At 42.7% G+C, this 114,424-nt stretch overlaps 1 protein-coding gene across 1 annotated transcript; it reads right to left on the reverse strand.

Annotated features, from left to right (window-relative positions):
• Nucleotides 1-8,681: 8,681 nt before the first annotated feature.
• LOC122559441 lies at nucleotides 8,682-107,740 on the reverse strand. Its single transcript, XM_043708891.1, has 19 exons — nucleotides 107,587-107,740; nucleotides 95,289-95,386; nucleotides 88,800-88,897; nucleotides 83,634-83,708; nucleotides 77,419-77,485; nucleotides 71,683-71,840; nucleotides 66,047-66,184; nucleotides 46,966-47,084; nucleotides 38,446-38,552; nucleotides 35,639-35,704; nucleotides 34,506-34,588; nucleotides 23,963-24,076; nucleotides 22,928-23,038; nucleotides 19,714-19,890; nucleotides 18,665-18,818; nucleotides 17,493-17,617; nucleotides 15,962-16,095; nucleotides 12,255-12,530; nucleotides 8,682-11,814 (listed from the first exon to the last, which is right to left on the reverse strand). Exons 1-19 carry the CDS (start codon nucleotides 107,738-107,740, stop codon nucleotides 11,804-11,806), a joined length of 2,265 nt encoding a protein of 754 aa, XP_043564826.1. The 3' UTR covers nucleotides 8,682-11,803.
• Nucleotides 107,741-114,424: the final 6,684 nt, after the last annotated feature.

A 114,424-nucleotide genomic window follows, 5' to 3' on the forward strand; every position in this document is an offset into this window, starting at 1 on the left:
CTGACATTTCATAAAATAAAAAACACCGGCCCCCGTGAGGGGGCGGCGCCTCGTCCAGCCGCGGCACATGCCCAGCCCCACTTCACACCCCAGCCCGACCGATCCAGCCCTTAGAGCCAATCCTTATCCCGAAGTTACGGATCTGACTTGCCGACTTCCCTTACCTACATTGTTCTAACATGCCAGAGGCTGTTCACCTTGGAGACCTGCTGCGGATATGGGTACGGCCCGGCGCGAGATTTACACCATCTCCCCCGGATTTTCAAGGGCCAGCGAGAGCTCACTGGACGCCGCCGGAACCGTGACGCTTTCCAAGGCCTCCTGGAAAGCGTCCAGGAGGGCCACCACCACTATTCAAGCTCTGTTGTTCTACTACAGGCTGACAAGGTATCTCGGTTACTCAGTGTCCACACTCCCCACTTTGGTAATGTGTGCTCCACTGAGGTTTGGCTCTTGATCAGAGTGATCAGCTCCTCTTCTTCACCACATTGGAAATTACAAGTACAGACAGCATCCAACTTTTAACTTAACTCTAACTGGACTCTGCATTGTTCGCCCCTACAGAGTCCAATGTTACCTGACTTTGCCACTTGTGCGTCACAGCACCTCGTGCTCTTGACATCATCAATTCCCACTTCAAATCCCAACCTTTGCGTGGGGGTGGCGGCTACTCCTCTTAACAACCAGTTAAGGTAGGGTCTTTGAGACAGGCATTACCTTGACCTCTGGCTGTTTTAGCACAAGCAGCAGATTCTTATGGCAGTTAATACAGTTAACCACTTATTCTCCCCAGACATGCACTTAAAGATTTTTAACTCAGTACTGTAGCAAATTAGACACTACAATCGGCATACCTTTTAAACTGTGTCTTTGGCCCAGTCTGAGTCTCTTCGTTTGCAAATTGGTTCTTACCCTGGCTCCCCAATCGTGGCCTTCAACCAGGGCACCACTCATAAGAATCCTGCTCTCAGCGCTAATTGTTACGGGGAAAATCACCAGTCCCCGAGTCAGAGCCAGGGTTCAATGACAGAGTTTTATTGTTCAAGGACTACCAGAGCTAGAGAGAGAGAGATCAACAGCACAGTGGTCAGCTGCGAGTCTTCTCTCAACCCGGAGCACATGTCAAGAAACCTTTATACATTTTGTGATACATTAGGTCAGTGATGAGGTTATTGTCTTTGTCTTTGTAACATGGTTTCTTTATGGTAATCATTGTAGAAGCTTTGATTAGTTTCAATACAGTCTTTCAGTTCCAGCGCAGCCTTTGTTATTTTCAGTGCAGTTATTGTCTATTTCAGTGCAGACATTATTTCCATGTCTGCGCGGAAGTGCATTGCTGTAGTATGGGCGCTAATCGCTCTTCCCGAGAAGGATGATTACTGCAGCCCTGGCTATTAGCGTTTTGTATTGAGTCTATATCAAGCTGGTAGCATTTCTATAAGAGGTGTTGGCAAAATGTGTTAATTACTCATGTGTATTCTTTCTCCCACCTGCCTTAAACTAATCAGCTAGGTTGAGTGCATTGTGCTGGCATTCTGGTGGCCCCAGGCAGTGTCTGTATCTGCTCTGCTGTTTCTCTCCATATTGTGATCTGGCAGCCATCTGTGTCAAGTTGGCCAACTGATGACTTAGTGGCCATCTTGTGTGTCTGTGTGCCTAGTGTCATCCTGTCCACTGCCATCTCCTCCTTCAACTCCAACTTTCTTACAATAAAGTCCAAAATCTGAAATGAAGGTTTACCATCCTTATTACTTTCTGTGCCTGCTTGCTAACTTTTAATGATTCACATATAACATCACCCAGCCTCTGTACTCTCTATTTAAGTAATTTTCCACCTCAAGAGCAATGGAGAAGTCGCCTATAGTGTCTGTTGCTGTCAATGCTGTCTCCTCTACACTGGGAAGACAGAATGCCAACTTGTGGAATGGTTCAGAGATCATCTCCAGGACATATGGGCCCAACAACTCCAGTGTCCTGTGAACAACTACTTCAACTCCCCCTTCCATTCCACAAAGGCCATGTAAGTCCTGGTCTGCCTGCATCGCCAAATCCAAGCAACCTGACACCTGGAGAAAGAACATCTCCCCTTCCATCTTGGGACCCTCGAACCCCATAGTAGCAATGTCAATTTCACCAGTTTCCTCATCTCTTCTCCCAACTTATCCCATATCCAACTTAACCCTCCAACTCCACCACCCTCTTGAACTATCCTACCTGTTCATCTTCCTTCCCACCCATCTGCTTCAGCTTCCGCTACAACCTATCACCACCTTTCATCTACCTATCATCTTCCAAGCCACCACCTCTTCTTCTCCCCCTTGCCCCCGACCCGACCCGACCCCCCCCCCACCCCCCAACCACATTCCTGAAAGAAGAACTTATGCTCAAATCATCGACTTTCCTGCTCCTTAGATGCTGTCTGACCTGTGTTTTTCCAGTGCAACACTTTTTGACTCTGATCTCCAGCATCTGCAGTCTTTGTTTCCTCTTTCAGAATGTGGTGGTGAGTTGACTTCTTGAATCTTTGCAGTCCTTGGAGTATAGCTACATTGTTATAATCCCAACTAATATTATCAGTGAACAAGTTAAATTGCAGGTTGAAATCTAGATTGATCATATTTCTTTTTGATTTTTGGTTTTAATGAGATGGCCCCTCACTGAAACATAAACAAAAATCTACAACATTGCATTCTTAACAATGAGATGTTTACTATACAAAACAAATGAAGATAAAGCAGAATTTTACTCTTAACACCAGTTTAAATATTTCAAATCAAATGTTAAAAATACAATGCTAATAATTCCTGTAGCATTCTGTTACGAGACTTGAAGCTACAGCAAAGGCAAACCCTAGAGTAGGGCAGTATCTGGTTTTCATGTCTTAAGCATGAGCATCTGGTAATGAATCAAGGAATACATTATATAACAGAGTTTAAACTTTCGCAGCTTCAAATAACCTCTTCACGCTTTTAAGCAAATACTTCTTGTCTGAAACTTTTACCAACCTCATTATAATTGTTCAAAATAGTTTCTTAGTATAAACTATCCTTTTATTTTCTCAAGAACATTGTTTTATACATATAGCTTTAGCCGAGAGCCCTGCAGAACTGCCCAAAGGGACTTTTTAAAAAAAAAAAATCCCTATTTTTCAAAGCTGTAGGGGCTTTTCCTAAACCCACCCCCCATTTAAAATCAGAATCTTCTATCTGGAAACTTAATGTGCTACATTGTTTATTCCATGGTCTCCCAATGTGAACAAATTCCAACTACCCTTCAAAAGTATATCTCTCAAACATTTTAAAGCATCGTTAAAAATAACAACAGCAGAAAACTTTCTTTTCCTGTCCATTCACTTCCGTTCAACACCTTAAATTACAATTATAGCAGAGTGTTAGGCAATTAATATCTATCGCTTTCATACGATGGAGAACACGCCAATGACATTGTGCAGTGGAATAAAGCAGTCAATAGAAAATTGTCACCTGGTCTCCATTCCTTTGATTTGAATTGAACAGCATAAGAGTTTGAGCCACCTATTTTATTTCCCTCCCCATCTGACTCTGAGATTTGTGGATTAAAGTTCCACTCTAACCTATAGTATAATTTCAACTCAGTCATTTAAGTTTAAGGTGTCAAATCAAGGTCTCATCTATCTGTTCAGGTGGTGAAAAAAAAACTGAGTGGAAGTTTGAGCAGTATGTCTCCAGATCCTAATCCTCATCACCACCGCTACAAATAAATCTCCACTTCAATAATTCCCCCTCAAACAAACCCAAAGACCTACAGATACTGGAAATTTAGAAACAAAAACAGAAATTGCTTGCAAAAACACAGCAAGTCTGCCAGTATTTATGGAGAGAAAGCAGAGTTGAAATTTCAGGTGCAGTGACTTCTTCAGAACTCTTCAGCCACCTTTGTGTGCATATCCATAGATGCTTGAAGGCAGCAGGACAGGTGGATAAGATGGTTAAGAAGGCACATGGGATGGTTGCCTTAAGGCATTGAATACAAGATCAGGGAGGTTCTGATGGATCTGTATATAACATTAATTAGGCCACATACTGGAATACTGCATGCAGTTCTGGTTGTGGCACTATAGGCAGGATGTAATTGCACTAAGCAGGATGCAGAGGAGAATCACCAGGATGTTGCCCAAACCGGAGCATTTTAGGTCTGAAGAGAGACTTGATAGGCTGTGGTTATTTTCTTTATAGCACAAAAGGCTCAGGGGGATCTGACTGAAGTATCTATATTTAGCATAAGGCAAAATAGACAGGGAGAAATATTTCCACTTCAGGTCAATAACTAGGGAGCACTGCTTAAGATAAGAAACAAGAGGCTTAGAGGGAGTTTGAGGAAAATTCCTTTCATGTTGGCATCTGGAATTCACTGCCAAAAGGGTCTTCGAGGCAGGAGCCCTTAAGACATTTAATGTTTAATATTTAGATAAACATTTAAAACACCGTAGCATGTAAGGTTTCAGGCCGAAAGCTGAAAATGGAATTAGAATTATAGATGAACCCTTGATGACTACAGATGCAATGGACCTTTCTGCTGTAAAAATGAGGACTCCTTAACTCTATTTGTTCAAAGCAGTGAAAGGTGCTATACAAATGAACATTCTTTCTTTGCTAACGAGTTTTCAGGGTTTTAATGTGGCTGCAATGAAGGAATTTATTATTATAGTTCAGGTAGATACCGAGAGACTTGATAAGGTGTGATTGAAATGCAAGCTCTATTTATCCTTCCCTGACCTGTACGTATTGACAAAAAACAGTGCTATTGGATAAAGAAATTTAATATTTGGGTAACTTTATATTCCAGCAGAGAGTTACCAGTTATTGATAATTTTGGTAAAGATTAGAGGATAACATTGCTGCTTGGAGTTTATAAATCCTAGCTGTGAAAAGGACAATTTGTTTTCTGACTACGATAGCTGTATTCACAGGATACAGCGTCCTTGAGCTCCATCTTCTGGTTAAACTGGTGAAGACTGGGTAGCATTTGCTCCCACTCACTGGCCATGGTGTACAAATCCTTCAGTGAGGTAACTTGGTGACTTTGCCATCAAATATTACCTTTTGGAGCCACAGCTAGTCAATCTTCCAGATGCTGTCCAATTCCAGACTCTAACATCATTATGTTTAAAGAAAAGTTGATTTCTGAAACACCTTTCACAACCCCAAGTCATCCCAAAGTGCTTTGGAGCCAATTGTCAGAATGGATAGGATGTTAATTTAATATATGAAAAACTACCTTAAACTGTTCAGGATTCTACTGCACTGTGTGGGTTAGCCGGAAGTTGCATATATTTCATCACCTCAGGCTATTCCAAAGCAAGTTAGACCCAGTTAGATGTGTTTTGAGTTTCTTGTTGAAAGGAGATACATACTGTTGAAGCTCTTCATCTCCCACTCATCAGTGCAAATACAGGATTGTCAAATTTCAAGTGATCTGCAAAGCAATTAATATCTAAATGCAACTTCTACTGCAGCAGAAAAGGATTGCTTGGCAAATTGACTCTGGTCATGGTGTTGCCATGGAGAAAGGAGCAGTGAAGTATAAGCTTTCCAGTCTCCTAGATAATTCAAAAAGACACAAGGTTTTTAATATTCCTTTTGTTTGCAGACTGTATGTCCCTGGACGTGAATATATGTTGCTCTAGGAAGTATAAATGAACCACGTTGGAAGCTCAGTTGATAAGTCCCCTGGGCCGGATGGGATTTATCCTAGTATCCTCTGGGAAGCCAGGGAGGAGATTGCCAAGCCTTTGGCATTGATCTTTAAATCGTCATTGTCTACAGGAATAATGCCAGAAGACTGGAGGATAGCAAATGTGGTTCCCCTGTTCAAGAAGGGGAGTAGAGACAACCCAGGTAACTATAGACCAGTGAGTCTTACTTCAGTTGTTGGTAAAGTGTTGGAAAAGGTTATAAGATATAGGATTTATAATCATCTAGAAAAGAATAATTTAATTAGGGATAGCCAGCACGGTTTTGTGAAGGATAGATCGTGCCTCACAAACCTTTTATTGAGTTCTTTGAGAAGGTGACCAAACAGGCAGATGAGAGTAAACTGGTTAATGTGGTGTATATGGGTTTCAGCAAGGCGTTTGATAAGGTTCCCCACAATAGGCTATTGTACAAAATATGGAAGAATGGGATTGTGGGAGATATAGCAGTTTGGATCAGTAATTGGCTTGCTGAAAGAAGACAGAGGGTGGTGGTTGATGGGAAATGTTCATCCTGGAGTCCATTTACTAGTGGTGTACTGCAAGGGTCGGTGTTGGGTCCATTGCTGTTCGTCATTTTTATAAACGACCTGGATGAGGGCGTAGAAGGGTGGGTTAGTAAATTTGCAGACGACACTAGGGTCGGTGGAGTTTGGATAGTGACGAAGGATGTTGTAGGTTACAGAGAGACATAAGCTGCAGAGCTGGGCTGAGAGGTGGCAAATGGAGTTTAATGCGGACAAGTGTGAGGTGATTCACTTTGATCGGAGTAACCAGAATGCAAAGTACTGGGTTAATGGGAAGATTCTTGGTAGTGTAGATGTGCAGAGAGATCTTGGTGTCCATGTACACAGATCCTTGAAAGTTGCCACCCAGGTTGACCGGGTTGTTAAGAAGGCAAACAGTGTTTTAGCTTTTATTAATAGGGGGATCGAGTTCCGGAACCATGAGGTTATGCTACAGCTGTACAAAACTCTGGTGCGGTCGCACTTGGAGTATTATGTACAGTTCTGGTTACTGCATTATAAGAAGGATGTGAAAGCTTTGGAAAAGGTGCAGAGGAGATTTACTAGGATGTTGCCTGGTATGGAAGGAAGGTCTTACGAGGAAATGCTGAGGGACTTGAGGCTGTTTTCATTGGAGAGAAGAAGGTTGAGAGGTGACTTAATAGAGACATACAAGATAATCAGAGGGTTAGATAGGGTGGACAGGAAGAGCCTTTTTCCAAGTACGGTGACGGGGAGCACGAGGGGGCATAACTTTAAACTGAGGGGTGATAGATATAGGGCAGATGTCAGAGGTAGTTTCTTTACTCCGAGTAGTAAGGGTATGGAATGCTTTGCCTGCAACGGTAGTAGATTCGCCAACTTTAAGTACATTTAAGTTGTCAATAGACAAGCATATGGACGTACATGGAATAGTGTAGGTTAGATGGGCTTCAAATTGGTATGACAGGTCGGCACAACATCGAGGGCTGAAGGGCCTGTACCACACTGTAATGTTCTATGATTATCCTGAATTGGTTTTTAGTGTAGGTACTAGTGCATTCAGGATTATTCATTAAGTACTACACAAACAATGGAATCATGTCTAGCAGTAATGATTTTGTTTTGGTTTTTATATAAACACAGGCTGGTTGAGAGTACAGTCTGTGCTCTGCCTTGTATGAACAGAAGCAAAAACAGAAATTGCTGGAAAAGCTCACCAGGTCTGGCAGCATCTGCAGAGAGAAATCAGAGTTAACGTTTTGGATCTAGTGACCCTTCCTCAGAACTGGTTCCTGTTCTGAGGAAGGGTCACGCGACCTGAAATGTTAACTCTGATTTCTCCCCACAGATGCTGCCAGATCTGCTGAGCTTTTCTAGCAATTTGTTTTTGTTTCTGATTTACAGTCTCTGCAGTTCTTCTGGTTCTTATGAATAGGATCATGCTGTTTGATTTGATCAGCTAATTTTGAGTGAAGTTAAAAATAGATGCCAGAATTAAAAATATTCTCAGATGTGCGCACACAAATCTGTGAGATTTCAAATGAGCTACAGAGCTGATAATGCCGGTGGAAAACTTCCTATCATGTCGTCAGCAACTCTTCCCTTCTCTTCTATTTACCAGAAGGTCATGTTGTGATGACCAATCGTTAAAATAAAAATTACAACATAGAAACAGTCCATTCAGCCCAACTGCATTGTACTGGCATTTCTGAACATGTGCCTTGCCCTGGGCCTATCCTGCCTGAAACTATTTCCAATTTAAAAACTTTATGCTCTTTAAGTACAGCAACCTTTAATCTGAAAGTTCACAATTTACTTTATCTAGTATTGTTAGAAGTTGTTAAATTCTATTGTTGCTTTGTATTAGAAAGTAACTCACAAATATAAAGGTGATATATTTTCAAATAAGATTGGCTTTATTAAATGTGGTTTTGATAGGTACATTTATTGCACTATCACGGTTCTCAGGTACTAACGAAAATGCAGTTCTCACAATCCCATCCAACAGCTGGAGTAGACATCGCTGCCCAGTTCACCTTTACAAGTCAACTCTTCAGATGGGATAATCACTAGCATTCATGAACAGAAGCAAAAACAGAAATTCCTAGAAACGTGGCATTCCAACCGGAACTCAGTCAACAAACACATTTGAGTTCGACTCCATCTACCACCCCCTGAGAAAAGGAACCGGAAGTGACTTCACCACAGTAAATGACATCATCAACCCAAAGGAACCCCAAACATATAAATAAAAAGCAGGAATTTTCAGCATTGCCTCGCATGAGGTCCACTGAAGATATTACCTAGTAAGGTATCAAAACATCTGGAAATGAACCTTTCTGCTTAGCGAGCAAACCTACACCCACTAGCATTTGTTGTCCATCTAAACTACCCTTGGGTGACCTATTGCAGTCCATCTAAGTTTTTGATCAGCACCAGTGAAGGAATGGTGATATATTTCCAGGTCAGGATGGTGTGTGACTTCCAGAGGAACCTGCTGGGGGTGTCCCCAAGCATCTGCCAACCCTTCTCAGGGGAGAAAGAATAGGTGTAGGGATTGGCTGTTGAAGAAGCCTAACAAGACGCTTCAGCCTAAACATTAATGTCATCGACTGCAATTATGTAATATCCTCTCTGAACCTATTTCACGCATGGAACCTATTTCACGCATCGACATTCTGGTCGATACTGACACTCGACTGAGCTCCAAGTTTTTTTTTAGATATTTTAATATTTTATCCCTGATTTTAACCCAATTTTCCCAGTGGCAAGGTGTTTGGGCTTGAGTTGGACATCCAACAAATGGATTCAGACTCCACTGACCTGATTTGGATTAAATGGTGTTTGCCACTCATGAAGTTCAAATTGAGACCATTTTTTGCAAACTATTTGAAATCAAACCTTTGTGGAGCTGTATGGAAGTAACTTGAATAAGTAAGGGGAGTCTAATTTATTCACCTTCACCTGAATAGGATTAAAACACAGCACTCAATGCTGTCTAAGTTTTACAAATAAATAGTCATGGAGAAAATTTGTTTAATGTACAAAGTAAATGTAATCAATTTTTGCAGAAATTTACACAGAGGCTATTCACCCCATTGTGCCTACATCAATACTAGTCCTTCAGTGGAATGTATGTACTGTAACATTCCCATTTGCCTGTAACTTCATATTCTTGCTTTCCAAATATTTATTTAATTATTTCTTTCATAATGTTGGAGTCTCTTTAATAGCTCAGCAAAGCATTCTATGTCTTGTAATAACTAATACATGGGTGCTGAATCCTTAACTTTGGGTTCTAGAATACACTAGCACCACAGAGTATACATGGCACAAATAATATTTAAATTCAAATCTTTATTTATGTGCATCTATGAAGCAAATACTACATCAGCCATGAAACCCAAACCCACTGAGTCAGCAGGACTGAACCTGGGCTTTTCAGTAGCAAATTGTCAATGGTTTGAGTGAGGGACTGGGTAGAAGAAAATGGGGAGCAGACAGGAGGGTGAGAAAGCATCTGTGAGAAGTAGGGGATAGGAAAGAGAAGAGGCAGGGGAGAAGAGGTGTTGAGAGAGGGTGGAAGGGGAGAGATGAGTGGAGGGAGAAAGGGGTTGGTACCTGGTGTGATGTTGCCTGATACCCTGCACAAGTCTAAAGCAAAAAGTCACGAAAATCCCCCTGAAACCTCCGGAGATAATATTGAAGAGAATCACATACATTCTAGAGTTAAATATTTTCCCAGATCTGCGCGCATGGAATAGTGCTGTTTCTGGTGACCTACAGATCTGCTTAGGCAGATGGAAATCTGCCTGTCCGAGTGTCAGCAACTTTATTTTTCTGTTGTGTCAATTGGTTCCATTTACACGAAGGTCAGTTTTAAAATAAAAAATACCTTCAGTGCTTGTGGGTATCCTGCGAAGGCCAACAACTGTCGCCCATTCGTTGTTGCTCTGAGAAGATGGTAGTGAGCTGCCTCCTTCAATCACTGCAATCTAATGTGGCAGAGAGAGGGACCAACATGCATCCAGGAGGGAGTTGCATGTTTTTGACCCAGAGACCGTGAAGGAATAGTGATTGTGTTACAAGGCAGGATGGAATGGCTTGGAGGGGAACTTGCAAATGGTGATTTTTTTTGCCTCTGTCCTTCAAGGTGGTTGAAATCATGTGCTTTGGAAGGCCAGTTAGCTAAATTGAGGCTCTCGGAATAGTGCTTGCATTTTAAAAACAAACTTGGCTTCAGGACAGAGAGGTTGTGGTAAATGCTTATTTTTCAGACTGGAGAATGGTGCAATGCTGGCCTTATACTTCTAGATGATAGATGTTGCAGGTTTGGAATGCACTGTTAAATGAACATTAACTTGTTACCGCTCTGAATCTTATAAATGGTATTTCTACAATGCTGCCACTGTGTCCTGGTAGTGGATGGATGTAATATTGAAGTTGGTAGTTGGGATGCTAATGAAGTGGATTGCTTTCATCTGGATGGTGTCAAGTTTCTTGAGTGTTGTTGGAGCTGCACTCATCCAGGCAAGAGGGGAGTTATCCATCAAACTTTTCACTTCAGCATTGTAGTTAGTGAACAGAATTTGGGGAATCAGGGCATGAGTTACTCTGTGCAGGACTCATAGCCTCCGAATAAAGACCAAAAGAACTGCGGTAGAAGAAAGCAAACAAAAACAGCAATTACAGGTCCAGCAACATCTGCAGACAGAACTCCGTTATCATTTCAGGTCCAGAGACCCTTCCTCAGAACTGATGACAGCTAGGAAACTTCCCTGCTGAGCATTTCTGGCAATTTCTGTCATTTCACCCAAAATAACTTTATTCTGTGCAACTGGAGAGATGGTGGTTTAGTGCTAACATCACTGGATGTAATGTGGAATCAAGGTAAGAAAGTGGAGATGAGGATTATCTGATCAGTCATAGTCTTATGGAATGGTGATGCAGAGTTGGTGGGCTGACTGGCCTACTTCTGCTCCTGTCTTATGATATGGGGAGTGAGATAAAGGTATCAAGGGTATGGGGATATTGGAGTAAGATTAGGTAGGCTTATGGGGGTGTGACGAGGGAGGAGTGAGGTCAGGAGTGAATGGGTTATGGGAGTATTGGGGTAAGAAGGAAGTACAAGAGGGTGGAGTATGGAAAATGAACAGTAAGGGGGTATTGAAGTAAGCAAAGTGTCAAATGTGGGATATGAGGCTATGGGGAAAGGGATGGGGAGTGGCACATGAGGTAGGGAGTGTGGGGGAATAGGGTATAAAAGTGCATATGTGGGACTGTTTAGACACCCTAGTTTTGAAAAACATGAAAAATAAGCTAACAGCTACTGCATTTAAAAATGAATGCTTTGATTTTACAAGAACATGCACTTGACACATTGACTTTGAACATTTAACACAGTGTCTATAAGCCGCGAGTCATGTTTCCACTGTTTCCTGGTCTGCTGTATTGTTGAGTGAATGGATTATGTTGCCACGATGGTTCCCATACTGGCTCTGAGTGATTCATTTCCTAATCTTGTTTCCCGATCTCTCCATTGCACTAACACTGTGCTCTGACATAATATTGGCATGACTTACCATTAGACCACTGCTGTAATCATAATTGGAAAAAAAATTAACACTGCATACTTTGGGATCTAGATTTTACTTTTCATTATTTTAGTTAAAGTATCAGCCATGACTCGGTGGATATGATGATTCTAAGATGGATTCACAGAAGTAATATTAACTAAGATTTGAAGCACAGGGAGAAGATATTAAAACTGATCTTGGTGATAGGTTTAAGGAGAATCTTCAAGAAACAATGAAAAGTTAAGAATCTTAGTAACGGCTTTCCAGAGGGAACCGCAAACCTGAACACTAAGAATGGAGCCATTAAAATTAGGGTTGTGCAGAAGTGGAGCAACTTCGTGACTGCAGAGGGGGTTGGCGCTGGAGCTGACTTCTGAGATGGCCAGGGGTGAGATCATAAGGTCTTTGAAATGCACACTAAAATGGAAAGCTGAAAAATTGGTATTTCTAACTATTTACCTTTCTCCTTTTTGGTGTAGGATTTCATAAATGGAATGTAATGGAACTCTGCATTCTTATCCAAATCGTAAGCTGCCAGCAATTTATCAACCTCTGCAGGCAGCAGGCTCCACTTCAGAGTCATACACAGTGCCTGAATGTCTCTGAAAGGCACTCTCCCAGTACCATGTGGATCTCGTGCCTTAAGGACTGACTTTAGGTCATTCCAATGTTTAACAACGTCACGTCGTAATTTCTTCTGGATGTGGGCGACCGGGTTTTTCTGCCCGTCCTTTTCTATGTGGGATAGATCAGAATACAGGATCAGAGACAGAAATAGAAAACACACGTCCAACTTTGATGGCTTGATAAACTTATCTTAAAAACCTGAAACCAGAGTTTATTCTTGGGAAAGAGGGGGAAAGAATAACAGCTCACAGCAACCCTGCAGATAGAGGCCATTTGGCCTATCGAGTCTGCACTGACCCCCTCCAAAGAGGATTTAATTCCGCCATTCCCAGAAACTGTTAAATATGATTAAAGGTATAGACAGTTAATGCTGGAAATGGAAATACAGAGACAGTGTGAGGGGAGCAGTGGGTAAGTTCTGGGGTGGGAAGATGTGGGGCAATGCTAGGAGTGGGGGTGAGGAACTGTGATGGGGGGAGGTGTTGTGGGTTTATACTAGGAGGAGCGGTGGGTAGGTGTGGCTGGGGCAGGAGTGTGGGCTGGATCTGAGTGATGAGAGTGGAGGTTAGGAAGGTGTGAGCTGCTGCTGATTAGGAGTGGGGTTTGATGATCCGTAATTGAGATGAAGCCAGTTGGGTGTTGAAACCTCTGGGGTTCAACTGCCTTTCTTACCACATTCCTGGTCCAAACCTCCCTTATCCTTAGCTATTTCAATGTCATCAATTATACCAGTCTGATGAAAGGTTAATTTGCTTTCTCTCTTGGCACTTGCTTCCATGATTTGCTGAGTATTTTCAGCATTTTCTGTTTCTATTTAATTCCTTCTCAAGTCCCATTCTTTCGTTACTAAGCTCATTTTACTATTTCATCACCATTCAGTGGTTTAATCATGTCTATCTCCCACTTCATCACTCCCCTCCCCTTGATGTTCTCTGCACTTACTCCAAATCTGGTCCTATCTATCTTTGTCCAGTTCTGACGCAAGATCATCAACTGAAATGTTCATCCTGTTTCTCTCTCCGCTGATACTGCTAGACCTACTGACTATTTCTCACACTTCCTACTTCTGTGTCAGCTCTGGCTAAGAGTGACTCGGTGGTTTACAAAAATGATGAGGTTTTTCCTGGCGGAAGGCAGCTCCTGGCACCCTTTATCCATACTCTGTAATCCAAGGGGCTAGTTTCCAACCCACGTTAGGTTATTGTTTCTGCTGTGAATACAATCTTAAACTGCCTCAGCAAGAAGCTCACACAAGTTGCATTTCATAACAGCGGCTAATCTTTCTTGGGATGCAAAGCTTGCCCTGACAGGACATACTGATTTGAATAGGCCTGTGTTCCATGGTGTTTGGAAGAATGGGATTGGATGCTATGGAAATCAGTCAAATTCTTTTGAGAACTGAGCACAGTTAATGTGGAGAGGATGTCTCCTCTGGTTGAATAAGGTACAATCAGTGGTCATAGGATAAAGGTTCAGCAATTAAGGGCTGGGAGGAGGAGGGATTTCTTCACTCTGCAGATTGTGAAGTGTTGGTATTCTTTACTTGTTTTGGCAGGGTTGGTAGATGCTCAACCATTGAGTATAGCTGAGACAGAGGTCAATAGATGTTTGGATACCTGGAGAATCACAAACCTTTTCAAATGTTGTAATTATACCTCCGCACACCGCTCATTCCATAATTCAAATCACCCTCTGCTTGAAAACGTTGCCCCACAGGCCTTTTTAAAATATTTCCCCTTTCTCCTTAAAACTATGTTCTCTAGTTTTGGTCCCGCCCGCCCGCCCCGGGGAAGAGACCTTGGTTATTCACCCTATCCATGCTTCTCATGATTTTATAAACCCCTTTACGGTCACCCTTCAGCCTCTGACACGCCAGGGGAAAAAAGCCCCAGCCTATAAAGCCTCTCTCTAAAGTTCAAACTCTCCAACCCCAGCAACATTCTTGTGAATCTTCTTTGCATCTTCTCAAGTTTCACAACATCTTTCCCATAGCAGGAAGACCAGAATTGAACGCAGTATTCCAAAAGTAGCCTCACTAATGTCCAATAGAACAGCAACATGAAGCCCAACTCCTATGATCAGTGTTCTGATCAATGAAGGCAAGTGTGCCAAATGCCGCCTTCACCACTCTGTCTACCTGCAACTCCACTTTCAAGGAACACCTGTACCCTTATGTCTCTTTGCTCGGCAACACTGTATACGTCCTGCCCTGATTTTCCCAAACAAAATGCAATACCTCACATTTATCTAAATTAAACTCCATGCGCCATTCCTCAGCCCATTGGCTCATCTGATCAAGGTCCTGTTGTTCTCTGAGATAATCTTCTTCACTGTCCACTACACCACTTATTTTGGTGTCATCTGCAAACTGACTAACCACGCTTCCTATATTCACATTCAAATCGTTGATATAAATGATGAAAAGCAGTGGACCCAGCACTGATCCTTGAGGCATGCTGCTGGTGACAAGCCTCCAGTCTGAGAAGGAACTCTCTACCATTGCACTCTGTCTCCTACCTTCAAACCAATTTTGCATCCAATTGGCTAGCTGCCCTGGATCCCATGTGATCTAGAGTCTAGATTAGAGTGGTGCTGGAAAAGCACAGCAGGTCAGGCAGCATCCGAGGAGCAGGAAAATTGACGTTTCGGGCAAAAGCCCTTCATCAGGAATAGAGGCAGGGTACCTGCAGAGTATCTCTCCACTCTGCAGGCACCCTGCCTCTATTCCTGATGAAGGGCTTTTGCCCAAAATGTCGATTTTCCTGTTCCTCGGATGCTGCCTGACCTGCTGTGCTTTTCCAGCACCGCTCTAATCTAGACTCTGGTTTCCAGCATCTGCAGTCCTTGTTTTTATCTTTCCCATATGATCTAACCTTAATAAACAGTCTATTATCAGAACCTTGTCAAATCTTTTCTGAAGTCTGTATAGACAACATCTACGGCTCTACCTTCATCAATCTTCTTTGTCACCTCTTCAAAAAACTCAATCAAGTTAATGAGACACGAATACCCATGCACAATGCCATATTGACTATCCCTAATAAGTCCTTGCCTTTCCAAATGCGTGTAATTCCCTGTCCCTCAGAATCCCCTCCAACAACCTACCCACCACTGACGTAAGGCTCACCAGTCTATAGTTCTCTGGCTTTTCCTAACAGCCTTTCTTAAACAATGGCACCACATTAGCCAAGCTCCAGTCTTCCGACACCTCACCTGTGGCTATCAATGATACAAATATCTCAGCAAGGGCAATCTCTTCCCTAGCACCTGGATGGGTATATAAATAGGAAGGGTTTAGAGGGATATGGGACTAAGTCAGATTGGAATGTCTGGTCAATACAGATAAGTTGGACCAAAGGATCTGTTCCCATGCTGTGTGACCCTATGTAACAGGGACACGATGGGAAGGTGCAGCTGAAGTAGATATATTTAGGCATAATATCAATGGTGGAGCAGGCACAAGGGGCTGAATGGCCTACTCCTGTTCCTAATTCTTATCTTCAATTTAAATTATCAGAAAAGTACAAAGTTTCACCAACCTGAGTCCTTCACCTTTTTCATTCTGCTGAAATGCCGAAGGAATTTTCTCAATGAAATAGCTTCTGCTGGGTAACTGATTGGCAAGCTGTACCATAGCTTTTCCAGTTCCATGGGGAGAAGGATTACTTTCATTCTAAAGAGAAGGTTCCAATCAACAGTAGCAACAGAAAGATGTATAATGGACACAGCGTGCGACAACACAATATTGAATTCCCTTTTTAAACCTTGCTGCCACTCCCTCTTCCTTTGAGATGCTCCTTCAAACCTCCCTTTCTCCTGCCCTCAGTGTAATGAGCTTGGAAGATCCATCAGCTTTGAACCTCTGGTCCCCAAAGCTCTCCACCATGGGGTGTGGGGGATTTCCAAACCTCATTTCTGGATCTGCTTTCACTCAATGATAGAGATTGGCCACTACACTACGATTGATCAATAGCTTCATTGTTGTTTTATCAGTGTAGGAGAAGATGAAGGAGATGCACCTTGGGCTTTCTTGCCTGGCAGGTTGCCCAGTCTGCACCCTCTGTGTGACTCCAGCTGCATGATAATGTGGTTGCCACCTAACTACCTTTTAAACCCATTCAGTTTTATCAAACACACACAAGATGAGAGCCTGCCACTTCTTTCACAAGGCAACAAATATACAGCCTTGCCAACAATACTTATATCCCAACAGTGAATAATTGTAAAAGAATGATTCCAATGTGTTTAGAAAAGAGGGATGGACAGAGGCTAGGGGAAATAGTTGAAATGAGAAACCAAGAATTATGGGATCTTTCGGTGAGGGTGAAATTGGGGTGAGACACAAAGTGAATTTGATAGCTTCTGTCTTGCCTCTGTTTAACTAGAGGCTCATCTGTGAGACAACAGAGTGGCTGGCAGAGTTTGATTTGAGAGAAGAGGTAATGTTTGAGTCTCTGATATCGATTGTGATGCTGGTCCCATGTCACATTCTCATTAGAAAGCAGTTAATGTATTTTTTGACTCAGTTTTAGCAAACAGCAAATTATACCTCTCCCTATAATGACATTTCCCAATTGGAATATGTTGTATGTTTTACATCTGAGAGCTAAGCAGAGATGACTCTTTCTTTGTGTGTATCTCTTTTTTTACAATGCTTTAAATATCTAATCCACACTTCAGCTCTTGGCTTCTAACTGTTTGTGCAGTTTGTTGACTTTTCTTTGAGTTCACACCCAGAGTTAACCCATCAGTCACAGTGAGCATCAATTTTTAAAAAGACTCACATCAAGAAACCTGACTGACTGAACACTAGAGTGTAGACTGAATTAGATATGGCTATCAGCAGATCTGGCAGCATTTGTGGCAAGAGAGCTCTGTTTCTGTCTCCACTCAAGCTGCAAGATTTCTGCAGCACTCTCTATTTTTTTATTTCGGATTTTCAACATTTGCGGTATTTTGCAGTTATTAGACAGCTCCTCACCAAATACCACCTTGTAAACAAATTCCAAACGTTCTCAAAGGTAACTACTGGGAATAGCGAAGAGCTGATGTTGTGTTTGGTAATCTTACCTCAGCAATATGTCATCCAGCTTCTCCTTATCTGCTCCACACTCATCATTGATGCACACGCTTATGAAAGTCTGACAAAAGTAGCGAAAGTTTCTTTCCAGGAGGCCCCAGATTAATGCTCGCAACTGCAAGATTTGGAATAGGGACACACTATCAGGAGAGGACAAACACTTCCTCAGGCTTTATCCAGCTAGTATATTTGATTGATTTGTCTTGATTTATTGTTGTCACATGTACCTAAGTGCAGTGAAAAGTTTTGTATTGTGAGCAGTACAGGCAGATTATAGCATATAAGATCACAGATCATAGCATGTTTAGATAGAATGGGGCATACAAGGTGCACAGGAGGTGCACAAAAGCAAAATCAGTATTAGGTTTAAACTTAGAGAGGTGTAGAGTCATAGAGCAGATCCTTCAGTCCAACTAGTCCATGCCAACCATATTCCCAAACTAAACTATATCCCTCCAAACCGTTCTGATTCATGTACATACCCAAATGTCTTTTAAATGTTTGTGATATCACAATCACATTTACAGACTTGGATCAACAGGATGCATTTATGTAGCGACTTTAACATTGTCCCAATGCAAAACTTGACAAGCTCATGAGGGGGAAGGGAAGAGAGAATTCTGATATTAGATTTAGATTCCCCAAAGATGGGAGGAAGCTCAAGTGGAGCATGAATGCTAGCACAGACTGGTTGGGCCAAATGGCCTCCCCTGTGCTGTATTTCATTTGTAATCCTTTGTGAAAAAAACTGAATTAAGAAAGAGAGAAAAAAACGAGAAAGAAAGAGTCAACAAACAAATAAAGAATAAAAAGATTCTGAGGACAACTTACTACAGGAACAAGCCTCCAAACTTTGGACAGTTGCCTTTCTCGGCTGGGTAAGGTTGACTAGTGTTGCAAGAATAGAAATTGTTCCATTAAAAGGGTTTTTATGCTGTTAAATACCAACCTTAACAATTCTGTGGTGAGTTTAACAGGCAATTATATGTGAAGGTTAACAGTGGAGCAGTAGAAATCTGTCAGTAACCTGTGATAATTCACAATTTACAAGGGATCTCTTCCCTCATCGCTGGTTGATATATGCAGCATATACCTTTAACCTCAATGTCACTTTCCCAACAAATTCTAAGATTAACTTAAAATTTGCGGTGATCCAGTTTACCTCTTGAAGAGAGCGTGGCTTCTGTGCATTGCTGTATCTCGCCCAGTCACTCCCGAACCTGTCCAAGTAACGGATTCTATCTATTCGGAAATTCTTATCATTCAAGAGAAGGGAATACTGGCTTACTTCCTGCTTCAGCTCCCCTGTGCTGGGTCTACATTACAAACAAGGAAAATAACAAGAAGAAGGAATCAATCTAGGGCTGGCTGTATGAATCGGAGCTCCTTGTACAATCACAGAATTGTTCCAGCTCAGAAGGAGGCCATTCAGTCCATCTAATTCATTAAGTGGAAAATTAAACTGTGACTCCAATGTGTTAATTTTCAATGAAAGCTGCACCACACAACATAAGAACTGCCAAAGTAATTTCAAAACAATTAACCAGAAAATATATTGAATATTCTTTTATTTGTAAGCAAGAAATCCAAATTTGTCTACCACAGATCTGTATTTATAACACCATAAGTTGTAAAAGCAGCAGTTACCTATTTGACCCTTTGAATCTGCTCCACAATTCAATGAGATGATAGCAGATCTGATGATTTGCCTTTTCCTCATTACCCTTGATGCTCTTACTGATTAGTCTGGTCACAACAAGATGGACATCACTCCCAACAATCACTGATACTTTTCAAAATATCAGACTTCCTGGTACTGCTAACAACATAGTGGTTAGCACTGCTGCCTCACAGCGCCAGGGACCCGGGTCCAATTCCAGCCTCGGGTAACTGTCTGTGTGGAGTTTGTACATTCTCCCCGTGACTGTGTGGATTTCCTCCGGGTGCTCCGGTTTCCTCCCACAGTCCAAAGATGTGCAGGTTAGGTGAGTTGGCCATGCTAAATTGCCCGTAATGTTAGGTGCATTAATCAGGGGTAAATGTAAGGGAATGGGTCTGGGTGGGTTGCACTTCGGAGTGTTGGTGTGGACTTGTTGGGCCAAAGAGCCTGTTTCCACACTGTAGGGAATCTAATCTAAAAAATATAGAATGAGCAAAGGTGTTGCATTTACTTCACTCAGAAACTGTACATGTCTCAGATATTAAACTCACCGGTTTTGAAAGAGGCCCAGGAACTTTGAGTAGGATACCAACATGTTTCCTGGGTCACCGATTTTCCCCACAATGTTATCAAGTTGATTTGCTGAGACCTGGATCTGAAAATTCTTCTCAATGATTTCCTTAAATGCTTGAATGTTAACTGCCTCTTGCGTGCAACCCTTGACTTTTCTATTGGGTCAAAAAATTAGACAAAACAATATATATGAAAGATTATTAGGATGGATGCACACCCATGTAGATGGTGTTACCGTGGGAACCCCGCGCTTGTGAATATTTTCATTGGTTGTCATGAGAAGTGTGTCTTTGATGGAATGATCACTAACCTCTGAACACTTATATGTCCGAGAAGTAGATGACACATTTGCAACATTAGCATCTGTAGCTGCATCGAAGAATTTTTTTACCTAGCGTAATGAATTCCATCAAAACTACCAGTGAAATGAAGCAATCAAATAGGCTCATTCTTCAATGTGAAACAAAATCAGAAATTGCTGGAAAAGCTCAGCAGTTCAGGCAGCATCTGTGGAGACAAATCAGAGTTAGCGTTTCAGGTCCAGAGACCCTCCTTCATTGGACCTGAAGTGTTAACTCCGATTTCTGCCAGACCTGCTGAGCTTTTCCGGCAGTTTATGATGTTGTTTAAGATTTCCAGCATCTGCAGTTATTTTGGTTTTTTTGTCATTCCTCAATGTATTAGTTGGAAAATCTCTGCAACTATTTACTGAAAGCCTATTTTCCTGGTCACTTTCCATGTTGGGACTCTGACAGCACAGCTGCTACAGGTTTAGTTGCACTAGCAACTCGTGAATAGGGCCCTAAGCCTCTGCTTTTGCTGAAACAGGGCATATCAATCCCATCATTCAGGAGCCTGTTTTATGTAGGTAAAAGAAATTTGCACTCACAATGAACCTTTCTCATGGCAGAAAAAGCATCATGGAGACTGCCAATCGTTGCTGCATCCCCATGGCAACAACCTGACAAATCAGAATCTACTTGCTTGGTCTGAAAATGAAGAGTGACAGTTAACTGTTCTCAATGTACCTCCATGTCAATGAGCACCCTCTTTCCATGTTGTGTAGATTGGCATCCTTTTTCAAATCTGTTTCCTGTATCCTAGCAAGACAAAAAGCCTTGACAACGTGTCTCCTATCAGCAACATTTAAAGGTATATGAGCAAGGAGAAGGCATTTCTAGTCTCGTTCTCCACTCTATTATATTTTGTATGTTGGCATGTTCATATTAGATCATAGCAAATCTATATTCTATCTTGGTTGCATCGCACTTAACATCCTTACCTAACCAGAATCCATCAATCTCAATTTTTAAAGTTCATATTGATCTTCAGTTTCAACTGCACTTTTTTTTAGGGAGATTCATGGTTTCAGATTTCTGCTACTCTTTGTGTGATGAAGTGCTTCCTCACGTCATCCTGAACTAATTTTAAGATTATTCCTCCATCATTTTGGATTCCCTCCACCACAGGAACAGATTCCTCTTTATCAATGCTGTCAAATCCTCCATTGCCATAGCGAATCAGACTGCAAATTGGAGGAACAATACCTCATCTTCTGCCTGGGCAGCCTACAGCTCAGAGGAATCTACAATGATTTCTCCAATTTCAAATAACCTCCCTTCCCATCCCCCGACTCCATTTCCAGCCCTTCCCCCTCCCTTCCAATCCTCTGACTGACCCTTCAATCCAGCTACCAAATGGATTCATTCCTTTCATCAACCAACTAGGTCATACCCTCTACCTGTGCTCACCTATCCCTACCTCACTACTCCACTCTCCGCACCCAAACTGCTCCACCACCACCCCTCCCCTGACACCATCCCATGTCCTGAAGAAGGGTTACACTCCAAAAGGTTGACTTCTCCAACTCCTGATGCTGCCCGGTTTGCTGTGTTCTTCCAGCCTCCTGCTTGTCTACATCAAATCCTTTAATCATTTAAAATATCTGAATTGGATCCCTGTTTAATTACATGCTTTTATATGGAATACGGGCCTAGTCCAGAACTGCTGAAGCTTTTCATGTTGGATTCATTCACCACAACCCAAACCAACCCAACTGTGGTATAAACTGTTGTGACCATCTGAAATTTGGCAATTTTAAAAAAGAATTCTTGCGTGAGGGTCATTGTTACCCATCCCTAATCAACCTTGAAATGACTGGCTCTCTAGACCATGTTTGGATTAGATTCCCTACAGTGTGGAAACAGGCCCTTTGGCCCAACAAGTCCACACTGACCCTCCAAAGAGTAACCCACCCAGACCCATTTTCCTCTAACTAATGTACCTAACACTATGGGCAATTTAGCATGGCCAATTCACCTGACCTGCACATCTTTGGAGGGAAACCAGAGCACCTGGAAGAAACCCATGTAGACACAGGGAGAATGTACAAACTCCACACAGACAGTCGCCCCAGGCTGGAATTGAACTTGGGTCCCTGGCGCTGTGAGGCTGCAGTGCTAACCACTCAGCCACTACGCCACCCCAAAATGTTAGAAGGCAATTAAGAGTCAACCATTTTGCTACAGGTACGGAGTCAAAGACCAGACCAGCTAAGGATGGCAGATTTCATTCCCTGAACTCATATTGGTGAATCAGATGGATTTTTAAAATGACTTTTGTTACATGGTGACCATCAAACTAGCTTTGTTTCTAAGTTTTCATTACAATGAAATTTCATCATCTACCATTGTGGGATGTGAACCCATGATCTCAGAGCATTAGCCTAGAACTCTGGCGTACCAGGTCACTAACATTTCTGCTACACCACTACCAGCCTCTTGACTTAACTATGGCATCATCTTTCAGAAAAGGGTCAGATTTGACTTGCTTTGCAGTTGCCCCACAAACACTACATTATTCGCACATTATAAATTCAATCTGAATAAAGGGTTGAATTTGTCTGATAAGTGCAAACCAAAAGGTGTTAGCAACGTAACTTTTTTATTTTAACAATATTCAAGTATAGTTTATACACCACGGGTGAGGATGATAAAATATTCCTTTAATCTCAACTATGTTCTTCATACTAGAACTTTGAGAGGTACTGAACTGGAAGGAAATTCTGTCACAATCCATTGCAAAATCAAACACTCTTCAATCACCCAGTTACAACTTGATCTGATCTTTCCTTCATTCATTAGCAAGGGTGCATGTTTGAGATAAATATATAAAGTATAAGCATGTAGGTACCTGAATGCTGCCAAGAGGTGAAGGTAGAGCCTGTGACACTGGTTCAACAAACAAACCATTGCTTCAGAGGCAGTCAGACTGCCCTTAGCGGCCCTCAAAGCTCCTCCATCACTGAGAAACCAATAAGAGATTGAACAGCAGGTATTAGAGGTGAATTAGTCATTTGCGAAATATAAATGCTTCAAGCTGAAAGCTGTGATAGGGCACAGGGTTAGAGAAGGGAAATAGGATCAGCGTGGAAAGCTCCAAGCCCCCACTGTAAGGTGACACGGCCATTGATTTGAGGCTTGGTTGGACAAACCACATTATTTTTATTCATTTGGGATGCTTGCATCGCTGGCTAAGTCAGCATTTATTGCCCATTCAGAATTAAGGGACAATTACATTGCTGTGGATATGGAGTCACATGTATACCAAACGTTGTAAGGATGGCAGATAGAACGTAGAATGCAGTACAGGCCCTTCGGCCCTCAATGTTGCGCTGAACTGTGAAACCAATCTGAAGCCTATCTAACCTACACCATTCCATGATCATCCACATGTTTATCTAATGACCATTTAAATGCCCTTCAAGTAGGCGAGTCTACTACTGTTGCAGGCAGGGCATTCCATACCCTTCTCTTTCCAAAAGGGTATTAGTGAAGGGAAGAACTTTTTTTATAGACAATCAACAGAGATTACATGGTGGTCATTCTATTAGATTTTAATTTCAGATTTGCCATGAGGGATTGAAACCCACTTGTCCAGGACATCAGCCTGACCCTCTGGACTATGAGTCCAGTGACATTACCATTATGCCACCGCCTAAATAAAAAATATGGCTAAAAGAGCATTTCCACCATCTACATACATCCAGGAGTGTGATGTCTGGATAGGAGCTTCTCTGAAAACATTCAGGATGCTCAACCCCATCCAGAACCAAGCAGCTCCCTCAATCAACATCCCATTCACCTCCTTAAACATTCATATACTGTGCATTGACACAAAGAGTGTCCACCATCTACAAGATCCATGCATTCCCACTGGTTGAGTTACCTGGGACTTAACCTTGGCATCATCTTCTGGAACAGGCTCAGATTTGATCTGCTTTGCAGTTTTCCCACAAATGCTACATAATCCACATACCCATCCTTTCGTCTTAAATTCAATCTGAATAAAGGGTAGAATTACATTTAACAATCAATTATTTCTTACACAATGATTCAATCAGAGAAAAAAGAAATTGTGCATTTGGTATAACATTATTCCACCAGAATAAGTTTAGGATTCTGTAATGTTACATGGCAGAAATAGACTGTTTGGACCCTCATTTTTTTTTTTTTTTTTTAGATTACTTACAGTGTGGAAACAGGCCCTTCGGCCCATAACATTATTCCACCAGAATAAGTTTAGGATTCTGTAATGTTACATGGCAGAAATAGACTGTTTGGACCCTCACATTTGAATCAGGACTCATTAGAACTAGCTGTTCCTGAATAGAGGGTTTTTTTTTGCCACGACACAGTCTCATAGAACCTTTCCTGAATCGAGAGAATTTTGGAAAATTAACACTACTAGCTTATTAGCAACCTCTTTTAAGATCCTAGGATGAAGTCCATCTGTAACTCCTGCTTCCCTTGTGATTGTTTTTCATTCAGTTCCTCTTTTACTCCCATCTCTAGATTTGAAGCTGTGAGTGGAATTATTTTTGTATGGTCTGTAATGAAGCAGCAAAATATTTGTTCATTTCATCCATAATTTTCTTATTATCTACTATTATCTTACCATTCTCACTCTCTAGAGGACCCATGCTCACATTACTTAGTTTTCCTTTTTAAGTTGCTGGAGAAACTCTTGCTATCTGCTTCTTTCACATTCCTAGCTAGCTCCCTTCCATAATCTAATTTCTTCCTCCTTATTAACCTTTTAGTCATTCTCTGCATTCTAATCAATCATTTGACTTGCCACTCACGGAACAGTTATGTGATCTTTACCCAATTTTGACGTTTTCCTGAATATCTTTGTTCAATCAGCCTCCCCTTAGAATTATACTTTGCGGTAGGAAGGAATCTATTTATTCAGAGTATTGTTAAATATCCCCTGTAATGTGTCTCATAAATTATAGAATCCCTACAATGCAGAAAGAGACCATTCAGTCCAACAACCCCCTGAAGAGCATCCCACCACCCTCTCCCTGTAACGCTGCATTTCCCAACACTAAACCACCTAGCCTACACATTCCTGGACACTATGGGGCAACTTACCATGGCCAATCGACCTACCCTACCTTTCAACTGTAGGAGGCTAGCCACACAGACAAGGGGAGAATATACAGACTCCACAAGGCTAGAAACAATGTGAGGCAGCAGCACTAACCACTGAGCCATCATGTGTCGCCTATGATCTGTATCCTTGTTTAGTCTGTCAGTTCACCTCAGCTCCCTGAGCTTTCATGCTCACACATGCTTACACTTATTAAAGTTTAAAATGCTGGTCTTAGAACTAATGAAACATTTTGATAACGAGGATTTTAAAATCAAAGTATGACATAACCAGAATCCAATGCTACTGAGGGATTGGAAAAGTTAAATTCAGAATATCACTCCAATTGAATTGCAAGAAATGGCCAGGGCATTGTAGACTTAAAGGAAGCGTTTCTTATACAAAAAGTAAGATTGACGAAGTCGGTTCTTAAATAAAGTAGTGCAGTTGAAAACCTAGGCTGATTCCAACTTGTAGAGTGTGAAGGAAGGTACCACAGGCTTAATGCAGTTTCCTATTTCGGTTTGGTATAATAGATGGATTCACACACATGCAGCATAAATCTTCTTCAGACACATCTTCCTTTGGGAAACAGCCTGAATGATTATAGGAGAGAAATCAGTCAAACCTCTGGGGATACAGAATGAGAGCTATTTGTTTGATGAACTATGAACTTTATTTGATTGGCCAACTCAACTGTGTGAGCTGTGAGTTTTTTCTGCTGCATGACTCTGCTTTCTGGGTCATTGCAAACATTGAGGAGAAGAATTTCATTTCTATCTTGATGGCACTGACTCCTGGTGAAATTTCCACCGCCACCAGCTTCCCAGTGTCCCAGATGAGGGCCTTTGCCACCGTTATGACCTATCAGAATCTCAGCAGAGAAGGCACTCAAAATCAACAGTGGCTCACTCTCTCTGTCAGCCTGATGGTTATGAGCTCAAGTGCTTTTATCAGATCTGAAATACCAGGCGGAATCTAACAGGGCACAAAGGAATCTAACCCACTGTTTTGACAACTGGTCAAAACCACCCCAGTTTCGTGGGGTAGGCTTAAGAGAACCAAATGGCCATCAGACACTTAACTGGCCACCGTTGGGCCTTCTGCAGAATTGAGGACCTGAGGGGTAGAAATCCCACTTACTGAGAACTTTTAGCCAACCAGAGGTCACAGACTCTTCATTACTGTTAGCACCAATGGGACACCAGTGGCAACTGCTGATAATGCACCCAAAATGGCCACAGGATCAATGATGAACCCCAGGCTAAACATGAGTGAGGGTGCGATGCTGGTTGCAAGGTGTTGCATGGAGGAGGGGCAGGCCAAGGGGTTGAAGACAAGGGCTAGAGTGTATCTTTCAACAGCTTCCCCTTCCTAGTCCCTCAATCAGTGTCTGATTCCAAGTCTCCTTCTCTCTCACACAAACACACAGGCTCACAACTCCAGTAGCATGGGCAGTCTTCAGGAAGCATTGGAAAATCATGTGACTCCCATTGAATCGCTGAGTCACAATGGAATTCCAGTGGACTCAGGGATAACTAGTGCCAAATGCCCTGTCAATGAACCTAATTGAGATCCGGTCGCTGTTTCCACCTTCATGTTAATTGAAGTCTGTTTTCCCAACACACGGGAATTCAACATGGATTTTTCCACCCATTGCCCTGGTACCTGCCATTGTGTCTGTTCCCGTGGCTCAATTAAGTTTCAATCATTAGCTCAGCTATCCTGTTCACAAATACCTGCCTGACCTGCACAGTGTTTGCTGGATGTTTGAGCTTTGGGTTGAATAAGTAATCCAAGTTGACAGGCCACATGCAATACTGAGGGAATGCTGCACTGTTAGACATGTTAGTTTTCATGTGAGGAATTAAATTAAGGACCAGTCTGTCCCCTCAATATGCCATGAGTCCTCTTTCAAAGAGCAGCTGAGATTTCTTTCCAGTGTTCGAGTTAATGTCAATGAATTTTTCAGCCTAGGCTTAGCAGTTAGCATTGCTGCCTCGCAGCGCTAGGGACCTGGGTTCAATTCCAGCCTCGGGCAACTGTCTCCCCCGTTTCTGCAAGGGTTTCCTCCCACAGTCCAAAGATGGACAGAGGAGGTGGACTGGCCATGCTATATTGCCCATAGTGTCCAGGTTAGGTGGGTTAGGCATGGGAAAATCCAGGGTTATAGGGAGAGGTTGGGAGGTGGGTCTGGGTGGGATGCTCTTCAGAGGGGTTGGTCTTAACTCGATGGGCTGAATGGCCTCCTTCCACACTGTAGGGATTTTATAATTCCATGAAAGAAGGGGAATGAGAAATCTGGAACATTACCCCCCAAATAGCTAGCGAGGTGAATAGCTGTGACTTGGGAGCAGGAGTAGGGCATTCAGACGTGTTAACCTGCTCCACTATTCAATAACATCATGGTTGCTCTAATTATTCCATATTCCTGGATGTCCTCAACAACCTTTCACCTCCCTTCCCCACACCACCTAGCTTATCAAGAATCTATCCATCTTGTCCTTAAAAATATTCACATTCTCTGCAACCACTATCTTTTGGGAAAGAGAGTTCTAAAGACTCACTACTCCTAATAAGAAAAAAATGTTTCTCATCTCAGTCACGTGACACAACTCCTTTGTTTTAATCAGTGGCCCCTTGTTCTCGATTGTTCCGCAAGATGAAATATTCTCTCCATATTCACCCTGTCAAGGATCTTAGAGGTTGCCATCAAATTACCTTACACCTTTATATGACACAAGCTCAGTCTGTTAAGACAGAGATAAGCCTTAATCTAATTGAATGACAGAATATATGACTCTATAACAGACTTGATGGGCTGAATGATCTCCTCCTGTTTCAATGTTCTTATTATTCCCTCATTCTATAACATTCCTGGTGAATAGCTTATGTTCAAAATGTCGACTCTCCTGCCTGACCAGCTGTGCTTTTCTAGCGCCAGACTCTTCGACTCATTCTACAACACTCAAACACATTACCCAGTCACCTGTGTCACTGTACATTGTGTATCATGGTGATTAGAACAGTGACTAGGGGAATCATGTGTTACGGGGGAAAGGGTAGGGAAGTGGATGTAAGGAATGTTGGATCAGTCATGATCCTACCGAATGGCGGAACAGACTGAAGTTGCTCTTGAGAAGGTGGTGGTGAACTGCCTTTTGAACCATTACGATCCATTTCCTGTAGATACACCCATCATGCTGTGAGCAAGAAAGTTACAGGATTTTGACAGGGCGACAATGAAGGAACGGCGATATATTTCCAAGTCTGGATGGTGACTGGCTTGAGGTGGAAATTGCAGGTTGTGGTGTTCCCATGCATCTGCTCCCTAAGTCCTTCTGAATGCCAGGGGCTTGGAAGATGCTGTGAGGAAAGAACCAGATGCCAGATACTTACACATACTGGGAGGTGAGTTGAGGCTGTGGAGGGAATTGAGTGTGAGAATAAGAGTTGTAAATATGAGGCACTGCCAGACCAGTGAGCCCAGTGGGCAGTGGATGAATGTTACTTGGTGAAAGTTAGATCTGTTCTCATTGATGACTCTGTTTCCTAGCCACTGATTTCATCCTTCTCTTCAGCAAACAGCTAGGGAGACTTTGATGTTGTACTTGACTCTGGGATGTATTTGCAACCACATATTCACACAATATTAAGACCATCCATTTCCACATCCATAACATCATCCACCTCAGCTCCATCACTGCTCAACTACCATTGTAACCCAAATCCATGTCTTCTTTATGCCGAGATTTGACTATTCCAATGTACTGCGGACCAACCTCCTACGTTCTAACCTCCATGACCTTGAGGTCCCCCAGAACTGCTGCCATACCTAAACTCACAAAGTCCCATTCACCCAGCAACCCCTCTGCTTGCTGACTCATACCGGCTCCTGTTTAAATAACACCAAGTTTAAAATTTGCTTCCTTGTTTTTAAATCCTCCCCTGCCTTTGCCCCTCTCTATCTCTGTAATTTCCTCCAGCCCCACAACTCTGAGATTTTCATGCTCAACTAATTCTGACTGCTTTCCAGCCCCAGGCTTATTCAACCACTACCCAGGATCTTGCTTGCAGCTACCTGGCCCATAAAGCCTGGAATTCAGTCCCTGAACCTTTCCATCTCACTGCAGCTTTGTCCTGTTTGAGGATAGCTTGAAGAAGTTAGTACTGTTCTCCTGGGAGAGAAGAAGGCTATAAGGAGAATTTTTTAAAAAAGATGTTTGGGCTTGATAGAGTAAACAGGAAGAAACTGTTTCTGCTCCTAAAAAGGATCAAGAGCCAGAAAGCACAGATTTGAAATAATTTGCAAAAGAAACAAAAGCCAGGTGAGAAGAGCTTTTTCACCCAGTAAGTAGTTAGGGATAGAATGCATAGAGGCATGGTCAATTGAGGCATTCAAGAAGGCCGTGGATAGAAATAATGTGCAAGGTTACAGGGATGAAACAGGAGGTTGACAGTAGATGGCTGTTGCCCGAAACATTGATTCTCCTGCTCCTCTGACCTGCTGTGCTTTTCCAGCACCACACTCTCGACTCTAATCTCCAGTATCTGCAGTCCTCACTTTCGTTTAGCAGATAATGATGCTCATTTGAAGAGGTGAAACATATGAAAGAACTGAAACAAACAAGGTCATTCTTGAAAGATGAAAGACTTAACAAACAATGCAGCTTTTTTCAATTATATCATTTCAGTTGCATCACACGATAATCTTTTGCTATAAATTCTGTGTCATATGATCTTACTCTCCACAACCACCTGTTGAAGGAGCAGTGCTCCGAAAGCTAGTGCTTCCAAATAAACCTGTTGGACTATGATCTAGTGTTGTGTGATTTTTAACTTTGAAGAGGTGGTACAGACATAATGGGCCTAATGGCCTCCTTCTGCACTGTAACAGCCTGTGATTCTGTTTTAAGATGCTCTTTACTCTTTGATCATGCTTTTTGGTTGCCTGCCATAACAATTTCCTCCGTGGCTCAGATTTTGCTTAATGCCACTTAAGTGAATTTTATTAAGTTAAAGGCGTTACGTAATTGCAAATTGGCAGGGATGTTCTGGAGCAGTGGTAGTATCTCTACCTCTGAGCCAGGAGATCTGGGTTCAAGTCCCACCTGCTCCACAGGTGCGGTGACATCTCTAACAAAGTTGCTTAGAAAATATCTATAAATTGCAAATTGGCAGGGATGCAGTGGTAGACTCTCTACCTGTCAGCCGGGAGTCCAGGGTTCAAGTCCCATCTGCTTCAGAGGTGAGTAGTAACATCTCTAAACAGATTGTTTAGAAAATTTCTACAAATGCAAATTGTTGCCATTGAATACGGGCAGTGCAGTTATACCTCTCGGACCATGTGAATTACAAAACGCGAGTTTTCAATCTCAATTTTCTGACCAAAGGGATGTAAAACAGCAATGAGACCAAACAGTAAACAGGTCACGTTGCTCTCAACAGCTGATGCTGCTCACAAACCTGAATAGCTACGTCTGCATAAAATTGATTCTTTCTGGAGCTCGCACCAGCTGCTGCAAAAATTCCAGGTGCATAAATTCTCCGCAGAAAAGCAACACAGCATATTTATCATAAAGTGGAAGGACAATCCACCATTGGCAACATGAGCAGTTTGACATCTCTCATTATTGTCACACAAAACAGAGAACAAAAAGGGAGGATCACTTAGTTTTGGGATTTAACAGAGATATAAAAGAATCGCTGGCCATTAAAACCAGTTGCAAAAAAGAACCATTTTATGCTGCATCATCCTGGATCATTAAGATTGCAGCCTTGTCAATGATTTTAATCCTCAAATATGAAGCAGTCTTGGAGGAAGAGCAGCACACACTTTGTTTTATTCTTGTAACACATGTGGACGTCACAGCTAAGACCAGATGCTACCAGACCTGCTGAGCTTTTCCAGCAACTTCAGTTTTTGTTGCTGATTTACAGAATCGGCAGTTCTTTCGGTTTTTGAAGGCCAGCATTTGTTGGTCATCCTTGATTGTCCTTGAACTGAGTGATGTGCAAGGCCATTTCCGAGGTGGTTGAAGAGGCAATCACATTGCTGTGAATATGGAGTCACACATTGGCCAGACCAGGTAAGTACACAAAATTTTCCTTCCTAAAGTGGTCCATGTGTCTTTTACATGATTGATGATGGGTTTCATGTTCAGCATTATTAAAATGAGCTTTCAGTTCCGGGTTTATCAAATAATTGAATTTAAATTCCATCAGTCGACAGGCTGGGATTCTGAATTCATGCCCCCAAAGCATTAGCCTGGGCCTCTGGGTTACTATCTTTGAGAAGAAAATGAGGTCTGCAGATGTTGGAGATTAGAGGTGAAAATGTGTTGCTGGAGAAGCGCAGCAGGTCAGGCAGCATCCAGGGAACAGAAGAATCGACGTTTCGGGCATAAGCCCTTCTTCAGGAATGAGGAAAGTTTGTCCAGCAGGCTAAGATAAAAGGTAGGGAGGAGGGACTTGGGGGAGGGGCGTCGGAAATGTGATAGGTGTACCTGTTTCCTGGATGCTGCCTGACCTGCTGCGCTTCTCCAGCAACACATTTTCAGCTCTGGGTTACTAGCCCAGAGATAGTCCTACCAATTTCTACTCACTCCCTTGAGGTTGTAGGTCAATTTAAAATTTCTAAACTGAGGTTGATGCATTATTTTGGTGAATGAGGATGTTAAACTGTGAGGAAACCTAAGGGTGAGGGAGTGAGGAATGGAGTTAAAATACAGATCATTTACAATAGGGGCTGAATAGCCTCCTCCTGTTCCTATTGGTGTAAGTGATCAGGAAATATATAAACTAACCTAAAAATGACTTCAGGTTGCTAGAAGCATGGAAATGGATTCAATTTTAAGATCATAAGACGTAGTCGCAGAATTAGGCCATTCAGTCCATTGAGTCTGTTCCTGCATTTAATGAAATCATGACTCAACTGATAATCCTCAATTCCACTTTCCTGCCTTATCTCCATGACACTTGAGTCCCTTAATGATTAGAAATGTGTCTGTCTCAGCCTTCAGATCTCTGTTGTAAAGAGTTCCATGGGTTCATCACCCTCTGCTAGAAAAAAGTCCTCCTCATCTCTGCCTTAAATGGACAAATCCTTACTCTGAAATTATGCCCTTGGTCCCAGTCTCTCCCACAAGGGGAAACAACCTCTCCTCATCTGCCCTGTCAAATCTCCTAAGAATTGTGTATGTTTCAGTAAGGTGTCAATTTTTCCAAACTCTAATGAGTATAAGCCCAACCAACTCAACTTCTCCTCATAAGAAAATCTAGGGTATGGAGGGATCAATCCAGCACACCTTGAATACTGTGTGCAGTTTTGGTCTCCTAGTCTGAGGAAGGAAATTCCTACTGAGGAATATCAGCGAAGGTTCACCAGACTGATTTCCGGATTGACAGGACTGAAATATGAGGAAAGACTGGATTGACTGGGCTTGAACTCACTGGAATTTAGAAGAATAAGGGGGGAATATCATAGAAACATTTAACATCCTGATGGGACTGGACAGGCTAGATGCGGGAAGCATGTTCCCGATGTTGGGGAAATCCAGAACTAGAAGTCACAGTAAGGGTAAGCCATTCAGGACTGAGATGAGGAAGAATGCCTTCACTCAGGGAGTTGTGAATCTGTGGAATTCTCTCCTACAGGAAGATGTTGGGGCCAGTCCAATAGATATATTCAAGAAGGAGCTGGACGTGGCCCTTATGACTAAAGGGATCAATGGGGTATGTAGAAAAAGAAGGAATAGATTGTACGATCAGCCATGATCATGTTGAATGGTGGTACAGACTCAAAGGGACAAAGGGCCTACTCCTGGAACCATTTTCTAAGTTTCGACATTTCTATGAATCAACTCAAATGCCTCATATCTTTCTTTAGAAAAGGGGACAAAAAGTGTTCATAGTATTCCAGCTGTAGTCCTACTAGTTCCTTATATAGTTTTTTTAACAAGCTCTCCTGATATTTATACTCCATTTCCTTTGAGAAAAGACCAGGATTCCATCTGCCTTCCCTATTACCCAATGAACTTGGCCGCTAACTTTTTATGGTTCACGCACTAGGATCCCCAAGTCCATCTGTGCTAGAGCTTTCTGCAGTCTTTCTCTATTTAAATAATATTCAACTCTTTTATTCTCCCTGCCAAAATAATTGCATTTTGAAACATCTTTCATAATATCTTAAGCCTCTTTACAGCAAACCCAGCATTGATGAAGTTTAGTCATTGTGTAGTGCAGACACGGGACAAGAATTTTACAAGCAGCTAAAATTGAATTCATCTTCTTCTGAATGATTTATTGTCAGGTATATCTAGGGAGATACGGTGCAAATTGCTCTGCTGCCACAAACTGGCGCCATTTTGAGGTACAAAAGAATAAAAAGCAAGTACTTAAAGAGAGTTCATCTTCCTTGGCCAGGGTCCCAAACACAGCTCCAGGACTTCTGCAAGGTCCCTGCTCCAGGCCTACCACAGCCAGGAACCCCCGCTTCAGGCACTGGGACCGCTGCAGTCGATGACCTGCCACCACCGAAAGAGTCCACCCTCTGGGCCTACTGCAACCAGGAGTCCCTACTTCACCATCACTGCAGCCGATGCCCCTCCGCACTCACTAAAGGGAGCCCTCTTGACCTATCCTACCTGCCCATCTTCCTTCCCACCTATCCGCTCCACCTTCCTCTCAAACGTCGACTCTCCTGCTCCTCGGATGCTGCCTGACCAGCTGTGCTTTTCCAGCACCACACTTTTTGACTCGCATTCACTAAAACGCTGAGCAGCAGTTACACAATACAAAGGGAGGAAGACTTTCTCTGAGCTTTAATCAGGAAACTTCAGCTGATATAACTTGTGGAAACTTCCTGCTCGTGAAAGTTTTCTTTCATATGAACGGGGCTTTTTGAATTTGGTAATGGCTACAGCAGATTCATCCTGTTCTTAGAATGCTTTTAACCAAACTCTGAAAATCCAGTTCACAAAATGAGAAGCGGCATAGGTTGGTGACATAAAGAACAAATAAATTGATGAAAGTGTTGATTGAGGGATAAATACTGATGAGAATCATCTGTTCATCTTCAAAGTAACAGCAAAGTGGGATCTTTTACATCTGACTAAGAGGACACAAGATCCTCAGTTTAATACCTCATCTGCTTGACTACTTTAGAAAAGCACTGGAACTTCAATTTAGATGAAACACTCAAGTTTCTGGACTGGGACTTGAACGTACAACCTTCAAACTCAAGTGAGAGAGCTACCCACTGAGCCAGAGCAGGAATATCACATGTAATCTCTTCCATCCAAGTTATAAAGTACCAGCAGTTAAATTCCATCAGTACCTTGCTAACAGATGCTCCAAATCCATGACAAACATTGAAATTTTCAGATCTGCCAGCGCATGTCGAAATGCAGTCTTGCTGATCTGAAATGTAAAATGAAACACCGCATAACTCAAAATATCTAAACCCCTACTGAAAGAAAATATTCAATAAGAAGAGGATTTAAGTCCATGGGCAGGACAGTAGGAATCATTTGTATTTCATACAAGGTTACAGGAACAGAGCAGGACAGTGAGATTAGTTTGTAATTAAAAACAAAAAAAAATTTAATTGCAAACTAATTGCTGCAGATACTGGAATTGGTACTGAAAACAATTTTTTTTATTGTTTCAGCACAGATTTCTGCATCTGCAGTAATATGCTCCTAGTTTGTAATTGATATCAGGCTACAGGAAGAGAGCAAAGCAGTGGGATTATTTTGTAATAGATATAAAGCTATGGGAAGAGAATGGCGCTGTGGAATTAGTTTGGGATTAATTCAGGAACATGGGGAAGAAAAAGGGGCAGTGGGACTAGTTTGGGATTGACACAAGGATATCAGGGAGAACAGAACAGTGGGATTATTTTAATAATTATTGCATACACCAGTGAGACACCAGTGGGTTTAGTTTGGGATTAGGAAGAAAGTGGGAAAGCTATATAGTTAGCATTCTCTGAATAATTCTCTTGTATTTCAATTAAAAATTGCCAAATTTAGAGATAAGGAGGAGCCCATTTGTCCTATCATGCCTATGCCAACTCTGTGAATGAACAGTTTAATTAGTCCAAATCCCCTGCTCTTTGCCCAAAGCTTTGGGAAAGGATCCTCTTCAAATATTCCAATTTCCAATCTACTTACACTAGGGAATCTGCTTACACCGTCCTTTCACGCACTGTCTAAAATAAATGCCCACCTGGTTCATTTGCCACTTAACTGCTCATTCTTTGTCTTCCATATAAATCTCTAATTTCCCAACGATCCCATCAAAACTCCATCAGAGAATTTATTGAAGCACCTGGCAGTAAGCTGCATCGAGGTGGAACCTGAAAGGTAATTGCAGTCTCTCCAGTTCCCTACACAGAGCCTGTTGGAGTTCACATTTGCAAGGAGAGATAAAATGGACAACATCTTCTGTGATGAATCAGCTACTTACCAAACCACTGGCTTCTTTGTCATACTTGGCAAACTCATGGAGGACAGATGCACAGGCTTCCTCCATCTAGAACAAATGAATAATAATCTTGCATCAGTACAGTAGTCCATCTGAACTCAGTCCATCTGCTGGCTGATACCATCATCTATGTCATTGTTATGTTTAGACTTCACTGTTCCATTGCATCCCTGGCTGCAGGCCGTTTTGTAACTAGGTTAATGTTGCTCAGATTTTATATAATAATTTATAATGTTGCCCTCTACCACTGAATTCCTGATATCCAATCTCACTGAGTTGAATGTGCATTATGTGCCTACAAATGCAAATCGACAGTCAAAGACCCAACTGGACTATGAAGTGAAGCGGAATGGCAGAAAATCTTCCTCCACTTGTGTCAAGCTCCAACTCCCAGCACAATGCAAACTAAACACTATTTCTGAGAATGGCTCCAGGGATAAGGCAATGAGTTCTGTGGAGAAATTGGAAATGATAGAGAAAATAAAGCTGAGAGGAGATTTGTTAGAGGTATTCGAATTCCTGAAGACGGGCTTATGCCCGAAACGTCAATTCTCCTGTTCCCTGGATGCTGCCTGACCTGCTGCGCTTTTCCAGCTCTGATCTCCAGCATCTGCAGTCCTCACTTTCTCCTCAAAGTATTCAAAATCAGGAAGAGTCTAGTCAGAGTGGATAAAGAGACTGTGGCCAGATGTGTTGAGAATCAGAGGGCACAGATTTATAGTCATTGGAACAGACATCAATGGAAACAAGAGGAGAAACCTCTTCACAAAATGTGTGATTAGGGTCGACCTGAGTATATGGGAATGTCCTGAGTGTCCACACAAGTCGATAGGTGTGCAGACCCAGTGACTTCTGATCTACGGATTGGCAGAAAACGAAATATGGACAGTAGTGTGTGTGGTGGAAACAGGTTCAGCCAGAGTTCTCAAGAGGGATTTGAAAAAGCTCCTGAAGAGAAAACAATTGCAGGGCCATGAGAATCAGATTAGGTGAGTTATTCTCACAAAGTGTTAGCAAGGACTTGATGGAATAACTGGCCTCCTTCCCTCTGTGTTCTAAACATTCCAAGAACTACTGTCATCATGAAGAAGTGTGAGATGTTGCTCAGCGGGTAGTACCCTTGGCTCGGAGTCAGAAGGTTTGATTTGATTTGATTTGATTTATTATTATTGTCACATGTACCTAGGTACAGTGAAAAGTTTTGTTTTGTGTGCAGTACAGGCAGATCATACCATACAAGTTCATAGGATTACATATAGACTTCCCTGTGCCATTGCATCCCTGGCTGCAGAACGTTTCATGATTAGGTCAATGTTTTACAGATTTTTAATGAAACAATTGATGACATTGCCCTCAGCCTGAGCAGAGTGTGCATTTGTAAAAGCTGCCTATTAAAAGTTGTCTCGAACCAGGCGAGGAACAAAATGTTATGGCTGCAGAGAAGGTGCAGAGAAGGCAAAATCAATATTAGATTAGTAATTTTAGAGGTGCATTCAGAGGTCTAATAACAGTGGGGAAGAAGCTGCTCTGAAATCTGTTGGTCCGTGTGTTACGGGTCCAAGACCCATCCCAGAGCTTTGCACCTATATTGAGGCTGATAGAGTGTTGCATTGTCAAAATGCTTGCCTTTCAGACAGGATGCTAAAATCTTCTTTGAGGTGGATGAAAAGAATCCATGGCAGGAGTTTCTAGAAGAGGAGGTGATTTCTCCCTGGTGACCTGGACCAATATTTATCCCTCAACCGACAGCACTAAAAACATTACTCATTCTCTTAATGCTTTCAACACTGCTGACTGTGGGAGTTTGCTCTGAGCAAAATGGTTGCTGCGATGCAAGGGAATGGGATTGATGACAAATTAAGTTGACGGTGGAGTGAATGGGGCACCAATGCACCCAATACCAATTTCAGACCCGCAGTCTTGTCTTGCTCCACAACAGCATCTGTTCTATGGGATAAATCTGGGCAGAATTCACTGGTGCTGAACCAAAACCACAAACATAAAGCAGTTTTAAATAATGTCTTGCGTCACAGCAGAGGATATAGCAGTTTTGCAGCTGCAAGTGATTATACACCAGATGAAAATGCTGAGATGTGCAAACAGGTCACGTGTAATTCACCTTGTCCCCCTATAATCGGCACAGCCACTGGCTGGGTATAACCAAGAGACCGAAAAATTAAATTCAGAAAAATGCTGCCCCTCATAAAATAGATAAAGTAAGACAGGTTTGCACAGGAGATTGTCAGAAATTCACTTCACCTGAATAAGCTTCAAAATACTGACAAGGTCATCAGTTAGAAGGAGATGAGAGTTCAGTTTGTTGTTCTCTGAAGTTCCACTCTTCCACATTCATTACCAGATATCACCAGCACGGCTGATATTTATTGCTCCTTGCTAGTTGTCCTGCGAGTAGGTGGGTGTGAGCGTCCTTCCTGACACTGCGGTCCATGTGGTAAAGTGCTTCCCCAGTGCTGCTGGGACAGCGTCCGAGGATATTGACCCAAACTGTAACCTACAGGACTACACACCAGGAGCTGGATGGTGGTTTCGATTGAGTAACACTGTATCAGACCAAATGACCAACTCTGGTCTGCAGTGGCACTGGCCACTGCCGGAAATGTTTATTACAGCTGACCCAGGTGTAACCTCACAGATCTCAGCCGCACTGATGCAAACCAGGCTCCAGTTTTGAAGGAACTCATTCCAATTTAAAGCAGTTGACAGAGAAGTGCCAGAGTTACAGGTTGGTGTTAGTTTTACATTGGGTTTCCGCATTCTGTGTCACCTACCTTATCTTTAAGTATCTTAATAAAGTCTTCACTGGGATCAGCAACACCGATTGATGGGTTGTGTTTATTTTTAGCTGTTGGTGACCTTGCTGAGTATTCGTTTGGATCTGAAAGAGATTTATGATCATTCTGATGGAGACTGTGCTTTGAAATTGCAAGTGGCTTTACAATTCAAACACTGCTGGCTGTTCTCTGTAGATGAAATGCAAGTTCTCGTTTCACTGTGGAAAGGTTTTACACCCCACTGATGTAAACCGGGCACCAAATCCTGCGCCAATGCCCAGATTTATTCCTGTCCCATTTTAATATTCCCCAGCGCCACTCTCCCATTGCTAACCTCCAGGGATCTGTTCCGTTCCTGTCACCTGGGAATCTTGACTAACCCCGTTTGCAGATTGTTAACCTCCTGCCACATTACAGCCCATTGTTAGCAAATTTGTAGAGATTCTTTAAATATATTCCTTAGACTCTGAGTGTTGCGTGAATGCTGTTTCCTGTCTGAATGTCTTTCATTCCTTTTGCAGTCCAACTCTCCCTAAACCCTCATGGCCACCTCCAGATATTGCAGTAGAAGACCAGTCACGATAGAGAGGCAGTGCAGGAGTGGTAACGTCATTGGGTTGGAAATCCAGAGGCCTAACTTAAAATTCTAGGGACATACCATCATGGCAGAAGGTGAAATTTTAATTCGATTGAAAATAAAACTGGAATAAACATCCTCATGGCAACCATGTGACCCCTACCAATGTCTGAATCACTAGTGTCCTTTAGAGAAGGCAATCTTCCATCCTTACCTCCCCTGGCCTATATGTGACTCCAGACCCCAGTGATGTGGTTAACTCTTAACTGTCTTCTGGATATTTAGGGATGAGCGATAAATGCTGGTCTAGCCAGCAGCACCCACATCCATGAGTGAGTAAAAAATGATTTCACCGCATGTTGGAGTGGGTTGAAGGGATTAAATGACCAGCTCCTGTTGCCTGTTCTGATCCCATCCATTGCTCATTCTTTTAGGAAACACTGAGGATGGCAAGGCTACAAAATATACTCTGGGTGGGGGATTTCAATGTGCATCACCAAGAGTGGCTCGGCGGCAGCATTACTGATAGAGCTGGTCGGCTCCTAAAGCACGTAGCTGCTCGACTGTGTCTGTGGCAGGTTGTGAGGGAAACAACAAGAGGGATAAACATACTTGACCCCATTCTGATCAATCAGATGACAGTGTTGGTAAGAATGACCACCACACAGTTCTTGGGGAGACGAACACCTGCCTTCGCATACCCTCCAGCTTATTGTGTGGTACTATCGCCGTACTAAATGGGACAGACTTCAAACAGATGGAGCAACTTTAGATTGAGCATTGATGATGCACTATGGGGCATCAACAGCAGCAGAACTGTACTCCAGCACAATCTGTAACATCATGGCACAGCATATCCCTCACTCAACAATTACCATCAAGCCACGGGATCAAATCCGGATCAATGGAGAGCGCAGGAGAGCATGCTAGGAGCAGCACCAGACATACCTGAGAATGAGGTTTGAACCTGGTGAAGTTACCAATCAGGACTAGTTGTTGCTTGTGCTATTTGACATGCAAGTGACAGACTAAGTGAGCCCACAATCAACAGATCAGATCTAAGCTCGCAGTCCTGCCACATCCAGTCATGAATGGTGGTGGACAATTAAACAACTGTCTGGAGGAGGAAGCTCCACAAATATCTCCACCGCCAAGAATGGAAGGGCCCGACACATCAGTGAAAATGATAAGGCTGAAGCATCACAGCTATCTTCAGCTAGAAATGATGAGTGGATGATCCATTTTGGCTTCCTCCAGTCATCCCCAGCATTACAGATACCAGTCCCCAGCTAATTCGATTCACTCCACATGATGTCAAAAAATGTTGGAGGCACTGGATACTGCAAAGGCTATGGGCCCTGACAACATGTTAGCAATAGAACTGAAGACTTCTGCTCCAGAACGTGCCACTCCACTTCCACTACAGTTAACAACACTGGCACCTACCCGACATGTGGAAAATTGCCCCAGGTATGTACACAAGAAGCAGGACAATTCCAACCTGGCTAATTACTACCCCGTCAGTCTACTCTCGATCGTCAGTAAAGCGGTGGAAGGCGACGTCAACAGTGCTATCGTGCACTACCTGCTCAGCAATAACCTGCTCAGTGACGCCCAGTTTGGGTTCCTCCAGGGCCATTCAGCTCCGCACCTCATTGCAGCCTTGGTTCAACATGGACAAAAGAGCTGGATTCCAGAGGGGAAATGAGAGTGACAGCCTTGACATCAAGGCCGCATTTGACCATATGTGGCATCAAAGAGCCCTAGCAAAACTGGAATCAATGGGTATCAGGGGCAAACTCTCTGCTGGTTGGAGTCAGAACTGGCATACAGGAAGATGGTTATGGTTGTTGGAGGTGAGTCATCTCAGCTCCAGGACATCTTCGTGGGAACTCCTCAGGGTAGTGTCCTAGACCCAACCATCTTCAGCTGATTTATCGATGACCTTCTCTCCACCATGAGGTCAGACAAGGGGATGTTCACCAATGAATGCTCTAAGTTCAGCATCATTCATGCAGATACTGAAGCAGTCCATGTTCCCTCAATGTCAGAAAAACGAAGGAGCTGGTTATTGACTTTAGGAAGTGGAGTGGAGGACTGCCCCTGTCAGTAATAATGATGATGAGGTTGACGTAGTCAACAGCTTTAAGTTCCTAGGAGTAAATATCACCAACAATCTACCATCCACATCATCAGTCAAGAAAGCACCCCAATGCCTTTACTTCGTAAAAAGGCTATGGACATTCGGCATTTTCACAATGACTCCTACAAATAGTTATTGTTGCACCATAGAAAGCATTCTATCAGGATGCATCACAGCGTCATACGGCAACTGTTCTGCTCAAGACCACAAGAAATGACAGATTTGTGAACACAGCCCAGTCCAACAAGCAAACAGCCTTCCTTCTACTGATTCCATCTAGACTTCTGACTGCCTTGGGAAAGCTATCAGCATAATCAAAGACTCCACCCTCTTCCATTGGGTAAAAGATGCAAAAGCTTGAAAATTCATACCACAAGATTTAAAAACAGCTTCTTCCCTGCTGTTATCAGACTTAAGAACAGACTTCTCATATACTAGAGTTGATCATTCTCTGCAGCTGTAACACTATATTCTGCACTGTGTTCGATTACCCTAATGTACCTATGCAAAGTATGATTGGTCTGGATAGCAGGCAAAACAATGCTTTTCACTATATCTTGGTACATGACAGTAGTAAATCCAATCAAATCCAAAGCCACGGCCACTTCCATCTGGAAGGGCAATGGCAGGAGATACATGGGAACACCACCACCTGCAAGTACCCCTCCAAGCCAATCACCATCCTGACCTGGAAATATATGATGTGGAGGTGCCAGCATTGGTCTGGGGTGGACAAGGTCAGAAGTCACACAACACCAGGTTTATTTGAAATCAGTAGCTTGTGGAGCATAGCCCCTTCACTAGATGGAGTGAAGAGAAGCACACAGGCACAGAATTTATAGGCAGAAAGATCAAAAGATTGCACAATTGGTGTGAGTGGAATGTTGACAGATTGAACAATAAGTTTCTGCAGGTGACCAAAAGTGTCAGACGGCATGAGTAAAGTGTCAACAGCTGAACAGCAAGTGAAGGGATGACCTATTATCCGATTAATTGAGCTTGTGATTTCAAATAAACCTTTTGGGCTATCACCTGGTGTCATGTGACTTCTGACCTTGGCAGTATATTACTATTCCTTCACTATCACCTTGTCAATATCCTGGAATTCCCTCCTTCAGGGCATTGTGGGTCAAGCTGCAGGACATGGACTGCAGCAGTTCAAGAAGGCGGCTCAGCACCACCTTCTCAAGGGCAACTAGGGACAGGTGATAAATACTGGTCCAGCCAGCAATACCCACGTCCCACAAGTGTATATAAAAAAGTTTGTTTTATGCAATTATCCTTTCCCCACCATAGATTGTTGCTAATTCTAGTCCCAACCTAAAATTATGTCAGTTCACCACATCGTAACTCTGATCCCATCCTGACCTCACTTGCTAATTTTTGCTTCCATGAAATTTTGTCCATGACAGTTTGGTACAGGAAGCAGATTTGCACATTTAATTTATCACCTTTTAACAAAATTGTTCATCACTTGTGGGCGTCAGTGGCTGTAGTTGTCCATCCTTAACCTACCTTGAGGTGATGGTCATGAGCCACCTTCCTAAACCACGTTAAAAATCAGACAACACCAGGTTATTGTCCAACAGGTTTAATTGGAAGCACACTAGCTTTCGGAGCGCTGCTCCTTCATCAGGTGGTTGATAAAGGAGTGTCGCTCCGAAAGCTAGTGCTTCCAATTAAACCTGCTGCACTATAACCTGGTGTGTGTGATTTTTAACTTTGTACACCCCAGTCCAACACCGGCATCTCCAAATCATTCCTAAACTACTGCAGCCCTATCGGGGAACCTTCTGTGCGGTTAGGAAGGGAGTTCTGAGATTCTGACCCAGTGACTGGGCCAATGTTTGGTAACTATTTCTAAAGTCTGAAAAAAGAGTAGTAAGGACAAGCCAGGGAACTATAGACCAGTGATGTTGGTGGTGAGCAAGTTGTTGGAGGGAATCCTGAGGGACAGGGTGAACATGTATTTGTAAAGGCAAGGCCTGATTAGGGATAGTCAACATGGCTTTGTGCGTGGGAAATCATGTCTCACAAACTTGATTGAGTTTTTTGAAAAAGTAACAAAGAGGATTGATGAGGGCAGAGTGGTAGATGTGCTCCATATGGACTTCAGTAAAGAGGTCGACAAGGTTTCCCATGGGAGACTGGTTAGCAAGGTGAGATCTCATGGAATACAAGGAGAACTAGCCATTTGGATACAGAACTGGTTCAAAGGTAGAAGACAAGAGGGTGGTGGTGGAGGGTTGTTTTTCAGACAGGAGGCCTCTGACCAGTGGAGTGCCACAAGGATCGGTGCTGGGTCCATGATCTTTCATCATTTATATAAATGATTTGGATGCGAGCATAAGAGGTACAGTTAGTAAGTTTGCAGATGACACCAAAATTGGAGGTGTAGTGGACAGCAAAGAGGGTCTCTTCAGATTACAACAGGATCTTGACCAGATGGGCCGATGGGCTGAGAAGTGGCAGATGGAGTTTAATTCAGATAAATGCGAGGTGCTGCATTTTGGGAAAGCAAATTTTAGCAGGACTTATACACTTAATGGTAAGGTCCTAGGGAGTGTTGCTGAACAAAGAGACCTTGGACAGTGCAGGTTCATAGCTCCTTGAAAGTGGAGTCGCAGGTAGATTGGGTAGTGAGGAAGGCGTTTGGTATGCTTTCTTTTATTGGTCACAGTATTGAGTACAGGAGTTGGGAGGTCATGTTTGGCTGTACATGACATTGGTTAGGCCACTTTTGGAATATTGTGTGCAATTCTGGTCTCCTTCCTATTGGAAAGATGTTGTGAAAGAAATGGTTCAGAAAAGATTTACAAGGATATTGCCAGGGTTGGAGGATTTGAGCTATAGGGAGAGGTTGAATAGGCCAGGGCTGTTTTCCCTGGAGCATGGATAGGATAAATAGACAAAGTCTTTTCCCTGGGTTGGGGGAGTCCAGAACTAGAGGGTGAGAGAGGAAAGATACAAAAGAGACCTAAGGGGCAACTTTTTCATGCAGAGAATGGTACGTTTATGGAATGAGCTGCCAGAGGAAGTGGTGGAGGCTGGTACAATTGCAACATTTAAAAGGCATTTGGATGGGTATATGAATAGGAAGGATTTGGAGGGATATGGGCCGGGTGCTGGCAGGTGAGACTAGATTGGGTTGGATATCTAGTCGGCATGGATGAATTGAACCAAAGGGTCTGTTTCTTTGCTGTACGTCTCTATGAGTCTATGTGCAAAGCCAGCAACAACAAGAGGTGACATTGTAACATCATTCAAATGAATATTATTCTTCACCCAAAGCTTGGTCAAAATTTTCAAGGTTGTGATTGATGGGGATTGATAACAAAAAGCATATGGATCAAAGAGGGAAGTTGGTAAAAGAAATTGAGGTACATTGAGAACTATAATCTCAATGAATAACACACCAGGCTGAAGGTGCTGAATGGCCTCCCCCTGTTTGTGTACACAGACGATCAAATTATTTTTATCTCCTTGCTAAGATTGTCTACTCATTGTGTCCAAGACTTTATCCATCGCCATGAATCTCACTCAGTTTCAATTTCACAAATAAAAAACCCTTCCACGCAACTGACCTATCTCAGTCTCAATTGTTCCAAAGATATTGTTGTTGGTTTCTTATGTCACATTCGTATATGAACAGGATAAGACTATTCAGCCCCTCAAACAAGTTCTGCCATTCAATTAAATCAAGGATTATCTAAGACTTAACAACATATATTTGCTCAAGTTCCATAATCCTTAATACCGCAACTTGATCTCAAATCCCTGTTCTCTATAAAAACTGAAAGAACTGTGGATGCTGTACAGAACAACCTCGATTATCTGAACATCAATTATCCGTATTTTGGATTATCCAAACAAGATCTCAAGGCCCCGTAAAAACGTTATCCATTATCTGAACAATCCATTATCCAAACTCTCAGTGATCTGAACAAAATACTCCACGCTCGTCTTGTTCGGGTAATCGATGTCGTTATGTAAATCAGAAACAAAAACAGAAATTGCTGGAAATGATCAGCTGGTCTGGCAGCATCTGTGAAGAGAAATTAGTGTTTACATTTCAGAACTGGTGACCCTTCCTCAGAACTGGGAACTCAGAACTCTGATTTCTCTTCACAGATGCTGTTAGACCTGCTGAGCATTTCCAGCAATTTCTGTTTCTGACCTTGCTCTCCACCACGATTATGCCTGTAGCCCCCTCAAGTTCACTAGTTGGAATTCTCTTCTGATATTCCCACCATTTTCCATTCATGGGATGTGGGCATTGCTGGCAAGACCAGCCTTTCCGAAATAGCTCTTGAGCTAAGTGACTCACTAAACCATTTCAGGGGGTAGTTAAGAGTCAACCACATTGCTGTGGATCTGGAATCACATATAGGCCAGACCAGATAAGGATGGCAGATTTCTTTCTCTAAAGGGCATTAGTAAATGATAATTGATGAAAACCTCATCACACAATCACAGAGATAAGCTTTCAATTTAATTTAGTTTAAATTCCACCAGCTTCCATGGTGGTATTTGCATCCATGACCCCAGAGCATTAGACTGGGCCCCTTGATTATTAATCCAATAACATTACCACCAATATTCCCTCTAAGCCACAGGGCTGCACATGTGCAGAGATACTCTGAGGGTCTGTGCCTGGTGATTGGCATGCCAACATCATAGACAACCCTGGCTTTCGATGCTACAGGTTGCTACCACACATGGACCTCAGAGGTCTGCCTAAAAAACAGATTGATTTCTGCCCCACCACCATTGCTCCCAACCTAATACATCTCAATCCCACCTTCAAATACCCCCTCAAAACATTGCCTCTTGTGTCACAATTCTGTGCATTTGCCCCTCCTAACATTACTCCTTTTACAGATGGAGCCTTAACTGTGAAGTAGTTGGGATGTTTTGACATCTCTGTGCCTATTATTGCCAATTACAGTGTGAACAATAACATTAGTAGAACTTGGTACACCCCAAGATATGGTGGAGAGTGATGATAGGACTGGGTTAGTAGAAGAGGCACTAAGGTAGTGTCCTGGGGGAATGGGTTTATATCTTACCATGAATTACATTAATAAAATCTGGGATTGAAAGTTGATCTCTGTAACTTTAACCATAAAAGTACAATTTTTGTAAAAACTCACCTTGTTCACTTATGTCCTTGAGGGAAGGAAATCTGCCAGTACCATCACGTCTGGCCTACATGTGACTTTGGAGAAACTGAGGACTGCACATGCTGGAGATCAGAGTTGAGAGTGTGGCGTTGGAAAGGCACAGCAGGTCAGGCAGCATCCGAGGAGCAGGAGAATTGATGTTTCAGGCTTTTCCAGCATCACACTCTTGACTACATGTGACTTTGAGAGCCACAACGATGTGGCTGAGTCTTCACTGTTCTCTGAAATGGTCTAGTAAGCCCCTCAGTTCTGGGGCAAACAGAGGTGGGAACCAATGCTGGCGTTGCCAGCAACAACTGAATTCCCATGAAAGAATAAATCAGAAAGGCTATTTCAGGGCTGTGTTAAAACATTTACCAATTAATGGTAAGATTGGTGGGGAGTTGAGGATTACCTTTTTTGACTCAGAGGGTGGTGGAGCCTATCCAGAAGGCCAGAAACCCTCAGCACACTTAGGAATCATTTGCTATGTACTTGCAGTGCTTTAACCCTGATGGAGATGAACAAAGAGTGAAAATGCATGGTTAAACTGGATAGCTCTTTCCCAGCCAGCATGGACATGATGGCTTGAATAGTCTCCTTTTGTGCAGTAACTTTTTATGATGTGAAATTACCTGCTCTACAGATTGTGCCGAGATTCGTTGTTTCATGACGAATTGTTTGCTGGGAATTTATTCCAAGTTCACGTAAAAGCTGTTCAGTTGGGATTTCCAATTTTCGTTCCTTACTAATCCTGCACAACAGAAAACAAAAGCATAGTTACAAAGTGGAATAAATAATCTTTTCACAACAAAAAATATTTGAATGTTTGATCTGTTTCTTTTAACAGTCTTTTTTGTCAGATGACGCACCAATAGTATCAAGAGGACATTTAATCCAAATTCACCATCTTAGGACATTCACAGAAAACAGCCAGTGAAATGATTCGGAAACGCCTTTACTTTTGTAATGTACAATACATTGCTGCAGTGAGTTTGCTCAGCAAGCAGTCACAGTATGATCTTTTTTATATCTTTACCAAGGAAATCACTGATGTGACCAGTATTTGTTGCCCATTTCCAATTGCCTTTTGAACAAATGGCTTGCCAGGGCCATTTCAGAGGGTAGTTCAGAGTCAACCACATCGCTGAGGATCTGGAGTCACATGTAGGCCAGATTGAGTCAGGATGGCAGTTCCCTTCCAGTTAGGTTTATATGACAATGGGTGAATAAATATTTATTCACAGGACGTGAGTGTCACTGGCAAGGCCAGCATGTATTGCTGATCCGTAATTGCCCAGAGGGCAGTTAAGAGACAACCACACTGTTTTCTTCTCTAAAGAATATTAGTGAATCACATGGCTTTTCCCAACAATTGACAATGGATTCATGGTCATCATTAGACTCTTAATTCCGGATAATTTGTTGATAACAAATTCCACCATCTGCTATAGTGGGATTTGAATCCTGGTCCCTAGAAGTTAACCTGGATCTCTGGAGTAACAGTCCAATGACAATATCCCATTAAGTGGTGGAGGAGAGAATTGGGTTTGTGCTCCCAGTGGTGGTGGTTTTGGAGGGAGAGGACAATGTGAGCCCAGTCTTGGAGGAGGGCAGTGAGAGTATGTTCCTCGTGGTGGTAATGGAGGGAGACGACAATGTGCTCCCGGTCTTGGAGGAGGGCGGTGAGTTCCTGGTGGTGGGGGAGGGGGGTGAGAGTGTGTTCTTGATGTTGGGGAAGGGTGGGTGAGAGTGTGTTCTTGATGGTGGGGGAGGGAGTGTGTTCCTGGTGGTGGAGGAGGGGGATGAGAGTGTGTTCCTGGTGGTGGAGGAGGGGGATGAGAGTGTGTTCCTGGTGGTGGAGGAGGGGGATGAGAGTGTGTTCCTGGTGGTGGAGGAGGGGGATGAGAGTGTGTTCCTGGTGGTGGAGGAGGGGGATGAGAGTGTGTTCCTGGTGGTGGAGGAGGGGGATGAGAGTGTGTTCCTGGTGGTGGAGGAGGGGGATGAGAGTGTGTTCCTGGTGGTGGAGGAGGGGGATGAGAGTGTGTTCCTGGTGGTGGAGGAGGGGGATGAGAGTGTGTTCCTGGTGGTGGAGGAGGGGGATGAGAGTGTGTTCCTGGTGGTGGAGGAGGGGGATGAGAGTGTGTTCCTGGTGGTGGAGGAGGGGGATGAGAGTGTGTTCCTGGTGGTGGAGGAGGGGGATGAGAGTGTGTTCCTGGTGGTGGAGGAGGGGGATGAGAGTGTGTTCCTGGTGGTGGAGGAGGGGGATGAGAGTGTGTTCCTGGTGGTGGAGGAGGGGGATGAGAGTGTGTTCCTGGTGGTGGAGGAGGGGGATGAGAGTGTGTTCCTGGTGGTGGAGGAGGGGGATGAGAGTGTGTTCCTGGTGGTGGAGGAGGGGGATGAGAGTGTGTTCCTGGTGGTGGAGGAGGGGGATGAGAGTGTGTTCCTGGTGGTGGAGGAGGGGGATGAGAGTGTGTTCCTGGTGGTGGAGGAGGGGGATGAGAGTGTGTTCCTGGTGGTGGAGGAGGGGGATGAGAGTGTGTTCCTGGTGGTGGAGGAGGGGGATGAGAGTGTGTTCCTGGTGGTGGAGGAGGGGGATGAGAGTGTGTTCCTGGTGGTGGAGGAGGGGGATGAGAGTGTGTTCCTGGTGGTGGAGGAGGGGGATGAGAGTGTGTTCCTGGTGGTGGAGGAGGGGGATGAGAGTGTGTTCCTGGTGGTGGAGGAGGGGGATGAGAGTGTGTTCCTGGTGGTGGAGGAGGGGGATGAGAGTGTGTTCCTGGTGGTGGAGGAGGGGGATGAGAGTGTGTTCCTGGTGGTGGAGGAGGGGGATGAGAGTGTGTTCCTGGTGGTGGAGGAGGGGGATGAGAGTGTGTTCCTGGTGGTGGAGGAGGGGGATGAGAGTGTGTTCCTGGTGGTGGAGGAGGGGGATGAGAGTGTGTTCCTGGTGGTGGAGGAGGGGGATGAGAGTGTGTTCCTGGTGGTGGAGGAGGGGGATGAGAGTGTGTTCCTGGTGGTGGAGGAGGGGGATGAGAGTGTGTTCCTGGTGGTGGAGGAGGGGGATGAGAGTGTGTTCCTGGTGGTGGAGGAGGGGGATGAGAGTGTGTTCCTGGTGGTGGAGGAGGGGGATGAGAGTGTGTTCCTGGTGGTGGAGGAGGGGGATGAGAGTGTGTTCCTGGTGGTGGAGGAGGGGGATGAGAGTGTGTTCCTGGTGGTGGAGGAGGGGGATGAGAGTGTGTTCCTGGTGGTGGAGGAGGGGGATGAGAGTGTGTTCCTGGTGGTGGAGGAGGGGGGGTGAGAGTGTGTTCCTGATGGTGGAGGAGGGGGGTGAGAGTGTGTTCCTGGTGGTGGAGGATCGAGGAGAGCTTGAGCCCAGTGCCCAGTGTGGGACCTGGCAGCTTTAGTAGCGGCTGCATTGCGGAGATCAGTCTAGCCCAGACCTATGCCAGCAGCAGCGGTAGTGCCGAGATTGCAGCCGACAGTGTGGTGAAGAGTCTCAAGGCTGGCCAAGCACATCGTGCTGGTGTTGGTCTCTGTATTGGGTTGGATGGACCTGAATCCAGCTCTATGGCTAAGCACGGGAAAAGGTCTGTAATGTTGAACTTTCCAGTTTCCTTCTCTTTTTCTCTACTTTATACCTACGATTTTTTTTTATTTGGGCACCTTTGAATCTAAGCTGCCACTGGGAATAGTGACTTTGTACACTTTCCACTTTATTCTCATACTTGAGTACACGGCATAGTAAAATCTAATTTGTTAAATTTACAATGCAAGACTTTAATAGAACAGAGCAGGCCAAAGAAACAATATCAAGCAGGCAGAAAGAAGAAAATTTTTACAAGCGATGAAAGCAAAACCAGATAATAAATGAATGTTTCACAGTGAACACAATAGCAAATCAATACCCTCTTCAAAATATATTGGCTTCACCAATAGCATAAAACCTTGTGCTGTAATTATCAAAATCTGTACTGTCAGCTTGCTTTCGCTCAAATACATATCCATAATTCAGGAGTGACTACACCAGCTGGTTTCTTATTGACTGTCACTGCAACCACACAGAAAATGTAAACTGCCACCACAAACAAGCATTTAACAGCTGAGATGTTATTTTAAATTCACAATATATGATTGCCGTTGTTCTTTTTGTTTACCACATACCTGGCTTCAAGTTTTCCTGCAGACAATTGGTCACATAATTCAGAAGAGCACTCAAGATGCAGATGAAATGCTGAACTGAAGTCTCATATTCCTTCTTTTTTGAATGTTAAAGATCCCAGGGACATGATTTGAAGAACAGGAGAATGCTGCACATCATGTATCCCTGAGGTCTTTCTCTGTCTTTGTGATTTCCTTTTCCAACAACCTCACACTGTTTCACAGCATTCCTGACCCCCACACTCTTTCCCTACCAAGGTGATGGTGACATGGTGGTCTCTGTTACTAGACTAATAATCCAGAACTAGGAATTCTGATTCACAATTGCACCACAGCACGTGGTAGAATTTACACTCAATCGATATAATTGGAATTAAAGGGTTCTTGTGGTGTGGTGGTATTGTCCCTACCTCTGAGCCAGGAGAATTCAAGTCTCACCTGTTCCATAAGTGTGTAATAACACCTCTAACCAGTTTGATTAAAAAATACCATATCAGTGAACTGCAACATCACCTAAATGCATATGTGGAATTGAAATCTCGTCAGTGTTGATGGGCATACAATTATCATTGATTGTTGTAAAAAGCCCTTTTGGGAAGGAAATTTACTGTCCTTACCTGGTCTGGCTGATGTGTGACTCCAGACCAACAGCAATGTGGTTGACCCTGACCTGCCCTCTGAAGTGGCTGTGCAAGCCACTTAGCTCAGTTACTGGCATTGCCATAGACACTCACATCCCATGAAAGAATAATGATACTCCCCACAGAACCTTATATCAGTCATTCCCTCACCATGTGTAAGTACTGTATTCCCTCATTCACAACAGAATCTCCCCACAGACACTCTCCCTCATTCACCACAGAACCTCTCCACAGACACTCTCCCTCATTCACCACAGAATCTCTCCACAGACACTCTCCCTCATTCACCACAGAATCTCTCCACAGACACTCTCCCTCATTCCCAACAGTCTCCCTCCACAGACACTCTCCCTCATTCACCACAGAACCTCTCCACAGACACTCTCCCTCATTCACCACAGAATCTCTCCACAGACACTCTCCCTCATTCACCACAGAATCTCTCCACAGACACTCTCCCTCATTCACCACAGAATCTCTCCACAGACACTCTCCCTCATTCACCACAGAATCTCTCGTCTCCCCACAGACACTGTGCCTCATTCCCCAGTCTCCCCACAGACACTCTCCCTCATTCCCCACATAGTCTCCCCACAGACACTCTCCCTCATTCACCACAGTCTCCCCACAGACGCTCTCCCTCATTCCCCAGAGTCTCCCCACAGACACTGTGCCTCATTCCCCAGTCTCCCCACAGACACTCTCCCTCATTCCCCACAGAGTCTCCCCACAGACACTCTCCCTCATTCCCCACAGAATCTCCCCACAGACACTCTCCCTCATTCACCACAGAGTCTCCCCACAGACACTCTGCCTCATTCCCCAGTCTCCCCACAGACACTCTCCCTCATTCCCCACAGATTCTCCCCTATTGCGCCCTCCCTCATTCACTATAGAATCTCTCCATGGGTGCTCTTCCTCATTCACCACAGAGTTTCTCCACAGGTACTCTCTCTCATTTGCCACAGATTCTCCCCAGACACACACTCCCCTCCCCAACAGACACTTCCCATGTCGAATGGATTAGGTCAGAGGCAAACATCTCACTACTGTAAGGGTGACAAGATTTCAATCACTTCACTGGTGGTTGTTTATTGGCTCTATTGGCTAGGTAGCTAGTGTGTGGATCTGATTAATGTCCCAAAACCATTGGGTTCTATTCCTGTTCAATCCCCATACAATCATAGACCCTTACAGCATGGAAAGACAACCTTCAGCCCACACCATGTAGTAAGTGTATATTTATTTTAATTCAATTTTCCAGCACTTGGCCCTGTAGCCTTGGAAGCTATGGCATTTCAAGTGCTCATCTAAATATTTCTTAAATGTCTTGAGGGTTCTTACCTCTATCACAGTTTCAGATAATGAGCTCCTACAACCCTCTGGGTGAAATTATCTTTCCGCAAACCCCTTTGAAACGTCCTGCTCCTTAACTTACACCCACAGTCTCAGGGTTTCCCTTTTTAGCCTATCTGTGATTAAAAAAAAAGTTCCTCAGTGAATTTGCTGTGGTTCAGCAAACAATCACCAAGGATTTGTATTGGGCAGAGAATTCACTGAGGAACATGATAAAGTTTGTCATTGTTAAAGTTTCCCCGCATATACTGACAGCTATATTTCAAGATGAAATGCAACTCTATTACACATCAGATCAGAGACTGAGTTGGGTGATCACCAATGATCAGAACTATGTCCATTCCATAGATTGTATTTGCAGTGCAGCTAAGATCAAATCTAAATGGAGGCATTAGGGACATTAATGATTATAATCCAATAATGCACTTTTCTGTTAAAGTTTGTAACATCAATTGATGGGCAAGTTCCCAGAATTGCTTTTAGCTGGGTTAATCAAACTGCCTGCCAGGTGAGGGCAAAACTCCTTGTTGAGCTGTTTTACAGGTAGGCCTGTTAGTATCACTTGCCTGAATTAAGGGGTGATTGGTAACTGGAGTTGGCTCATTACCCAGGGAAGAGTTTGGAAGTAGCTTGAAGGGTTGCTGGGTGCTGAGTTGGATTGAGACATCGATCTTTCCCCTCTACATTAACATTTGTTTCCTCTGCGTGCTCTGCATCCCTCCCACAATCCAAAGATGTACAGGTTAGGTGAATTGGACATGCTAAATTGCCTGTAGTGTTCAGGGATGTGGAGGTTAGGTGCATTAGTCAAGGGTAAATGTGGAGTAATAGGGTAGGGAAATGGGTCTGGGTGGGTTACTCTTTGGAGGGTCGGTGTGGACTTGTTGGGCTGAAGGGCCTGTATACACACTGTAGGGATTCTATACTATTCTTCTATGGCTCATCTATGCCAACCTTTGTCACTTCATGCACCACAACCAACTGCTCCATCAGTCTCTCGTACTCTCCATTTCAGGTTATGCCCCTTTACCTATTCCCATGGCTCCCCCATTTATTCCATGCCAATCCATGTTGCTTTATCCAATCCCACTACCCTTTATAGCCCCTTTGTCAACTTAAATGAAAATTGATGCTGATTGAATACATTCAAATTCCTTCAAGGGATGAAAACAAACAGTTCATTCACTTAACCCTTTTTGAAAACACACATTTATATGTATAGTGTTACATGAAAGACTTGGAGTGTCAATTAAATACAGATAGTGAATTCGCAAGCCTCCCACTGTGTTAATAAGAGGTTGTTGAATCAGCCATGCATCATAATCCTACATTGATAACCCTTAGTCCTATGTCTAAAGACAGCAAATGAAATGGTAAGCACAACTTTTTTTCAAAGACAGAATGTGTTTTTTTCCATCTGATAAAAAGCCTGCATTTATATAGCACATTGTGACTTCCCAAAGCAATCTGCAGCCAATGAAATAAAATTTTTAAAAATAGATTTGAAATAACATTTTGTCAAATACAGCAACCAATGTGTACACAAGAAGGTCCCACAAACAGTTACATTGATCAAATAATTGTTTTGGAGAACTGCCTTGCTCTTCTTTGGAAGAGTGTTGTGGGTTCTTAAATTTCACACAAAAGGGCAATCTGAAAGGCCACATATTAGACAGTGCAACAAGGAGAGTGTCAACCTGAATATATTGCTCAAATCTACAGAATGGGGCACACATCCACAAAGCACTGGCTGAAATGCATGAGTGCTACTTATAGGGACAGTATGACCAGACAAACAAACATACAATCAGGAGCAGAATAGGCCACTCTGCCCGTCAAGCATGTTCTGCCATTCAAGAACTACATGGATGATCTGATTGTGACCTCATTCCCACCTACCACTAATAAGTTTTCAGACCCCTGCTGAAAAATAATCTACCGCTGCCTTAAAAATATTCAAGGACTCTGCTTTCACCTCCTTTCCAAGAGGAGACTTCCAAAGATTCACTACTCTCAGAGATTTTTTTTTGTTGAAATTCCATCTTAAATGGGTGACTCCTGAATATTAAACAATGACACCCTGGTTCTATATTCTCCAACAAGAGGAACAACCTCTCCAAATCCACCTTGTTAAGACCCTTCAGGAATTTATATCTTTCTATCAAGTTACCTCTTACTTTTCTAACCTCCAGTGGATACAAGCCTGGCTTGTCCAACCTTTCCTCACAAGACATTCATCCCATTCCAGGTTTTAGTCTAGTAAACCAATACAGTTACACCCTTCCATAAGTAAAGTGATCAACATTGTACACAGTTCTTCAGATAAGTCTCACCAATACCTTGTATAACTGAAGCATAACTTTTCTACTTTTGCATTCAATTCCCCTTACAACAAGCAATATCAATCTATTAGCTTTCCTAATTACTTTTTGTACCTGTATACTGTATTCACCTTTCCCCATTCATGCACTAGGATACACAAATCTCTTTGCATCTTAGAGTTCTGCAATCTCTGACCATTTAGATAATATGCTTCCTTTTTATTCTCTCTGCCAGAATGGACAACTACACATTTTCCCACATTCTACTCAATTTGTCACATCTTTGCCCATTTGTTTAATCTGTTAATGTCTTATACCTCCTTGTGACCTCTTCACCACTTACCTTCCAACATTTCTTTGAGTGGTCAGCAAATTTGGTAACCATACTTTCCATCCTTTCATGTGAACCATCTATATAGATTGTAAACAGTTGAGATTCCAGCACATTTTTAAGCACACCACTCATTACAGCTCATCAACCTGATAAGAAGACCATTACATCTCCTTTCTGCTTTCTGTTAGCCAGCCACTATTCTAGCTGTATCAGTATACTACTCCCTCTCACCCCCTCTCCACTTCTCCCTCCCCTGACTCCCCACCCGACCCCTACAATAATAAGCTTTTCTTTTCCAATATAACCTTTGATATGGCATCTTCTCAAATGTCTTCTGGAAATCTAAGCAAAGTATGTCTACCAGATCCCCTTTATCCATTTCAAATTACCTCCTATAAGAACTCCAGTAGATAGGTCAAACATAATTTTCATTTCACAAAACCGTGTCAACTCTGGCTTATCTAACAGCATTTTTATAATTCCTTTAGCAATCACTTTTAATGTTTTCTCCGTGTCAGATGTTAAGATAAACAGCCTGTAGTTCCTGATTTCTGTTTCTGTCCCTTTCTGAACAAAGCAGTTACATTCACTATCTTCCAACCTAACGAGATCATTTCTAAACCTAGGAAGTTTTGGAAAATTAAAATCAATGCATCAACTATCTCATTAGTCACTTTTTTTAAGTCCCTTACATGAAGTCCATTAAGACCCAAGCATTTGTCAGTCTCCACTCCAACAATTTACTCCGTATCACTTCTCCAGTGATAGCGACTTTCTTGAGTTCCTCCTGCCCTTGTGTATTCTGATTAATTGCTTCTTCTGGAATGCTACTTGTATCCTTTATAGTGAAGACAGATGCAAAATATCTGTTCGATTTTTCTGCCATTAATTTTCCATTGTTAGTTCTCCAGTCTCACTTCTTACAGGTCAAGTACTCACTTTATTAACTCTTCCCTTTTTATAGAACCTCTTAATATCTGTTTTTATCTTGCTGGCTAGCTTTTTCTCATACTCTAATTTAATTAATATTTTGGTCATTCATTGCTATTTTTCACATTTTGTCCAATCTTCTGACCAGGTGTTGCCCTCACACAATTAAATATAGTGTTTGCAGCATTTTGTACCATATTATGGGCGGTTTAGTGTATAGTTGTGGATGGCGTTGGCTAGACTAACATTTATTACTCATTCCCAATTGTCCAGGGGGCAGGTCAGAGTCAGCCACAGTGCTGTTGAGTCTGGTGTCACATGTAGGCCAGACCAAGTAAGGATGGCAGATTTCCTTCCCTAAGATTAGATTATTTACAGTGTGGAAACAGGCCCTTCGGCCCAACAAGTTCACACCGACCCTCCGAAGAGCAATCTACCCAGACCCAGTCCCCTACATTTATCCCTATACCGAACACTACGGGCAATTTAGCATGGCCAATTCACCTGACCTGCACATTTTTGGACTGTGGGAGGAAACCGGAGCACCCGGAGGAAACCCACGCAGACACGGGGAGAATGTGCAAACTCCACACAGACAGATGCCTGAGGCGGGAACTGAACCCGGGTCTCTGGCTCTGTGAGGCAGCAGTGCTAACCACTATGCCACCGTGCCGCCCTAAAGGATGCTGGAGAAGCAGATCAGCATATATGAACCTAGATTACAGTCAAAAGTAATCATCCCAACATCTTTATCCCAATTGTCCAGGGGGCAGGTAAGAGTCAACCACAGTGCTGTTGAGTCTGGTGTCACATGTAGGCCAGACCAAGTAAGGATGGCAGATTTTCTTCCCTAAAGGATGCTGGGGAACCAGATCAGCATATCTGAACCTAGATTTCAGTCAAATCATCTCAACATCTTTATTCTGATCCTTAGTTTTGTCAGCACATGATTACCTCTGACTATAGACAATTTGTAAACCTGAAGTCAATAAAGTTTGGGATGGCATCAGAAAAATGAAACGATGAAGCTGTTGGATTGTCAGATAAACTTAATGGGTTTATTTCCTTTGAAAAAGGCACACAGCATGTTTAGATGTAGAATTAGATTTATTGTCACATATACTCAAATGAGTACAGTGAAAAGTTTACAAGTTGCCACCTGTGGCTCTATCTTTGGTACCAAGGTACCTAGGTACAGATTCTTAAGCCCAAATTTACTCAGTCCAGGTCTGACTGCAAGCCTCCACCAACATGTTTGACTTTCAGAGCCTGTAGGAAAACTAAGGATGCACAATAAATGCTGGCCTAGTTAGTGACACCCAGATTCAGAGAGCAAACTTATTTTTAAAAACAAGTGATAGCTAAGAGGGGGAACTTCCTGAGGATAAGAGAGAACAAAATCTACTTCCTGAAATTAGTAAAACAACTAAAGCTGTTTTCTGAAATGAGGGGCACTCAATCATAAATGAAACAATGGCTCCCAAAACTGTCAGCTCTTGGTCTGGCCAATTCTGTTAACTGAGAAGGTACAGTACGGAAAGTGGGATGATTGCCTTTAGACGACAACAATTTAGATCCAGCAAAGCAGTAAAACAGCAAATCAATAACTGGATCAATTTTTATGCTCATTAACTACACAGAGTGCAGAGTGAATGGCTTTTTTGGTATCTGTCTCATGGATGAAAATGAATCATTGCCTACTGCTATATGTTTAAGGATAACAACAGGATAGACCTTTCATAGTCTTTTATAGAATGTGCAAGAAATAGATTTCAAGTCGCACTGTAATGAAAATACTGTGTTATTTTCTGACAACATGTCCGGAAATGTGTATCACATCCTGACCCTGATTCCTACTCACCATTCTAAATAAAATGTTAAATTCTGGCAGCCTGCACAGGTGGTATCTAGGATCTCATTACCGGTGATTCTATTCATTGGCAAAACCTACTACCAGCTGACAGAGTATGGCAGGCTGTTAAAGAAACCCCCAACACCAACAGGGAGGCTCTACACCCTGGCTTCAACTTTTCTGCTCAATTCTATTGGCATTAACATAAAACTTAAGAGTACAAAGTTGACACGGGTGCTCATAAAAAAAATCACAGAGTAGACCACTCAGCTCCTTAAGCCTGCTCTGCCATTCAGTAAGAATATGGCTGATCTGATTATCCCACATTCCCACCTAATCCCAATTATCTTTCATCTCCTTGCTTATCAAGACTGTGGGAGGAAACCTATCAATAGATGGACTCCATCACCATTTCAGGAGGAGAGTCCCAAAGACTCACAATCCTTTGAGAGTGAAAAGAATAACTCTTTGTCTCTGGCTTGAGTGGGCAATTTCTTATTTTTAAACATTTTGCTTTCATTTTATTTATAAATGCACATTTATCATTTGATGGGATTAGTTTTTCCTGAGAGCTAGATGTACAATCATGCCAGATTACAGGAAAACATTGATGGCTACTAGAGTGTTAAGAATATTGTGGAAGAAATGATCATTGTCTGATTGCTGCTCCACTTGAACTTTCCTCAAGATTGCTCCGCATTTTTTACCGTGTCTTCTGTCGCAGACTTTAACAGAAATGTGAACTACAGTGTCCATCACCAAGCTCTGTCACAATGCAGTAGTGTAAGGGGTGATGTAGTTTCTTGGATTAAACACCATGGCCAGTATGGTTGGTCTGATTGCTTCCCTCTAGGTTAGCACATGTCACACGTACTACAAAAACTGGATTCTGATTGAGAAAGATGTCTTGATGTTTACTATTGCTAACTATTTATCCTGTTAGGACATCTCAAACTTACACATAGTCTCGATTTTATGTTAACTGACTGTTACAGTTTCATTACATATATATTTCTGACTACCTAAACACACCTCTAATTCCTTTGGCATCGAGAGGGAGTGACTGAAAGTGAAGATCTATATACAAGAGCACCACATCTCGTGACATCATGCAACTGTCAACAAGATACAATGCCTTCCTGGGCTGGAATCTACGTCATAAAACAACATTCTCTTTTTCTTTTAAATAATGGGAACTCGTTTCCAATATTAGATACACATGACCCCTGCACATTAAAATTACACCTATAAGGCAGATGTACAGCATGACCAGATCTAGTTCTTGTACAGGTATTGTGAGGTGTTTCAGTAGTTTTACTCTGTGGTGTGCTGTCTGTCATCACAGATCGATATGCATCATTTATCATTAGATGAATGGCTGTTGTCTGGTATGGTATCTTCATTATTTTTATTCTATGAGACGGGTGTTTTTTCACAGGAAAAGACCGTTGTTCTTTATAACCATATGACCTATGCGGGACACAATAATGGAGAATCATTCTGTGAACCTATGTCTATATATGAAAAGCTCGAACTCTGATGCCTTGTCCTGGTTCACGTTGGGATGACTGTCACTGATCATACTCTTGTATCATTTCTTCCTTTCTTTCTGACAATCCATTCACATGACAGTGTGGGACAGGAGAACCATGTGGATCTATCTTCCAAGTACGTGAGGTGACTGTGAAGGTGAACACTGACCTTGAGGAATAGAATTTAGATTTAACATAGTTATACGAAAATCTTAGCAAGTTGCTTTATACTTGACTATCGTTGATTTTACAGTATGAACAGTGTGTTCTGTTCTACTGAGGGAAATAAGGAGAAGATTTAGCAAATTCAACACTAGTTTCCTGCACATGTCTTAGAGGGGTGTCCTCAATTTGTCTCAAAGGAATTTAGTAAAATAATCAGTCATCAGAATGTTAATGGAGTCCTTGAGCATGGAGATATTAATGACAATCCTGAACTATACGTCAGAAAGAATTTTGCTTGTGATGAGAGTTTCTCTTGATTGTTAGGCTGATGGAGTTGAAATGTTTCACAGAATTCATCAGTTGATCAATGCCCTATTGATGCCAGCCCAATAAATGGATTCAACTCTTGGCTTTTTTCTGTATCCACATATGAGCTATTTTTATGTTGTTTAGCATGTCTTGATATAGAGGTAGTGGAATTAATAACTTGCTTTCCTTTGAAAAGTGCATTCCTGGAGGATTCTAGTTCATTTCTGAATGAGCAGAACAAACATGCTTGTTTGGGGACCTGTTCTTTATGCTCGGACCATTTCTCCATACTGATCTTTGAGCTGCTGTAGCTGGTCATCATCTGAAATAGTTTGCTGAATCTGCTGTGCCTGGCTGTGCCCATACAAAATTAATGTTGTCTAGAATCTTGCGCCTTGAAACAGCAAACAATTTCAGATGTTTATCACCTTGCGAATTGTGCTAATACGTGGATTATGGAAATACTGGTAGACCAATAATAGAAGGTCCTGCTGTATCAATGATGTAAGAGGTTTCAGGGTGTCTGTCCTGAGGAACAATATTGACATTGAAGATGGATCACACTAATGCAGTGGATGTCAGACCAACTGTAAGCATTAGCTTACCATGTATGGACTGCAGCATATTGTGCTATCTTCCTGACATATGTAAGATGTGTAGAGGGATGATATTCACTTTTTACCACTATCAATCATAGAGTATAGTGCATGCTGTTCATTGGTTTTGCAGCATTTCATTTGGATGGAAGTAAAGGATTCAGGTTTTCTGATGGTATCCATAGAACATAGAATATTAGAGCGTGGTACAGGCCCTTCAGTCTTCGATGTTGTACCACCCTGTGAAACCAATCTGAAGCCCATCTAACCTACACTATTTCATTCTCGTCTATATGCCTATCCAATGACCTATCAAATGCCTGTAACGTTGGCGAATCCACAACTGTTGCAGGCAGTGCGTTCCACACTGCTCCTACTCTCTGACTAAACAAACTACCTCTGACATCTGACTGTGGCATACCAAACTGATCACATTGTACAGTCTGACTGGGGTGTGAAATCTGTGACACTGCACATATCTCTTAGGCTTCATTGACATGCCAAAGATGAAATTTAAGGAACATCTTGACACTGTTCCTTCCAGGTTGTGCCTCTTCTTCCCACACCACTGTGCACCATTGCATTGTGTTGCAGTTTCCTGTTCAACTGGATTTCTTGCACATTTTAGCCCAATGCTCTCTTGTAGACAATTTATCTGAAAATGCAGTACAATATAATGGTGCTTGAGACAAGACTCACCCTGTACACGATTTGGGTGTTTTATCGACCACTTTGATGACAGCAATAATTGTTCCAGGGTCAAGCGACTGAAAATGTGCTGGCCAGCAACAATGGCCTCCTCCAAGCAGTAAGCTGATGACATATTCTTTGAGTTTGTCATGAATCATTTTTCTGAAGGATTTATAAATGTAGAAGCAATGACCAATTCCATAAGCCTTTCAGAAGCTAATTTAGCTTCAGTGAGGTCACCTCTGTACCATTACATTGACAACTGCCTACAGATTAGTCGATGGTTTCACCTGGCTATAGTCAAAATAACATGATTAGATTAGATTACTTACAGTGTGGAAACAGGCCCTTCAGCCCAACAAGTCCACACCGACCCTCCAAACAGCAACCCACCCAGACCCATTCCCTTACATTTACCCCTTCACCTAAAACTACAGACAATTTAGCATGGCCAATTCACCTAACTTGCACATTTTTGGAGTGTGGGAGGAAACTGACAGGGAGAATGTGCAAACTCCATACAGACAGTTGCCTGAGGCAGGAATTGAACCTGGGTCTCTGGCACTGCGAGGCAGCAGTGCTAACCACTGTGCCACGCATGAACTCAGAGCCTGTGTACCCTGAAGTTGTTCTTCTAAAATATGGGAAATGTTAAGGATATCTCAGCATTGGAAATAATGGAGGATTTGACTCTTCAATTTCCAAAGCAGCGAGGAGTTTGACTACCTGCCTTTCTTTATCAGCTTCAGGAACTAAAGATTGATTTGTCTTTTAAGGAACTGAAATTTGTACTACTTTGCAACTCATCAAAGCTATCCCATAGGATAATGGCTACCCTGATCTGATCATTTCTCACTGTACATTGTGCAAACTAAGGCAGTCATTCAGTCCCTCAAAGAAAGACACCATGGAAATGCAAAATAAGTGCTCTCTTTTCCTTTTCATAGCGCTGAACTAAATTACAGACAATCTACATGACTCACCAGTTTAACTCACACTACAGCATAGCCACATACTTTAACCATAGTGCATCATTTCAGCTCTTAATCAAAGATGATAAGATCAACTTGATGGATCACTTGTCTCATTGTTTCAGAGCAGTATTGACCTGTGTGTAAAACAGATACTGGCAATTCTCCACTTTCCAGCTGTACCTCAGTGGATAGAGCTCTCGGATCTGAATCATAGCAAAGCCTGTGGCGTTCAAGTCTCCCCATGTGTCAGTACTGCAGGAGCCCTGAACTGCCAGAGCTTCTGTCAGCCAGCTGTGTCATTAACTTAAAGGCCTGTCTACTTTCAATGGCAGCTAGTGGAATTTAAATTCAAGTAACAAATTTGGAATTGAAAGTTAACTTTAATGATGGTGACCTTGAATTGTTGTAAAAATCCATCTGTGCAAAAGAGTCCATGGCAGTATTCAAAGAAGATAATTGGGGAGGCAGAGGTGTAATGGTAATGTCACCAGGTCATTTCAATGAAACGCCTAAGGTTTGAATCTCATGGTGGTTGGTGAAACCTGAATTCAATGAAAATTTAAAATTTAAAAGTTGGCCTAATGGTGGCTGTGTATTCACTGACAATTGTCGATAAAACACATCAGGTTCACTACTGGCCTTCAGGGAAGGAAATCTGCCATCCTTACCTGGTCTGGCCTACATGTGACTCCAGATCCACAGCAAGGTGGCCTACTCTAGTTGCTCTCTGGGTAATTAGGGACAGAAAGTAAATGTGCTAGTCAATGATGCCCACATCCCACAAAGGAATCATTTTCTTGGCAAATATTTATTTCTCAATCAACACCTAAAGCTGTCTTTAGTCATTTGTCATATTGCAGTTTGTGCACTCATTGACTGCTGCATTTCCAACAGTGATGAAACTTCAAAAGTATTGAATTGGCTGACAGGTTTTTTTGGAACATCTTTAGGACATTGGAGGTGCTACATAAATGCAAGGCTTTCTTTTAACAGGGAACACAACAGGAAAGAACAATTCAACAGTAGATAGGATAAATAAACAAAGTCTTTTTCCTGGGTTCGGGGAGTCCAGAACTAAAGGGCATAGGTTTAGGGTGAGAGGGGAAAGATATAAAAGAGACCTAAAGGGCAAATTCTTCACGCAGAGGGTGGTACGTGTATGGAATGAGCTGCCAGAAGAAGTGGCGGAGGCTGGTACAATTGCAATATTTGAAAGGCATCTGGATGAGTATATGAGTAGGAAGGGTTTGGAGGGATATGCGCCGGGTGATGGCAGGTGGGTCTAGATTTTGGGTTGGGATATCTGGTCGGTATGGATGAGTTGGACCGAGGGGTCTGTTTCCATCTCTATAACTCTATGGTGTAATGTTTTGGGACATTCCAATTTTAAAAATTCTTTTGCAGGATGTGTGACTGGCAAGATCAGCAATTGTGGCCCATCCCCCATTGCTTGTTTATGGATTAGTTGCTCAGGCATTTCAGAGGGCCGTTTCTTGACAACCACGCCTTGCTGTGAGTCTGGATTCACATGTAGGCAATATCAGGCAAGGGCAGCAGATACCCTTCCCTAAAGGACATCAGTGAAGGAGGTAGATCTTTACCACAACAGTTGACGTTCGCCGTCATGGAGACCTGTTTTCAATTCCAGATTCATTTACTGAATTTAATTTCCACCAGTTGCCATGGTGAAATTTGAAAGCCTTCCCCCACCCATCCAAAAAAGAAGTGGTATTCTGGGTTGCTGGATTACTAGTCCAGTGGCATTACAGCTACATCATCATCTCCCTAAGCACCCAAAGGAGGTATTCACTTCCTGCCCAATACAGAATACGTTTCTCTCATCAAATTCCTACTTTGCCAAGTTAGGTCATTCAAATTCTTATTGTATAAACTGTTCTTGATTGTCAGGCAGTATACATGTAGTGTTTTGTTAACCATTTCTGCCTGAAGCTATTGCAATGATTTTAAACTGGGGGTGGGATCGGAGTCGGGGGGTGGCAGGGGGAGTAATTCAGATTGTGGGTGCCAATGGTGGCTGGGATTCCCTCAGCTCAGAACATTCCAATCAGTGGGAATGGCTTCAAGACCAGCGACTAGTGATGTTTTGGGCTATGTGAAAGACCACAAGAAATGGTACCTGGAGCAATAAGGGAGGAGCTGTGGGAATGGTGAGTGGGTTAAATGTGGGACATACCGGAACCATCATCGTGGAGGATAGGAGGAAGTGAAACCCCACTGTCTCCTTGTGAAGTCAGGAAGAGTCTTGATAAATCACAATAAAGATACTGACCTGAGTCGCTTGTGAGACTCGGAGATCACCTGCCAACAGCCTTCACGAACGAGTCGTGGACTACACAGATCTTAGTCAACCTGGAGTTAGAATCCTGCACATGTTGTACTGGGACAATTGGACCTCTGTCTGTCTCTGATTCAGTTTAAGGTCATCTGGGATGGAAAACTTGCCCCCACCCCCGCCATTAAATTATCAGTTAACAATGGCAGGCATTATGAATGGTTCAGATCCATTTTGGTATTGCCCCAGTTCTTATTTTAATCTCCCCGACCATTTTCCGGGTGAGTTAAAATCAGGCGTAATAGCAGATACACAGTTTAGGGAGACTTAGGAATCTCCGGGTGAGTCTAAACGATTCAAGCATGACTGCAATTGAGTGGGACGGCCAGCAGATAATGTCGTGGCTCGTCGATAATGATTGTATGTTTTAATAATCCTTTAGTAGTACAGAACTTCAGCATTGCTGAGAAGAAGACCAATTTTGTCAAAGGTTTTCAACTTGCATTCATCAGGACAATTCACAAGAATACCAAAAGAAAATGGAATAACCTTTCTAACACCATTTGAGGAGAGACTGCTATTTGGTTGTCATGTGGACTCTACTTGCTGGAGAGATTGCTATGCAGAATGCCCCAGTTACATGAGAACTGACATTTAGCTATCAAGCATTGTTTAAATGTCAACCAGGAAGGTGCACTCTGACTTGTTGGGATTGTAGTTTAATGCATTTGCACATCATGGAAACTATAAAGATTAAGACACAGGGCCTTATTGTTTGCAGGCCGAAAGAGCGTGTACACACACTGTGCTTATTAATGAAACAGATGACAGCCTCCTCGTGGCTGATTATTATGGTCTCAAGAACCACACCTCCTTCTCCCCATACCTCTAACTTTGAAACCACTTCCTCCTTTCCATTCTTTCAACCCTGACTCCTGCACTCATGACCCCAGTATCAAGGTCAGCAACCTTACCCTTCCTCTTCCCAACTCCATGTCACAGTGGAAATACTAGCATTTTATTTACTAAGAGTTGATCACCCTGCTACAGTCATCCAGTGTGTGTGTTACAATTTTGTGTAATGATGCATACAAGAGATAAAGATTTTGCGATCTCAATGTAAAAACAGAATCTGTGTGAGGACCATCAGTTAATGTTTGGATGGGGAAGCAGGGAAACCTGAAACATTGACTATTGGTCTCTCTCCACAGGTATTGACTGCCCCACTGTGTAACTCCAGTATTCTCTGTTAGTGGCGCAGTACGTGATTTATTCGTCATTGAATCATAGTGTCATACAGCATGGACACAGACCCTCTGGTCCAACCGGTCCATGCCAAACATAATTCCAAACTAAACTAGTCCCACCAGCCTGCTCTTGGCCAAATCCCTCCAACCTTTCCTGTTCATGTCCTTAGCTAAGCATCTTTTAAACATTGTAACTATGCCCACATCCACCACCACCTCAGGAAGTTCATTCCACGTGGGAACCGTCATGCCTGCTTTCAGTTGCTGGGTCCATAAGGACACTGAGGAATATCTGATACTCCCTGTCCCTGAGCTGCTCACCTCAGCCAGAGATGGTTGAACTCCTCATTGCTTATTACGAGCCCCATGCTGTTCAGAGCTTGTTTTAATTGTTCAGCTGCAATGACTCCCCCGGGCCGCAGACATGATGGTTCAAAGTGGGACTCCACTGAAAATCCACTGGGAATCAATAAAAATAAATAAGTTAGACAGAGAATTATAGAACAGTCACAGCACAGAAGGAGGCTATTCAGCCTATTGTAACTGTACTGCCTCTACACAAGAACATCTCAGCTAGGCCCTTTTGTTCTTTCCTCTCTGACCTGTAAAAGATCTCCCTGCACATGCTTATTCAATTCCATTTGAATGGCCTGGTTGAACCTGCCTCTTCCACTTCCCAAACAATGGCTCCCAGATCCAAACTATTCTCTGTCTCAAAGGATTTTTCCTTTGTGTCACTATTGGATCTTTCATTTGGTTCTGAGTATATCTGTCAATTGGATGTTTCTTTTGATTTCCAGTGTCTTAGCCTTTATGGTTTTAAACATTTCAACTAAATCCCTTCTTAAACTTCTCCAATCTAAGGATGCATTATAAAAAGCCAATGCTGAGAATTGCCTTACGCACCACTCAAATGATGATATCATATGAACTTGATGGGGGAATATCTTAGGATCTCAAAGGATTGTGCTTTATCATCCAAGTCTCCCTTGTAGCTTCTGTAACAATATCTATCACATCAGTGCAATTTGTAATTCACTGTTAATATGCAACAATTGACATCTTGTTTAAGATAAGAGCCTCTTCTTGTTTAATTTCCAAGTGGTTTTGCTCTACCACACCAGATCCATGGACCTTGTAGATGTCTATCCCAGGACAGGGAAATGTTACAGATAGCCTTGTACAACAAAGTAACCGGTGGTGAGGGAATGCTCAGACAACAGCTTCAACTCTCCAACCTCTGCATGTTTAGTCAGTATTTCTAATGATCCCTGTTTCTCAGTTTTTAGTCCACCCACTTCCTCTTTCACCCTGACCTACAAAACATCTTCTTGCTTGATTACCACTTCTGCAATGCCTTCTGTCTCAATGGACAAAACTTCATTTTAGCCCACAATCTGCTCCATCCCTCCTCATAATACCTGTTTAACTACTTCTCTGCCCATTGAAGTCTTTATTTGGTCAGTTGAGTCATGAGGATGGCCCAGTAATTTTCAATTAAATTTCTTTTCCATATTCATTCTCAGAATTGGGGAATTACCAGCAAGACTGACAAATTATCGGCCAACTTGGTTATCTGGTTGTACTCAGGATCCTTAACTCCCCTGGGAATGGACAATTGGTCTCAGATGCTATAGCTGTCAGCTTGGCAGAAGTTGTCCTTGTTTGTGTGTTTTATGCATATGCAATGTCCTGGCTGATGTAATATTCAAAACAACTAGCTATTAAGTACTATGCTGTCTTGGCAAACTATTTTGTTTACCAAGGCTGAGTCGACTTTCTGTTGTAGATTTCTCCTGGACATGTTTCCCCAGTTGCTGTCTGTAACTTAGAATAATCCAAAAGGACGGATGACCGTAAGACCATAAGACATAGGAGCAGAAATTAGGCCATTCAGCCCATCGAGTCTGTTCCACTATTCGATCATGGCTGATATGATTCTCAACATTCTCCTGCTTCTTCCCCGTAATCCTTGATCCCCTTGACAATCAAGAACATTTCTATCTCCCCCTTAAAATTAATCAATGACCTGCCCTGCAAGCCTTCTGTGGCGGTGAATTCCATAGATTCACCACTCCCTGGCTGAAGAAGTTTCTCCTCATCTCTGTTCTTAATGGTCTTCCCTTTACTCTTAGGCTATGTCTTGGCTCCTAGTCTCTCCTACCAATGTATGGGTAGCAGTGAATCTACCCTAGGTTTCTCTGATGGTTCCAGAGGACATGACCATAACAAATAGCACAATCCACTGCCTGAGCCTTGTTATTCATGAGTCAGTGTCACTGTTCCATATGTGAACATCAGGAATCAATGAAAATAGCTTATAAACTCTGTGACTGCTGAGAGTGCAATTCGACAGGGGGTAGGAATGATTGAAGGACAGCAAAGCTGGCAGACAATAAGAGACAGTGAAAGAGAGACTGAGAATCAAAGACTCAAAGGAAGTAAGAAAGACGCACAGAGGAGGTAGCAAAAGACAGCAAAACTGGCAGAGAAGAGAGTGTGTGTGAGAGAGAAAGAGAGAGCTAAAGAGGGAGAGTCCGAGAGACAGAAAGAGAGAGAAAAAAGATTGGAGGAGAGTGCATTCTTGTCAGCCTGTTTTGATCTGTTCCTCAATGTTCCTCACTCCCCTTTCAGGCACCAACTGTTTTCTACAAGACACTGTGTGGTTGATTATTATGCCAGCCAGGATATTGTACATGCATGAACCACACTAACAAAGACAACATCTGCTAAGTTCGGCTTTCAATGTTGGGATTTGGGAGAACGTGAATTAAGTTAAGTTTAATTCTGTTTTTATTGTTTCTATAAACTTCCATGAAAAAGGTAATAATTATATTTAATCCTTATTTGTAAGTTACTTCTGTGATTAACGTGAATTGTGGTTGTCAGTTATTGAATGGGGTTGACTTGTGTTTCTCATTACAGCCAATGAGCATCAGAGAAGTGGCTCTAACCTAAATATTACTTACCTTTAAACAATCTTATAAGTTTGTGCTCTTGATGTATTAATCTTGTCATTTGATTTTTAGTTTTATGGTAAGATTAACATTTTGTTGAGTCTTACGAAATGTTCAAATGATCAAATAATGTGCGAGTAGATATCACTTGAGCATTATCACATGATTAAATGTCACATGCTCCAATCTCCAATAATATCTCAAACAGTGATGTTACTGTTATTGTACCACTGAGATTGGATATAATCAAATGATATAACAAGTTATTTCTGACAATAGCTGAAATACAATAATTTTGTGAGATTGGAATCAAATAGAGAACCTAGAGGACAGATGGCAGTTTCCTTCCCTGAAGAACATTAATGAACCAATAGTCTTTTTTCATGACAATCTGACAGCCTTATAGTCATTTTATTAACAGCAGTTTCCAATTTCTAGACTTGTAAATTCCTGGTAATGCAGGGGCATGGATAGGATAAATAGATAAAGTCTTTTCCCTGGGGGTCAGGGAGTCCAGAACTAGAGGGCATAGGTTTAGGGTGAGAGGGGAAAGATATAAAAGAGACCTAAGGGGCAACTTTTTCACACAGAGGGTGGTACGTGTATGGAATGAGCTGCCCGAGGAAGTGGTGGAGGCTGGTACAATTGCAACATTTAAGAGGCATTTGTTTGGGTATATGAATAGGAAGGGTTTGGAGGGATATGGGCCTGGTGCTGGCAGGTGGGACTTAATTGGGTTGGGATATCTGGTCGGCATGGTCGGGTTGGACCGAAGGGTCTGTTTCCTTGCTGTACATCTCTATGAATCTATGTTAGTGATGATGATATATACAATGAAATAATGCTGACAGCTAACCTAACTTTGAAAAGAGTGTTACAGTCCTAATTCATGGCAATGCTGGACAATCCCATAATGCAAATTGATACACAGACTGTAAGTTTGGTTTGTGCTATTTGTTTATGGTGTGGTCCATCACTAAACATATTCTCAAGAGACTGCGAATGTACTTTTAACGAAAAGAAATTAAGGTTTATTGCACTCAAAAGGAAAATAAAACAATTTCACATTATATTACAACTGTTGGGAACACTCATTAAAAATATTTGGAATAATGGTTCAATCCTTTTACTTTCAACAACAATTTTACAGATACTCAAACCTCAATGACAGATCACCCTGTTGGCAACTCTCTTTCTTCTTCAGGTGGCACAACTGCACCTGCTTTCCTTTCAGCATATGTCTGCATTTACTCAAACGCTATTTCCTTTAGTTAACATATCTTCATGAGATCCTGAAACAAACTGCTAACACAGTTCATTTATTTCTTAACAAAGATTCCTTAAATTCCTCCTCCACAGACACCTGGCCCTGGAGTTTTCCCTCACAGACATTAAACAACCAAGACTTGTTTTCTCCTGCCCTGACTATTCTGGTGGCTGTTAAACTGCACTGCTAAACTTATGGGCTGTTTATCTCTGAATGGCCACCTTCTACCTGAAATAAATATGTGTATTCCTTGGCTTCCCTGGGATGGTTCTATCTTTCTAAAGTAACTGATTTCTGTGCCTGTTTCCCATCTAATAGGGCATCTAGTTGATAGGCAAAAGCCCAATTTCCACCTCTCTTTTAAGTTTTGCTTTCTATAGCACTGAACTGTTCACCTTAGAGCTGAACTGTCTGATTTAAATGCATTTAAACAAATTTCCAGACACCTTCATACCAATCAAAGAACTCAAAAGTGAAACTAAATTCTTTGTTCCTTAACCCACACAATATAGAAACAACAAAATGAAATTTAAAGCTGTACATGGAGCTGTCCATTTTAGAGCCCAAGGATTCAAATGATGATAACAATAATATATCTTGACCTTGAAGAGGAATACATGAACTGTACTGAACAGTTGTAAACAGTAGTGTACATTGTAGACCACTGATCTCTGCAATTGCATTTTAATACTTATGAAACTATTTTCAAAAAACAGGTTTAAGGTGAGAGGGGAAAGATTTAAAAAGGATCTAAGGTTTAACTTTTTAATGCAGAGGATGGTGAGTGTATGGAACGAGCTGCCAGAGGAATTGGTGTAGGTCAGTATAATGACAACATTTAAAAGGCATTTGGATGGGTATATGAACAGTAAGGGTTTAGAGGGATATGAACCAAATACTGACATATGGGACAAGGTCAGATTGGGATGTCTGATTGGGATGGACAAGTTGGACCAAAGGGTCAGTTTCCATGCTGTTTGACTCTATGACAACATGGTTAGAAAAAATTACTACAATACATACTGAAATCTGTCAGATGTTGACTGTCAATGTTACTTTAAGATATTTTAACACAAAACTGTTTTACTTCAAATGGATTGTGATTAAGAAATTACTTTTAAAGGGGCACAGTGTAGGTATTTGAATAGGGTATTAGAAGGATATGAGGAAAGGGTAGGGAAAGGCAGTTAGCTCCATTTGAAAATAGAACACAGATGCAATTGGGCAATTAGCCTTCCTTCTGAAGCTTGGTCAGTGTTGTTCTATTGGCAGTCAATTTGTACTCAGTGAACTTTCACAAATGGCTATGCCATCATGAATCGATCATCCTTTCAGTGTTATTGATTGAAGGATAAATGTTAGCAAGGACTTCAGGGAAATCATATCTCGTCTGTTTCATGCCATGGGGTCTTTTATACTGACCTGGTCATTTGTGAGATGTGGAATCATTCTGTGCTGAAATTGGTTGCTACGTTTCTTACGTTACAAAGGTGACTATGCTTGATAAGGACTGCATCGGCTGTGAAATATTTTAGGACTTCCTGAAGTTACGATAGGTTCTATAAAAATGCAAATCTTTCTTCATTGTCTAAAATAATTGACACAGATAATGAGCAGTTGCCTCAAATATCACTTGCCCGACACCATCGTCTGAACCCCGGAAGTAAGCCTCTCACTATATTGTCTAATTTCCAAACAAATCAAATTTGACTGAATCCCACTGCTTCGCCCACCTTTCATGTACTTTCTGTTTAAGTACAGCAAGATGATTATCAGTGGTTTCTTCAACTTTGCTTGATTTTTGCGGCAGAAAGCAATTGTTGGCGTTCTTGGTCCCAGTCTCTTGCAATTGCTTTGGTTGAATATTCCTTATCCACTCGGTTTTCCCGATCTATGGAAGAAAACTTCAAACTAATAAACAGTACTCTATAAGTACTAGCTGAGGTGAGATCCTTGCAACTAAGTGATTGATTTGGGGCTTGAAAAGGTGACCAAATGATGATGTGGTGCAGCATTAAATAGCCGTCCTGAAATCTTGTACTTTTACCATTAGCTTGAAATTTGTGATCATATGAACGTAAGAGTAAGAGGAGGACAGCTCTTGAGCCTACTCTGCCATTTAACAAAATCGTGAAAGATCTGATTTCCCTATATTCCTGCCTAGTCCCAATAAACTTTCACCTCATGGGTTATAAAAAATCTATCCACCTCTACTTTAAAAAAAAATCAAAAACTCTTCTTTCACCATTTTTTTGAGAAACAGAGTTCTTAAGAGTCACAACGCTCTGTGTGGAAAGATTTCTCCTAATCTTTGTCTCAAATGAGCAACCCCTGATTTTTAAGCAGTGACCTTGAGTTAATGATGCTCCCACAAGAGGAAGCATCTTTTCCATATCCAGTTTGCTATAATTCAAGGCCTAGTCTGTCCAACTGTTCCTCATCAAACCATCCATGTATTTGAAACAACAAACAGAAATTGCTGGGAAAACTCAGCAGGTCTGTCAGCATCCGTGGAGAGAAGGCAGAGTTAACGTTTCAGGTCCAGTGACGCTTCTTCAGAACTGGGTGTACTTTGGGAAAGGTTAGTATCAATGCTGAAGGTGGGGAGGAGGAGGAGTAAATGGTAGGTGGAGATGGAGCCCAAAGACAGGACATATTTGGGCAGACAAAGGAGTGGGTAAAGGCCAATGTAGGAGAGTGAATAGCTGCTAATGGGGACCATCAGTCACTGACAATGGGTGTTTGTGGTGATAGCCCACGTGATGACAAGTCTGTTTTTTGGGGGGGGTTGAGGTAAGGACACAGGAGAAGGTACTCAGGCCCGAAAATTAATGAACTCCATACTGTGTCATGAAGTCTGCAGGGTCCGTAAACGGAAGATGAGGTGTTGTTCTTCTAGCTTGCACTGAGCTTCTCTGGAGCATGGCAAAGAGCTTGAGACAGACATGTTGGCTAGAGAACATGAGATGTGTTGAAGCGGCAGGCAACAGGAAGCTCAGGGTCATTTCTGAGGATGGAACATAGATGTTCTGCAACAGTCACCCAATTTGAGTTTCATTTCCGCAATGTAGAATAGATCACATTGTGAGCAGTGAATACAGTAGTCTAGATTGAATAAAATGCAGGTAAATTGCTACTTTACCTGGAAGGCTTGGATAGTTTGGAGTGAGGAAGTAAACAGGCAGGTATTACACCTTCTGCCGTTGCAAGAGAAGGTACTGGGGGCTGTGGGGAGGTGTTGTGAGTGGAGGAGTGGACGAAGGTGTCCCTGAGGGAATGAAGGCTGACGAGGGAGGGGAGGGGAACCATGTATCTGGAGGCGGCGTCGCCCTGTACAACTGAAGCATAGCCTCCCTACCTTTGTATTCAATTCTACCTTGTAGTGCATGAGACCTTTCTATTAACTTTCCTAATTACTCGCAGTTGTTGGATACCAGTCAGCATTGGGCACATTCAACAAGCAGAAATATTTCACCCATGGTGTGGCTCAGTGGCTAGCAATGCTACCTCACAGCGCTAGGGAACCAGGTTCGAATTCACCCTCAGGTAACTACCTGTGTGGAGTTTGCACATTCCTCTGGGTGCTCCTGTTTCCTCCTACAGTCCAAAGATGTGCAGGTTGCTCAGTGGCTAGCAATGCTACCTCACAGCGCTAGGGAACCAGGTTCGAATTCACCCTCAAGTAACTACCTGTGTGGAGTTTGCACATTCTCCCTGTATTTGCGTGGGTTTCCTCTGGGTGCTCCTGTTTCCTCCTACAGTCCAAAGATGTGCAGGTTAGGTGGATTGGCCACGCTAAATTGTCCACAGTGTCCATGGATGTGTAGGTTAGGGTGGATTGGCTATTGGAAATGTAGGGTTACAGGGATGGGGTGGGTCTGGGTGGGATACCCTTTAGAGGGTTGGTTTGGACTCGATGGGCTGAATGGCCTGCTTCCACACTATAGGGATTCTATGATTTGAGATTGTCAAGAGCGATATACAAACATAAGCAGAGAGCTGTTCTATGTAAATAAAAGAATTTATTCAAGTCTTGCACCTTTTATGAATTACCTAGGTGCTTGGAGAGCCTATAGTTCTCCATAGCTTTCTCATGACAAGTTCTCATTGCCAATAAAATTAAATTTGTCAGCCAATCAACAGCTGTTCTCTTGCATGATAAATGGTTGTGGACCTGCACACACACACCATGGGTGCTGGGGATAAAATAAGCACTACCGCACTTAGGTGGTAGTGTGGGGTTAAAAAAGAAAAGGAAAAAAAAAGATAAAAAAAAATGGTTGTGGTACTGGGCGGTGGGGATCCCCCAGTGGAGGGCTCTCTATGCAGGAGTCCTTCCCCTTTCACTCAGCGATCTGGGGAGGAGGGTGCTGCACGCAGCAGTCCCCTGCAACCACAGGTTGCGGTGGTTCACGGACTCCCAGCCCAACTGCTTGTTCTGTGGCGCTGTGGAGTCCGTGGACCACATGTATATTGGGTGTGGGCATTTGCACTCCCTTTCTGATTTTCTTAAAAACCTCCTCCTCTGCTTTTGGTTGCACTTCCGTCCCGCGCTCCTGATCTTCGGGCACCCGGCTCTTCCGCGTTAGAGCCCGGGATGGCCTTGGAGAAGGAGCACGCGGTCTCCACCAACACCCTGGAGTTGTTCAGGGATAGGTGGGCGCCGCAGGGAGTGGACTGCATTATTTCCCCCTCCAACTCTATTTTGATTTAATCCCTGCCCTCCCTTCACTGTTTGATCACACAGCATTGCCTTATGTGAAGGGCACTGCTTGTCACTGGCCACTCAGGTGTTTCCTTTCTTCCTGGTGGTGGAAATTGAATAAAGATTCGTGCACCTTGTGTCTCTCACTGTGTGTCACACCTGCACACACACAACATGGGTGCTGGGGAAAAAATAAGCACTACCGCAGTTAGGCGGTAGTGTGGGGGTTAATATAGAAAAGAAAAAAAATAGGAGTGTCAGAGATTCTGAGAGCTGGCTCTGAGGGAGCTGGATCAGTGTCAAAGACTCTCCATATGTTTTTAAAAAATGGTTGTGGTACCGGGCGGTGGGGATCCCCAGTGGAGGGCTCTCTACGTGGGAGCCCTTCCCCTTTCACTCAGCGATCTGGGGGGGGAGGGTGCTGCACGCAGCGGTCCACTGCAACTGCAGATTGTGGTGGTTCACGGACTCCCAGTCCAACTGCTTGTTCTGTGGCGCTGTGGAGTCCGTGGACCATGTATATATTGGTGTGGGCGTCTGCACTCCCTTTTTGATTTTCTCAAAAACCTCCTCCTCTGCTTTTGGCTGCACTTCAGTCCCACGCTCCTGATCTGCGGGCACCCGGTACGTAGGAAGGAGGGCAGGTCTGAAGACCTCCTCATGGGTCTGCTCCTGGGCCTGGCCAAACTGGCCATAGACAGGTCAGGCAGCGGGCCGTGGAGGGGGTTATTAGGGCCGACTGCCTGCCCCTCTTCTGCGGTTACATTAGGGCCCGGGTGTCCTTGGAGAAGGAGCACGTGGTGTCCACCAACGCCCTGGAGTTGTTCAGGGAGAGGTGGCCGCCGCAGGGAGTGGACTGCATTATTTCCCCCTCCAACTCTATTTTGATTTGATCCCTGCCCTCCCCTTCACTGTTTGATCACACAGCATTGCCCTTTGATGTGAAGGGGACTGTTTGTCACTGGCCACTCGGGTGTTTCCTTTCTTCCTGGTGGTGGAAATTGAATAAAGATTCGTGTACTTTGTGTCTCTCACTGTGTCTTACACCTGCACACACACAGCATGGGTGCTGGGGAAAAAATAAGCACTACCGCAGTTAGGCGGTAGTGTGGGGTAAAAAAAACTGGTTGTGGTACCGGACGGTGGGGATCTTTCACTGTGTCTCACACCTGCACACACTGGGAAAAAGCATTGCCTCAGTTAGGCGGTAGAGTGGGGGGAAAGAGAAAAAACCTAAATGGTTGTGGTCATTTGGAATTTGGCATTCTTGCATTTGTCTTGATGAGCGCAAAATGAAAAGCTGCTGCAGCATCAAAATGGAGAAAGATTGCTGGCAGCTCAGAATGGAACATGGCATATACAGAAAGGTTTAATTCTAGTACACTTCCTGTAATTTTCGATTGGAAATGATTTGTCCTTGGACTGTATGCCTAACATGGAATGTGTGATGTAAATGTAAGAGCATTGAAGTCCATAAGAGTTGAACATGGTGCATGGAGACAGGGGATGTCATTTTCCCCTCTATGGAGTTGGCAAGAAAGCTAGTGAGAAGGGTCAGTAACATGTTAGCCCCAAAACGATTCTAGCCATGCCCCCACCCAGTTCCCATCAGTTCAGCAACGGGGTTCTGTCCATAAGCTACCTTCTCAAGCCACCACCAATTACCACCTCTAAGTGTTCAATTAACAACACAGAAGGGCTTCACCAGCCACCAGCCCGATTACCTACCTTCCTCGCTCACGAGAGAAGTGACTGATTAGATTCGCTACAGTGGGAAAGCAGGCTCTTTGGCTGAACAAGTCCACACTGACCCTCTGAAGAGTAATCCACCCAGACCCATTTCCCTCTGACTAATGCACCTAACATTAGCGTGGCCATTTCACCTAACCTGCACATCTGGGATTGTGGGAAGAAACCGGAGCACCTGGAGGAAACCCACGCAGACACGGGGAGAATATGCAAACTTCACACAGTCACAAGAGCCTGGAATCGAACCAGGTCCCTGGGCACTGTGAGGCAGCAGTGCTAACCACTAAGCCACCGTGCCACTCAATTTGCATTCCCTGTTTGGTAACCAGGATAACCTGCTGGCCGAGTTGTGGAGGGGTATCTGTATTTGCCTCCGTCTGGGGTAGCAACTGGGTGTTACCACTGAAAAACAAACACATGCCCTCCGCTTTAACTCATTGAGCATCCTGTCCCGACCATCCCATTCTGATCTCCAACATAATTGCCTCCTGTACCTTCCCCCTACACTTGCCCCTGAAGGCTAAACAGCTTGAGCCTCCAGGTTTTGCTTGTACATTCCTTAAGGCCTGTCCCCTCTGATTGGGGAAGAATCCTCAGGCACATTCGGACTCAATCCAGCAGATTTTCTCATTGGCCGGAGCTGGTTTAGGGTTGCGATTCGGAGTTTGTTGTCCTTGAGGACACCCAGAGAGGGCCCTCTTTTGATGCAGTGGCAATGTCCTGACCCCTGGGACATAGAGACCTAAGTTCAGGTCCCACCTGCTTCAGAGGTAAATGGGTTGATTCAGAAAAGCAGGTTAATTAAAAAAAGTAAAGGCACCCAGAGCACTAAACCCTGGCCAGGCTCAATTTAACTCTGTAATCTTCAAGCTAAAATGTTTGTGCTTTCACAATTTTATGAATAAGATGTACTTGTGCAAACAAAGCCTCTAGCAACATGTTTGAAATATATAAGCTACTCCATTTTTTAACAAAGGCATCACAGGAATGATTTCTGTTAACGACCTCTTCTTACCTCAGTGTCCTGGAAACGGCTGACAAAGTCAGCAAAGGAGAATCGTGATAGTCCAGCCATTCCTAAACTGCAAAGAGATGAAAGTAGAAGCTGTTTAATAATTATCTTCATTCTGACAATAAACATCGACATAAAAAATCTACCCTGTCAGCAGAACACACACTGAACAAAGACACAATCACCACAGATTAGGAGGAAAGCACAGACAGACCGAATAATCCCCAAAGGCAAAATTGGAGTTTAATATGGTCCGCAATCAGAGCTGCAAGTTCTGATTAGTGGCTTGTAATATCCTCCCCCTCCCCCCTCCCCCAGGTACAAAACTATTCCAAATGCCCACACATATGTAACATACAGCAGTGTTTCTCTAGTGTGTGGGGATAAGGCAGGGAAGTAGAATTGAAGATTATCAGGTGTGAACTGGAATATCCATGTGGCTACAAGACTAGGCCAGAGGCTAGGAATCCTGCACATAGTAACTCACGTCTTGTCTCCCCAAAGTCTATCCACCATCTACAAGGCACAAGTCAGGAGTGTGAAGGAACACTCCCCACCTGCCTGGATGAGTGCACTGAAGAAGCTTGACACCATCCAGGACAAAGCAGCCCACCTGATTGGCACCACATCCCCTACATTGACTCCCTTCCCCACCAATGCTGTGAGGCAGCAGTATGTACTATCTACAAGATGCACAGCAGAAATTCATCTGTGCTCCTCTGAAAGCTGTTTCTGGACCCACAACCACTTCCATTTAGAAAGACAAGGGGAGTAGATACCTGGGAACACCAGCGCCTTAAAGATAACAAGCCACACATAACCCTCACTTGGGTATATATTGTTGTACCTTCAGAGAAGGAAGGTTTGGCGGTCATATTTGGAGTCAGGATGTTCCACCAATAACTTTATGGTTGTAAATTTGTGATAATAATGGACCACAAAGCCCTGCTGGATCTCCTTAAAGAGGACAAGGAAGTGCCGTCCACAGTTTCAGGCCAAACTCAGTGGTGGGCTGTATACTAAGTGTGTACAATTACAGGTTGGAACACTGTCCCGGGAAGGCAAAGTGGTAAATACTCATGCATTGAGCTGCCTCCCACTGGCAGATACACCAACAGTGGTGCCTGGAAGTGGTTTTAAATTTTCTGGATACGCTTCCAGTCACAGCTGACAATAGCAGACTTTGGACACAGGTAGACCCAGTTCTGCCAAAACTCAAACACCTGGTGGTGGTGGGGGAAGCCAAAGGGCCATCACAGCCAGAACTGAAACCTTTTTGGACTGGAGAGACCAGGTCACATAGAGGACGGAATATTATTATGGGAAGCAAGAGTGATTGTCCCAAGCAAAGGTCCCTGCCAGATACTGGCTGAACTCCATCAGGGTCAACCAGAGGTTTCCAAAATGTGTACGTTAGCGAGATATTATGTCTGCTGACCAGGATTTGATGATGACATAAACATGTTGATTGGGCAGTGCCCAGAATGCCAACAAGGACAAACATTACTGCCAGCAGGTCCCTCACATTCATGGGAATGGCCGGGTAAACCCTGGACTCAGTTACACGTCGACTATACAGACCCTATCATGGGCTTGATGTTCTTAGTCATTGGCTGGATGTGCATAGCGTTCACTTGTCAAATACAGGGACAACGATAGAAAAACTGTCTGCTTCTTTTGCAAGACACAGACTCCCTGAAGTGTTGGCCACAGATAATTTACCAACAGGGAATTTGAGTATTTCCCGAAGTCGAATGGTATTCAACATATTAGGAAAGCTCCATACCATCCAACATCAAATTGTGGGGCGGAAAGAGAAATCCAATTGATTACAGGCTTAAAGAGAGCGTATAGTTTGACTAGATTCCAAACTGTCCAGATTCTTATCTGATTATACTACATGCAACTACAGGGATAGGTCTAGCTTAGTTGCTGGAGGACACTCCCCTTCAGGTTAAATTGGATCTTCCCAGACCTGAGGGGGGAAAGGGTGTGGGGTGTGAGAGGGTGAAATGGCATCAGGAATGCTAATGGTGGACACAAGACTATGTTAAGCAACAGAAACAGTTTACTTCGGGGATGACGTTTGGTGTAAGAATCACAGGAATGGCCCCGTGTGGCTAAGAGGCATGGTCAACGCGAGGTCAGGTCCCGTGATGTATAAAGTTCAGGGAGGTGTGACGGTCCTGAACGAGCATGTGGACCATACGAAAGCTGCAAACTCACAAACGGTGAGGAAGCACTTGGTGCCCTGCTCCTCGACAACCTTTCCAACTGTTCTGGAACCCATGGATTCTCCCTCTCCGTCAAACTTTGAAGATACCTCAGAATCTGAGATGGACATGGCAGGTGTCACTGCCTCGACACCTTTGCTGCCTAAAGGGGGGAATAAATTTCTTCCGAAACGCTCTGGGCGCAAGAGGCAAGCTGCAGTGTGTTACTCTTTGCCTGTATCAAAGGGAAACTTGGAGGCACTTGGCCCAGTGCTAAAACGCCTCAGGAGGAGCTACAAAAAAAAGATCCGGCCTGTGTCCTCAGACTCAGAGGGGGAGGGATGTAGAGAATGTAACATGGTCAGCCAGGTAGACGTCACAGTATATGAGTTCCCTGATTGGGGCTATTAACCTGATCCAAACAGGGAACTCTGGCTGACAGATATAAACAGGAGTGTCAGAGTGTCTATTCACTCTGAGAGCTAGCTCTGAGGGAGCTGGGTCAGTGTCAAGGACTCTCCACATGTAAATAAAGTGTGACTTGGCACTGGGGTACTGGCCTCTGGAGTTATTTCAGCATCCATAAAGGATTTCTAAATAAATTCACTCATGGGATGCAGGCTGGACCAGCATTTCTTACCCATCCCTAGTTGCCGTGGATACAACTGAGTGGCTGATGGTCCATATCAAAGAGCATTTAAAAGTCAACTACCTTGCTGTGGGTCTGGAGTCTCATGGTAGAACAGGTAAGAATGACAGTTTCCTAAAGGATATTTTGGGAATCAGACAGGGTTTTTTCTGACAATGGTTTGATAGTCATCATTAGACATTTAATTCCGGTTTCTTAAAATAAAATGAATTCAAATTCCACCATTGCTGTAATGAGACTCAAACCCAGGTGCCCAGAACATTACCTCGGTCTCTGGATTACTAGTCTAGCAACAATAATTCTGACCCTTAGCCTCCCCTAGGCTTCTATAGCTCCATTTAGAAAGGATTGATGAGATGGTTCTAGGAGTTAATCCACTGGGCCTAAGTTAAGGAACAGAAGGGAAGCAGTTATCTTATGTGGAGATTTTCTGGCTACAGTTTGAACACTGACGAGGAGATAGATGAGCAAAGTTTTCAAAGTTGTGTAGATAAATTAGAATAGTGATATTAGGATAGGTTAGTCACCCTTGGGAAAAACAGTGCTCAAGGTAAAGAAGGAGAGAAATTTTCAATGTCTGTGATGGAGAACTTTCTCAACTAGTGGACTGGATTTTGCCATGGAGTTAAGTGTTCAGGTTAGAAGGAGCACAGAAAACAGAACTACAAGGAATGATGAGGAGACACCTCAGCCTTTTCGTTCTGGGCGGCACGGTGGCACAGTGGTTAGCACTGCTACCTCACAGCGCCAGAGACCCGGGTTCAATTCCCGCCTCAGGTGACTGACTGTGTGGAGTTTGCACGTTCTCCCCGTGTCTGCGTGGGTTTCCTCCGGGTGCTCCGATTTCCTCCCACAGTCCAATGATGTGCAGGTGAATTGGCCATAGTGTTAGGTAAGGGGTAAATGTAGGGGTATGGGTGGATTACGCTTCGGCAAGTCGGTGTGGACTTGTTGGGCCGAAGGGCCTGTTTCCACACTGTAATGTAATGTAATCTAATCTAATCTAAAAAATAGGGAGAGGTCAACTTAGAAAACCAAACTCTCAGAGATGGTCAATCGAGACACATGTTCCAGCTAATAGACAGTAATGATAAGAAAGACAGATAATCTAAAGTTTGACTGTTCAAATGGCTCAGTAGGCAGCTCTAATACTTTTGCACCAAAAGGTGCTGGGTTCAAGTCCCACTTCAGGACCACGTGTCCCTAAATGGACTCAGGAGAGGCAGACCAGCTTGTAGTATGGGTGCCAGTCCACGGTCCACATAAACATGGACCACTAATGGCATCCAACTGTAAAACAACCAGTCCCACAAAGAGTAAACCTCAACCTGGATTATTAGCCTCGAGCACATTGTCCTGTCTACAGCCAAACAGCTCATGACCAGTTCCTCACTACGACCTTTGTATTCTGGAGCCTGGTGGAGATTCAGGCAAGGGCTTGAATGGGTTTTCAGTTTCTTCATTCTTGGTACAGTGCATCGAGGGGTCAAACGTGGCTCACTGAGTAGTGGTTTTGCCTCTGAGTCACATGTTTATGGGCTCAAATCCCAACTGGGAGATTGCATGCAAATTCTAGGCTGAGGGAATGGTACACTGTTGTTGATGTACTCTTTCAGATGACATGCTAAACTGCAGCCTGGTCTAGCTGTGTACAAAATCTAAGGACACAATTGGAGGAAGAGGGGTAGCATTCTGCAACAAACATGACGAGAAACACATTATCTGTTCATTATCCTGTTATTGTTTGGGGTAATATACTGTGTGCAAACTGGCTGCTCCTTCTCCTACATTACAATTGTGACTATACACATGAAATATACTTAATGAGTTGTGAAGTCCTTTGAGATTGTAGAAGCCCTACATAAATGTAAATTATTGTTTTTTTAAACTGTTTATATATGTTTGGATAAGCCACTTTAGAGAGTTCTGTAGAAGAAATCATGTGAAGCCATATAATTCCATTTATCCTAATCTGTAGCACCATAGTGCAACAGGAGATTAAAACACATGGTCAGCCTGAAGATCATGAAGCAGTGTTTCTTTATTCCACTAGCATCAATTCTTTAAAAACCTGAAAGGAAATTAAGGTCAAACTAACAAACCATAGTACTTGCATAGAATTAAGCATATAGTTCATATCTGGTTGAAGAATTCCTTTAGTGTGTATCGCCCTCTCTCTATAAGGCCCTTTCTGACAAAGTAATGCATTGTGTGAGCTGAGATGTCACCTTTTTTATACTGATAAAACCTTAAGTTATCTCAGGACTGTGATTTCAGAGAAGTTCTGGGATTTACATATTAATCAATCGAAACCGGTATTCCCATTCTAAGTGACTAGAGACTTAACAGCAATCTAGGTTTGTTCAATACATCGCATCAGTTGTATGACACTTTGATCTTTTACTATAAATTCTGTGTCCTATGATCCTGCCCCACTATCTAGCTGATGAAGAAGCAGCACTCCAAAAGCTTGTACTTTCAAATAAACCTATTGAACTATAACCTGGTGTCCTGTGATTTTTAACTTTGTCCTGCTACCAAAGACTGCTTGAGTTCCCCTACCCATCCTATTCCTCACCATCGCCACCTGTACTGGAGGCCTTGCCACAACAGGTTACTGTCTGAGTAAGATGCTGAGGAAGGTGTTAGTTGAAATAATGGAAGTGTCGTCAGGCTGGTGTGAAATATTAGAGTTTGCTAATGTATATAGCCTGATAAGACTGCAGCACAGAGATGAGTGATCAGATTAACACAGACAGAACCTTCTTCTAAAGATGGGTTATTGGTTCCTGCTGTTGTGCACAGTGAGATCCCAAAGGGATTTTTTAAAAATCCATTGCAGTGATATTAGTTGAGGAGGAGATTTTGACCTTGGCACTGGGATAGAACTCTCTAGTTCTTCTTCAAAATAATGACCAAGTGATCTTTTAACATTTGACCTGAAAGATGTTTTTTTTTAAACAGTATCAGATCTCTCCAAGCACTGCAAAAACAAGAATGTGATCATCCAGCCTCCAAAAGGTAGGTTCTGGTTCCACCTCAGCTGGCAGGGCCTGCTCATGGGATCCAGTGACAAATTAAACCTGAGGCAAAGCTGACTTCCTCCCTTGAATTTCATACACTCTGTTCCTTCGAGGCTAATTATGATTTGGTATCTTCACCTCAACCATCCCACTGTCCTCTCCACTGATACACTGAAAGTCTGAGCGAGTAGGGAAGGAACAAAATGAAGAATAATTTGGTTTCTTCAGTATTTCACTGAGATTCCCACCTATATTGTCAGGACCAATACATTCATTAACCTCCAATAGTTAACAAAAAAAATCCACTGGAATACATTTAAATGTTATAATTACCTGCCAAGGAGATCGTTGACTTGTTGAGTATTTAAATATCCACATAAATTCCAAAGAATCCTTGTCAGCGCCTCTCTGTGCCAAATAAAACAGTTAATGGTCGATGAGTGGTTAATATGCCATCAACGACTTACTTTTATCTGGCTCTTTAAAGCACTAAAGTCTCCCAGATGCTTCACAAGAGAATTATTAACAGCATGCTGGAATTCCCTCCCTCATGGCATTGTGGGTCAACCCACAGCAGGTGGACTGCAGCGGTTCAAGAAGGCAGCTCACCACCACCTCCTCACAGGGCAACTAGGGACGGGCAATAAATGCTGTCCATCTAGCAACACCCACTAATGAAAAAAAAATTTAAAAAACACATTCAGCCAAACTATGCAACCTTTGGACAGATGACTAAAACCTTAGCCAAAGGGAGAATTTCAAGGAGTGCCCTCAATGAAGAAAGTGATGTTTGGATTTGCCGAGGTTCCAGGATGGAATTCCAGAGTTTAAAACCTCGAGAGCTGAAGGCACAATACAGTGATTGAAGGGATGCTCACAAGGCTAGAATGTGAACAGTATAACGATTGTACTGGGTTGTGATATTGGAGGAGATTACAGAGAAAGTGGGAAAGGGGGCTAGGGAGAGGTTTACGAACCAGATGGGGACTGTAAAATGGAGGTGACTCCAGATTAGAAGATTGGTCAGTGAACACTGGCTGATGGGTAAAGGGGATTTGAAGCGAGTCAATATATGGGCAGGAGAGCTTTGAATAAACTCACCTTTACAGAGTCTGAAAGATGGGAAACTTGCCCAAAGAGCTCTAGAATAGTTCGCTATGTTATTAGCCTATTTAAAAATATCACAAATTCATCTTTTGGTTACCTTGTGCCAGGATTAATCCAAAGGGTTAAGCAATTGTAATTAAAATCATAATATTACAAGAACAATAATAAGTACTTTCACTATGCCAGATTTTAAATGCTAATTAAAACAAAATCGCCCCAGTTCCTGAGAAAGTTGTTTTCATTTGGAAGAGCCTTAATTCTGGTTGGCACCCAGTGTGGCTAAAAGCCAACCAGGTAAGTGATTCGTGCCAGTTTCACACTGAGCATACATTATCACTACCCAATTACCTGGAAAGGCTCACACTAATAGAGCTGCAAGATACTCCCACAGATTTTCCACTCACTTCTCTTGGCTCTGTGCCTCCCTGCTTTTTACAGCTTCGAGGGAGAAGGAACATTTATATAACACTTTATCATGTCCTCGAGATGTCTTATAATGCCTCACAGCCAATGAATTACTTAAATCTTAAAATGTAATTTAAAACATGCTCCATTCTTTCCATTGGGGTTTTCATTTTCTCAGCATTCCATATCCCAGTGGAAAAGAAAACCCTCAGGCAGAAATAAAATAACTCAGATGATGGCAGTGGCATTGTGGTAATGAACCGTTGGTTAACACTCTGGGGTAATAGATCCCACCATGGGACATGGTGGTGTTTCAATTCAAGTCTAGAATGAAATGCTAGTCTAATGTAGCCACTGTTGTGAAAACCCATCTGGTTCACTTTGGGGAAGAAAATCTGCCATCCTTACCTGGCCTGGCCAACATGTGACTCAATCCATAGCAAAGTAGTTGACTGTTAACTGCCCTCTGATGGTGATCCTAGCAATGCACTCATACCAAGGGGCAATTGGGGATGAGCAATAAATGCTGGCCTGGCCATTGACTGCCACATCCATGAATAATTAACAAAACATTTGGGAGCTGGCTCATGGGATCAGATGCCCAACGAATGTAGATGTGGTCAGGAATTGTGACATGTGATTAATCTGCATCTGTTCAATGTAATCGGTGCTGTCTGATAATCCAAGTGACATAGGTGGACAACGGTAAATGTGCTGGTGGGTGTTTGCCTGTCTCAGCAGGAAGCCCAGCATCACATACACTGTAGTACTTAGTGTCAGCCTTCACCCACTAGAGGGAAGTTTACTATGGCTGCAGCTGGGGAGTGATTGTGGAAGAGTGTCTGAGTGACAGGGGATGTAGGCTGTGCAACACAGCAGCGTGTGGAGGTTAGATTCTCAGATACAGTGTTCCAGGCCGTGGCATATGAGGGAAAGAGGAGGGGAAATGTCCTTTATCCACAGAGGACCCTGAGGAAATCCTGCAGACAAGCATTGAGGTGGGAATGGAAGCATGCTGTCACAGATACAACCAGATGGACTTACCAAATGTGAATGAAGTGATATCTGCAATGCACCTCGTTTATTTATTCACCATGGGATGTGGACATTTATTGCGTATCCTTAGTTGCCCTTGAGAAGGCAGTTATGGACTGCCTTCTTGAACCGCTTGCTGTAGGTTGACCCACAATGTTCTTAGGAAGGGAATTCCAGAATTTTAACACAGTGACAGTGAATTAATAGTGATACATCACAGTCACGCCTTCTTAGCCACTGACAGTATTATCCATACCTCACTCTGAGGCTGCAGGTCTGTTAGCAAGAGGTACTAAATTCTTTACGTCGATGAAACCTGGCTTACATTCAGAGAGCAGAAATACACTTGGAACCTCCTGCTGAAACTCCTTCACTGCCTCTGTCCGTATCCCTCTTTGAGCATCACCTCCCTCTCACTCTGCATCAGTTGAGGTGCTGGAAGACCAAAGGTTAGCTAACGTGGTGCCACTGTTTAAGAAGGATGGTAAGGACAAGCCAAGGAACTATAGACCAATGAACCTGACGTCGGTGGTGGGCAAATTGTTGGAGGGAATCCTGAGGGACAGGACGTACATGTATTTGTACTGATTAGGGATAGTCAACATGGCTTTGTGCATGGGAAATCATGTCTCACAAACTTGATTGAGTTTTTTGGGGAAGTAACAAAGAACACTGATGAGGGCAGAGCGGTAGATGTGATCTATGTGGACTTCATTAAGGTGTTTGACAAGGTTCCCCATGGGAGACTAATTAGGTTAGTTCTCACAGAATACAGGGAGAACTAGCCATTTGGATACCGAACTGGCTCAAAGAAGACAGAGGGTGGTGGTGGAGGGTTGTTTTTCAGACTGGAGGCTTGTGACCAGTGGAGTGCCACAAGGATCCTCTACTTTTTGTCATTTAATAAATGATTTGGATGTGAGCATAACAGGTACAGTTAGTAAGTTTGCAGATGACACCAAAATTGGAGGTGTAGTGGACAGCGAAGAGGGTTACCTCAGATTACAACAGGATCTGGACCAGATGGGCCAATGGGCTGAGAAGTGGCAGATAGAGTTTAATTCAGATAAATGCAAGGTGCTGCATTTTTGGAAAGCAAATCTTAGCAAGACTTATACACTTAATGGTAAGGTCCTAGGGAGTGTTGCTGAACAAAGAGACCTTGGAGTGCAGGTTCATGGTTCCTTGAAAGTGGAGTTGCAGGTAGATAGGATAGTGAAGAAGGCATTTGGTATGCTTTCCTTTATTGGTCAGAGTATTGAGTACAGGAGTTGGGAGGTCATATTATGGCTGTACAGGACATTGGTTAAGCCACTGTTGGAATATTGTGTGCAATTCTGGTCTCCTTCCTATCGGAAAGATGTTGTGAAAATTGAAAGGGTTCAGAAAAGATTTACAAGGATGTTGCCAGGATTGGGGGATTTGAGCTACAGGGAAAGGCTGAACAGGCTGGAGCTGTTTTCCCTGCAGCGTCGGAGGCTGAGGAGTGACCTTACAGAGGTTTACAAAATTATGAGGGGCATGGATAGGGTAAATAGGCAAAGTCTTTTCCCTGGGGTTGGGGAGTCCAGAACTAGAGGGCATAGGTTTAGGGTGAGAAGGGAAAGATATAAAAGAGACACATGTGACAACTTTTTCACACAGAGAGTAGTCATGTATAGAATGAGCTGCCAGAGGAAGTGATGGAGGCTGGTACAATTTAAGAGGCATTTGGATGGGTATATGAATGGGAAGGGTTTGAAGGGATATGGGCCGGTTGCTGGCAGGTGGGACTAGATTGGGTTGGGATATCTGGTCGGCATGGACGAGTTGGACCGAAGGGTCTGTTTCCATGCTGTACATCTCTATGACTCTATGAGTAAGTGCCAAATTTACCAATGTTCTTATGTTATGTCAGACACTTATCACTGGGAGTGAATCTTGTACTCAGAGTTGTAGTCATCATCACCAAGACCAACCTCACATGCCGTCACCAAATGATAATTTCATCCCAAACCAGTTAGTGAAGTGCAAAGCTAAGCACTCATATTTTTCCTGACAACAGATTTATTCACAGAATGGAGTATCACATATGTATGGTTCCTACCTCCCAAAATACCTGTGTACTAGCAGTCTCTCTTTCTATGTGCTTTAAGTACTTACTTAAACAATCCCCTTCACTTTTGTCTCTTAATAGATAATTTACCCACAATGAACAACAAATTGTAACTACCTTGTCAAAGCACCCAAGACTTCCCCAAACACATGCGCAGCAAGTCGAAAGAAACCAGCAATTACCACAAGCTGCCAGGGATCCCTTTAAACTGGTGCTGTAAGGGTGCATGGGGAGAGAAAGAGGGCTTCCTCCATGCTACTGAATACTTGTTCAGCTTCATACAGTTAAGATAGGGTGTTAGGTAGAATAACAAGGTCTCACATGTCAGCATTGAAATCAAATCACCTACTATATAATGACTGACATACAAGCTGCCTGTTCTATTCAGGCATGTACTCCTAATGTCTGCATTAAGTCCATCACTCACATGACATTTGGCAAGGCTTGTGCTGGGCATATGCACACAAGGTGCAAATGGCATTTCGATAACAGAATTACACTGGTAGTGCTAAATGTATGGATGCTCAGAACCTAAACTGCAGTCCTAGACTATCCTCAAGGAAATTGGGATATGATGGGCCTAATGGCCTCCTTCTGTACTGTCACGGAATACACTGTTGGACAACAAGAATAAGCATTAATTAGTAATAATCTCATGCCATTCCAGTATTAACTTTGCATTAACAGGGACATACTGGAGAATCCAACTCCTTTTGGTCACTTTAAAGCAACAGTCAACCAACAAACTCCACACCCCAAATAAACTGCGATGTATTAAAAACAACAGGACGATGTATTATCCATCAAGGTTTTTGGCTTTCTCCCAAAGGAAGTGCTGTGTAGAATTTATGACTTACTTTGAAACTGTGCCTGCTCCCTTAGGATCATTCGTCTGAAACATCCGCTGAACTGTTTGAAAACTGGAGTTCAATTTCTCTCTGATCAAAGCCCTGACCTGGAGTTAAAGGAGTCACAGCACACTGTGATAATCATGATAGGAAAATGACAGATTAAATCAAATCAATGCTAGACATTCCCAGTGTGGGGTTTACACACAAGCCCTCACGTCCATGCACATTGATAAAACAGGCAAGAATAAAAATACACATGTTTGCATCTGTGGAGAGAGTAGCTAAGTTAATATTTCAAGTTGATGAACTCTTGTCAGAACTGCGTAAAGCTAGATTTTAAAGGAAAAGAGGATGGGGAAAGAACAAAAGGAAAGATTGGTAATAAAGTGAAACATAGGAGAAGAACAGGCCATTCAGCCCACTGATCCTGCTCCATCATTCAATACAATCAGGGCTAATCATCCTCGTTTTTTTTCTCATTGTAACCCCATATCCCCTTACATTGTTATTATTTAGAAAACAGTCAATCTTCACCTTACTCAATGACTGAGTTTTTATAGCTCCCTGAGGTAGAGAATTCCAAAGTTACACCACCCTCTGAGTGAAAAAACATCTCTCCTCATGAAGATGGGGGGATGAAATAATAAGATGGATGATGGTGCGATGCAGAAGGTGGTGATAATGGTACAATGAAAGAAATAAAAGATTAATCCAGATGGGGGACATAAGGCAAACAGTTGCTGCCTGAAACAATGTGAGCAGTGGCTATAATTGCAGTCTATGTTCAGAAATCAGTAAAGTGTCTTAAAGGAATAAGAACTGCTACTCCTCAAGCTTTTGATTCATTTCATCAGGACACTGCATGAAACCAAAGACAGGTTTCTGTTTTTTATTGCAGGTTATGACTTACTAGAGCTGAAAATGTGTTGACTTACTAGGGTCATCACAAAGATTAAAGTTTTTATAAAGTACATCAAGTCCCCAATTTACCTGACTTTCAGACCCAGGTTGATAGAAAGTGTGGACCAGGTTTATGTACTGAACGAGAATCATTATTTATTACAAGAAATTAGGATCTAGCTACATTTAACCAGTTATAAACCATTAGCATATAATAGTTAACTAAAACTTTAACCCCGTTATAAACTTCCTCTCACACCCACAGAGAGACAGAGTAAATTGGGTGGCAGGGTGAAATGTGAGCAGGATGTTATGAGAATACAGGGTGACCTGGACAGGCTAGGTGAGTGGATGGATGCATGGCAGATGCAGTTTAATGTGGATAAATGTGTGGTTATCCACTTTGGGGGCAAGAACAGGAAGGCAGGTTACTACCTAAATGGAGTCAAGTTAGGTAAAGGGGAAGTACAATGACATCTAGGTGTCCTTGTACATCAGTCAATGAAAGCAAGCATGCAGTACAGCCGGTAGTGAGAAAGCTAATGGCATGCTGGCCTTCATAACAAGAAGAATTAAGCATAGGAGCAAAGAGGCCCTTCTGCAGCTGTACAGGGCCCTGGTGAGACCGCACCTGGAGTATTGTATGCAGTTTTGGTCTCCAAAGTTGAGGAAGCACATTCTGGCTATTGAGGGGGTGAAGCGTAGCTTCACAAGGTCAATTCCCGGAATGGTGGGATTATCATATATTGAAAGATTGGAGCGACTGGGCTTGTATACACTTGAGTTTAGAAGGATGAGAGGGGATCTGATTGAGATGTATAAGATTATTAAAGGATTGGACACTCTGGAGGGGGGAAGCATGTTTCCGCTGATGGGTGAGTCCAGAACCAGAGGACACAGTTTAAAAATAAGGGATAGGCCATTTAAAACAGAGTTGAGGAGAAACTTCTTGACCCAGAGAGTGGTGCATACATGGAATGCTCTGCCCCAGAAGGAAATAGAGGCCAAGTCTCTGGATACTTTCAAGAAAGAGATGGATAGAGCTCTTGAAGATAATGGAATCAAGAGGATAAGGGAGGAACAGGATACTGATTGTGGATGATCAGCCATGATCATAATGAATAGTGGTGCTGGCTCAAAGGGCCGAATGGCCTACTCCTGCACCTATTGTTTATTGTCTATAATTAGGTTATAGACAAGAGGAAAATCTGAAAGTCTTTGTTCCCAGGATCTGTTGTTGAGATTATTCTTTTGACTCTTTTACTGGCCAGCACTTTACTTCAGTTGTCTTTCTCTGGTTGCTTCTACTGGTTGGCAAGAAACACAAGGTGGCTGGTTCACTCATAAGAAGTCTGACTTATCAGTGAAAAGTCACAGCTTACAGCGACTGTTACAGGAAAAAGAAACTGATTTTCTTCATGTTTGCAGTGAGTTTTGACAATAGAGAACACAGAGACCACTCCTGAGCTGGGGAAGCATTGAACACACACTCTCTCTCTCTCTCACTCCCTTTCTGTCTGTCACTTCTCCCAGCTTACCTGAGAACCAATCACACCACTTGTTGCTAGGCATAAAGATCTTTGTCATTCATAACTAGTCACTGGTCCATAGACCAATCAATTTCTTGTTGCAAAAAAAGCAGCATCTGTATTCCTTGCCTTTGCTCCAAATAGTCTGCAACATTGCAATCACTGCTTGTTCAAACAGGCATTTACACAATATCTGCAATGAATGTCAAGTTAATTGCTTTCTGAAACTGCCACCACTCTTTCAAAATCAGCTTGTTTTAAAACAGTTCTTTCTTAATTCTATCTACAGCTTCAAAAAAACTCAAAGTAAAAAAGACATAGTCATTACATGGTGTGGAGGAGTATTCCAAAAGCTAGTGCTTTCAAATAAACCTGTCAGACTATAAACTGGTGTTGTGTGATTTTTAACAGAGTCATTTGTGGCCAATACAATATTTTAGTGTAACCAATGTCAGATATGTAGGCTTGTGGCCCAATGACTGGTAGATCACATTAAACCAGCACGGCCATTCAATTGTTTGCAATAGGCAGGACACTGACTGCACACATCCAGCTCAGCTGTAAAACTCAGAACATAGTGCCAAAAATTTAATGTGAATCTGTAATGGTACAGTTGTAGACAAATAGGAAAACCTGAAAAGACAATTCAGTAAGTCTTTGATCCCAGGTTCTGTTGTTGAGTTGATTCTTTTGACTCTTATTGTGCTATGAATTGTGCTAATAGCCAATTTAAGATTATCAATCAGGCTTGAATACAGCTTGCTTACTCTTACTAAAGGCTATAAAAGAGGACCCAATTCTCTGAAAACTCAAAAAACATGTTCATGATATTGTGCCTTTATCAACTCATCCAAGATTTAAGTGATAACTGATCCCTGCTGCATTCTCAAGACAACACCTCAACTAACCAATCAGTACCCTTTTCCTCACACATCATTTCCCCTTCCCTTTGAAATCTGGTATTTTTAAAGCTGATTCTCATTGCCCTTCTTCCTCCCAAAGAGGGTCACCATGAATAATGCAATTGATTTTGAACTGATTGTCACTTCTTCTCTTTGAATGACTCACTAATTGAAGAAATCAATTCAATCTTGTCCTTTCTTTTCCTCCATGTTTTTAAATTTGTTCATGGGATATGGGCATCGCTGACTAGGCCAGCATTTATTGTCCATCCCTAATTATCCTTAACCACCATAGTCCAAGCAGTGGAAGTACATTCACAGTGTAGTAAGGAAGGAAATTCTACCATTTAACCCAGTGATAGTAAAAGAACAGTCATATAGTTTCAAGTCAGGATGATGCATGGCTCAGATGGGAGCTTGCAGATGGTATCTGGTCCTGCTCCCATTCTAGCTGTTAGAGACTGTAGGTTCTATGCTCACCAGTGGATCCTGGTCCCGCTTTCGCTTAGGTCCCCATGATGAATCTCTAATGCTCTTACTCTCATCTTAGAAATCAGACTCATCCATCCCAGGAATCAGACTTATAAGTCTGTGCTATGCTATATATTAAGACAGGGCTTCCCAAAGTGGGGTTGTGATGTTCAGTGAAGTCATGAGCTGTAATTCCAGAGTCAGGAACTCCAAGGGCAGCAATGGTTACTGAGGTACTCTGCCTCTCTTCTCCTTGTCTTATAGGTCTTCTCTCCCACATTGACATTTCCTGTCCTGACAGCAAATGTTCCCTCCAACTATAGCATTGTTCAGTGTCTGGATTAGGTCTCAACAAGTTGGTCAGCAACGAAAGCGACCAGAAAGCTGGTTAATACCAGCAGCAGTGGAAAGAGATTCTGAATTGGAGTATCAGGCTGAATCAACATGTTCTATAGAAGGGAAATCACGCTTAACCAATTTATTGAAGCTCTTTGAAGAGGTTGTGTGCATGGTGAAGAAAGGAGAACTGGTGAATGTAGTGTACTTCAATTTCTAAAGGCATTTGGTAAGGTGTGACATCAGGAAAATAAAGGCCTGTGATGTTGGGAGTAATGTATTTGAATGGATAGAAGATTCGCTAGCTAACAGGAAGCAAAGAAAGAGCATACCCGGGTCTTCTTCAATTGCTGCTGACACAAATATAGGCAGGAAAGAAAATTTTGATATGAAGATAACAAGGCTACAAAGAGATATTGAAAGGTAAGTGAGTGGTCGAAGATTTGGTAAATGGAGTATAATGTGGAAAAATGTGACACTGGACAATTTGAAGAATAAAAAGCAATTTATCTAAATGGTGGGAGATGCTCTGAAATGCAGACTGGTCTGGGTGTCTTACTGCAAGAATCATAAAAGGTTAGTATGCCGGTACAGCAAGTCATTAGGAAATCTAATTGAATGTTAAGGCACATTGTGAGGGAAATCAATTACAAAAGGAGGACACTGATTCAACCACATCTTGAGCAATGTGCACAGTAATGGCCTCCTTATTTAAGGAAGGATGTAAATAAGTCAGAAGCAATTCAGAGAAGATTCACAGACTAATAGCTGGAATGGCTGGTTTGTCTTAAGAGAAAAGGTGGAACATGATAGGCTTGTATCTGCTGGACTTCAGAAAAGTAAGAAGCAATTTGCTTGAAAGGTATAAGATCCTGAAGGGTCATGACAGGGTGAATATGGAGAGGCAGTTTACTTTTGTGGGAGAACTATAGCTCATTGCTGAAAAAATAATAGATGCCCAATTAAAACAGAGATGAGAAGAAACATTTCTTTTGCTCTCATGTTCATGAGTGTTTGGAACTCTTTTGCTAACAGATTGCAAAAGCAGGATATTTTGATATTTTAAAGGCTGCAGTGGATAGATTCCTGACAAACAATGGGGTGATTGGGTTATCAGGATAGGGAGGGAATATGGCGTAATCAGTTAGTCATGATCATATTGACTGAGGTACTGAATAGTCTACTCCTGCTCCTAATTTTGTTATTTTTTCTTTCTTTCATATCCAGTGGTCTTACACACAACTGACTCTTTTTCCCCATCACCAAATGACCTGTGTATTTTTTTTCATCTATTAATCTCCACCAGTTATTCACTTGTGTTTTCCAAATGATTAATTTACATGTAAAGCCTGTTAAGGGCAATGCAAGTCATCAAAGGTGAGGGAGAGGTAGGGAGCAAAGTCTAAGTGGTGTTGGAAGGGGAGATAAAGTATTGCACCCCCTGTTGGTCCTGATTTGTATGTTTTCACACATTAATTGACCACTTAAGGGCCTCAATCAACAGGAATGGAAGGTGGTAAGAAGACTTTTCATGGGCATTCTCGACAAAGACCTAATTGGGTGGAGGTGAGAATGAGGGGTGCCCCCACCTGCCATCATTTACCATCAGTTAAATGCCTCCTCAACATCATACCCACCATTGGTAACATAGTGGTGGCAATGAATAGTAGGAGTTTATTTTCCCTCTTTTGATAGTTGATGATTCAATCTCAAGACACTGACAGCTCTCTTCTTGCTAAGACTTGGGAGACGGGCATCACTGGCATATAATTGCCATCCATAACTGAATTGCAATTTTAGATTAGATTCAATTCCCTACAGTGTGTAAACAGGCCCTTCGGCCCAACCAGTCCACACCGACCCTCCGAAGAGTAACCCACCCAGACCCACTTCCCTCTGACTAATGCACCAACACTATGGGCAATTTAGCATAGCCAATTCACCTGACCTGCACATCTTTGGACTGTGGGAAGAAACCGGAGCATCTGGAGGAAACCCACTCAGACACAAGGAGAATGTGCAAACTCCACACTGACAATCACCTGAGGCTGGAATCGAACCAGGGACCCTGGCACTGTGAGGCAGCAGTGCTAACCACTGAGCCACCATGCCACCCAGATTATCTACTTTAATCTCAGCAATTAACAATGATGCACCTTAACACTGTAATCCAAAATATCTTCTCCACAAGAGAATGGGCAAGGACTAAAATTCAATTCTAAAAGGAACCTGTTTGGTATAAAGATAGTGTCTCTACCACAGGGTCAGAAGGTCTAGGTTTATGCCCTGTTTCCCCTGGTATATGTGAACAGGTTGATTAGAATTATCTGGAAGAAAACTGATATGCTTATACCAACCTTATTTGTGTCATATGTCTGTCTGGGCGAACACGCCATTGAGAAGCGACCTATTGCAGTGTGAGCCCGTGATCTGTTATCATTGCCTGCTGTAAACCCTACAAGGGAAGAAAAAAATGTACACAGGGCATTTAACAACATCCAAACAACAGGAAAGTAATCACCCCTCTGGAAACACTCAGCATTTTATTGAGAGGAAATACAAATTGTTAAAGATACAGCTGTCTTTATTTTCCCTTAAGAACTCTGTCACATCTCCTATCAAGGGTTTTCTGTTCCTGATACAGATTTCTGGCGTTCACAGTACTTTGCTTTTCATTGAAAAGGAAAGCGCTGACCTTGGTTGAGCAGCTCCATAACATTATTTTCAATTGATAGTTCCAAGGTTTCACTGTTTAGTTTGCTTGCATAATCTTTCCCTCAAGGACACCGAAAAGCAAGAAGTAATGCCTGTGAAAGGCAAGTTAGTCATAGCTGTGAGCTTGACGGATCCACTCCCACAGGCAGTGTGCTCTCTGTTCATATACTGTACTGCAGTTCATCACATTTTGCATTCTTCAAATCTGCTACCACAAATCTGCTACCATCTTTTTTAGCGATGGATGAAAATCATTTAAGCCCTGTTGTTACAAATCTAGGCTGAACTCAAGTATTATAAATCAAGTTCAATATTTCTTTAAATTAGTCATCTAATTCAAGATAACAGATGTGTTACAGCATAGAAGGAGGCCATTCAACCCATTACCTACTGTCATTACGTACTAATTTCCTTTGTATATTATTTCTAATCAAATAACATTTTATACCCTCGTGAATGTCTCAATTGAACTTAGCTCCACCACACTTCCAGGCAATGCATTCCATATCCAAACTACACACTGAGTGAAAAAACTTTCTCTCACACATTTGCTCCTTTTGCAAATCACTTTAAATCTACACCCTCTGGTTCTTTTTCCTTTTTTCTACTTTATCCAATCTATTCAGCCCATCCATGATTTTGAAAATTTCCTCTTGGCCTTCTTTTCCTCAAAGAGAACAGTCCCAATGATTTTAAATAATCCTCTTAATTGCATTTCCCTCAGTTTCAGTTTGTTGTGTGGAACAGAGGATGGTGGAGATGTTGGCGTGATGGCAATGTTGCCAGATCAGTGATCCAGAAGCCCAGGCCAATGTTATAGGGATGTGGGTTCAAATCCCATCACAGCAGATCGTGAAATTTAAATTGAATTACTGAATGAAGCTGGAATTGAAAGCTCGTCTCAATAATGGTGACAATGAAACAGTCATGAAGACCCATTTTGTTCAAGGTTAAATAACACTAGAGGAAATTCTTGGAAAGAATGGTGTTATCCAAATTGAGAATCCAAGTTTTTAGACTTCAGAGATAAAGCAATGGTGTAGTAGTAATGTAGTAACTAGTAATCCAGAATCCCATGTGTAGGGACATGGGTCTGATACACAAGTGTGTCAGGTGTGAAATTTGAATTTAATATAAAAATCTGGCGTACTGGTGGCCAAGTAACTACTGTTAGTTGCTGCAAAAACCCATCTGGTTCATTAATGACCTTTAATGAAGGAAATCCACTGTTCTTGAATGGTCTGGCCTACATGTGACTCTAAGCCCACAGCAATGTTATTGACTTTTATCTGCAATTTAGGATAAATGCTGGCCTAACCAATAATGTCCACGTCCCAGGAACAATTTTTTTAAAGGTGGATAAATTAAACATATTGAGTATGACATTTGCCCCATGATATTAATGATCATTTTCACATAATTTGGAGGTGCCGGTGTTGGACTGGGGTGGACAAAGTTAAAAATCACACAACACCAGGTTATAGTCCAACAGGTTTATTTGGAAGTACTAGGTTTTGGAGCATTGCTCTTTCATCAGGTGGTTGTGGAGTATAAAATCATACTACACAAAATTTATAGCAAAAGGTTATATTGTGATGTCACTGAAATGATATATTGAAAAAAACTGGATTGTTTGTTAAGTCTTTCATCTTTTAGAATGACCATGTTAGTTTCAGTTCTTTTATATGTAAATCCCAGAACTTTTTTAAAGTTACGATCCCAAGTTAGCTTTAACAATAGGTGTCATCTCAGCTCAGACAATGCATTGAAGGTGTGAGGTTAAAGTCTGTCTGTGTCCCAATGTTCACAGTGATTCTGTTTCTAAAGTGGGATTAACAAAATCTTACATTGATTTATGCAGTTTGTGAGCAAAATAAAACATAATTTTGCAAATACAAATTCACACCACAAACTATATGTGTGCGCGTGCAAGGGAGACAGAGTGAGTGTGAGCATGTGGGTGTGTTTGGGGGTGTGTGAGTGTATCTATGAGAGAGTGTGTGCATGTGTATGAGTGTAATAGGGTATAAGTCTGTGAGAGGACGTGTGTGTGGGTCTGGGTGTGGGGGGTGTACGTATAAGAGAGAGCTTGTGTATGAACGACGGTCTGCGTGAGTATGTGGGTCTGTAGGAGAGAGAGAGTGTTTTGTGTGTGTGTGTGTGTGTGTGTGTGTGTGTTATACCCGCGCTTGTATGCTTGTGTGAAAGAGAGTGTATAGTGAAGTAGGGTCACCTGTAGTGTGACATGAACCCAAGGTCCCAGTTGAGGCCATCCCCATGAGTACCGAATTTGGTTAGCAGCCTCTGCTCGGCCACTTTGTGTTGTTGCCTGTCCCGAAGTCCGTCTTGGAGAATGGTCACTCGAAGGTCCAAGTTGAATGTCCCAGTCCGCTGAAGTGTTCTCCGACTGGGAGGGAGTACTCCTGTCTGATGAATGTTGTCTGCTTGTGGATCGTCAGTCATTTTTATTCTTTCAGGGATTATGGGATTTGCTGGCAAGTCCAGCATTTGATGCAACGAGATCATCTCAGAGGTCGGTTAAGATCTAAATAGATTGCTGTAGGTCTGGAGTCACATGTAGGTCACATTAGATAAGGACTTCCTTCCTTAAATGGTACTATTAAACCAGATGGTAACAATTTTATAACAACGTTTGCAGGTTTTACAACCACTGGCAGTGTTTAATGCTCAACATCTCACCAGTTTTTGGGTTTGCTTTTGTTTAACTGAATTTCTCCATCTACCATTATGGAATTTTAACCCATGCTCCAGAACATTAGCCTGGGGTTTGAATCCTTAATCCAACAATACTGATGCCCTCACCCAAAATCTAGAAGTTGATTTGGCACAGTTTCAGAGGTTTTGGAATCCTAAAGAAAGGTCCCTGGACTCAAAATGTTCACTCTGTTTCTCTCTCTGCATGTGCTGCCAGATATGCTGAGTTTCTCCAGCAATTTCTGTCTCTCTTGACTTTGTAGGGCAGCCCCACTCAACCAAAAGACAAAAGTGAAATTAAAATTCCCTCTCTCTCAGCTACACGTTTCCCTTAAGATTAAAAAAGCCAAATTCCAGGACTCTCCAGCAAACCTGAGGCTCCACTATTTAACTTGCTGAGTTGCCAAACAATCGAAAATTTTACAACATTAATTGACGATGCACACAAAACCCTGTAATTCTAAAGTAGGTCTCAAAAACTGTTTTAAAAGAAACCACCATGGCTACGGAAGCGCTCACAATTGTTAACTTTAGACACAGAATTCCCACTGGGTTACTAACTGAAAAACCAGAAACCCAAACTTACAATAAATAACATTTTTTAAAAATATGGAAATCCCACAGTTTACAACACATAGTAGAAATTGAAACTTAATCTGCCAAAAGATTGAATTTTCAAGTCTGAGCATTATAGATTTTTTTATGAAAGGTAGGAAAAGATAGTTGAAGTAAAGATCAGCCACTTTCCAATAGGCTAATGGAGCAGATTGAATATGTCAACCATAATGAAATGAGACATTTTAAAGCTCACTCACTGCTGTGATATAGCTCATTTGCAATGCAGCTGCTTTAGGGAACGTTACAGTAAGTTGGGGAGATGATAGTGGTAATGTCACTGGTCCAGTAAGATCTAGGGACATCTTTTAACAATTTTATGAAGGGATATGCTGCAACCACTATTGTGGAAACATTACTTAGGTTTGAAGGAGGTTGGTCATACAAGGTTACTCATATCAAATTCCTTATAATAAACAGATACCGTTTCAGGTGTGATCCTGAATTGAATTGAATTGAATTTATTGTCACATGTACCAAGGCACAGCAAAAAGCTTTGTCTTGCGAGCAATACAGGCAGATCACATAGAAACTGTTTCAAAACTGGCTGGTGTGTGTGTCCAGACTTCTGTACCTTCTCCCCAGTGGTACAGGTTGTAGAAAAACATTGCCAGGTTGGGATGTATCTTTGAGAAAGCTGGCAGCCTTTCCTTGACAGCGGGCCTGGTAGATGGATTCTATAGATGGGAGGTTGGCCTTTGTAATTGTCCGGGCAGAGTTCAGCACTCTCTGTAACCGTCTCTGATCTTGAATGGTACAGTTCCCATACCAGGTAGTGATACACCCAGACAGAACGCTCTCAATGGCGCGCCTATAAAAGTTGGCAAGGGTATTCACCATCATGCCAAATTTTCTCAGCTGCCTGAGGAAGAAGAGATGTTGTTGGGCCTTTGTAACCAGTGCGTCCACATGAAGAGTCCAAGAAAGCCTGTTGTGGATGACCACCCCCAGGAGCTTGACACTCTCCACTCGTTCCACCTCTGTGCTGTTAATGTGTAGGGGGGCATGAGTAACATTCCACCAAAAGTCAATAATGAGTTCCTTGGTTTTGCCAGCATCGGGAGCTAGGTTGTTCTCAATGCACCATTTTTCCAGATCTTCCACCTTCTGTCTGTAGTCTGTTTCGTCGCCATCTGAGATTCGACTGATTATGGTGGTGTCATCAGCGAACTTGTAAATGACATTTGTCTGGTATTTGGTGATGTAGTCATGGGTATACAGTGAGTACAGTAGGGGACTGAGTAAGCACCCCTGAGGGGTCTCCAGTGTTGAGTGTTAGTGAGAATGAAATATCGTCCCCAATCTTCACCGATTGTGGCCTTTGGGATCAGAGAACTGAGGATCCAGTTGCAGAGAGTGGGGCTTGGTCCAAGATCACTAAGTTTAGTAATCAGTCTCGAGGGAATAATAGTGTTGAAGGCTGAACTGTAGCCAATGAGGAGGATTCTTACGCAGCTGTTTTTGGTGTCACGATGTTTTAGGTAGGTGTGAAGGGCAAGTGATATGGCATCTGACATGGATCTGTTGGTCCAATAGGCAAATTGGAGTGGGTCAAGAGTAGTGCAGAGGCTGGAATTGATTAATGCCATGACCTTTCAAAGCACTTGGGGCCACTGGGCGGTAGTCATTGAGACATGCTGCATGAGCCTTCTTAGGCACAGGGATGATGTTGGCCCTCTTGAAACAGGCAGGGACAGTGGCCTGTTGCAGGGAGAGGGTGAAAATGTCTGAGAAGACCTTAGCTAGTTGATCTGCACATGCTCTGAGTAATCCGTCTGGTCCCATCACTTTCCTTGGATTCACATGAAGGAAAACTGATCTGACCATTGATGTAGTGACTGTTGGGGTAGGTTTGTCAGGACTTGTCGGAATAGGTGTTACCTCTCCACTGAAATTCTGCTCAAAGCGAGAAGGCATTGAGACAATCTGGGAGGGATGTGTCATCATCTGCTATCTTGCACTGTCTCTTTTTAAAAGCTGTGATGTCATTCTGGTCTTCACTTTATGTCCTTCTTACATTACAACAAGGAACACATTTCAAAAGTTATTCAATAGAGAAGCTAGAGTTGTTTTCCACTGAATAGAGGAGGTTTAACTGAAATGTACTGAATTATGAGGAGTCTGGATAGAGTGATTCCTCTAGCAGAGAGAAAACACAGACTTCAGATGATTGGTAGAGAATTAGAGTAAATGTTTTCTACCCAAAAGATAGTGGGCATCTAGAATTCAGTGCCCAGTCTGGTGGTTGAGACAGAAACCCTCAACACATTTAAAAACAAAATCTGGATCTGCACTTGAACCTCTTTAACGTATAAAACTACAAACCGGGTGCTAGAAATTAGAATTAGAATGTGTGGCTAGTTTTTGTTTGGCCAGTACAGTCACAATGGGCTGAATAGCCTCTCCCCGAGCAGTAACGTTTCTATGGAAGCACTTTGGGATGTCCTGAGATAGTGAAAGGCACTATAGCAATGCAAAATGTTTATTTCATTTCCTTTTCCTGTTCCACGAGTTCAAATAACTTGACTGATTTTTTTGAGGTTACCAAGGCAATAATTATATCTGTCTCTTGCCCAACAGGGTGCACAAAATTGTCTGTATAGAAAATCATGCACAGCATTTCTGCGGCAATGTTCATAATCCACAGCGGGTTCAATCTACTAATGCTTTTTAAATTTAAAAAGACTTCAGCCACTTCAAGGTTTCTCTCTGCCTGATTCCAAGCAGCTGCCTACATTTCACAGATTACTCATTGTCATTCAAATGCAGAGTCATTGTGCTGCCTAGCGTGAATTCTGCCCATCAAAACCACAAATGGAGAAAAGAAAATTGCTCTATTATGGTGCACTTCCAGTCCTTGTTTCCCATTGGAACAATCCCCGCACCTCAAATGCAGCCCAGAACTTTTAACGGGCTGGAGGGATGCTGGTGACCAACTGGATGCTCTGTCAGCAGATAACCCTTCTGTATGAGAAGAGCTAGAAAGACAGCATGGCCAATATTTATTGTCCAATTCAATTTGCTTTTCAAAAGCTGGTGATGAGCTGTTGTCTCAAACTGACACAGTCCTCGGGTTGTGAGGTCATCCACAATTCTGTCAGGGAGAGAATTTCAAGTCTTTGATCCAGCCGAAGGAATGAATGAATGAATGATGATGTATTTCCGAGGAAGGATGGTGAAAGGCTTGGAGGGGAATTTGAAGATGGTCGTATTCCCTTCTTTCTTCTGCCCTTATCCTTCTAGATGGTATTGATCTCTAGTTTGTAAGGTGCCACTGAAAGATGAGATGTTGCAGCGCAACTTATAGTTGGTACACACTGCTGACTCTGTGTGCAGGTGGTGAAAGGAATGAATGTTGAATGTTGGAAAGATTGTAGCCTTTGGGTGCAGAGCTGGATCCCAGAAGTCACTGTGGAATACGGAATCTGTTTAATAGCTTTTGCAAAGATTTTTAGCTCGGGTTGTTGTAGCTCAGGTCGTAGATTCATTTGCCCAGCTGCTGTGGTTTCCTGCAGAAGTTTCATCGCCTCGCTAGGTGACTTGTCAGTCAGATATGTATCGAAGACCCGCTGACGACGTCGTCCAGCAAGGCGACGAAACAAATGCAAAAAAACCACACCAGCGCGGCGAATGAATCTACTACCCCAATCTATTTTTTTTTGATGCAGGTAATAAGTTGATTTGGCTGAGATCTTTTACTGTCACCAACATGAGCAGGCATCTGAAAGATGGCATCTCTGCCAAGGCATCACATACTCAGTGGTACATGTCAGCCTGGATTCCGTATCCAGATCTCAGAGTGTGCCTTGAACTCATGCCCATTCCGATACAAAATGAGAGTGATACATGCTGAAACTCAACTCTCACTGGTGCCCACTACATTCATTTTGCCTCTCAATCCTCACACCACCAAATGATCATGAACTGACCTTGCCTGTTGCAATTATTCCCAATCTCGCCTTCCCTGAAACAGAAAGACATTTGAGAGGCAGGGCTTACTAATTATTTCTGTAACTTTCAAAACTGCATTCAATAGGACTTTTAATATTTAAAAAAATACTGCGAATACTGGAAACCTAAATAAAAACAGAAAATGCTGATGGCACGCAAAATGTCAGTCAGCTTGTAGAAACAGAAAAAAAAGAGATTAATACCTAAGGACCCACAACTGATAAATTAACCTGCCAGTTTACAGTGCAGTCTTGAGAAGAGAGAATCACACAACACTCTGGAAAGAACACAGCAGAAAAAAAACTTGAGAGAATAATAAAATTACAAAATCCATGAACAGGATAGTAGGTCAGGTAGGATCTGTGTAGGAGAGTGAAGTGAATGTGGGAGAAGATGTTTCCACCAATGGCTGAATCTGGCACTAGGGAATGTAGTTACAGAACAAGAGGATACTCATTTAAAACTGAGATGCAACAAAATTTCCTCTCCAGGAGGATAGTGAATGTTGGGAATTTTCTCCCCCAGAGAGTTGTGGAGGCTTGACCACTGCAAGTATTTACAGAGGAAGTTGATAGAAATATCGAAGGGTTGAGTGTTCTGATGAACTGGCATAAAAGAGGAGCTGAGACCAGGAGGAAATAAACCATGATCTTACAAAGTGGTGGGACTAGGCTTGAGGGGCCAAATGGCCTACTTTAGCATGAGGGGCAAAATGGCCTACTCTTGCTCCTATTTCTTAAGATATAAACATTTCAGACCTTTGAGAACCCCAATGAGCATCTCTCCTCAGAACCACTCAGCACCTCGACTTTATTTAGAATCTTCAGCATCTGCAGCATTTTTCTTTTTAGTCATGACTTTGAAATTCTCTAAATTTCCGTCAGGCTGGAGAAAGAGTTGGAGAGAAATAAAACTGCAATGACTGCTACCCGAAACCCAAACAGAAAATACTCATCAAATCTATACCTCTGCATGCAGATCGTATTGCACGATCTGATCAGTTCACTTGAGGAAATCTGGGTTGAACTTATGCTCCCTATGATTTAACAGTGTTAGGTTTGAATCTTACAATGCTTGTTAATTATCACTCAAGATTGCATTAGAAATACATTAATTAGAGGGCTTGTTGAAACTTGCCCTCTCTATTTAAAGATTTAATACTGGATAAAGAGATTTCAAATGGTTAATCCCTTTGGCAGCTCAACTGATTGAGCAGGTACATATATTTTCAGAAAAGTGCTGCTAAGCAGAATATTGCAGGTGCATTCAAAAGTTGAATACATCATGAAGAACAGGACATTTGATCACTTTCAATCAGCAGGAAGTGCAGTGGCAGGATGCTGGGATTGCAGGTGACTGCTGCTTACGTTCCATTACGAGCTTCACATTGACACCGAGTAAAAATAATTGCAATCTATGATACAGACTAACTACCATACAGTGCATCATCACTTGGGAGCCTTGGTCATTGCGATTACCTGTCAGATACACAAGCTCGTGTAATGTTATAATCAGAAAACTGCACCATTTACAACATCAGACCATCCAAAGGTGCTTTATAATGAAGTGCTTCTGAAGTGCAATCACAGTAATGTACAAATCACAGCAACCAATTTAGACACTGAAGCTCCTACAGATAGTGGTAACTAAAGGACCAAATTATCTGCTTTTTTTTTGGTCCTGATTGAGCAAGAAGCAGGACGTTGGGATTTTTATTTTACACTTTTTAAAGTAGTGCTGTGGAAGCTTTCATGTGCATCTGAGGGAGCAGTCAGAGTCTTAGCTTAGTATAGCCTCTAATGCTGCAACATTCCATCAGTATTGCACCTTTGGTCAGTGCATTGAGTATAGGAGTTGGGAAGTCATATTGTGGTTATACAGGACATTGGTTAGGCCACTTTTGGAATATTGTGTGCGATTCTGGTCTCCCTCCTATCGGAAGCTTGAAAGGGCTCAGAAAAAATTTATAAGGATGTTGCCAGGGTTGAAGGGTTTGAGCTATAGGGAGAGGATGAATAGGCTGGGGCTGTTTTTACTGGGGTGTTAGAGGCTTATAAAATCATGAGGGGCAAGGATAGGATAAATAGACAAGATATTTTCCATAGAGTGGGGGAATCCCGAGCTATAGGGCATAGGTTTAGGGTGAGAGGGGAAAAATTTAAAAGGGACCTAAGGGGCAACTTTTTCACGCAGAGGGTGGTGCGTGTATGGAATGAGCTGCCAGATGAAGTGGTGGAGGCTGGTACAATTACAACATTTAAAAGGCATCTGGATATGAATAGGAAGAGTTTAGACAGATATGGGCCAACAGCAAATAGGACTAGATTAGTTTAGTCTGGTTGGCATGGATGAGTTGGATTGAAGGTCTGTTTCCGTGCTGTACATCTCTATGACTCTAATGTGCAGTATCCCAACAGGGACAATGTCATCATGAAAGATAATTTTGCACAGTCTTTTATTTGTGTAAGAATTGAACAAGATATTTTTGTTAAAATTATGATCACATTTAATGGAATGCTTGATGTACTTTTTTGTTAATTATTCATTGTATGTTTGTGGGCAGCACTGGTAAGGCCAACATTAATTGTCCACTCTCATTTACCTTGAGAACATGGTGATGCCTTCTTAAACTATTGGTAGCAATTCAATAAGGTGCAATGATTCACCAGGCTACATCAAAGGACTTCTAAGAGTCAACCATGCTAGTTGTGGACTTAGGTCACTTATACCTCAGACTTCGTAATGTCAAAACATTTCTTTCCCAAAATGATAGTGTTAGAACCAATTGGATTTTTGTGACAATTCAACACCTTCACTGTCCTTTTTGCTGATAGCGGCTTTTTTTAATTTCCAATCTTTTTAAATTGCTACAGGGGATTTGAACTCACTGAAAGATTGGTCTAATAGTATAACCACAATACACAACAAATTACATGACTTCGGGGAAATGTCTGCAAATAACATTTTGCCAAACATTTTATAATAAGGACAACACTTCTTTAAAATTAATCTTTGTTCCCTAATGCTCTCTTTTATTAACCCAATGCTTTGACTCTCAGCTGAGAACCTTATAACATATTGTTCAAGAGATAGTTCTTTGCAAATCTGAAGATTAATTTGTAATGTTTTTTCTATCAAGTTTACAAGTTGAATCAAAGCTAACAAAATGTGTATCTAAGGACTGTTCTAGAAATGGCACAATCCCAGTAGTATATATCTTATTGTGGATGACTTTTCCAGAGCTGAATGATGCCAAAGCAAAGTTTTGACTCAAGTTTTAATAAGTTTAATAATTTTACAAAACAATTAGTCTTGACTGAAGTGAGCATTTCAGTGGAGGTTCAGCAATCATCACTGGGATGTACAATGATTGTATAATCTCAGCCCTTTGCCCATCAAGGTATATGCTGAAAGGTTGTCTTTCACTATGCCCTTGAGACTCCTTGAGTTCTGAAATGTCACAAGTTTAGAACATCCCAAAGCATTTTCCCACTAATGGATTTCTTTTCAAACTATAGTTACTGTTGAAATATAAGAAACTCAGAGCCAATGTGCATACACAAAGCTCCCACAGCCGTTTCATAAATGGCTCGATAACCTGTTCTTTGACATTAGTTGAAGGATAAATATTGATCAAGAGTTAGTGGAAACCTCCTGCCTTGAGTTTCTCTATTCTCTCCCAATTTCTCTCTTGCCTCTCCCAATCTCCCTCTTTCCCCTGCAGAAGTCTCCACTACACTCTTCTCATCTCCCCCTGTCTTTCCTGATTACAATGACCCCTCCTGGTCACTCCTCAACCCTATCACAAAGCCCAGTTCACCTCCTCACCCACCAATTGCCCTGTACTTCCCCTTGTGGACTACTGTCAGCAATGAATGTGCCAAAACTCCAATGCCACTTTGTTGCAGGTTTCATTGAAATCGTGTCCAAGACCCAATATCTGCAAAATTTCTAAGCCATGGTCTGTGCCAACCATGGTGCTGGTCTACTACAGAATCACTGAGCAGAAAGAGGCCATTTGGCCCATTGTGCTTGCATCGGCTCTCCAATGAGCATCATTACTGATTGCCTTTCTTTTGCTTGTCGACATTAACGGTTTTGAGTCAAGTGCTGGAAAGTGGGATCAGTGTAGACAGATCAATGCAGGATTGATGGAACTAAAGGGCTTCTGTGTGGTTTAAGTCTGGACAACCCTATGTCTTTCTGTTCCTTTCTCCTTCATGTCTTTATCCAGTCATCTCAACCACTGATGCTAGAGTGTGTTAGCAAGCTCCACGTTTTTAAACACTCCCTCAGAAAAGACGTTTCTTCTGAGTCCACGATTGGATGTATTGGTAACCACCTTAATTTTTAAGGTTCTTAGAATTATTTAGAAATATGCTCAACAATCAAGTGGAAGACTTTTACACATCTCAAGAGTCACACATTCTCTCTTTGCAGAAAGAAGGGATACGTGTGAATAAGGTTCACATTGTGAGTGAGTACGCCTAAACCCACTGACTCTTACACTCAACAATCCCAAGGCCATTCTCCCTGAGATTAAGACAATACGCACTTAAATTGCCCTCTGAGAGGCAGACAGCAACCTGGCAAAATGTGGATTCCGTTTGGCCCAGCCTGGCTCTCCCTTCCCTGTGAAAGCGGACCCACCTTCCTTACCTGGCGACCAGGATGCCCGGCCTGCGACGTGCGGCTGTGCCGTGGCGGCTCTCCTCGAAGCAGCGCCGTCCACCCGCAGGCTCAGCGACTCAGTCGGGGTTCCCCTGAGGCAGGGCCGGCTGATGGTGGGCAGCTTGACGAATGTGACCGACATCCTTGTGCACAGCTGGAGACAGGCACTGGCAGGTCAAACAAGCTGTGAGAGTCAGGCTGTGCATTAGCGTCAACAGCCTGTATAAGTTTGCGTTGCTACAGTAACCTGCCTTACTTTGGACAGGCTGCCAGACACTGTATTCACTCCAACTACAATAGGTGTCAGATTGTCTGAGATATTTCTCTGTCTTGCTCGCTTTATTTTACATCAATACGGTATACGCAACACAGAAGTAGACCCTTCAGCCCAACAGGTCTATGCCAGCCTTTATCTCCACATGAGCTTCTACCTCGCAGTGAAAATGAACGTTTCAAAACAAAGCAGGAAAATGAGAGTCAAAATTGCTCAAGTACTTGGGATATGCCCTGGGACAGTAGGAACAATCCATGGTAAGACTGAAAAAAAAATCCAGTGTGCACCTTTCAGTGTCATACAGTGCAGAAACAGACTCTTAGGTCCAACTCGTCCATGTCAACCAGAATTGACCGCAGTTCTCATGTCCATTATAAATGGGACTAGCTTTATATTCCAGATTTATTCATTGAATTTAAATTCCACCAGCTTGTGTTGGGAGTTTTGTATCCATGTCAGCGGAAGCTAGCCCAATAACAGATTAGGAAGGGTGAGGAGCAGCTGTTCCCCTTAGTTGAAGAGTCAGTCATGAGGGGACACAGGTTTAAGGTAAGGGGCAGGATTTTTAGTGGGGCTGTGAGGAATTTTTTTTTCCCCCAGACTGTGGTGATGGTTTGGAATGCACTGTCTGGGAGGCTAGTGGAGGCAAATTACCTGACATGGTTTAAAAAGATACGTGGTTGAGCACTTGGCATGTCATAACATTCGAGGTTATGGCCCAAGTGCTGGTAAATGGGATTGGGTTAAAGATCAGGTATTTCTCACCTGTCGGTGCAGACTTGATAGGCTGAAGGGCATCGTGTGCGCTGTATGATTCTATGATATTACCGCTGAACCATTGATTACCCCAAATAGATCACAGATTTTTAATACTCTTTGGATATGTAAATGTGTAGTGAAATTCTTACTGGATTTATTAGTGTCTATATAAAAAAAAGCCTTCTAATTTTGGTCAACTCCACAAATGAAAACATGGTTTAGATGTCAATCTAATGATTTCTCCATAATTTTAAAGGCATCTATCATATAATTCCTAAGCCTTGACTATTCTGGAGAGTTGACAAAATAATGTGGATGTTGGATATCTGAATCATGACTAAGAAATATTGCAGAACAACAAATCATGGCTGCATTCTTATAAAAATGTGGGATCATTTCACAATGTGAGAATGCCTCATACTTTAATTAGAATATAGCTGATCTTATCTCAGCTCCATTTAACTTAGTTCCATATTCAGTTGTCTGCAGCGGGCCGTGAGCCAATTGTGCTCAACCAGTCCTTGCTTGCAAAACTCAGAACAGAGTGTCCAATGTTATTCTGCAATTGGACAACATTTACCAATAATCCTAACTGCGTGAAGGAACCCAATTTAAGATTATCAGTTGGGCTCACAGTGGGATTCACTTGCAAATGCTATAAAGTCTGTATTTTCACACACAGGATCTTGTTTTTTGCAGCCAATGGGAATATGTCCACACATTGCACCTTTTCTTTAAATGACAAACGGGTTATGGAGACAATCTGTCCTTGCTTCAAGCCCATCACAATAAACTGACCAATCAGAGTCGATTTGCCTGCTTTGAATGTAATTATTTAACTGCAATTGGTAATTTGCAATCCCTGCTGCATCTCCATGCCAACCATAATTCAACTAATCAGAACTCTCATCTTGTGTTGTATAGATTGTTGCTTCCTTGTAATTCTTGGTTTTCTTGTGTTTTGGTCCTGAAAGGTGCAGAATAAAAGGTTTCAACTTCACGCCTCTTGCTAGCAAAGTTCAAGTTCTGCATAACATTAGTTTCAAGCACTTAGTTCCACGCACCTTGATTCCTTTACCTTACAGAAATCCATCAATCTCAGTCTTTAATTTTTCCAATGACTTTGAGAATTTGCTGCTTTTTTGGGATGAGAGATGTAGATTTTCACAACTGCTGTTGGAAAATTATAGCCTCCAAGATTTCCATGCAAGACACAAACATTTTAGTGTAAAAGGGGTATTGCAGCAAGGACAGGGGCCCTTCAGCCTGTCATATCTGTACCAGTCATCAAGCATCTATCTAAACTAATCCCACTTCCCAGCCATTTGGCTGTGACCTTGTGTGACCTGACATTTCAAGTGTTTATCTAAATATCTCTTAAAAGTTGCAATCACCAGCCTATGTTACCCTTTCAAACAATGCTATACACACCTCCCTCTGTTTGAAAAAAATAATCTTAAAACCCCTCTAAACTTTTTGCCCCTACCATAAATCTATGTCCCTGGTAACTGACCCCTCTACTAAGGGGGAAGTTTTATTTCTATTGACTCTATCAATGCCCCTCAAAATTTTGTACACTTCAATTAGCTCCCTTTCAGCTTTCTCTGCTCCAATAACTCCAGCCCATGTGGTCCATCTCTGTAGATAAGGCACTCCAGCCCAGGCAATGTCATGGTGAATATACTTGCATCCATTCCAGAGCAACCAAATCCTTCCTATAATCTGCAGATTGACATGCTAATGGTACTCCAGCTGTAACCTAAGCAATATTCTATTGAGCAGGAGCGGACACGGGACTGCTAGGTAAATGAGGCTTTACATTGGTGCGGTTGCTTTACCCGAAACACTACTCGGGTAGTGTCTCCCACCCGCCCTCCTCATCTAACCAAAAAAATGGTTCTGTGCGCCGATTGGTAAGGTGACTTTATTTTCTTTTAGTTTTTCAGTAGTCTCATTGGTACTTTAGAATAGTGGGGATGGAGGTTAAGGCCATTGAATGTCCCTCCTGCAAGATTCGATTAGATTAGATTAGATTAAATGTGGGAGGTAAAGGTCACCACTAGTGTCCCTGCTGACTGCATCTGTGAGAAGTGCACCCAACTCCAGTTCCTCGAAAACCGCGTTAGTGAACTAGAGCTGGATGAACTTCGGATCATTCAGGAGGCAGAGGGGGTTATTGAGAGGAGTTGCAGGGAGGTAGTCACACCTCAGGTAAAAGATGAAGGTAGATGGGTTACCATCAGGTGAGGAAAGGGAACAGGCAGGCAGTACAGGGAACCCCTGTGGCCGCTCACCTCAACAACAAATATACCGTTTTGTATGCTGTCGTGTGGGGGTGGAGGGGGGCAACTTACCAGGGGTAAGCAATGGGGAACAGGCTGCTGGTACAGGGTTTGTCCCTGTAGCTCAGAAGGGAAGGGGGAAGAGGAGCACAGCATTAGTCATTGGCAACTCCATAGTTAGGGGTACAGATAGGAGGTTCTAGAACATAGAACATAGAACATAGAACAATACAGCACAGAACAGGCCCTTCGGCCCACAATGTTGTGCCGAACATTTGTCCTAGCTTAAGCACCCATCCATGTACCTATCCAATTGCCGCTTAAAGGTCACCAAAGATTCTGACTCTACCACTCCCACAGGCAGCGCATTCCATGCCCCACCACTCTCTGGGTAAAGAACCCACCCCTGACATCTCCCCTATACCTTCCACCCTTCACCTTAAATTTATGTCCAATTGTAACACTCTGTTGCACCCGAAGAAAAAGTTTCTGACTGTCGACTCAATCTATTCCTCTGATCATCTCATAAACCTCTATCAAGTCACCCCTCATCCTTCACCATTCCAATGAGAAAAGGCCTAGCACTCTCAACCTATCCTCGCATGACCTATTCTCCATTCCAGGCAACATCCTGGTAAATCTTCTCTGCACCCTCCCCAAAGCTTCCACATCTTTCCTAAAGTGAAGCGACCAGAACTGCACACAGTACTCCAAATGTGGCCTAACCAAAGTCCTGTACAGCTGCAACATCACTTCACGACTCTTGAATTCAATCCCTCTGCTAATGAACGATAATACTCCATAGGCCTTCTTACAAACTCTATCCACCTGAGTGGCAACCTTCAAAGATCTATGTACATAGACCCCAAGATCCCTCTGTTCCTCCACCTGACCAAGAACCCTACCATTAACCCTGTATTCCGCATACTTATTTGTTCTTCCAAAATGGACAACCTCACACTAGGCAGGGTTGAACTCCATCTGCCACTCCTCAGCCCAGCTCTGCATCATATCTAAGTCCCTCTGCAGCCGACAACAGCCCTCCTCACTGTCCACAACTCCACCTATCTTCGTATCATCTGCAAATTTACTGACCCACCCTTCGACTCCCTCATCTAAGTCATTAATAAAAATTACAAACAGCAGAGGACCCAGAACTGATCCCTGCGGAACTCCACTTGTAACTGGGCTCCAGGCTGAATATTTACCATCTACCACCACTCTCTGACTTCAACCGGTTAGCCAGTTTTCTATCCAATTGGCCAAATTTCCCTCTATCCATGCCTCCTGACTTTCCGCATAAGCCTACCATGGGGAACCTTATCAAATGCCTTACTAAAATCCAAGTATACTACATCCACTGCTCTACCCTCATCCACATGCTGGTCACCTCCTCAAAGAATTCAATCAGACTTGTAAGGCAAGACCTACCCTCCACAAGGGTGCTGTGTCCAATTCAACACTGGCAAACCCACTCTAATACTGTATAATGCCATTACCAGTGTAGGGAGGATGGGAGCTATTTCAGTCACAGGTGATTCGGTTGGTTGTCGCATAATGGATCAATTCTTAACGGGGAAATGACTGTTATTCTTCACTTTTCTCCCTTCTCCGAAAATTATGAGGGGTATGGATAGGGTAAATAGGCAGTCTTTTCCCAGAGGTGGGGGAGTCCGGAACTCGAGGGCATAGGTTTAGGGTGAGGGGGGGAAGGATATAAAAGAGGCCTAAGGGGAACCATTTTCACACAGAGGGCGGTAGTTTATGGAATGAGCAGCCGGAGGAAGTGGTGGAAGCTGGTACAATTGCAACATTTAACATTTAAGTCAACTTCCCTGCAGTCGATGCAGTTGAAGTCAAAATAGGTCTCTGGCGCTGTTCGGCAGCAGCGCTCACCAGTGAACCACCGTGCGGACCTGCAGCAAAATTGCAAGTCACATGCAAACACGCGTGAAATGCGATTCCTATCAGAGATGCTCTGCTTCTGTTGTTTTCCCTGTCAGGAATAATAAATCCTGATTCCCTGACCAGGAAATGAACCCAAACCACAATGGTGGAAGTGCTGAATCATAACCGCTAATCAACCAGTTTGTACGGCTTGTGCAAATGCATCTTCTTTTCACATAATAGCTTTGTTTTCCTGAGATGAGAAGTTTTTCCAAAAAAAATTTCGTGACACACGTGGTTTTACAGCATAGAATAATGCACGATGTCAGTTCCAGTCATCAAACATCCATACGTTCTCATTTCCAGTTTGCAGTGCTTGGCCCGCAGTCTGGCGTCTGAAGTGATCATCTGAATGAGACTTTCCCTGCAAACCATTAACCTCAAATGAAACAACGTATGAGAGTGAAGTCAGAATCGGTTAAATTTGTTCGTGACACAAAAAAGAACTGGACCTCATTTTTACCCATAGAGGGAAATGTACAGACATATCTCGCGAGCGTGACAAAGGCCTCAGTAGAGACCGACTTTATGACGAATTTCACCATTTGGCTTCTTCTTCCTTTACTTTAGACTTTAAAACCCGAGCCTTTAAAAAGTAAGCAAAGTGGTAAACAGGCAGCAGCCTGCCATTCGAGGACAGGCCCAGCCATGAAGAATTGATACATGCTGAAAGTTGAGCTCCTGAGGCAGCCTGGCTTCCTGTGATCTTGCAGCCTCCTGCCTGTTTACTTTGGATTTCGTCGTTTAACGAAACAGAAACATAAAGCCGCTTCCCTGTACGCTTCCTCCCCAACTGTTTCCCCGTTTCTCAACAGCATCTACAGTCTCACTGCCAAACTGGAGCATTCTTCGCGTCAGCTGCTTGTTATTCTCATGTTTATCGAAGTGGAACACAGAAGTGGAATTGCAAACTCAAACAGATTAGCCCTGGAGAGACTGGCTTCACGGTTTTTCATCAGAAAGAATTCCGAACAACAGTGAGAAAGCACCTTCGGATGTTTGCTGCAGTGTATGTGACAAAACGCAGCAAAGCCCCAGTGGGACTCGAGCTCATGGCCACTGGCAAACGAGGCTAGAGCTCTGATCACTGAGCTGCGGAGGCACGAGCGAAAGTGGTGCCTTTATACTGACATCACAATGATGACCTCTTGCAGAACAAACTCCATCAACCGACGTTTGTGATGCAACCTAAGTTTTGTGGTGTAAAATACTACTTGAAACCTACTTGTTTGATCACTAGTTTGACATAACACTTTGTCAGCTTCCCAATATCTCGTTATGCGACTGCGATCAGAATTTGCTTAAACTCCCTTCAGAGGAAAAACGTTGAAATTTCCAGTGTATGAAAGGCACGATGCAGTATTGATACAAATTACTGGCGTTGATTTGAACACGTATCACAGTTCTTCTTCATCACTTGGTGAGTAACCCGTTTCGTAACGGCATTATGAGATCTCCTTAATGAAGGGATCTCATGCTTTATGGCCTTGATGTATGAAATTTCGGGCGCCAGACATAAAACAGTTAAAATCGAGCATGATCAAAAGGTTGGAATTCGAGGGAA

Source organism: Chiloscyllium plagiosum, chromosome 19, assembly GCF_004010195.1.
Source record: "Chiloscyllium plagiosum isolate BGI_BamShark_2017 chromosome 19, ASM401019v2, whole genome shotgun sequence".
NCBI classification, from domain to species: domain Eukaryota; kingdom Metazoa; phylum Chordata; class Chondrichthyes; order Orectolobiformes; family Hemiscylliidae; genus Chiloscyllium; species Chiloscyllium plagiosum.

What these genes read in the sequence shown, in the direction of transcription:
- LOC122559441 (XM_043708891.1), bottom strand. Translation starts at nt 107,740, where the DNA reads ATGTCGGTCACATTCGTCAAGCTGCCCACCATCAGCCGGCCCTGCCTC. An exon ending in GCCGTTTCCAGGACACTGAG is followed by an intron (nt 71,841 to 77,418) that starts GTAAGAAGAGGT and finishes TTTCTTCCATAG; the next exon opens with ATCGGGAAAACCGAGTGGAT. An exon ending in AAACAGAAAGTACATGAAAG is followed by an intron (nt 66,185 to 71,682) that starts GTGGGCGAAGCA and finishes ATTGATTCCCAG; the next exon opens with TGGATTTTCAGTGGAGTCCC.